Source organism: Drosophila sulfurigaster, chromosome 3, assembly GCF_023558435.1.
Source record: "Drosophila sulfurigaster albostrigata strain 15112-1811.04 chromosome 3, ASM2355843v2, whole genome shotgun sequence".
In the NCBI taxonomy this organism is placed as follows: Eukaryota; Metazoa; Arthropoda; class Insecta; order Diptera; family Drosophilidae; genus Drosophila; species Drosophila sulfurigaster.
In genome coordinates, this window is record NC_084883.1 from 11,488,685 (window position 1) to 11,608,354 (window position 119,670).

Sequence of the window (119,670 nt, forward strand, 5' to 3'; positions counted from 1 at the left end):
AACAACACACGTTGTTCCGTCTAGACTCTCAACGTCTGTAAATTGTCAAAGTGACCAAGCTAAAGTGGTTAAAGTGCGTTTAACAGTTATGTCACTTGCAATTAAACGACACATACAGAGAGCAGGTCACTAAAGTCACCGGGAACGGAAGTTCTTAGGTCTGAGAATTATGTTTGCTTTTTTCTGCTGTCTGTAATATAATCGTACTTGGGCAAATCTAAACTGAAACTAAACTTAACTCAGTAGAGCAGAGTCGAACCGAGTCGAGCTGTCAACCAGTTAGTCACACAAAGAAATAGGCAAATGAGAAGACAATAAAAAAAAGTTTGCAATTTACACTCTTTGGTGTTTCAGATTTTCCACCTCACCGCCTCCCATTGCCCGGCAAGCCCGAACCGAATCCCAACCAGTTGTCCATCCAAATCCAGTCGAACCAGGCAACGAGATGCAAGACAACACAGCAAAACTAAATAAATGTACGTAGACAACAGCTCAAGCAGCGATTGACCCAGTTTTCAAGACGACAACAACATCAACAACAAACGGCAACAATAACAACAACAACAACGACGACGACGACGACGAACGGCCGACGAATGAACAACCTACGTGCCAAAACGGAGACGGACTAAGTACAGTGGGGCAAAACTTAAGTTGAATTGGTAATTACTTTGTAAACACATTATTTATTATAAATATATTTTGTTATTGATTTAAATTAAATTCAATAATTCATCTTATTGTATCTTATTATTATTATGTTAAATCTCGATAACTTCTAGCAACTCACATTATATATATTTGAAAAAATATTTTTTTTCGATAAAAACCTATTTAGTTTATAATATATTTGCGAGGCAATTCTATTTGGTTTAGAAATAAAAATAAAATAACACATAACAGCGATAGCATATAATAAATTTAAGATTAAGAAATTTTAAGGTTAAGAAATTCAGAATGCTTTTATTTCCTTTAATTTTTAAAATTTTTATTAAATTTGATTAATATTATAAAAAGTTTTTATTAATGTTATCATAACAACTTAAACTGACATTCAGTATAATAAAAATGAAAGCAAAATATATTTTGAATATATAGGCCTTAATCAGAAGTAGTAGTAGTAGTAGTTATATTAATTTAATATCTGCACATCTACATTACATATTAATTAAAAAGTTCTGATGATGATGATAAATCACCTAAAACTTAAGTCATATTTTTCATCATAAAAAAATCAAACTTAGTTATAATATTGTTTGAAATATATAAATTAAGTTCCATAATTGAATTATTATTTTCTCAATAAATCGTAATCTTATTCCTAATTAATAATTAATTTGATTGAGATATACATATAGTTTGTCCCACTGTGCGACATCGTTGTGGCTCTCTGAAGCGTACCTGTAGTCGGCACCGATCCTCAGCTTGAGCGTACCAACACTTTGACTGAATCCAGCTGGAAACTGTAGCCAAAGCTGTGACTGTGTCTATGGCTGTGGCTGTGGCTGTGGTGTGTTGTGTGTAGTTGTAGTTGTAGCTCGAAGTGCAATGTACTCCACGTCAAAACGAAAAATCTCGTTTTCTGCAATTTTCCGATTCTTCAGAAAAAAATAAAAACGAAACTTGCTTGGCTAGAAGAGTTAGGAAGAGTTACGATTCAATAAGAGAGGGTGCGGTGTGGTGAGGTGCGGTGCGGTGAGGTGGCAACAACAGAGATGGGCTGAGCTTTACTGCTGTTGCTGCTTGCGATGGCGGTGGTTGTTGCTGTGGCGGGGCATGCAAACAACACGTCAATGCACTCTGCTGCTGTTGGTTGTTAATATTGTTGTTATTATTGTTGTTGCTGTTGTTGTTCTCTAGTGGCCACAACAACCGCAACGCCTCGACTAGTTTAGATCGGACTAAGACTAGGCAACGACGCTGACTAGACTTGATCTGGGCGCTATGGTGCGCTGTTTATTTTAGTTGTTTTTCCCCCTCCTTTTTTTACCATCAATTTTTCTGATACTTGTGTACTTGTATTTTAGCTGCCTTGCGGTTTTTTTGACAGTTGTATAGAACAGCACACATTCACGAAATGTAATTGCATGCAGGTAAACCCATAGAGACCCACACACACGCTGCAGTTGGTGGCCATTGATGCGACCGCACAACGGGCCCAAAAACTTCAACTAAAATGTGTAAACATACGGTATACCTCTAATATACATTGCTTATGCCTCATACTTACACATGCTTGAGTATTGGGGCTTGAGGCTTGAGGTTTGGGCCACACCAGGCAGGGCAGACGTTCACTTGCAACGTTGCCAAGTTTCTGTCTAACAAGTGGTTCACAAATTGCAGCGGAAGTGACTCAAGTGGAATCTGTCACCTCGCGTTGAGGCTAGCTTGAATATTTGCGCTGTTGCCAGATTTCACATTAGCATAAAGGCGCTTTCTTAAGACTGTTATAAATAAATGATATATGATCGGTTTGTGACTAGATTTTAGTCTCATGTAATTTGTAGTTGACTTCAAAAGCAAACTCAGGCCAAGGCAATTTTTCATTAGTTACAGGAATGTAGTAAGCAGAAAATAATATGTGTGAAAGAACAACGTAAATTCTTCAAAAATGTTTTGATGTACTTTATAGATCCAAACTAGATTATCTGAAAATCTGATGCTGATCTTTGATGATGCAGATCATACAGATCCTATGCACTCCACTCTCTACTCTCAACTTTCATTTAAAATTTTTTATATTTTATTATATTATTATAATGTATATTTTAGGAAATGTTTTTGCCATTTGCGTATCTTACTCATTGAAATTGTAATGATGCAGTTTGTATATCCAAACTAAGTTCTCTGCAAAGCAGATGCTGATCTTCGATGGGGTAGCTACTCTTCTTTCATTTATAATCATTTCATTTATTAAATTATTATATGATGTATGTTTTAGAAAATTTTTTTGTCATTTACTTATCACATTCCTTAAAAATGTTATGATGCAATTTGAAAATCCAAACTCAGTTCTTTGCAACGCAGTTGCTGATCTTGGATGATCTTTACTTATATTTATAATCACATATAATGTCCATTTTACAAAATGATTCTTATCACTCACTTTTCACATTCCTTAAATATGTAATGATGCAGTTTACAGATCTAAGCTGGGTTCGTTGCAACTCAATTGATGATCTTGGATGATCTTTACTTTTATTTATAATATCATAAGATATCCATTTTACAAAATGTTTCTTATCACTCAATTTTCACATTCCTTAAATATGTAATGATGCAGTTTACAGATCTAAGCTCGGTTCGTTGCAACGCAGTTGCTGTTCTTTGATGGTGCAGCTCATACATATGCTATGCAGTGGCAGATTGATTGTTTATTGATTCTTTTGATTTAGTTAGAAAAGTTCATTGCTTGCCGCCAGTTTTCGATAAGCCGCAAAGCATCGAGTTCGGCGGCTTCATCTAAATGCGCATTTTGTTAAAGCGCTGCTTTTGCCTATTGTATCTATATCTATGTATAAATACAATATATATATATACATATATATTTATCAGCATCAATCAGTCAATTGGAGGTGAGTGCAATGAGCTGTTGTTGCTGCTGTTGCTGAATTAGCATTTGCATCAAATCGCCGCATTGCAAAGCGTCTGTGCAATTGAGAATTGAGTTTCATTTGATTGAATTGAGAGGGAATCATTAGCACCTAAGTTGCGTGGCAATCTGGCTAACTGGCTATCTGTGGCAACAACTCATTAGACAAATTGCCAACGCCAACCATTCGATTGGATTCGCTTTGCGTTGCTTCGGTTTGATTTGATTTGATTTGATTGATTTGTAGCAACTGCGAGCGTTGCCAATAGGCAGAGAGTGTCTCAGTAGGCGTTTTGACCAGCTTTGACTTGGGCATTATTTTGTAACCAAGTGGGGGGAAACAGAAGAAAATGGAGCACTCCATAGTGTGGCGTTGTCAATGGTCTTTCTTGGGAATAACTCGCATTAAATGCTGCTGGCTCGGAAATGTGTCATAACGGCGCACGCAGCACATTCAAAAACATACAGAAATTAAATAGAGCTAACTGTAAGCGGCGTGCGTTAAACAAATGTCAACGGTTAATAAACCTCAGACATGACATTATGACCGACGAAGCCGGAGCTGGAGCCGGAGCTGGACACTGCGACTTCCACGAATTGGCAAGTGATAAACCATCAAATAAAATGTGACCAGTAGCTGTTCTCAGCCTGGCCAAAAAGTCGCGTCGAGAGTGACTGCAGCATTGTGTGACTGATGTCGGAGTTAATTAACACACAATCAACTCACACTCAACACAACATCACTGACTGACAGCGGCTGTAAGAAGCGTAACAACAATAACACACAAGTAACAATCTAAGCATGCAATAATAACACAAAAAAATCATACGAAATTAGCTGCACGGCGTCGTCGGCCACTTCAATGCGAGAATGCACCGAAATTAGCTAAAGAAAAACTCAAGAAAAACTCAAGAAAACAGAAATTAAAGTTTTCAGATTTCAACAGTGGTGCTGACGATGCCGAAGTCGAAGTCGAAGTCACAGTCGATGCCACAGCAACAGCATCAGCATCACCAGCATCGGACGGACGGACAGACAGACAAGAGTATACTATATGTTAGATAGCCAAACTCAATGTAGAGTCATGCCATGTGAACCAATTTGTGGCATCAATCTCAGGCACAATGCGAAATTGGCCAAGCAGCCAAAGACTCACAGACTCACACACATCGTCAGAGAAGATCCCGGTGAAGTCTAAACTCACTCGAAATTCTCCCATATGTATAATATATGCAGATGCATAAAATGTGCATTCAAAACAGCATAGGAATTTAATTAAATTTCTTCAATTAAATTCTTACAATTCAAGTGAATTAATACTTAAAGAAGAAATTTAAATAATCAGAAAGATAATGAATCAAATAGTTGTTTTAGTTTTGAATCATTTCTAATAGTTTTCATGCTGGTAATAAATAAACCACAGCTACTCTTTAATATAACTTGGTAAATTTTATAATCCATAATAATAATTTATCTTTCATTTATAGATTTTCAGTGTACTGCAGTGAATTAATAATTAAATGGTTATGCAATGTTCAATAAATTGCAGAATTTAATACTTTTACATAAAATTATTTTTAGGCTTTTGTTTTTGATTGCAAATATTATGAATCATTAACCTATTACCCTCAGTAATGGGAAAGCATAAAATTGTAAGCTATGATTGCTCCTTCTGCTTATTACATGCTAGTTGTAATGTTTAATATCCTATATTATACTTTTTTTAGAGCAAAACATTTTCGAAGTTATAGTTGTAATGGTTTTTGGCTTTCTTTAAAATAAATAAATCAAGTAGGAACGGTTTAATCGAAAGTACTTTGCTCGCACTTACAAACTGAATACATATTTAATTTGCCAAATATGTATAATATAATTGAATATTTTGTTGAATAGTTAGTTATTGTTTTCATTTAAATATTTTAAATATTTCAGAAATGAAGACAATAAAACTCACATAGCAGCTTCACATAAACAAATTATCCTTTAATTTTAATCATTTTGGCTCAAAAGAGATGTTTAAATGAATAATTCTTTAATAAAATATCAGAGTTAGTGAATTTTCGAAATTTATAATTTCTTGCAATGTGACATAAAAAATAGAAATTAAACTGCTTTATAACTTCAGAAATCTTAGTATCAAATTGGAGTCCATAGAGATCCACGCACTTATCTAAATACAATTTTTTAATTTTGCTGATCAATCATATATTAGACGGATATCACTCCTTCAATCTGATACCTTAAATTTGATTATATACTCTATATCCCCATTTAAATTGCGAAAAACGTATATAAATGTATTAAATGTATTAAATTTGGTGATCAAGTTTATTAGAAAGCATTAATGATTAAAACCAATGAACAAATAAAATTTCATATTTACATAGAAAACACTAAGTATAAAAAAATAATTGAAATAATTAAAAAAAATGTTAAGCTATAATAATTTGTATCAACTAAGGCAATTACTCTAAATTTACACCTTGCGTTCACGAAACTTAATCAACATTTCACAAAGAAAATTCTATTTTCATTTTATTAATCATTTAAATTTAGTTATACTTGTTGCTCGTTTTCGCGAAAGAATCTTTTTATTTCTTTTAGGAAATGAAAATGTATTTCGTTATATAAATATATTATTTTTACTTCTTATTCATTTTTGGTCAGAAAATGTTATTATTTCATTTAGTTTTTAATTTAAATTTATAATTTTAAAATCTATGTGCAATCTTTTTTGTATTCAAATTTTCCTTTTGATATCCAGCAATAGCGTAAGTCACATTTTGCTGAATCATTGTAAATTCATTGTTTAAAATGTGTAACGATTCACGAATACCACAAAATGCTTACATACAATTATAATGATGATTATAAGCTTTTATTATAGTTTATCGATAATGTTGTTATATTTAGTCACACATCACGTCATAAACGGAGAGCGGAAATTTAGCTGTTTACATGTGAGTTAGATTAAGCTGATGAAAATGTCAAATGTTTCTGGCTTAAGACAAAGGCCAACACCAGGCACAAGAAAAAATCATAATAATAAAAAGGTAAGGAATAAAATTAGAGAAAAACAGCAAAAAATGTGGCGACAACAAAAAAAAAACAGACTCGAGCAACAACATAAAATAACTTAAAGCAGAGATACGTGAGCTCGTGAACGTGGTTATGAACATATGAGTGCGAGTGCGAGTACTCAGAGTACTCAGAGTACTCAGAGACCGGAGTACAGTACCTTAACAGCCCTAAAGTGGCTCACGATGAATCATTCGAGCTGAGAGTTATGTGGAATGCGAGCGCTTATAAAACTATGTTAAAGAGGGCTAATTTAATTACGGACAAGACTAACTCACAATTCATCAACTTTTATATGAATCACTTTATGTTGAGCTCAATATTTCTTTTAAATGCAATTCCTAATATTATCAGCAAATATTTGAATTTCCCAAAGTTCACGAATAATGCAAATCCGGCAGCTAAACCCAAAACTGATTTCTTGGAATATCTATCTCACTTTAAATACTTTATTTTTATCATAAAATTATATATGCAAGCAAAAGTGTAAGCTCAGCATCTCAAGGACAATCTGACTCATTTCGATTTTTGTTTACAAAAATTTTACAAAGTAAAGCGAAATTTATGTTTATTTTTAGTCACATTGATGACGCGCAGATATTTATTATATATTCAAGAAAAAATACGTCAATTGTGTATACTTTTCTGTTAACTGATAAGTGAGATAGCAAGACATTAAAGCCTGGCCAAAACTGACGCAGCTATTATAATAGAAAACATTTTTAACACCCGAAACAAATGATTTTTGACAGCTTTTCACACGCAGAAAAATGGCATTTACATTGACAACAAAATAAAACCACATAAAGGAAAGAGCGCGAAAAAAAGAAACAGAGAAAAAAAAACGTAGTTGAGATTGAAAATTAAAAGTAAGAAAAAAAAAGTAACAGCAAGGGGCATTGTTGACTTTTCAGCTGAGCTTTTGTTAGTAACTAACTCTTTCTTGTCGGCCAAAAGCGCGCGCACAAAACTCGAATTTGGGTCAAACAGTATTCAAATACAGTCAGTCAGGGGATAGTGAATGAATGAACAGAGTGAGAGTGAGACGGCAAAAGCAAAAGTCGTCGTCGTCGAAGAAGAAGACTTGGACTCGTTGGCTGGCTGGCTGGCTGACCAAGCTGACTCAAAGCAGCCAAATAGCCAACCAGTTGTCCATTCGAGCATTTAGCGCTCTGCTGCTGCTGCTGTTGTTGTTGTTGTTGTTGGTGTCCCGCTTTAAAAATGCATAAAACGCGCACGCGGGCTCCTAAGTCGGTCGCTCCAGCCCCGCTGACCATTTGGCTAGCTGGCTGGCTGGCTGACTGGCACGTAAGAGCACTGATGATATAACCAGGCCCAGGCCCAGGCCAAGCGCTAAACAAAACAAAACTTAGCTACTAGCAAATATGTGTGTCGCTGCAAGGGGGGAAAAGAGAGGAGAAGAGGAAGGAGGGGGAAGGGGGGCAGATCGGGCGCATACCGTGGGCCGATGGACTGCTGACTGACTGACTGACTTAGTGACTTGGTGGCAGCCCAACTTGGCTTAGCTTGACTTCGACTTCGACTGCGACTGCGACTGCGACTCAGCTTCGACTTCGACTTCGGCTTCAGCTTGGTTCGACTTGGTTTGTCTTTACTTAGCTTTGGCCTGGCTTGGCTTGGCTTGGCTTGACTTGGCTTGGAGTATCTTCGCTGGCTTTCGTAATAGCGCATTATTTTTATTTTTTGCAGCGCTTCGTTGATTTTAACAGCTTGATGGCTAGTCCAGCGCTATATTGGCTTAAAGCTGCTTCTCTGGCAGCAGTTCTGCCCACACACACAACACACACACAGCACACACAACACCCAGCACAGCACAACACACAACACAAACACTCACAACAGTTTAATCACAGTTTGTAAATCTCTTCAACGCGCTTTCTTGTTTTGGGTGTGGTCTCTTCTGGCATAGCGATTCCTGAACCGGTTGTCCCGCCTTGCCCCCCGTGCCCCATGCCTCATACCACATTCAACTACTTCACTTGCAATTGAAGAGCCTTTTGTTTCCCTTGCTGCCAATTCGTAATTGCCTGATCACGTTTCAGCGCCTGCGGCTCGCTTTATTCATTGCAGCTATCACGGCATCTGCTCAATAGGAATTTACAGAGCAGCTCCAATTATTGACACATTTTCGTTTAGCTTCAATAGCATCTGTTTATGAGCATCTTAAATGCTATTGAGTCCTAGCTATTGTACACAAATGGTTGATGTTACATTTGTAATGTAATCGATAAAGCTTCTTTAATACATGCTTATCAGAAAGCCCCATAATGAAAATCCATAATCGAAGGAGGTAAAAATATTGTGATTGTTGGCATCTTAGAACTAAAAAAATATTATATACTCACATATGTTATATGTAATCTATAATACATATTTAGACAATTCTAAATCAATCTTTTGTGGTTTTATGAATATTAGTTGAAACATTAAATAATTACAATAGAAATATATATGTTGTATATGTCTTAATAGATAATGTAAGGGCGCTGTGCCTATTCCTTATTGATATGGGAGATCCCTTATAAAAAGGAAATAAAATATTGTGACGGGCGGCGACGTTAAAAATTTTTTGAATATTTATTTAGTTATCAGATTTAATAGTTCGTGGTTACAGCAATGATCATTGAGAAAACTATAGAAGATTAGGTTCTATGCTTTTCTATTACAGAACAAGTATACTTATTAATTTGAGGGAACATAATTTCACAGAAACAATTTTATAAAGCATGATATTTATCATAGCGTGATTACAAAATTATTAATAAGTGTACCGTTAGCTATAAGAGTGTTTATTTAGTTATTATTATTATTCATTGATTCATTCAAAAGATTAAATACACGCGTATAAACTTAAATAAATTGTATGATGCAGATATTGAATTAAAATATCTGATTCAATAACTATTTATACTATTTGCAGCATACATTTTATTTAAGTTTATACACGTACATTAAATCTTTTCAATGAATCGATGAATAATAATAATAACTAAACAAAAAGTCTCATAGCTCACGCTCCATTTATAAATAGTTCTCTAAGCAAACTATTTATTTAGGAGCCTAGATATCATTCAGTATGCCATATTTAATAATTCTGATCTAAAATATTGTATTAAATATTCTTGAATCTTCGAGAAATGTTGCTTTAAATAATTATTTACGAGTGAGCATATTCGTAGTATGATATTAATGGCTAGTGAATCGAGAAAAAAAACTTTAAACGATGGAATTTTTAGAAACTTGATGTTGACCAAAATAAAAAAAAGGCGGCGTATGTTTAAATTGTGCCTCGATTTTTTATTATCATTTATTTATTTATATTTACAGTGCTGCGTGCATAATTTTCCCTAAATTATAATTCACTTATGTGCGTTGTTGTAGTTGTTGTTGTTGTTGCTTTCTGCCTGCTACTGTCACTAGCATTGTTGGCGTCAACTGCGACGCCAACAGCGACGTCGACTGCGACAGCGATTATGTGATTTTTCATGCCGTACATTCGTCATAGTCTCATAGCCATTTTGTTGTCGTAGTCGCTGCTGCTGCCGTCTCTGCTGTTGCTGTTGTTGTTGTTGCTTTTGCTGTTGCTTCGTTTTCACTTTCTATCGTGCGCCGACAGCAACAGCAACTTACATGTAAGTATATGTATGTGTGAAGTATGTGCGAGTGTGTGTAAGCTCAAACGACACGCTGACCCAGTTTCTCATACAAATACAAACGAACGTGGAAGCAAGCACACACTGGAATTAATATTATTATGGTTTTGGGTGATGTTGTTGTTGTTGTTGTTGCTGCTGCTGCTGCTGTTGTTGTTGTTGTTTTGGTTTGCTTGAGTTTCTTGCCTTGTCTTCGTGCCTGCCTCGTCGGCCTCTGCCTGATTCGGTTTCTTATGCAGTTATGCACACTCGCAAACATACCCATATAATCGAACGAGTACCACTACTCACACTCATACTCACACTCACACACTCACACTCCTACTCATTCTCCATTATCAATTATCATTCGACGATCATTCGATATTATGCAGGCACAGCATGTGGGCCTTATTCAGCCTGATTTTGCCTGACAAATAATTGAAATTGAAGTTCCGATGGCATTTGGGCCCTCGATTGACCCGCAAGCCAAAGAAAGAAAGAAAGAAAGATATATAGAGAGTGACAGAGAGAGGGAGAGAGAAGCAGGCAGTCAGGCTAGAGGAGCATTTCTGTTTCTGTTTCTGTGTTTCTGCTTCGTTGAATGTGTCTGCAACAAAAGCTCTATTAACTATAGAGACGCTTGCTGCCGCTGGCTGGCGATATTGATCAGAATCACGAAAATGTAATGCACATTAACTAAGCACTTTGATGCGCTAACAAAAGAGCATCTACGAATTGCCTTAGAGCTTGAAGTCTCCTCACTGAAACTATATTTTAGAGAAGTAAGTGAATAAGGTTAACAAAAAAATGGCGGTATAAATACGCCGAAGTAAAACCAAAGTGGTGTCAATATCTAGGTAATTGAGGCTTTTTTAACCCACGTCAGAAAATATTTGATAAAATCCTGATTTTTTTTAAATTTGTTACCAAAAAGTAAGGAGCTAATTGAGCTAACATTTAATTTTACTCAAAATGAGAAATATAGCATTTATTATTGCTTTTTAACTACCATTTTCTATAATACTTAAATAATTTCAGTTATTTCTTTACAGACCTCAGATCACACCACATGAAGAATGATTAACGACGGCTGCTTTAAAAATGTTAACTTAAGTGGGCAAAATTTATAGTTAGCTTATAATTTTAAAAGAAGATTTGATATACTCGACAATGTGGAAGCATAAATTTAGTATTTACGGTTCATAATCCTCAACTAGTATTAATTTAATATAATTATTTTATTTTTAGTATAAAATTGTTAAAGATGATTCTATAGATTCCAGAATGTTGTAGCTCAAAACTAGTATACTATATACTGTTCATTATATCAATTTAATCCTCAACTAGTATTAATTTAATATAATTATTTTGTTGTTAGAAGAAAATTAATTCGAGAATGTTGTAGCCTAAATCTAGTATTTACTATTTCAATTTATCAATGTAATCAATGTAAACCAGTATTCATTTAACAAAGTGTTTTTATTTTAATATTTTTTGAGTATGTTATAATTTAAATGGCAGCCCGTAAATGAAGCCGAAAATATATGATTTCATCAAGAACTTTATTTTCTTGAACAACGAAATGCTTCACCTATCACTGTGATGGTAATTGTCTCCCCTCAGGTGAGGGTATTTAAAAGTCTATGTTTGCTTTGAGCCCGTGTTCCTGCCCTATGCTAAAGCCACTTCACGCGTCAATGAAAGCGAAAGGAAAACTGCCGCTGCTGCTGCTGATGTTGTTGTTGTTTTTGATGTTGTTGCTGGAGTTGGAGTTGTTGTTGTTGTTATTGTTGTTGCTGGGGGCTGCTTTGAAAAGCTGTGAGGAAATGGAAAATATTGAGCAAATAGTTAGTAAAGATTTTGCAAGCCACAAGAACCACAGCAGCGTGACTAGGCAAACTATGAATGCAGATGATCAGGAGAGAAGAGTGGTAAGAGGGGAGAGGTGAAGTAAGATGGGCATCTAAAAGAGACGAAGAGCTACCTGAGCACAAACAACACAACAAAACAAACGAGTATAATAATAAATTCGAATATGAAATTAATTTGTGGCTGACTTTGCATGCAAATTAATGTCATACGCATAACGGTTAAAGTGATGTAACTGCCTGTCAACTAAAACTATAAATATGTTATGTCCCCCTCTCTCTCTCTCTTTCTCTTTCCTTCGCACTTTGCACACTTTGAATTTAGGTAGATTCGTAATACTCATGCATATGTATTCATATATGGGATACACACACACACGCACTCACACATTTATACTAATAAGTATAAACTCGTATAGTGATAGTTATGCCTGTTTCTTTATGAACTGTGTTTGTGCTCATGTCTTTGGGCCTAAGTGTGTGTATTAAATATGCAAACAGCAAAAATACCAACAACAACAACAAGCAAACTCGTTTGTTTTGTTGCTGTTTTTGCTGTCGGTTTCTTTAATAAATAAATAAATAAAAAATTGTTCAAAACATGTTAGCGTGCACTTACAAGTGTGCTGCTCTCCCCTTCCTCTCCCCTTTTGGTCAGCCAGTCTCCCAGAGTCCCAGTTTCCCGTCGACACCAATCCCCAATCTCCAGTCCCAATGGCCCCGATCTTTCCCTTGTCGCTCCTCGTTTTCTCCAGTTTGTTTGACGGCTCTGCATCGACATCGGAATCGGCGTCGTTGTCGTCTGCTTGTTTTGTTTGCCTGCTTGTTTGTTTGTTTGTTCAACATACTTCAACACTTGAGTTCAGGTTTTTTTCCTCTGTCTGTATTTCAATTTCCTTTCCATAGTTTTCCTTTTCATATTGGCCACTTGGCGGTCCGCTTGGCGCCCCAACAACAACTTTTTTGGCGCCTCCGGTTCAGGGTGATTAATAATTTATACTTCCCCTTCATTTGAATAACTAAAAATCGTTTTATAAAAATGCGTATGCTTAATGGAAAAAATTTAACGACTGATGTAATGCAACACATCGTATACTTGATATGCAAAAAATAATTCAAAATACAGAATTTAGTTAAACTTTTGTTATAGAATAACGCTGTTAGTTGAAGAATGGATTATAATTGATATGGACCAAATATGTATGCTTAATGTTAAGAATATTTAACAATCAATCTTATCTATCCAAATAACTAAGGTAACAGATCGTATACTTGATGCGTATTATTTCTGGCAAATTCAAATTCTTTTGTATACAGTAAATGATTTTTAAAAATCTGTGATTATGACTGATCAATTCTGCAAACTACAAATTCTAGCAATGTATCTCAATGTAAGAGTGGGATTTGTACAAAATCTGTAAATTGTATCTAACTAAGGCAACAAATCGTATACTTGATACATAAATAATAATTCAAAATACAGAAATTCTTATCAGAGATAATATTTGGATTATTGCAGAGCAGATACCTCTTCTATCTGCAGCTCTTCTATTGGTCAATCTATTTAATGCAACAGCTCGTATACTTGATGCATAATTAATAAACCTAATGTCTGCAAAATATTATTATTATTATTATTAAGATTCTGGTCTTATGATTAGTTAATTCTGTAGTCTTCACCTTCAATTTATCTCGATATAAGAATATAATTCATAGAAAAGTAAATAGGAATTATTCAATTGCGGAATTAATCAATTATAGTTCCGAGAAACATTTTTGTATTTTTCAATATTTCTCTCGTTCTGCTCAAGAGTGAGCTACGATTTTTGTTGTTCTTTGGTTCCATTTACGTTATTTCTATACTATTCCTATTTTATGTTATAGCTAAACAAATTAAGGCAACATATCGTATACTTAATACAGATTACTTATACTAAATTCTTCACTAGAACAATTTCTTGCATATTAAACAATAACTTTGTAATCTGCAGGATATAATGTTTGAGAATCTTAAACTATTATTCAATGATGAATAATCTATCAAAAGGCTGCTTGAAACTAATCAATCTAACTAATGACTCGGTTTATATACTTGATAAATAAATAATAATTGACAATACATATTCCTATTAGAGAAAATAGTTGCCATGGAGCATGGAAAAGTAATGCTATGGTCTGCAGTCTATTATTATTAATAATCGTGGATTATTATTTAATACTGCAACCTATTATACAGACTCAATCACTGCATCTCAATGAAAGAGTGTCACCACATTTTGGCGCCAAAAAGCAGCAGCAGCAGCTGAGGCAGCAGCAGCAACTGTAATCAGCGGGGAAAGAGCAACGGAGTCGCGTAGCCAGTTGGCCAGGCCGACATTGCCTCATTTCGCCGGTTGAGCTTGAAAGTAAAAGTGGTTTGGCTTTCTTTTGTGGCACACGCTTTTGGCGCTGCTTTCGAAGACGGCGACAAGTTGCCGTTGGTGTTTCAGTTTCTGTTATTATTGCTGCTGCTGTTGTTGTTGCTGTTGAGTCCAAGGTCAAGAGGAAGACTTTGAAAATGCCTCGAATGCGGATGAATAATGCAAAAGCAAAGCAAAAGCCAAAAGCAAGAGGCAAAAGCCAGGCCAAGACAATCAAAGCCAACTGTGTGAGTGAGAGTGAGAGTTTGGATGGGCTTGGGAGAGACAATTCGATCTCTGCTTCGCTGTTTCGCTGCTCCGCTTCGTCTTTCGGCTCACGCTGAGAGCTAGTAAGTACCGTTATGCGCGCCAGTTCCGGTTTATAACTGGTTGGAGCATCTCAAGAAATGTAGTTCATGTAACTGGCACAGTCGCATCAGCGAGCTTAAAGTTACGTTTATATCTGCTTCTCTCTATCTCTTTCTCTTTCGTCATCAACTTCTCTTTCTGATATTTATGATTACGCGAAAAATGATTTGGCGTAGGGTTTAGTTTCCAGTATTTTTGTACCTGTTACCCTTAGGGTAGATGGTATTATAATTTTTAGACTGCAGGAAATGTATGCAACAGCCAGAAGGAGGCATCTACCACCCAATGAAGTATATATATTCTTGATCAGCGTCAACAACAGATATAGCTGTGTTCATCTGTCCGTCCGATAGTATAAACGCCTACATCTCAGAGACTACAAGTGATAGAGATATAATTTAAAACATCTACGGCAATCGGGTCTTAATTGCTTTGGCCGAGAATCTGGTATATTTTCTACTGTATGGTGTATATTATACTGTATGGTATATTTTGTAGTATATTTTTTTGTGGTATATTTAGAAAGTAGTAAAATATTTTAGTATTTTCAGTATTTTTTGGTATTAGTAGAGAATCTGGTATATTTTCTACTGTATGGTATATTCTGTACTCTATGATATATTTCTCGGACTATGATATATTTTGTACTTTGTAGTATATTTAGAAAATAGTAAAAATATTTTTAGTATTTTCAGTATTTTTTGGAATTTAATTTTGGTATAATTAAAAGTAGAAAAAATATATTGGTGTTTTAGTATTTTTGGTATTTTAATTTGGTATATTTTTGGAAGTTGGTTTAATTGAATATCAGTTGCGGGTATTTCACAGTCGAGCACTATGGACTACAGCTTTCTTACTTGTTGTATCTTTATCTAACTCTTAATTTATATCTGTATCTGCATCTGCATCTCTTCTCTCCTAGTTTGGCTCTGTTTATGGCCTTTTGGTTTTTGGATTTGGATTTGTGACTTGTGCCTAGATACGACAGACGCATAACACATTTTTCACTCAACTCTTTTGCGTATGCATAATTAAGCACCGTTAACGGAACTGCGTTTTATTTATTCATCTTTTTTTTTCGTTTTTGTTTGTTTGTTTGTGCAGGAAAATGGGCTTAATGAAACGACTTAGTTTATGTTTTTGGATACTCGTATTTTGTAATACGCACAACACTGCAAACAAAAACAAAAACTAAAACTTAAACTAAAAAGAAAAATATGTAATACTTTGCTAGGTAGTTAAAACAATTAAATGTGTGTGCTTACGTGCCTCCTTATATAATGGGCCGCCCAGTTATTTAATTGCCACAAAATGTTTTTAACTGCAACTGCTTATGAAATGAGGTTGCCCGTTGCCCGTTGCCAGTTTCCAGTTGCCAGTTTGTGTTTTTAGACAATTAATTTACAGCTTTGACTAAACAGATCTTATGGAAATTTTGCCAGCAGTCAACGAGACAATTGGACAGCCAGCAAAGCAGCAAAGCATCTACGACTCCATCAGCTTGTGGGCGTTTGTTCCAAGTGGGCGAAGCCTGACTCTAAAAGGTGCCAGAATTTGCAATTCATGTCGACTTCGAATGTTTCTTAAAACCACACACATACACTCTCATACACACACACACACACACACACATACTGGCACGAATTACAAATGTCTGAAAAGCGAAAGTTCCGCGCTCGACACCTTTTCACTTTCAAGGCCGCGTAATCGATACACAGTTGTCACTGCATGGCCCAAACAAACGCAGACACACACCAACTAACACACATAGACAGACACACAAATCCGAAACTAACACACCCAATCAAATCAAAATGCGGACTACACAAAACTCACACATGTGACCTGAAAATGCGGAAGACGAACTAGAAGAATCACAGCGGAAGGCAAGTTGAAGTCTTAATACCCTACACAAGGTAAATATGAGTTAAATCAAATTCAACTGACCCAGCTTAGCTATCTTCTAGATATTGTTTATTTATTTATTTATTAAGTAAAGAAGTGTATAACGCAAAAAGCACTTCAACAACACAAGGATAGAAAATGAAAAGTAAACGAAATGTCAATTCAAAGTACGAGGTTTCCATGGCAATCATAATGGCCTCAAATTGTATTTCTATATAGCATATAATATAAATAATTTTATTTTTTTGTTCTCCCATCCTTCTTGTAACAACTAGCTTAGGCTTTAGTACATAAATATCTACATATTAAATAGAAATTTTATATGTATTTCTTATAGTATAAGTTTCTAATCACTGTAAAATCTAGGAAATTTCAATTTTTATTCATATTTAATAAGTATAAATTTTTAAGAATTACGTTTACTTACTCAGCAAGTTTCATTCTCGCCTAATTGAACAACAAATTTCAAATTTTATTCATCAGCTTCTACTAGCTGTCTCCAACTTCTGATGAAGTTGAAACAGCCGCGCGTAGGGCGCACGTCGTGTAAAAGTGAAACACATAAAAATGGAAACACAAAAATTCGGTGGTTTGTGATTATGTATTCGATCGATGTGTGGGCATCGATGGAGTTGAAGAGGGACGCAGCGCAGCTGATTGATAATGTGCTGGCTACTGGGCTTGTATTAGAATCATGAATGGGCTAGGATCCGAGGTGGAGATCCGCCTTAGTCGTGTGTGTGTGTGTGTATGTGTGTGTGTTGCACAACACATGTTTAACTGGCTGCCAACTTGGCGAGATGGCTTAGGTCAGTTACGTAAAAGTTGTTAGGCGTTGCTCATACGACTGGTTTGACATCCTCATACCTATTAGCACTTCGCAGCACAGTTCCCTAAAACAGGCAAAAGACTTAATTATGATGAATTCATAATAATATGAATATTAAACAAGTAAGAAAGCACCGGCTATTCATTTTGAATAAAAGCAAAACAGTTCCATTACTAAAATATACTAACGGGTGTATTTGGTATATTGAATAGTACTACATTCAAAATAAAACATAGAAGACAAAATATACCAGATTGTCTGTCAAAGCTACTAAGTCTTGTAGTAAGTAAGAGTTTCATCCAATACAAAAGGCTTTTTATTAAATAACTTATACAGTTTTTATCTGATCGCAAACGACATTTTCAGGAATCATAAATACTGTAGTTATAAATATATTTACAAAAAATCTACTGTAGTTTTAAAATAACACTTGTTATTCGATTTGCGGGGTGAAGTGAGCGTGGAAAAAATTTGGAACATACTTATATCTCTATACCTTATAGTCTCTGAGATCTAAGTGTTCAGACTATATCGTCTCGGCTGTTGATGCTGATCAATAATATATAATATTTACTTTATAAGGTCGAAGGCATGATAACGAAATTTTTTTTATATTATTTAAGTATAATTTTATTACTATAAATCTGACGGCTTTCGTTGCACTTGATTTAAATTCTTTTAAAAGGTGCACATGAACATAATTTAGAAATCAGAAGTACAGTGAAATGTGTCTTAGAATAAAGATGATCTTAAGATTCAATGGAATACAAATAAAATATGTTTGGGACAAACTGCAGTTTGGCAAAGGTCAACTTCAAAATTCATCAAAATTTAAATGTGCATATTGAAATATGAAAGCAATTGAAAATTTAGAGCATACTTCTCTATACATATATCGTTAGTTTTTTAGGTCGATCGCAATCAGCTGCTTTAATGCGATCATGAAAATGTTTGATTGCTGCACTGACCACACAAATTGCTATTGTTGACCTACTTAAGAGCCAGTGTCTGTTCTTTGGCCCTTTGAAGAGTTGTTCTTGACGAGAGAAATGCCTCAAGGCAGACAAGATCAGACTGCGATCATAGCATAAACGCAGCCACCCAGACGCAGTCTGCATTTCAATTCAATATCCATTCGCAAGCTCATTCCCATTCCCATTCCAATTCCCATCCCATTCCCATTCCCTATGCCAATATCAATTCCAATTCCAATCCCATTTTCGTTCGCTTGATGCACATGCTCTGTTAGTTCTCAACCATTGGCACCCTAAAAACAACAAAATATTTCGATTTGATTGTTAGGTCTGTTCTTTTCTATGCTGCGCTATTCTGTTTTTTTTGTTTTTCTTCTTCTATGCGTCTTTTTTACAGCTGCTGACCTACATTTGCCTCAAAGTCAAGCGAACTATATGATATTATGCTTGTTCTGGTTCTCCCTCTGTTCTTGTTCTTGCTAGTGTTGTTGTTGTTGTTTCATTTCTTCTTTCAGTGCGCCCAAATTGAAAGTGAATTCTGCTGTTTGGCTGCAGCAACACAACTTATTTCCCCTCCCTTGGGCGATCACTTGCCCCCGCGAACCGGGCAAACAACTCAACAATGCCGCAAAGCAAACAGAAATTAACAACAATTTCAATTTCTTATTATTCTCGTTGTTCTTCTCGTTGTTGTTGTTGTTTTATTCTTTAAGGGAGCTTTTCTTTATGGCTAGGGCATATTTAGGATTGTTTGTTTGTTCCCTCTGCGTGTATTTGTGCGCTGTAAAAAATATGTGTTGTTTTGTGTTTTTTTCGGTTCCACAAAATTGGGTCAATTTGTTGTTGTTTGTGCGTTTGCCTGCTTGCAACAAGTGTCTGGTGTCTTGGTCCCCCCTCCGCACTTTGCCCCCCTCCCTTTGCACACTTCCCACTCGCGCCCTGCGCCCTGCGCCCAGCGTTCATCTCTTTCCGACGCCCTACGATAACTTAACTACTCCATGCCTCTCTCGCTCTCGCTCTCCCTTTCTTTTTTTGTTTGTCCCATCCGTCAGTCGTCTCCCTCTGCGCTGGCAGATTGATAAAGCAGCGACTGCAACTGCGACGACGACTGCGACGCCAACGCGCAGCTGAAAAATGAAAATAGCAGCGACGCGCGCGACTTTTGTGAGTTTTTTTTCGGTTTTCGTGCGCTTTTTTCAAGAAGTTTTGGAAAAGGGCGCGCTGTAAATTTTGCCGCACCAACACAGACGCAAACATAAACAAACACACATACACAGATATGTTTTGTTGATTAGCAGCACACATACACACACTTACATTCGATGTGTGTTGGCGTTGAGATTATTTTCTAACATATATATATTTTTTTATTGTATTTCCTTCAGTTGTGTTGTTGCTCTGTAAGAAAAGTAGGCCAATAGGTCTTTGGGTGAGTGCTTTAGATTTAGTTTAGTTTTTCATTTCGTATATTTCTTGCCCCAGCCCCATACTCTGTCCATGCCCTTGCCTCAAGCAAAGAATTTCGCCTATGCAGTGCAGCTTGACACACTCTTGATAAATGTACTTTAGACCGAGATTTTGACTGCGATAAGAACTGTCAATTAATGTTAATTATAGGAATTGATCGCTTATTATTAGTCTCAGAAAAAGTGATAATTTAACAAACAAAAGTAAAGTGTTAACAAGTAAGAAAGTGTGCACTACTGAAAAATATTCGCTACACATTCTCATTAAAGGAAAAATATTGCAGTAATATAATTAAGAAATACAGAAAAATATCGAAAAGTATATTTGGTATATAAAAGTAATATGTACAGTCAAAAATATTACAGCTCAAACTCTCTTAGTCTCTAAAATCTAGGCGTTCAGACCGACATGACTGTATCGCATCGGCTGATCAAGAATATATATAGCATCTGCTTGTTATATATGTACATCCAATTCCTGTTGTTATAAAGTCACTTTCTTTCTTTCCATCTTTCTTAGCGGGATTAAAGCTTGTGATTCGATGAGTTATTCCCTATCGATTTTTTATCACTTTCCTATATCACATGTTACTTTAAATAAAAAAGAGGCAAAGAGTATCAACAGCTTCAGTTTGGCATCTTCAGTTTCTCATATATTCTATTTGGAGAACTGTTTAGTTCTCATGATTTTTGCACCTCAGCCTCGGTCTAGTCCCAGATCATAAATTGGTATAGATTGTTTTGTATTTATTGTTTAGCTGCCTCTGGCCCTTTCAATAGAAACTAAAAAAATACTTGTTTTCATTTAGCATACTCTATGTAAATTTATAGCTTTTTAATTGTGCTGCTGTGTGCTTTGTTATTATTGCAGCAACTACTCGCTGATTCAAATATATTTTGTTATTGTTATTAACTTTTGCGCCGCCTGAATGAGCCGGAGAGCCGAAGCTTATAAATTCAATCCAGGGGATTGCATTTAATGCCCCAATTGCGTAACATGGTGCAAGGGGAGGAAGGTGGGAATGTGGGAATGTGAGCAGATGGAGAAGGGGGGATAGCCAATATATAGACGGGGGAATTTGGAATGGATATCTGTATTTTTGCGTTGTCGCTTGATTTATAACGGTGGAAAATCGTTTAAACAACAAACATCAAAACGCATAACAAATTTTGTAGGCCACGTTAATAAGCGCAACATAACGAACATAATATCTTAACTTGGTCATCAGCCGCACAACAAAAGAAAAGGCATCTTTTACAGCAACAATAACAGCAACAATCGCAGAAACAAGAGAAACAACAACAGCAACAACAACAGTAATAGCAACAGCGAGCTGATTACATAAGAGACCCACACTCAGATGCACACTCTGAGACGCAGCTAGCAGCCGAAAAGAAAATAGTCAAAGCATTGTTCGGGAAAAAAGAGGTGAACAGAGCAACGCCGTTAACGTCTCCATACCCTGTAGTCATCAAAAGCGCGCATAGGGCATGCCTCACTCGATCAGCAGTTGAGATGAGCAGCTGCATAATTTTGATATTAATGTTGGCAAAAGTCAGATGAAATAACTAATACCAAACTTTGTATTGTACTAATAATATTTAATAAAAGCTAATTACTTTTATGATGTACAAGTTAACTTAACATGAACTGTAAGCCTACTGCAGTATAAAATAAACTGTTCTCACATACAGAAGTATGTTAAGCAAAGCAGGAAAACAAGCAAGGAGAGGTTAATTTTACATAAACTCAGCGAACATATGTACACTGTCAACCTGCTGTTATATAACAGAGCATATGTTTACATAAGCTCAATATAACATAACATAAACTGTAATGCTACTGTAAATTAACATATACTGTTCTCACAGACAGACGTCAGAAGAAGAAAAATAAGGAAAAAGAGAATAAAAGTAGAACTGATTGCTGAAGTGTGTTTTTTCACATTTTGTAAATACTTCTTCTTCAGTTCCTATTTCAATAACACATATTCAAATTCAGTCATTTCAATTCAACGTTTACTTATGGCCAACAACAAAGACAACCGCTTTTAAAGAGTATCTTGCAGTCAAGCATGCTCTTTCTGAGCACTCTTACTTGCTGTTGCTGGATGCTTACTTCATTATTGTTGTCGCTGTTGCTGTGGCCGTTGCCGTGGCTGTTGCTGTTGCTGTTGCTGCTGTTGGTAAATAGCAAAAGTCAGCGGCATAGAAAGTGAAACCGCGCTTGCCGCAGCAGTTGGCCGCACGATCAACGCTGCTGCTGCTGCTGTTGCTGCTGCCAAGCCGTTGCCGAGTGGCGATCAAAGAGGGGAGCTGCTTAAGGGGCGACACGACGCGTCGCTTGGCTTTAAATATAAACCAAACAGCAGCAGCAGCAGCCGCTCCAGTAACAGCAACAACAACAACAACAGCAACAACTATTACTCAATCTGTGCTAAAAAAAAAAGAAAAAGAAAAAGATAGACCCCGATAGATTCATAGATGCAGAGCTGAGTATGGGTTTGGGTATTGCTATTGGAAGTGATAGTGTTAGTGTAAGTTGTATTTGTTGTTGTTGTAGTTGTAGCTGTGTTAGTTAGTGGCAGCTCCAAATGCAAGAAAATAAAAATGAAGTAACCCACTTTTTTACGTTTACGTTTTATTGTTGTTGCTGCCGCTGCCGATGCTTTTGCTTTTGCTTTTGCCTGCATTAAAAGAAAAGGCAACAATGATCAAAATGTGTAACAGTCAAAATCGAAATCGAAACCGAAATTGAAGCTGGCAGCTGGAATCTGTAATCTCAACGATAAATAGATGCAGTGAATGTTGTGCAGCAGAGAGAAGTAAAAGATGCTCAGGAGCTTATTACGAATTCCAATCTTTGTTTAAGGAAGGAGAACCAACTGCCAATAAAAGATGCTCAAAAGTTTGTAATGAGCTAGCATGCAGAATCCGCAATTTTGCTTCCATCGATTAATGATATATTCATGTAAATTGCTTTTATTTTGGTTGCTTATCAAGAGAAATTTCCAAAAGCTAATATGAAAAACCAATATTAGTAAATTTGATTATTTTTGATAAAATCTTACTGTTGTAAGAAATTTGTAGTCTGCCCTGCAATAAAAAATTCCAAAATTAACTTAAAACTTCAATCTAATCTAATGCTAGATATGTATGTACATAACATACATATATATATAACTTGAAGTTTGCCGACAATTACATTTGCACTCTTTAGAAAGAGCCCACAATAAAAATCTACAGGCTAACGCAAACACGCATATTTCCTTGCAGGCATTGATATTTGAAAGAGAGCACATCTGCATTTGCAAAAGCAAAGTTTGGATGCAAGTGGAAGCGAGTACGCCATAGTCGATTAACAAAACATGCGTTCGCTAATCGTGTTTTTCACACAGACACACTCACATAACATATTGTAGTCGATGTCAACCTGCATTTGCAAAACGAAAGAGCAAATCTCATTAACAATGTTTGTTTGTGGGTTGAAACGAGTGCGCGATAGTCGATTGCCAAAGCAAACGTTGGCCGGTCGTTTCTAACACATAGACGCATTTAGAGTAGATGTCCATCTGCATTTGCAAAAGCAAAGAGCGAAACTCAAGAACAGCAAGGCTGCTGATGAGAGTAGGAATGAGAATGAGTGAGAGCTCTGTATTGTACTCACACGTATACGAGCTTGCCTATGTATTGTGTGAAAACGTTTTCATCTTGAGCTTAGATAATAAATTTATTGGTATTAAAACATTTATTAAATGCACTTGCAGATGTCCGCTTCTTACATTAATTTATTGTGAAGGAATGCACTTTCAAGATGTAATATAAAGAAATACAAATGTAATTCTTAAGGAGCTACTGCTTGGGTCTAATAAGCATGTGCACCGCCTTGAAAGGGGTGTACCTCTGCCAAGGTCTCCACCAAATGCCCCAACTACGATCATCATGTTCATCTGTTCTCATGTAAACTCCATTGAGATTGCTGTAATATAGCATAAAATATAATAAACATAAGTACTATAGATGCCTTCAATATCAATTGATCGATCGAACTCTCAATGCTTTCTGTTGATCACTCACCTTTCAGTGCAATTATTGTGCCACCAGCCACTTTTATACTCGAGGGCGCAGTGAACTCGATCGTAGCTGTCGTTGTCCCGATCCATTGTAGAGAACTTCTGGTTGTTGTTGACGGATAATGCATCCCCCGCATCACCAGCGCCCCCGGAATACTTGCCCAGGTCGATTAATCTGTATCCCTCAGCTTCGCTATCCACTCGGAAATTGTCGTAGTACGCCTGGGTTACAGATTCCTGAAATGTCACCATATGGATGTAGAGCTCATGGGGCTGCGATTTTGTGAGGTGATAAAGCTTCTCCAGACCAATGAAGTGACTGCCATGAAGGTCGCCAAATCCCGAACGATAGGTATCCCAATTACGTTCAAAATCGATAAGGGAACCCTCGACTTGTTGTTGAATAACCATCCAGCCAGGACCTGCAATTTCATTGTTGCAACGCACACGGAAGGGTGCAATGTCCGGAACTTGAACCTTAAGGATAACAATAGGACTCTTAGACCCCAAACAGTTGCTAGGATATTCGGGTTTTGCTTCTGCTTTACTCTCTTCAACCTTCGTCGTATTTGCATCTTTGTCCAAACACTTCTTTAGTCGATCTCTAGTTTCAGTGAGTGTTTGCTGTAACGTCCTTGAGTTTCGACAGCCGATCGTATTACTAAGGCGATCTTGACATTTTTTTAACTCAACAGAGGCATCAGAAGTGTTGATGCCCCTTGAGTTTGCCATGGATTCTACTGCACTTCTTAATGACGTCAGTTCATCAAATATTTTACACTGCGATACCTGTGCCTCGAAGGCAGAAACCTTCCTTTGGAGATCTTGCAACTTATCCTTGAGTTCAGATACCTCCTGATCCTTCCTATGACACAAAGGTGCCATCTGCAGCAAAGGTTTCGAGACCGCATAGCAATAGGAGCCACACTCAGCATCAGTTCTGCGCGCCTCTTCACAAATCTGTTTTTAATCGAACAAATTGAATTATAAAATTCAGTTTCATTTGTCGGTTCACTTACGGAAATTGATTCAGAATTGATTACACTGCATAGTGCAGCTGCAATTAGGAAAACGAAGACCCAATTTTTCATTGCGAACATTGCTGCACCACTTGATTTGAATAACTAAATGCAACTGGCAGCTTTAAATCACAATCTCACTAAATACTGCTGTAACACTTTACTGATAAGTGTTTGCACAAAATTTCCCAGTTCAAAAAGATTATCAAAGTGCATCGCATGAGGCTAATTCTCCTCCCTAAAGGCAGGCATAGGTATTTTGCAAATATTTTGAGTACTCTTATTAGACTTGATGCGCTTAATCTGAATCACTTGTGACGAGTGCTCGAGTGGATCGCATAATTAGCGAGCGTGAAATAAAAATAAAACCGCAAAACGAATTTATGTTATGTGTGGCTCGCTCAAATTTATCACTTGCCAGCTTGCAGCTCATAACTCATACGTCGTGTGGTCCGGTCTGGTCCGACTGCGAATGTCAGTGCTTGGCGCTTAGTTGAGTAGTAATTGTGCGTCAATTTGTTGGCACAGCCAAATGAACAAATGGTAGAATGAACAGATGTGAATGCAAATGCATTTACGATGCGTACTCGAATTGAGTTTGCTATTTGATTTGGCATTTGACACGGCAGCCACTTTCACCTAAGCCGCTTAGAACCCTTATCAAAGTCGAGCTTACAACAAAGAGAAGGGAGAAGGGAGAAGGGGGCAACACCCACAACGTCAATCGCCAGTCAATTTCACTTTTTGTTGTCCGAGCAACTGCAACTGAGGCTGCAATTAGCTGTCATCAATCACAGTGCCTCAACAATGCAGCCCTTTAACCCAGACTGAACTGAATGGGAAGAGCGAACGAAGTGCGGGGATTCGAGTGCTTAGACAAATTGTACGCACGCAGCTCAAATGAAAGTTTTATATATATATATATCTTTTTTTTCATTATAATTTTTGTTGGTCTGAGGGCCGCCTCAGGTCTCCAAAAAGGGCTAAGCCCAAAACTTTTTAAGTGATTATCTGCCCGGGGCCGTAATGCATTTCATTTGTTGTTGTTGTTGTTGTTGTCGCTGGTTGTTGTTGTAGCTGCTGTTTGGCTTTCTCTGCGCGTTAATTTTGTCTTTTTAGTTGCATTCATTTTGTGCTGTTGTCGTTTATAAATTTGCTTTTCGTTTTGGGTTTGTCTTACTGTCAAATTGTGTCGTCGCCGTTGTCGAGGCAATTGTGTCTGGGCTTTTGGCTTTTGGCTCTGAGCTCTGTGGTCTGTGGTCCGCGATCTGTCTCCCAGAAAGCTTATCGCCTGCCTACCTTCCTGCCTGCCTGGCTGTCTGTCTGGCTGCCAGAGCAGCCACAGATCAGATCAGAGCAGACATTTGCATCTCTAAATATGGCAGACATTTAATTCAACATTTTTTGGCAACACTTTTGATTTTCATCTGATCAATTGGACAGACTTATTAGACTACTTAGCTCATTCAATAAAAACACGATTCTCGATATTAATGTAAAAGCTTTTCATGTGTTTTTTATTTATTAAAATTTATATTTGATGTACATTGTGTGTTGTTGTTGTTGTTGTTGTCGTTTCGATTATAAATTAAAATGAGAACATTGCGTTGGCCTTACAAATTAATAGCATTTTTTCATCTACTTCCCTTTCAAGCATTATAATATTTCTGTTCTTGTATTGTGTTGTGTTGTGTGGATATTGCTTACATTCTCATTAAATTTGCTAGATAACAATTAGATTAATATACAATATTTTATTCATTTTTGTGGATGAGGGGGGAAGGGAAATCCTCCTTCGATTTCTGTGCAACAAAAAGCGATTGAAGTTGTGCTTAACTCTAGAGATTTGCTAATAAAAAACGTTTTGTTTTTGTTGATGATTATGATGATGATAATTGGTTGACAACTAAAGCGGGGCGTGGCAGGGGCAAACAGAAGCATAGCGCGAGCTGCATACCAGAATTGTTATTGTTCTTGTTGTTGTTGTTGTTGTTGTTATTGTTGTTCTCATATTTATTGTATACAAGAAGTATTTAAATAGATTTACATAAATAGTTTTTGTGTTTTTGTTTTTGTTTTATTCTTTTTTTTTTGCTTTTGTTTTTTCTTTGTATTTTATGTTTTCTTTCCTGCTTGCATTATTCATTTATACACATATAGTACATAGATATATATGTATGTAGATATATATATATATATATTTATTTAACATTTTTATTTTTCTTTGGCTTAACTTATGCCTACTAAATTATATAATTTGTATCAAAATGTGCAAAATTAATTTACAATACACTAGAATTAAGTACAAAATAGAACAAAATATGGAAAATAGTTTAAGAAACGCCCAGCCAACAAAAAAAATGTACAAAAGATAAGGAATGCCTGAGGCATCAAAGACGAAGAAGAAGAAAAGAAAGTAGTAGAAGAGAGTCAAGAAGAGGAAAGTGAAAGGAATTAGGTAAGCAAATCAAGCTTATGCTAGTCAGAAGAAAACAGAAGACAGAAGACAACCTGAACTGCCTCAAAATAGTTAGCAAATCACAAGGACAGGTACAGTTCAATCAGATATACTAAATATAGTATATAGTATATAGTATATTTAGTGCACTCGTGTTTGCAAGTTCATTGTTCATGCGATTCAAGCGATTCTGCTTTTTATCCTTATGCTTAGTCTACCCCTTGAATCAGTCACACACTCACACACACACATACAGACACACTCACTCATTCACTCACACACACTCTCATTCACACTGACGTCAGTCAATCACAGCTGCTGCTACAGCGCATGCTCGTTGGTGTTCAAGAAGCTCCGACAGACGCGACTCACTTCGGGATTGGTGTGATTCATGAGCTGCATGTAGATCTGTTTGTGCAGCGACAACTCGTTGGTCATCTCGCTCAGCTGCCGCAGCAGTGCATCTTTCTCTTTGAGCAGCGACTTCACCCGCTCCTCCACCTCCTTGGAGCGTACCTTTGCCTTCTCGCGACTCTTGCGCACCGCGATGTTGTTGCGCTCCCTCCGTCTGCGGTACTCCTCGGTGCCCTTGTCCACATGCTTGTTGTTGTGCTTGCGATGCTGCTGCTGCTGAGCGTGCTGCTGCTGCTGTTGCTGTGACTGTTGCAGCTTGCTGTGGTGCTTCAGCAGTTGCTGTGCGTTTGCCGTGAGATGCGGCAGATTGTGATGGGCCAACACATTGGCTGTCGTCAGATTGGTGAACTGTGTCGAATTGTTATTCGAACTGTTGTTGTTGTTGTTGTTGCTGCTATTGTTGCTGCTGCTGTTGTTGCTGCTGGTGTTGCTGCTGTTGTTGCTCAGCGTGTTGCTCTGATACGCATTGTATAACCCGTTGCTGTTGTTGATGAACGCCGCCGCCGCCGCCTGGCTGCTCACCGACTCCTGCAGATGCCTGCGATAGTCCGGATCGATGGGCTCCTCCTTAATGGTGCTGCTCGAGTCGCTGCCCACCGAGCTGTTTTCGTCGCTCGAGTGATTGTTGTACGTGGCATTCGAGTGCACCGCCTGTGGCATGTAGGCCAAAGCAGCTCGCCCGTAAGAGTGTTGCTGCTGCCGAGCATTGGCCAGCGTCTGTTGCTGTTGCTGCAACACTTTGGCTGCTGCACTTACCATGCCACTTGGCGGCAGTGTTGCAGAGAGTCCGCCCGGACTGGTCACCATATCACTGAATATGCCCAAGGTCTCGGTATCCCTGAACTGATCGTCGATGAGGTGCTGCAAGTCGAGGGTTATCTCCTGGGTGGTCAGCTCATCGAGGTCCGTCTGTGTGCTGTATTGCTGCAGCATTTGCTTCTGCAGCAGATTGTTGCTGTTGTTGTTGAGCTGCATTTGCTGCATGGCATGCTGCTTCACCAGCAAGGCCGCATCTTGCACCGTTGCATTGTTGTTCGCATCAGTTGTCACCTGTTGCTGCTGTTGCTGTTGTTGCTGCTGCTGCTGTTGTTGCTGCTGCTGCTGCTGCTGTTGCTGTTGCTGCTGCTGTGCACTGGACATCGCCGTCAGCGTAATCTGGCCAATTGTGGCCTGCTGTGGCAGCGGCTGCGGTTGCTTCTTCAGGTCCAGCTGAGCTAGCGTCTGCACCGCATCCGCATACATCTGAGGCGATTCCATGTTCAGCATTTTGAGTTGGGCGAATGAGGGTAAAATTTTGATGCCTTTCTTTGCAAAGCTCCAATTGTCAATTTCAGGGAGGTGGTTTGGGGGATAATTCCTCTTAGCAAATTTCGATTGCTCTTCTTCTTCTTTTTATTTGTATTTCACTATTCTCTGGCTGGCACTAAAACATTTTCTAGGCCCTTCCAAGCGATTTGAGGTAAACTGTTCTTTGGAAATGTTTGCAGCGATTTACATTTTATGTCGATTTTAGGACACTTATTCACATTTAATTATATTGTATTTCGATTTAATCAGAACACATTTTTTCTTAGATTTTGTTTTAAAATATTTCTTCGATATTTTTTTATTTCACAACAGTTTAATGCATTTTTCGCTTAAAGCCGCTTTTATTTTATTTTTTTTTTGTCACTGCAGCTGCGCGCACTTCTTCTTTCACGTTGTTGTTTACAGTTATTGTTGTTGTTGTTGTTGTTGTCGCGGAAAGTGTTGCCTCCACGCACGCGATTCAGCGACTGAAGTGTTTCAGCAATGATGCAACAGATTTTATATGCGAGTATTTCTTTATTTACAAGTCGTCAACGCTGACGTCGACGCTGACGTTGGCGTTTGCGTTTGCGTTTGCTTTTACGTTACGTTAGCGTCGGCGTATGCGCTTTGTGTGTTAGAAGGCAACTCCTGAAGAACCGTTATGCGCTGTGCGCCGTGCCAAGCGAGCTTTCGGTATTGCGCGTTTGCGTCCGCTTCTTACACTTGGTAAATTGTAACTGTGACAAAAAGTCTTTAGCGCAGCAACAGCAGCGCAAAGAAAATGAGACAGAGACGCAAACGCAACTGCGACGCTAACAGCGACGGCGGCCGAAAAATAATAATAACAGCAACAAGCAAGCAGCTCAAGCACATTCACACAGACACACTCACACATGCTCAAAACACAATGAGAGGCAAAGCGCCATAAAAGCCCCAAAATGACTTCGTCGGCGACGTTGACTGCGCTGCGCTGCGCTGCCTTTACACCAACTACCTGTGGATGGTGGTCAGACCAAAGCGAGAGAGCGAGAGCAAAGAAATTGAGAGCGCCAAAGAGCGCAGCAACCGGGCGATCGACAGCGAGCAAAGCAAAAGCAAAAGTTTTTCCCAATCACTTTTACTCTCTACGGAACGCCAAAATCAACAGTAGCTGGCAGCAGGCAGCAGCAACAAAAACATTGCCCAGGGCGCTGCAAGGCAGTTTACTTAACCTGCAAGTTGTTGGTGTTGTTTTTTTTCCATTTGCTTTGGCTTTGTGTAAGTTGCATGCAAGAAATAAAGTCAAACTGCTGTGACGTAAGTTACAAATACTTACTATGCACTAATATGAGCATACAAACACTAATATTATAAATTCAATTAACTTTAAATAAAAACATTTTAGTAATCTAGTCTAACTTTGGAACTCTGACATGCAAATGCTAATTGTATCCACATAAAATAATAATAAGCATTGTTCTTTTTTTGTCCGCATTGCGATAACCGCTTGACTCCTTTATGTCGCTATTAATGACACAGCACTTTGGCTTTGCAAAGCATGTGACGTCACTGTAGAGCCACAGAGACGCACACATACAGCACACACGCAAAGACAAACCAAAAGCTACTCGTATACGTATTGGAATATAGTGACGAACTGCTGCCGAAACGACTTTAAGTTTGTGTGCGTTCGCTTTCATTTTCGTTTGCTGCTCAGAGAGCAATTGTGGACCCAAAAGCAAAAGCAATAGCAACAACAAAAACAACTTAGTCGGTACTCCAACGCACTTCCCCCCTCTCTAACACATTTAGTATTGTGTTTGAGCTGCTTGCTGCTTAGAAGGAAATAAAGCTTTAGATGCACTGCTTGTTGTTGTTGTTGTTGGTGGAGCTGCTGCTGCTGCGCATGCGTGACTGAGCAGCAAGAAGCGTGAGTGAGGAGCTTTCACGTAACGTTTGAGTTTTATTTATATTAAAATGATTAAAATGATGTTATGAAATTCATAAAAATTAGCACGCTTTGTAGTTTCGTATTTTCGTAGATTTGTTGACTTAAATGCAGTAATTTGTTAAGTCTCCATTTAGTCTATCTCTCTCTCTGTCTCTCTCGCATGCTCTCCCGCAGCCTTTCCTTTCCCTGTTAATCTGGCTATTTAGGTCAAGTTGCGTGTTTTTAAGGTGAGAGACTTTACCCTTTGTTTATACTCGGCGAACGCAACTTACTCATCCGCACATGGACGATAAGCGTTCATTGCTGCCGCTGACGAAGAGCAGTGGTTAGCGGTGGGGGGTAAGGGGAAGTGGGAAGTGGGCAAGTCACGCTATCAGTCAAATCATTGATTGCAGCAGACATCGCAGCACAGCACAGCACAAAAGCCCAGCACAGAGGGAGACGACTGCTCGCTTAGATATCGAGATGTAGATATCGATGACTACATTGCTCCGAATTGTGCAAACTGCAAGTTGCTTCCTTGTGCGCGTATTGCACAAATTGCAGCGCACCTTTGTTGTAACATTGACAAATCCTCATTTGCCAATCATCAGCTGATAATGATGTTCTTATTACCTTGTCGAGAGTGCGAACTTGCTAACAAAGCACAGCTGATGCAATTGAGCAAGCTACGCAATAGAATAGATATTAATAAACAATAACAATAACTATAGTGTATTTACTATCAACAACAGTTCGACGTCTCGCCCAAAAAATAAATGCACGCTTATTGTTCTTTCACTCTTCTTTTTTTTTTTGGCAAAACGACAGATAAGCAAGCTACCAACCCCAAACAACAACAACAACAAGAAAAACAACAGCGACAAGCATAAAGCGTGCACGCTAAAACAAAAACAAATAGCAGTGGACAGAAAATAGCAAGCAGAACAGCAACAAATTCGACATAATATTAATAATAACAATAACTCGAGTTGAGCGTTCGTTGCACCCAAGCAAAGCGGTAACATCAACTCTTTTAAATTCTTGCTCATAATGCTATTGATAGCCATTCATATTAATATTAAATTCTGATTTTGACTTCTAATTGTCAATTGAAATTCCTTTAATATTTTAATCATTAGCAATCTATATGGCACTTACACAAACTAATATTAGAGTCAATACTTAGACTTAGATAAAATCTAAACAAAAATAGGCATATACAAAATAATGCTTATTTAAATTCTATTTAGATATTAATATTATTATAAATTCACTTCATTTACTAACTACAGCTAATCTTAGCTTACTCGTTAAAAGTAATCTTTAAGGAAAATCTGTTTGCATATTCAAAACTTTTCTATTGAGCTTCTTCCTCTGGTGTTTGCTTGGCGTTACTTCCTTAAATTTGAACTGATCGCATTGAACCCGATGATGAGTGGCCCAAGCAAAACGTCGTATCGCATATCTGGAGCTATCCAAATTCTCACGGCACTGCAACACGATGACTTTCGATTGAAAAAGTTGTTGTCAATTCGATTAAGCGAAAAGTTTCGGCGAACCAAGTGACCAGAAAACCAACTTTCATTTGATAATCCCGTAGAATCAGCAGTAAAAATTCGTCGTCATCAGGTAGCACTCGAGTAGCAGCTACGTTCTGCTGCCTGTCTTCTGTCTTCTATGGAAGCGCAGCACTGCAAAAGCAAAACAAAAACAAGAATGAAACAATAAAAAAAAAGGAACACAACGCCGCAAAGAGTTCGACGAACTTTTTCGTTTATTGGTGTTAAATACACTGCAATTAAGTGGAAACCGCTTATGAGAAATAATAAGAAAACTAATCTCGATTTTTCTTTGCGTGGAATTATAACAAGTAAATTTCATGTTACAATTCAGGCGGTTTTGTTTTTTGAATAGGCGCCAAGTTGTTCATGAAAAAGTAAACAAGATAAACTCGTTTTCGACGGTGCTCAGCGCCATCTATTGAATATCTTCGAGAAGAAGCAGAAAAGTGTACTGCTTGGTTGCAGTCGTGTAGAGCAAGTAGGTTTTGTGTTGTGCCATAAGCGCCATCTATTGTTCAAGGCATAATTTTCTGACTCTTCACTGCTTGCAGCAAGTAGTGTCGCACTGCTTGCTAATTTTGTCACTCTTCACTGCTTGCAGCTATTAGTGTCACACTTCTTGCTAAAAGGTGAATTAAAAACATTTAAAGATTATTTATTGTATTTAGCTTAACTCCTCTGAATTTTCTCGCGATGTAATTTATCATTTGATATTAATAATTATTTACAAAAAACTTCATTACAATTACAGCTGAATTAAAATTTAATAAAATAAATTCTATAACGTTTTAAGAAATAATATTTGAGTCTCAAATTAAAATTATAATTTTTCATAAAACATTATATGAGTAGTAATAATAAACAATTACTTGGAGAAATGTCTCTTTCAAATGCCGACAAACTTTCCATCGCCTACATCGTATTTGAATGTTGAATTCAGTTTTAAGCAAGATAAACATTTTTGACTTTTTCAATTTATTAGAATTGAATTCGAAATATTCGAATTTAGTTTTGGTTTTTTTGTGATTCACTTTGGGCCACAACTCTGAAGAGAGTAGCTCAATCTATGAGGTGGATGGGGATGAGGATAAGGATGAGGGATAAAGAAACCAAAACGCATTGATTGAAATAGTTTATTTGCAGCTTCGAACTGGAGCTGAATCTGAAGCTGGAGTTGGAGATGGACATGAGGCTGTCTCGTTGTCTGCCGGGGGCAATTGCTTTTGTTTTGTTTTATTTATTTTGTTTTATTCTGCTTGCAGTTGTTGTTGCTGTTGCCGTTGCATTTGTTTTGTGTGCTTTTTATATTATTTGTGATGCTGGCAGCGCAGAGATAATGATGACGAGCTGCCAGCCAGCCAACCAACCAACCAAACAGCCAACCAACCAAGCTGGCTACCTGCATCCAGAGGTTGGCTGCTCTGTGCCTTACCTGAAACGCCATAGAGTGCCTCCGACTGATTGGGATGCCTTGTGAAGCGACGTGCACAGAATGACATTTTGTGTGCGCACAGTGGGCGCGATAAGGTCGCCAACAAGAGCCAGCAGCGAGCCAGTGAGTATATCTCGAGTATATCAGCCCCATTCCCATTGCCATTCTCATTCCAAGTCCGAGTCAGAGTCTGAATCAGAGTCTGTGTTTGATTCCCATTCCCATTACCAGGTCTCAGAGTCACAGAGGTTTTGCTCTGATTTCAGGCAAAGTGCAGCACAAATTAAAAATCGACCGCAATTGCAGCCAGCAGACAGCAGCCAGCGATCGATTGGACAGACAGATCGATCGATCGACAGCTTCGCTGTGGAATTTTCATATGAGCGCTTGATTTCAGCAAAATTACATACTTGTAATTTTAAAATGCTGCCAAGTGCCGACTACGACTTCCCAACTCCGACTCTGAGTCCATCTCAAAGAGGGGGAGAGAAAAATGAAAAGAAAAAGAAACTCGAAGAATTTTAACCCCAACTCATGGAGTCGTCTCTGCACTGATCACTTACGCACATTTTATCACAGCCAGGCTGGAGACATCGCTCAGCATCAGCATCAGCTACAGCTTCAGACTCAGCCTCAGCTTCAGCTCGGATTCAACTTCTGCTTCAACTCGATCGCTTGACAATAAGTGGAAAAAATAAGTTACCGTTCTACGCGCTGAAATTTGTTGTGCCATCGTCGATCCTCAGTCTTTGTGTTTGACTTCGACTGAATCTACAGCAAACAGTGTTGGCCAAAAGAGTCCATCAAAAGGCTAAAATTCGTCTTAAAGTTTTAGATCTGACAATATGAAACAGTCTCATATGATAGCCATCCATCCATCCGTCAGCCTTTCCGTATGATCTCAGGTCTGATCATGTCTTATGGTTATAAGAGATTCAGTTATAGTTTTATTGCTTGTTGTCTTTATACCAAATATGAATTTCGGTATATTTCACTAGTTTTGGTATATTAATTCGGTATATTTTAAGAATAATAACGAACTATTTGCTTTCTTCATCGATTTCTTTTATTTAAAAAATAAAACATTGAGTTTGAATGGAAGAGTAAGCAAATTTTATTCCAAGCTTAGAAAATTACTACCTTGTCCATATTTTAACCAAAATTTAATACTGTTTGTGCATTGACTTGCTATAAATGTATGTACATATATTTCAAAAATATCTTAGCAATCAACCAATTATGGTTCCATCGCAAGAAATATTTTCCATCATCACAATCATAACTTAACGCTCATACTAGTAAACCTTGTATATAGAAGAGTCTTTAGCCATTTCATGATAACGAAAATTCACCAAGCTCAGCTAGAAAAAGGCTAACAAGCGGAGCACTGACTGACTGACTTAGCTGCCTTGTGGCCCGTCTTCTGTCCTGATGATCGGCGTTGTCGATGTCGATGTCGTTTGCAGTCGTTGTCAGTTTTTGCTCAGTAGCAGCCACAGCAAAAGCAACAGCAACAACAACAACAACTATTGATCACTGGCAATCGATCAAGCATTTCGCGTACATTATCCGAGATGCGTGGGATAATTCTGTTCTAATTTGTAGACGCAGTCGAAGCTGAATCGAAGTCGAAGTCGAATCGAAGCTTTAAACAAACTGACGTCAGTTGGCCAAATGAAATGCGTGGGAGAGGTAGAAAGGGGGGAGAGGAAGAAGGGATCCGTTTGTTATCATTATCATTAGCCAAGTGGCATGCAAAGCACGTGCAACACTTTGTACCACAGAGACACACACTCACTCACACTCATTCGAATAATTGGCTACTTAAAATGCTAAAGGAAGTTCTAACTGAGCAGCAAGTGACGACGAATCGGAAGAGCAGAGTGAGTGAGTAAATGGGAGGAAGGGAGTTGAACTTCCGTTGGCAAGTGGCGAGTGGCACTTGCCACACCACACACTTGTCTCCTGGCCTGGCCATTGGGGACTGTGGCTCATGGTCAACGGCGATTGCATGCAAATCAGTTTGGGCCATTTGGTAATCAGGTGAAATGGTCACGACCTGTTAATCGTTTTATGATTGTAGCGGTGCTTTTGTTTCCTGTGTGCGCAGAGCAACGGTAATATCGAGCTACTACAACAATGGCAATGGCGATGGCGGTGTAGACAACTGGCAACTGCAACTGCAACTTGCCACTAAAAAGAGATTCAAGCCCTTTTGCTTTCCTTTTGTCTTTTGGTCACATTTTATTTAAATTGTAACGCGTCGCCTCGAGACGAGCAACAACGAGTTGATGCCGATGCTGATGCCGATGCTGATCGCAATTCCAATTGCAATCCCAAAACCGAAACTCAAACTCAAACCCAAACCCAAACCCAATCCTGCTGCTTATGTGTTATTCATGAGCTGCCCAAGCGATACGCGACTTCTGTGTTCGCTGTGTTCACTTCACCAATTGGCAATTGGTACAACTTTTGCAACTTGCAACTGCAACTCGGACTTTTCTTTGACGTTGGCGTTGGCGTTACCATTTCTCGACTCGCAAGTGGCTAAGTGGATCATTGTCACCCCCAGCGCCCAATTAGACACCCGAAGTGAGTCTCTGAACAGCTCTTTGCTTTATCTGCCTTGAACATATCTCAGTTCTCAGTTCATATAGCATTCTCGCTGGCTGGATCTAATGTCGCAGACTTGGAGCAGCTCTATAAATACGCTGTCCAAAGTGCCGCAGATCGAAAATGTTCGAAGCGTAAATGGAGCAAACATTTTTGCCGCAGCTAAAAATAATCTAATCTTGCATATATAGCAGACATCTCGATCCAGCTGCACTCGTTAGTATATTCACTATAGATTTGAAGGTGAACTTGGATTTGACTGTGATTGCATCATAAGTGGATCAACAGAGAGAGAGACAACGGACCAATGCATAGCTGGAATAATCGCACGTGAAACGCTCGCAAATCGCGCACAAATAATTAAGTATTAGAAATGCTGAGAAATTCCAAGGAAAACGCAACACGCAACAAAAAAACGTTGTGTTCTTCCCAGATGAGAAGAGACAACAACAACAACTGGAGCCATATGGCTTGCTTGTCTTCGAGGACAGGCCAGACTAGCTGACTAGCTCAGAGCCAGCAGCAAAGCAGCCGGACTGGAGCCAGCTGCAGTCAACTATGTGGCATGTGGCAAGGGGCAGCGGGAGAAGGAGAAGGAGGGGAGAGCTTCAAGTCAATACACAGTCAATAGCAAACACCAATTAGTAAGCGCTGCACAGAGCCCAGCCATAGAATTGTGAGAACATTGTGGCCACTAGCCAGCCAGCGTGTCAGTATGATGAAATGTCAGATTCAGCAACGGATTCGATTGGCGATTGGATGGAGACTGAAGATGGTTCTGCGACCCGCTGCTGGGTCGAGCCTTATAGAGCAGGAGCAGCGGCAAGCAGCGTTCTATTTTGACAGTCATTATGATTAATTTAAATCATTAGGCAGCCCAGGCAGGTAGCCAGCACATTTGTAATTAAATGCAGACGGGAGGGAGCAGTGTCCACAATTCCTATTCCTAACGCTCTTGCAGTTGCTGTTGCTGCTGCTGTGGCTTTTGCTATTCGCGGAAGAGACAGGCTGGCGACAACGTCCGAGCAGACGATGCTGGCTGCAAAAGGCAATGCTTGCCATTTGGAGCGGGGAACGAGCCAGGAATGCGTCGATGTTTTTGAGTTAGCTTGTTGCTCGCCTCGTCTCTCTGTTTGTCTTGTCTTGTGTCCTCTCGTCCCGATTATCAACTGGGAGCAATAACTGGCAACTGGCAACTGGTGCCTGACTGGTCAGTTACCGGTGTAGCGATGGATGGATTGTTTGGCAGCTCGACTGTATCTGTTAGTCACTGCACGTGGCCAGCACAGCGCAACACAGCACAGCACAGTGGAAGCGTTTTCTTGCGAACGCCTATTTAAGGACATTGCACAAATACCCGAGACTCGGGGACGACACAGAAATCCGGCAGCAGCAGCGAGCAGTGAGCAACGAGCCACCGCCACCGCTACCGCCACCGCAAGCAAGCACCACGCAAATCCTCTAGAGCATTTGCTGACCATATTGGCCCTCGCCAGCTGAATTCCTCACATAGTTTAAGTGTATCGCTTTTTGCTGGCCTAGGGGGATTGCAGCACTGCCTGACTGCCTGACTGCAACATGGGCAGCTGAGATTCTTCGTCGCAAAATAACAAATTAACTTAATCGGGGCTGATAAGCAACGAGCACGTAACATATAGAAAGACATTTGTATGTTTTTCCTTTTTCTTCTTCTTTTTTTTTTGCAACAAAATGGCAATTAATTAAAAACTCAATCACGCAACTATTTGACATCAACAAAATAAAATACATAAACGCAACTCGGACTGTTGTTGTCGATAACAACAACGATAACGATACGCGCAATGCGATGCGATATGCGAGCCGAGAAAATGGGCGGAGTTGGCAGCCCCAATGCGATCTATGCGTCGGCGCAGCCAATCACATTCTCGCAAATGGCAGATGTTTGCACAAATGAGCATAGTAAATTACGCATGCACACTGCGCGAGCGAAAGAGAGTGCTAGCGAGAGAAAGGGAGAGAGCGAGAGCGTTGACTAATAGCGTATGGACTGCGAGGCTTAATTAATTAAGCCATAAACCTCGATCAACAGACCAACAAAAAACCAAAGGCAAGCTCTTTATGTACATACATAAAGCTCTCTTTGCTCTTAAGCAACAAAGAGCACACGCTACCTGCTCTCTCACTTGCGCTCTCTCGCGCCTCGCTCTCTTTGACAGCAACCGGTTGTGTGGGCAACTGTGCTCCAAGTTTGGAGCAAACATTGAACGCCGCTGCGCCGTCGCTTGCCATACGCGTGCTTTGTTATTAGGTATTTGCACGCCATCTGAAGCACAACGAAGGCAACAATCGATCGCAAAGTTAGCTCGAGGCGGCCAGACGCACCAAATATAACAACTACATCTACAACAACAACAGCAGCAGCGACAACATCAACACCAACAACAGCAGCAGCAGCAGCAACGGCAACGGCAAACACTCACGCGCAGTTCACAACGTAATTCGAATTTGGCAGTACGACATTAAATCTGCAAATAAAGCAAAAAAGACCAAAACAAGTGCCAAGCATCTCTCTCCAGCGCTAATAAGTCAAATACGTCCAAACCAACAAATCCAAATAAATCAAACCGCAAACAACAACAACAGCAACTACAAACAGTTATCAGTTTTCAATATTGAATATATTGTGTGAATAATTTTATGAATTGCAATTGCAACAGCAACTAAACTCCCATTAGTACTGCAAATTCAAATTGACAAATTGACGCGCGCAATTCACACCAACCACTGCACAACACTGAGGCTGTTAAGGAACTGTTAAAGGCGCTGTTAGCTAGCAGCCCCAGTTGTCAGTTTTTCTTGTGTGCTTGCGCCGCGTGTGTGTGTGCGTTAAGTGCTGCAACTAAAGTTCGCGGATTATTTTGTTACTAATCATACAAAGATTAAACAAATCAATCTACCGTTGTACGTATCACGCTGCAGCGCGGGCAGCAGACGCGTTTGTGCAAATAACTGTAGCGTCGCCAGCGGCAAACAGTGCAAACAGCTGACGGCCCGCTACAGCTACAGCTTCAGCGACAAAGCCAGCGGTAAAAGCAAAGGCAGAGGCAAAGGCAAAAGCAAAGCAAAAACAGCAACAACGTGCGTGCGCGCCTCTCTGTGTGAGCGTGTGTGTGTGTGAGTGTGTTTTTTTGTGTTTATTTTTGGAATTAAAAAGCTAGCAGCCGATTTGTGAGTGTTTTGGGGGGCGCAAAAGTAAAGCTAAAACCCAAAATCTAAAATCTAAAAAGTGTGCCGCAGCGGCAATAATAGACGCGCGTGGTGCCTTGGATTTATTGTACGGCTCCACGGTGGAGAACTTTTACCTTAGAATGGATCCAGCGCGCGGTGACTCGCGCTATAACCTAAACTACTCGATGAGTAGTATAGGTTTGAGTCTCGCCGATCAGGCGGACATCTACGGCAATCCCGCTGTGGCGGCGCTTGGCGCCCGACCACCCAGCGGCGGCTTGCTGCAGAACATGGGCGGCGGCGGCGGAGGCGTTGGTCTCGCCATGCAGCGGCCCAATCCGGCGGCAGCAGCAGCGGCGGTGCAGCAGCAACAGCAGCAACAACAGCAGCAACAGTGCCAAACTCTGGGCAACAGCCAAACGCACAGTCCTCAACATCAGCAACAACAGCAGCAGCAGCAGCAACAACAGCAGCAGCAACAACAGCAACAACAACAGCAACAGCAGCAACAATCGCGCGGACTGAAACGCAGCGGCAGCGATTGCTATGAAGATCACCGATCAAGCGGTGGCGGCATGACGTTGCAGGGGTTGGAGAGCTGCGCTGCAGGCAGCGTCGCTGTTGCTGGCGTCGACGTTGACGGCGTCGATGGCTACAATGCGCTGCCCAATAAGAAATCACCGCCCGCAAATGGCAAAAAGACAAAGGGACGCGTCAAAATCAAAATGGAATACATTGACAATAAGCTGCGTCGCTACACAACGTTCTCGAAGCGCAAGACGGGCATCATGAAGAAGGTAAGAAGAAGAAGGATAGATGTTATGGTTGCTACATATGTAAGATTGATATCGACTATAGATAGAATGTCTAGGATACCTCGTATTATCGTACCTGTGTCTCTTTATACATATTGTATTATTTTTAGTTTTCTCAAAAATCACCTACAACATCATTTGGCTGCTCTTTTTGTTATTCTTCCTCTTCTGTTTCTCATTTTGAATTTTTATTTTGTTTCATTTTTGGTTCATAGCTTTATAGAACAATAAATTGTAGATTAGATATAGCTGCTTGGCTCTTAATGTGCCAGCATAATACAATAATCATGTCAGTTTTCCCTCCCCACTGAATTTAGTTCTTTTTTCTGCAGTTTTTTTTTTTGTTGAATGTGAATTTTCCGTTTTGGTCAACTCATTTTTGAAGTCGAGTGTGGAGCACGTTTTGAGCGCATGTGCAATTAATAAATGCTACCGAATTCCAAATTCCCCCCAAATTCTCCACCTCGTTGCCTGCTCCTCGTACTCAGGTTGCATTGTTCCCGAAGAGTGCTTTATCGTTGTGTTACTATCGTGCCCCAACCTGTGCGACCTGCCCCATCCCCGCCCCCTACATCAGACAGACAACTGTTGCATTTACTTTGGCGGCGACGGCGCTGTCGCTGTGTGTAAGCGTGGTAGCCACGATTCTGATTCCGATTTCGATTCCGAATTTCCCTTTGTTTTCGGCTTCATAAAATGTTAATTTGCCGGCCCCGCAATTGCATTCAAAGAGTATCCCCAATACCAATCCCATTTGCAATCCCAATACCAATCCCAATCCCAATCCTTGTTGCTTTTCCAGTTGCGTGCTGCTTGGTCTCATTGTCATGCGAAGATGCAGCCACTGCCTTTGAAGTTGCCTCCTCTCTCTGCTCTGCTCTGCTCTCTCTTCTCCTTTACCTGGAACAGTTCAGTGCTTACAAATAGTAAGACTCTTGGATTTTCTTCTTCAAATGACCAATTTTCACACGCAAGCTTACATAATGGACCGTTCGGGTCTTGGTCTTAGTCTCAGTCTCAGTCTCAGTTCGGGCCGCGACATATGAAATGCTTAACATTTTTTTTAAAAGACTTCTTTGGCCCCAAAGTTGCTGCGATCACCGCAAAAAACCAAAAAAATAAAGTCAAAAATCGCCAGCTTCAGCGCTAAATCACGATCTCGCCACGATCCGAGCTACAACAAAAGTTTATGAAATATTTTCCACAAAAAGGAAAAACTTAAAGTTGGCCTCGAAGTGTGTTGTTTTTTAGCTTGGCTGAAATTTTTATATTGAGTACGTGGGTGGAATCTCATCTGATCTAATGAAACAATATTAGATTGCTTGACTATTACATAAAAACTTGAAATGATAAGCGACGTAAAAAAAAGTAAAGCTTTGTCGTAAACTGATTAATTGATCAGCTGCTAATCGCAGCAAGAACAATGCTCGCATTTGTATTTATTGTATTTGAAAGTATAAATACTTGAAATATGTTTGACCCCAAAGTTGTGAGTTTCTCCGCAGGATTGCTGACTGCTTCTGCAGCAGCAATTGTTGTTGTTGTTGCGCTTTGGGGCCCTACTTATGACAGGCGCGCGTCTCTTGACAGGGACAAAACTCTTGTTATATATTTTTAGTGACTTTGATGTGGCCCTCATCGATGTCCGCAGCCTGGACAGTTGACAGGCATACAATGGATTCGCTTGGCGCTACGCACACACACATATGATACACATACACAAGCACGTGCACACTGTCCTACAGGGTACAAATTGCGGTTATTGAACCTGATCAAGTTGTGGCAGATGCCGATGTCGATATCGATATCGAGGCAGACGCCACGCACGCACTCAAACACACACACACACACACACGCATGAAACAACCTGTGGACATCATCGGTGCTTTCCACTGTACAATTTTGGGCATTTAGCAAAGCGACTAAAATTCAGCTCGCCGCTGTCCACTGCTTGATGGGCGTGGGCGTGGGCGATCGTACGCTTGGCGAGTGAGTGGCCAAAAAAGGCCAAAAGTGAAAAGTAAGCTAATGTCAACGCAATGATCTCATTTGTACGAATAGGCCTGGCCCAATTGCGTAGGTTGTCGCTTCTTCTCTTTGTCTGTCTGCATAAATGTAAGATCGCATGTGGCACACACACACTCACACACACACATACTTACTGAATGTCTGTCTTATTCTCATTCTCCGTCTGTCGTTTGCCATGTAAAACGGCCCAACAATGGGGCACCGCCACAGGCCACAGGCTGCAGGCCGCAGGCGCAAAATGCCGCCAAAAGGTGTTAAATTGAAATCACGAGGCCTGAGGCCAAGCTGGGGGCCAAGCGCTTGTCTCGGCCTGGCTTGGCTTGGCTTGGCTTGGGAATTGTCTGCATCTTGTGGCCAGCACGGAAGCGTATTGATACCCGAACAGCGGCAGATGGTGCACAGATAAGAGCAGCAGCAGCAGCAGCTGCAGCAGCCGACAGTTTGGCTGCCTTGTCGCCTTTTGGCCACATGCAAGACACTAGCAGAGGAGCAGCCAACAATCGCCTTCTAACAAATGACTCTGCCTCGCTCGCTACGGTCTCTGGGGCTTGTCCTGTCAACGTTTTCGTATCTGGCCACTGACTCAGCAGCACAGCTCCTCTCCTGCTCCGCCCCTTCTTTCGCAGTGTGTCGTGTCCTTTTGTCTTTGTGTTCGAAATTCAAATTGACATGAATTGTTGGATCGCTGACTGCATGCTGCTTGTTGCCTGTTGCCCGTTGCCTGTTGGATGCCGCCTGCAGTCTAGTTGCAGCAGCTCCCTGGGAAGAGAACAACGTCACCTACTCAGTGGCCCGGGCCGTGTCAATTGTTTGCATTTACACATGTTACACATAAAATTGGCAGCCAAGCAGCAGCCAAGCAGCAGCCAACAACGTGCAACGTGCACCGAGTCCCATTCCCAGTCTCATTCTCATTCACAATCTGAGTGCCAGTCACAACAATGTGTACAACAATTTCATTAATATTAATAATAAATGCTGTGTGCAAAGCGCGCGATTTGTGCGCGTTTTGTGCGCGATTTTCGTTTACCTTTACGCGATTTGTTCAGCCAACGCTTCGGCTGCTCCCAGCTTCCATTCTCCTTCTTCCCACCCGCCAATCCAATCACCTCTTGCAGCAACTTTATCGCTTTAGAGTAATTACGAGCTGTTGATAGGCAGCTTTGCCTACCGACGTAGCCTGAAGCCAGCTTGTTAGCTATTCCTGATAGAGATGCGCTCGTGACTTGACTCACGAGTAGCACGAAATAGAGTCTGACTAACACGTATTACACTCACTATCTCACGCGGTCCTCTCTGGCAATTTGATAGCCAGGCAAAATCTCAGCCTGCCTTTTTTATCGTTGCAAGTTAATCGCATAGTTTATTTGCAAATTTATGTTCCACTTTTCGATGAAGTAGCGATCGCGTCTACGAATAGTTCACACATCTTTAACCGAAACTTCAACTCTCTCTCTCTCTCTCTCTCTACTCTTTTTGCAGGCCTACGAGTTGTCGACGCTGACTGGCACCCAGGTGATGTTGCTGGTGGCCAGCGAGACGGGCCATGTGTACACATTTGCCACGCGCAAGCTGCAGCCGATGATCACCTCGGAGGCGGGTAAGCAGCTCATACAGACGTGCCTCAACTCGCCGGATCCGCCCAGCGTCGGTGGCGGCGATCAGCGCATGTCCGCCACGGGCTTCGAGGAGACGGAGCTCAGCTACAACATCGCCGACGAGGACTCCAAAGTAAGACAATTGATTTACGGCCATCATGGGCACGCTCATCTCGCACACCCGCAGGCGCCGCCCTCGCACTACAGCCTCGAACAGAGCCTCATGCAGTCCGGCTACAGCGGTGGCCAGGCGTCGCCCCTCTCCCATGCGCAGGCCTACGGCGGCCACGCCCACCACGCGCACGTGCCACACGTTCCACCGCCCCACTCGACACATTCGCACATGTCGCACACGCATGCGCAGCGTTGACTCTAGCCAGATCCTTGGGGAGGCAAAAGTAGCTATAGGGATTAACATAGTACTACGACTTAGTGTGTGTGTGTGTGGTGTGTGGTGTGTGTGTGTGCAGCACTTGGCCAGCATGGAGAGGAGCGTGGCCAATAGACGATCTCGCCGCTCGTTTAGCGTTGTTGATAGCGTTGTTGGTGGGCGTGGCAGCTCATTCTTAAACAATTTTGTTTATACTAGTCAAAACTCTTACTTAAAGGCGACTGTGCCATAGCCAAGCTACAGTTCTCAAACAAATACCGATCCGATCCCAACTGAACCCGACTCCGAACTGAACCGAACCGAAGCATTCACAACTGTAGCGTAGCTTACCAAACCTAGTGCCATTCTATATTCTACAGCGTATCTAGAGAGTATCTCATTCTGAAAACACTTAAGACAGGAGTTAAATACAGAAACACACAGCCGAGACTGCTTTAGTTAGTCCTTAATCATTAGTGCAATACAAGTACTGGAGAGCAACACAGACAGAAAGACAGACAGAAAGACAGAAAGAAAGAGAGAGAGGAGAGAAACCACATGATAATTTGCTGCGCAGAGTCTACATTTAGTTCTGATCTTAACTTAGAAAATATATATTTGAAAAGCGGGGCTACGTCTGGCGACCTTTTCCCGTGCAATGATGAGCGTGCTCAATGCGAACATTAAATCAAATCATATAGTTCTAAACTATATGCTCAACTTATATAAATACCTATCGAAAACAAAAACACATACATACATGCATATTATATTATTTGTTGTTTTGTGATGTGAAGAACACTCATCATCGTTTTAGCTTATCTTAGCGCTATTTATAATTTTACATTTATATATTTGTATCTTTCGATTTGATTGGCTTCTTTTGTTCGATTTGATACAAAATTTACTCACTCTTTGAGCTGCTGTCTTATGCTTTTTACTAATATTTATTGTATATTTTTTTAATTAAATTGATACACAAAAAAACAAAAATAAATGCAGCTCAAAGCTTTTAATTTCCTTAAAAAAAAAATCAAGCAAAAAGACAAAATACGTAATTTTCTCGCAAGTTAAAATAATTTATTAATTAAATTCATGGTAATTTAGTGCAGGTTGCATTTCTGTCAAACAGAAATTGCGAATGAAAGCAGCAAGAAACCAGAAAGACAATTCGCTAATAAAAATATTTAATATCCGTAGTTAAATTAATTTAAAAGCTTTGTGCAATTAGCTAAAAAGAGCAAAAATATTTTTTAAATTAAATCTATCATATAAAGAAAAATAACACACAAATTAAATGATAAGTTAAGTGAATATACATATATATATGTTTAAACTCCAATATAGTAACTATACAAATGCATATATACACATAAATATATATATTTTATTTAGCGCAATATTATTATAATAATAAACAGAAAACATAAATCATACGCGACCGATCCTCGTTCTCCTGCCAGCTACTCTCGGAATCGTTCAAGATCAAGGTTAAGAGCTGTACACATCAAGTATAGTTTCTTGTTAACCTACTCTCAAAAGAGCAGTATATACATATATTGCGCATACGACGAGTGGGCTGTCCTCTGAATGAATTTGAATCTTCCGCTCTTCCGCTGTATCTGTATCTTGTATCTGAATCTGCATCTGCATCTGTAAATAAATATCTTCGTAGCTGAATTTGCCTCTGCTTGCTCATAGAGAGTTTCGTCATTGCGTTGTAAAAGCTTCCGCTTGCCCCATTTGAAGTGTGCCAGAGGGTGTTGTGCTCTGTGGCGAGAGGCACACAATAGAGTCGATGATAACTGCATGTGGGTTTTGCGTGTGACGCTTGTGACGTCACTGAGCACTCGCAACGAGTAGCAGCGAGTTCATAAATCGATCAGCAACAATTGGCTCGTCCAAGAGCCAAGTCATGCATCAGCAGTTCGTTTGCTTCCCTTCTCCGCTTCTCCCTCCTCTGTCTACCTGTGTGCTCAGCGATCTTGGCATGCAAATCGCGCGCGGCATTTTCAATGCCAGCTGCCAGTCGCGTAGGCTTCATCACATCTCTTTGCTGCCCGATGACGTGTGCCACTGAGCCACTCTTTTTTCTCCGTCTCTGTCTCCGTCTACGTCTCAGACTGAGACTGCGGCCAGCTGTCGTTTCATTCAACTGGAGACGATGAATGAACCAAGCAAGCGGCAACGGCAACCAAGCAAGCGGCAGCCACCACGCAAATGCTGTGGGTGTGACACCAACGCCGCTTCAGGTCACACACAGCACAGCACAGCACACACGCACAACAAAGAAGTAGGTGTGCGGTGAGCGATGCTTATTGACTTTATGATACCCTATTAAATTTGCCAGCATTATCACTTCTAACATACACTTGTTGTCTCTGCGAAGGGTATTCGACAGATACGTCATCACTTTCCGATATTGTCAGTTACTCAATTGACTGATAAACCTTAAACCTTCTTGTTGTTGTCGTATCTGTTTGTTTGTTGTTTTGTTTGGCTGCTGTAGGTCGTTCTCTGCTGGCATCGCCGCCAACTCCAAGTCCAGCCAAGGTTAATTGCTCACATTGCAGTGGGTTGTCTCTATCTCTATCTCTAGAGCTCTACCTCTAGCTCTAGCTCTAGTTGCTGTCGTTCTCTTGTTACTGGAAAACTTTTTCGATGTATTATACAACGATTATGTATAGCAAACTCTCGTAATCACATCACTTGGCTGCGAGGGTGTTTTGACTATATAGCATTACCTTCTATGGTCGCTCACCTGCGCATCACAAACGCCCACGTTCACTTCTTTTTGTTAATAATAAAATGAGTAAAAAAATCATGTTTGTAGTTTGTTGGCTTCTGAGCATGCTTTTTATTCAAATAAAAGTTGCAAATTGTGAACTTTCGAACTGCGACAGTTTCAGACAATATACAAAATATACAAAGAAATTAGCATGGATCCAAATTAGGATCGCATTTATAATGTAGAATATAATTGGGGTAGAGAGTGAGCATGAATACGCTTCTCTACTTTAATTTATTGTTGCTGAAATCTGTGCTCCACGAACTTATAGCCAATCACGAAGCGAGTTCGCTCAATTGCAATTGCTTAACCGGTAGCTCCATTCGATGCTCCACTCGCTGCCCTCCGGCTTCTGCTTCTGGTTTGACTTCGGCTTCGGTTGGCCAAAGTACATATCAGTTTGAGAAATTAAAAGCATTTTGCGGTTCGCCTGACTATCGCAGCCGCGTGCCGCCCGAGCCTCTAACGACATTTCAATGATTTGCTGCCGCAGTTGCTGCTGCTGCTGTTGCTGCTGTAGTTGTTTTTGGGGCCAAGCGTCACCAAGTTGGCCACGTGCGCAGCACAAGGCAAAGCAAGGCAGCTCAGACAGGCAAACAGACGGCACAAAAGCATTTGCGAATGTGCTCGCCGACGATTACGTACGAGGGCGACCTCTGTCAGGCATCGAGAGTCGCCACCAACAACGCGCAGCACAGCGAAGCAACGCAAAGAATCTTGCGTGGCATGAACTGGACTCGGTCTTGTCTGTGGCTGTAGCTGTGGCTGTGGCTAGCCAGCCATTGGATTTCGTTGTTTAAGCCGCCGCGCGAGCTAAGTTCTAACCACATGCCGCCACAATGTCCTCTTAATTTCCTAGGTCGTCGCAGCTGCGCGATGATATCGTCGCCGTCGCTGTTGTCCTCGCTCGATCTCTTTCACTCCGCCGCTGTATCTCTCTCTCTCTCTGCCGATGTGGGCTCGTTTTTTAATTCAACTGATTGTACTGCAGCTTCTGGAATTCGGCATTTCTTAAAGCCGCACATTGTGCGCGCGTCGGCAACATCTTGAACTGCCACTGCGGAGGTACCTGAGCTTCGACTTGCGACTTGCAACTTTTTGTGGCCGTTGCCGCCCGCCAACTACCTCCTGTTGCCTGTCGCCTGCCGCCTTCGCAATCTGCAAAACAAAAAACAAAAAAAAAAGTTTAAGAAATGACAATTTGTGAGCTTCTTTTTGTTGTTGCTTTCGTTTTTTGTTGTTCTGTTTTGTTTTGTTTTGTTTTGTGTATTGTTTTTGCTTGACTTGTCTGCTGCCATTTGTGCCTCTTGCTTTCATTGTGATTATTTAAAGGCCAAAACCCGCAAAGCAGCCCAACCAACTGTCCGTCTGCTGGTCTCTTGGTCTGCCAGGATGGTCTTCGTGGAGCTCCTAACGAGGCGCTTGTGCCTTTCAGAACGTCCTCGCGCATTTAGTTAAGCAATTATTGTTGGCAATGCAAACAAATAATGCGTACATTGTATGCAACTGTCTAAGAAACGATTGTGCAACTCTCCTACTGTGCAAATGTGCAACAGTGTCTCGACTTTGACTTCGACTTCGACTGTGCCAACACACACACACGCCCCCCAATTGCCGCTCCCTTTGATGTTGATGTTGCTGCTGCTGTTGCTGTTGCTTTGCTTTGCTGACTTACTCCAATGATTTTCCAAGTTAATCAAAATTCTTTGCTACCGAACTCAGCTCAACTCAACCCAACGGAATGAAATCTGAACGACCTTACCCCCAGGCATGCCGTCTGCTTTTTACTAGCGCCATGTGGCAGCAGACTTTGCTGTTGCCATTGCTGTTGCTGTGGCTGTTGCCGTATCACGCCCAAAACGCTGCCACTGAAGCGTGGTGGCCACATAGGAAACTATAGTAGACTTTTATTATACGTGTAGAAAATGTTTTCCGCTCGCTTCACTGCGCATTTTATATCTGAGAATTATATATTCGTTTATCTAGCATTTTACTTTTGTGTGTGTCTGCTACTTCCATTCCCCCATCCCATAGATACGATTTATTAAGATGTTTTCTTCCCAATTTACGATGTGAATGCTTGTTGATGGTCTGTCCATCAAAATTTCAATGTTTGCTTATATTATAACAAACATTGAGGAAGCTTAGATAAAGTTCACTTTCAACTGCATTTGTTTATCCTGTTGTTACTAAAAAATCACATATATATGTGGATCACGTTTCAGTTTCACAACAATCGTTACTTGTTACAAAGCACATCAATTCGAATTCAAAAAGTAAATAGTCGAATTTACATATGCGCATCGAGCTATTTTAAAGCAAAGTTAAAGGATGTGTTATTTTATTCGAACATATGAATTTTTATTTTGCTACTTAGCTCCACTTTTTTTTTAAGCATAGGTTTGCGATGATTAGTATCTTCTCAAAGAAAAGTAGAGATTTACGAATCTTCTAAAATTCAGTATAATTGATATACCAATATAAAGCACGTAAGAAAGCTAAAGTCGAGTATATCCATAAATAAAGCTTTTGATATTACCTATTACTTCGTTGGTATATGAATTCGGTATATTTTAACGGCATGCGGTAGTATTTGGTACATTTTAAACATGTGTGGTAGTATTTGGTATATTTTTTAAATTATATCAAAAGCATTATTGGGTATAACGATATACTCTTAAATTAAAGATATACCATAGATAAAATATACCAGTCCAAGTTTTGTTATATGAAATTAGTATTAATTGATTTGATCGCAGCCAAATTTCAGAAATACTATAGCCTCTGAAATATAGGACAGAGAGACGATGAATATATCGTCTCAGATGTTGTCCTTGAGATAAAGAATATATTTTCATATATATGTTCTTTATGGGAAGATATATACTTCTTTTTGACTCTTACATAGATTTCCTGTTAGCACGATGTTATAATAGTCAACTATCCTATGGGTAGCAGGTATATATTGGTAATTATTGGCCTTCAAAAAATGAATGACAAAGTTTATATTTAGAATTGGACTTTTTCTGGCTTGTTTACACAACTACTCAATTTACACAGTTTGTAATGCATAATGCATATTTACACCGTGTTATCACATGGTGTTCTTTATTTGCAAATGTCTCGAATTATTGAACTAAACTTCTTAATTTGGATAAAAAGATTAAAAATCATCTCAGATCTCTTAAAAATGAGAAAAAGATTCGCTTTTCCAACACTCCCTTTATTACTTCAATTACATTGAGGGTTAAATAAATTACTTGTTCAAATCTATCTAGAAAGCAAACAATTTGTAAAGTGTTTACTTTTGCTACATACAATTTGAGTCATTTTAAAATTTGTTAGATTGTGGGCAGTTCAGCTTGTTCTGTTCGTTCTGTTACAATATGCTTTCAATGTAGATGTTTGGGCTGAAGTCGTAACCCGGTACTGGAAATACTGGCGACATGGAACTTGGAGCTTGGAACTGGCAACGTGCAACTGTGGGCAGCACCATCTCGGATTGTCAATATTCGTGTGGGAAGTCCGCGCGCTTCATTATATAATGAATTGAATAGTTCAAGTGTGTGACGACGTTTGCGAGCTGGCAATTTATTACCAAAGATGTTTTCTTACTTCTGCTAAATGGAATTGTTCTATTTGTTTTGTATTTCAGATAAAATACACAAATCTCATTCATAAAGATTTGTAGTTTTGCTGAAGTTTTTAACCAAACATGTTTTGGTATATTTTTAGTATTTTATTATACGTGTTTTATAGTAGAAATAAAATACGAAAATCACATTCATACATTTTTTTTGTTTTTGCTGAAGTTTCTAGTCAAAAATATACCAAATATACAAAAATATACAATAATATTTCTAACCTTAATTAAATACCAAATAAAAACAAAATATGTTTTGGTAAATTTTTTGTTTTGTATAAGAAATGAAATCCATCAATCGCATATAAAACGATTCTTATAAATTTATTAAAACTTCTAGCCACATATGTATCAAATATGTTATGGTATATTTTTTGTAAATTTTCGGTAGAATAATTCGGTATATTTTAAAGATAATTTTGATTACTCACTGCTTTGTATGATTTTGTTTAAACCCTTTTCTGCTTTGATTCGCATTCTCTTTCAAGAAGTCAAGTTAATTCAATTGCATTAATCTAAAGCTGTCAGTTGATCATAATTTCGTTGCTTATTCTTGGGCAATTTCATTGCATGAAAGTGTCATAAATTTTCAATTAAAGATGTAGGCTTCTGCACAGATTTTGACAAAGTTCTTTAGCAAGCTGTCTAGACTTGAGACGATGATGATGCTGATAATGAAGATGATGGCGAGGAGAACCCAACCTTAGTTTGATTGGCGCCGATTAGGCAATCCAGTCGTAGTTTGCATAATGTTCAGAAGAAGAAGAAGAGGCAACGACTGCAATTATTTGTGAATTAACATTTATAACACTTGATCCTGTGCGTATCCAATGGATCGCTGGATGAATCGTTGCTGGATGTTGCAAGGTAGAAAGCGACCTGTTTGACGCTTCGCTGCATTTAAAAAGTGTTTTTCGTGCCTTGCGAGTCGAGAAATATTTGCCATAGTAGCAACAACAGCAGCAGCAGCAGCAACAACACTTGGTTATCTGTCTGTCCATTTGGCCGTATGTATGTTATGCGGATTCATTGCAACCGCAGTCACTTGTTAAAGTTGCCACTCGCCGCTTGAAGCTTGTTGCAGCTACTGTTGCCGCTGTTGCTGTTGCTGCTGCTGTTGTTGTGCTAAATTTCACACCAACAATGAGCGCACGCCACAATGAATGAAAATGAGTGACGAACCAGAAGAGTGGACTTTGGCTCAGAGTTTGCCTTTTGTTGGCCAGGCTAAATCGATACCTTAATTCAAAGGCACGCCAGACCGCATTTTTGGATAATCAACTGTCCGGTGGCAGTTTTATCCGTTGCGTACTTTGTGGCACGCGTGAGATTTCCTGTCACTGGTCTCAAGTTGCAAGTAGCCAAAAAAAAAAAACATTGCAGAAATTCGAATAGCGAAAACGCAATTCGTTTACCATTTTTGTTTCTCTTCTTTGGCGCTTCCGATGGCTTATCTGCCACATGGGCCTGGGAATTGTGGCAAGCGAGGCTAACTGAAGCGTGTGCTGTTGCTGTTGCTGTTGAGGTGGTTGTCGATGTCGCTGCTGTTGTTGTTGTTGCTGCTGCTGTTCTTGTTGTGCAATTGCCTTTAAAAAGCTGTTAACATGCGTTGTCATCGCTGCCATATGTTGCACGACGCGACGCGACGCTACTCGCGGTCGAGTCGACCCAAAGTCTTCTCGATGTTGAGGCGAAGTCAAACCGAGTTCGACTCCTGATTCAATTGTCGCCACCTGGCACAACTGACCCCATTTTCTGACGCTTGGATCAACGCGTGAAGCTGCAGTTTGTCATCATGCGTTTATTTACATTGAAATCTATGCGAAAGGGCAAAGCCCACAGATTTGCGTAGCTCTCAACGCTAGTTATAGCTTCCTCAGTTCACATGTGCCGTCCCTTATTTGGAAGCTTGTGCGCACCGTAAAAAAATAAATAATAAAAACAGCGAAAAACTGAATAACAAAACCAACACTACAACAACAGCAGCAGCGTCGGCGGCGACAGCAGCAGCAACCAAGCCGAGTCACAACAGCAACAGATACAACACTGAGCTTACCCACAGAGAGAGAGAGAGAGAGAGAGCAAAAGAAAGAGAGCGAGCGAGCGAGTCGAGTATATAGCGAGCCGAGTGCAATGTGGTCGCCACATTGGCTGACTTATGACGAAAATAATTGCGGCTATCGCGACTGGCGATCGCGTCATCGCCGTCGTCGACATCGTCAGCGTTGCTTGAAGAAAGCTCATTGAAGCTGTTGTCGTTGTCCCTGTTGGCAATATGTGTGTGTGTGTGTTGGAATACCCTGTAACATGATTGAAGTATATCATAGCAAATGGGCGAAGAATTTCGTATAGATCTTTAGAGTCACCTAATAATTTCAATCCTAGCCACATTCCTACTTCCAATACTTTATCATAATACATCCTTACAACATATTCTACCAAGTATATTCCTTTTTTGGGGATATATCGAAAGATTCTTCTTAAGAGGATAATTGTTAATTTTTTTAATTTTTAAATCAGTCAGAAATTATGATGGCAATCGTGTCCCTAGCCAGTCAACTTAAGCTCAAAGAGGTTTTGCCAGATGTCCGAAAAATCCGCCTTTTTGTAATTTTTTTTTTTCAATATTTAATATTAGTATATATGTATACACCTGAAGTTCGATTATGAGTGTTACACTACTTCCATTAAAACTTCCACTAACAATCATGTACGTATTTCTCTGTTAATAAAACAGTCAAACAATTAAAAAATTCTGTTCAGATAAATCATTTATATAGAGAAATTAAGTAAATAAAGACCTCAGTTTTTTTGCATAAACTTATAATTTGCATAGAGAGTCTCGCAGTTGTGCACTATCACCGCTCAGTTCCCTTAGTCGTTATACGCTGCGTATGAGCAATCAATAATAATTTTATCGCCCGTTTTCTAGTCAGCTTGTGTGGTCGGCGCATTTAAATTTCATAATGTTTTAAGACGCACAATCGATTGCCATAATAATTTCACGCAAATATAGCACGAATTGGAACAGAGAGGAGTGCTAAGAGACGTGTGTGGGGGAGGCAAGAGGAGACCGAGAGCGAGACACACGCGGCTCCAACGACAATTTCACATATTGTAATTTAGTTAATTCGCATCGTTCGGCGTACGCGAATTCACTAACATTGTCTATGCATTAGCGACATGTTGGAGTTGTTGCTGTTGTACTTGTTGCTTTAACTGTTGTGGTTGTGGTTGTTGTTATTGTTGTTTTGGTTGTTGTCGTATCGAAGGCGACGTTGCGGCGTCTGTTGTTGACTGCGTTTGATATGCAAATTTGGCCTGCCATTTGCTTCAGAAGGCACAGATAGAGCCAAAGCTATAACCATAGCCAAAGTCATAGTCGCAGATACAGAAACAAATTCAGACGCAGATACAGATACATGCAAATGGGAATATCACCCGCAGACGCTTGGGTTAAATCGCCAAATGGCATCAGCAAACTTTTTATTTGTGAGTGAAATTATAGTATTTTGTTATATTTAAGCTCACAATTGTTAAGATAGTGTGTTGAATGTGGTCGATAAAAGACAATTGGATTATCTTCAATACTCAATATTGCAGCAAATTGTTATGTGAAGAAAAATAGCTTGAAAAAGTGTAGACTAATTTTATTACCTGCATTTCATTTACGACTTCAATTCATTCCAAAAACAAATGGTAAACTTTTTATTGTCGAATGAATTGATAGTATTTTCTATAGTAGAAAGTTGGATTAGAATGAAGACGATAAAAGACAATTGGCTTATCTTTAACACTTAATATTGCAGCAAATTTTTAAAGGAAGAAATATAGTTAGGGAAATCTAAGACGAAGATTGCTACGAAATGCATTTCATTGACAATTTCAAGTCCATAACAAAATAAATGGCGAATCTTTTATTTGTGAATTAGATTATATTATATGTAGTATATTATATTAGAATGAAGTCGATAAAAGACATGAATTAAAATGCAAGAGAGCTAAGATTCATTCATTGTCATTTTCAGCTAATTAAAAAAACAAATAACAAACTTTTTATTTGGCAATGAAAATATATTGTTTTGTACAGTACAGTTTTGGACTAGAATAAAGTCATTAAAAGACCATTGAATTATCTCAAATCTCAATGTGAAAAAATATAGTTTGAAAAAGCTAAGTTGAATATTAGTACTAAATGAATTTCATTAACAAAAAGAATTCTAAATTGTTATTGCGAATGAAATTATAGATTTAAATATAGAATACAGTATGTTGGATTAGAATGATGTCAATAAAAGATAATCAAATTATATTCCAAATTAACAAACTGCACAAGAGCTAAAAGAAATTTTACTTCGATCTGTATTTTATTGACAACAATTTCAACTATTTTCAAATACAAATGACAAAACTTTTTATTTGACAATAAAATTATAGTATTTTATATGGAGTAGATAAAAGACAATCGAATTAACTGTAATACTCAGTATTGCAAGTCAGCTAAGATGAATGTTAGTATGAAGTGCATTTCGGCCAATTTCAACTCATTCCAAATACAAATGGTTTACCATATAAATACAATGGAAGCGCTATCAACATTTTCGGCGCTTCATTTGTCGCATTTTTTCCGTAGCCATTTGCTGCTGATTGACTACGAACAACTGCAGCTGTCGTAGCACACGGCGTATGCGCAATATTTTCAACACAGCGCAGGGGCAAAGTCTGGTCCAGCCTAAGCGTTAGCGTCGGCTTCAACTTCGGCGTCAGCGTCGACATCGGCGACTTGCCACTTTCGCGACGCCTTGACATGCCCACACGTAGCAAACAACACAGGCAGCAGCAGCAACAGCAACAGCAACCTCAAACAACGAACAACTTTGCAACATGCCACGAAACTTTTTGGAATTTATGTAGCAGCGCGTTATTTGACCAATTTTATTTTATTTTTTTAACGGGCGGCGTGTGAGAATTTCTTTTGAAATGCAGCATGCAACCCGTGTTTAGAGACAGCATTGAACCCTTAATAAGCTACTGGCTACTGGCTGCTGGCTACTGACTTCTGGCTGCCCAGTGTATATTTATAATGTGGCACGCAATTAATTCACTGCCACAGCAACTGCCACATGCAACAGAAGGCGCAAAAATTATCACACCATTCAAATGACGCTCACGATGGCGGCGGCGGTCCATGTGTTGTTGTGTTGTGTTGTGTTGTTGCTGTGTTTCTTTCTTTTTGTCTGTTTTTGTGACTGCATTGTAGTAGCTTGTAGTTGTTGCCAGTTGTCTTTGGCGGCAAAACATTTAAGAAGCTCAGCTGTCCAGTTAGCCGAGCCAAGCTGGCTAACTTGGCCAACAGATGCGGCATGCCACCTAGAAAGCGCACGCTAGGCGTCCAATTGGCTGCCTTCAACTGCAGCTTCAGCGACAATTTCAGCAACAATCTCAAAGACAAGGGGAGGGGACAATGCCGATCGTTGGCTGGTGGTCCTTTGTCAAAGCACACGCTGTCGAGGCTAATTTGTGACCAGCAGAAGTAGAAGAAGCATGTGGACTGTCAGCAGCTTGTTTGCAACAAGGCGAAGAAATATAGTCATAACATAAATGTTTAGCACTTGCAGTTGCGCTCGCTTTTGGCCAATAAAAATCTGCATGTTTTTAATGCCATCAACGTGCGAGTTTTACAAATTAGAAGCTACAAAAAAAATGCCTCATTGCAGGCGAAGAGCAGATGATTCAAGTATTTTCCCACGTCTCATTAAAGCTGCAGCTAAAATGCAACCAAGGAGCCTCGTTGTCTCCGTTCTTTTACTTTCTATCACAGCACATTCAGCATGCAGCAACAGCAACAGCAGCAGCATTGAACGTCCTCATCATCATTAACATCATCAACTCATCGAGTTGCCAATCGTCTCTGAAGAACTGTCTCATTCTTTCAGTTTCTCTGTCGCTTCGATTGGGTGGCTGTCCGTCTCTCAGTCTTTCGCTCTGTCTGTCTGACAATCTATCTGTTGCCTGCTGTTCTAGATAAATGGCTACCGTCAGTGGAGAGCATCATCAACAATATCAGCGATGCCTTTGGCATTTTTATACGCAGACAAGAGACTGAGATTCTTCCCTCGAAAATAGATTGATCATCTTCGTCTAAGACTATGAAAAGTGTCTATCACTAAGTTTTTTGAATACGACAAAATATTTCTATCATTTAAAGTCCTTTAAAACAATATATTTCTTAATTATTTTTAAAGAATATTTGTGCATTCAAATGAGCTAAATGTCTTTTATATGCCCTCGAAGGTACAATGATGCTCGTCCTCTAAGACTGGGAAATGCTTTTATCATTTCAAGGCTTAAAACATTAATAGTATGATAAACTATGTAAATTTTAGAAGTAATAACTTTATATGGCAACATCGGCTGCAGTCGGGTCTCAGCTGCTTTGTTTGACAATCCGACATAATTTGTACTCTATGGTATATTTTGAATGTTATAGTGTATCGATATACTAAATATGCCTTTCGGTATTGTTGTAGTTTACTAATTTGGTATATTTTAAGAAAAATACCGCTCAGTTTTGCCCTCATTGAAAGTGGATATCTCACAGTCGAGCACACTCGACTAGTTCTCTTGTTTTTATTTCCCTTGAAAATACATTGATCCTTTTCCTCTAAGTCTCTTTAATTCTAAATTTAAATTCTTTAATTCGAAATATTTCTATAGTTTAAAGACTTTTAAAACACTCCATGAAACAACTTTATTATTTTAATGTGCATTGAAATGATCTAAATGTTTTTCATTTGTCGTGCCTTGCGAACTTTGAAACTGCCCACTCTCGAATCGCCAACTTGATTGTTTCGTTGTTGATATAAACATTCGATTCTCGTTCAAGTATATACATATATGTTATATTGTATTTAAGTATATACGTACGCGTAGTACATAAGCATGTGCAGCTTAATTAAAAGTTGTATACTCGTAGGAGTTAATTAGACTGCGGAGGTGTACGGCAACAGTCTCTTGGGTTCCCTGACTCTGAGTCTCTGAGTATCTGACTGAGGTCTGAATCTGTCGCTGGCCATTTGGTTCGCTTTCAAGTCAAGTTTCAGCTATTAGTCGCTCAATATTACGCGTTTTGCTGCTGTACAACAATTTATTTTGTTTTCTTGTTGGTGTTGCTGTTATTGTTGCTGTTACTGTTGCTGTTGCTGATCTTGAGTCTGAGTTTGAGTTCTTGGTCGATACGAACTCGGGGCCGCTCGGTCTGCTCTGTTCACACGCTGCTCATCAACAATTGCTGTCACGAATTTTCCACTCGGCTCTTTTTGTCCGCACTACTTGTTTGTATTTTTAAATTTATTTATTTGTGCAGCATCCACACGCATACACACTCACACTCACACACACAGACATTCGATGAGTGTGCTGAAGAGGTAGCAAGAGACTCCTCCTGGAGCTCAGCAAAGAATGCATTTGATCAGATAATGTAATTCGCATTTTAAATTGAGGCGCATTCCCAGTTAGACTTCTTCTCACATGCATTTACCGTGTGCTGTGCTCGCTCGCTCGCTCGCTGCGTAGGCATCCTTCAGGCCTCAGCGGACTCCCTGGTCTGGTCTGGTCTGGTCTGTTGTGTTGTGTTGTGCTGTGTTCTGTCTGTGGCCTCTTCTCTTGGTCGCGGTCTTGGCCATTCCAACGTTGCGGGCGTTGCATTATTACGCACAAGTAAATCATCGAAGACGTCGACGATGTCGTCGTCGTCGTCGTTGTCGTCGTCGAGCTTGTTAAGTAATTTCTGCTTGGCTTCTTTTTTCGCTCGTTTTTTTCATTTCATATGTAATTTTTGCTACTTTTCTTCGTTTACTTTTATATACATATATTTTCGTTATTTTCTTATTGTTCATGTGCCATAAATTGGTATTCAATTAGCTGAAGGTGTTTGCCAATTTGGAGTAAAACACAGAATAGTAAAACACCCAAATCTCGAAATTCGCTGATTTCTTTAAATAAGAAAATCATATTCTAGCCCGCCCGAGTTTCGCCTTTTAAGGCAATTTGTAAATAATCAATCAATCATTTCAGCGTCTTAATTTATTCCATTTCATTTTGCTTTGCTTTGCTTTGCTTCGCTTTGTGATCACCGTCTTTTCTTAACAGCGAACACATTATTATTAACTATTCCTTTTAAAGTCATAGTAAGTTAATAAACTTTATAAAACTTTGTTTACTCTGATTGCTGCTAATTATACTCGCAGTTGTTCAATTTATTTTTAAGTTTTAGTTGGTAACCAGATTATGTTATTATCGAAATGCAGTTTCAAGTGAATCTCTCTCTCTCTCTAAACTGGAATTGTCTTTTTCACAACGAAACTTTCATCATTCCTGAGATCAACAATTGAATCCTCATATTTGCATATCTACGTTTAGATCCATAACTCATCATGCAGCTGGACTCTCAATTTGAATGTCGAAACTGTTGAGGGAGCTGAACTAAGGCTGGCCATCAGGAGATTCATCATTAGATGCATCGCCCATAGGATCGATCGATGGCTCGTCTAACGATTGAATTTTGATATTTGTGACACGCAGATTTTCCATCAGTGTCAACAAGGCATTGTTTTGGCCCCATCAACGTGGTTGGTCCTCCGCTGCACTGGGTTGACAGGACAGACTATATGACTAGCTGACTGACTGACGGACTGACTGACTGAGAGGCTGACAGAGTTGATTGTCGATTTTTGTCGACATCAGGCCGAAAATGCAAAGCGGACACAACAACGCGTACATTTGCATAGGCGCAAGATGACGAACAGAAGAACCGGATCGGGATCGGGAACAGATAAATACGCAGACTCCGCTTTGGCTTCCTGGTGTCTTTTATGAATTTATGTACCCACACAAAGCTTGGCTTGGCGTGGCCTGGTCTGGGTCTGAATCTTAGTCTGGCTTGGGTCTAACCAAGTGTTGGTCGAGACACCATTCTAGCGGTTAGCCAGTTGGTTGTTTATTGGCATGAAAATCTATCAAAAATGCATCATGCATTTATATTTATTGTACGTAAACACAAAAATAATGTGCTTGACATTTGACCCGGCCCACAACGACAACGTGGCCAACATGTTGCCACGTCTCACAGGCTGATTATGAAACGACTGTCTGACTTGGCTGGGTGCTTTGTCGGTGCCGGGTTTCTACCCCACTGCTCAGAGTGCCTGCCTGCCATTGTCTTTGGCCTGTGCCTGCTCACAGTCACAGTCGCAGTCACAGCTGGCAAGTCTCTCGCATTGATACTGTTGGTATTTTGCATTCTAACACAAATCAAACGAGGTCCCGCTCGATAGTCAAGAGACCGATACTCGCCACTTAAACGCTCGCTTATAATGTTGTTAAAATACAATAAATAGCGAGGATTCGCAGCAGGCGGCAACGCAGAGATCTCTCCACAAACACACACTCGCTGATTTATGAAATGTGGCCGCCGATTTGGCGACTTGCCGGGGCCACCTCACAGCCCACATCCCCTCACTCGGATCGGACCAACTGCTGTTGCTGTTGCCATTGCGGTGATTGTGTGTGATTGCAAAGCTTTGATTGAGCTGTCGGCATGGCAGGCTACTGTTTCTTTAGACCCTGAGCTATTTTGGAGCCCAATAAATAAATGTAAATAAATGCTGTTTATCATTGATTCGCAGTTGTGCTTAAGGAATGTCTGCACGTTTTAAATATAGTAGTTTATCTAGTCACTTTATCATTAATAAGTAAATAGTTACGTGACACTTTTATTATCAATAATAAGTAAATAGTTAATTTACACTTTTATTTTAATTTTATCAATTACATATTTTAATTTATTACTTACCCCAATTTGTTGAAGATCAGTAAACACATTCTCAACTACATCATATTTATGTTATTAGTTCTACACAAACTTCCGAGTTCTGAATGTCTAAACACTTGCCGAACATATTTGATTTTGAATGCACTTCAATAACGAGCCACACGATCTGTAGATCGATCGTTCGATGATTCGGTAATTCGCAGATCGTCGTACGACTCACGCAGTTGCTCACAGACTGAAAACGCAATAAGAACTGCTGCGACTCTTGAGTCACGCTGTCGTGATCTCTCAAGAAACTCGTTTCAAGCCTTAAGAGAGCGAACGTTTGTGAGCGCAGCTTGAGCACCGCTCTTACGATGCTCTCTTAAGACGTGCTCAGTTTTTATTATGTATGTATATTTTATGGCCGTATTTATTGGTTGAGCTGTGGGCGTGACTTGTGGCCAGCCTGTGTGCGTATTAGATTTTATAGACTCGCTTTCGAGTTGCTTACATGTCCATTTTGGGTTGTGCCTTATGTACATTGGCCGTTTGGGGCCGCCAACGCTTCGACAACAAAATGAGCAAGCAAATGAGCGACAATTTATTACGTTTTTTTTTTATTTTATTTGTTGCTGCGCTTGCTTTGAAAAATGAAATTCAGTTGAATTTGTTATAAGATCACGTCTGCATCTATTTATCTACTGTACATATATTATGTGCATATCTGTATATATCACGATCTTTGCTTTGCGATGGGTGTGACCAATTTGAGGTTTTCAGTTCTCTGAAATATGAAATCAGCTTTGATTTTGTGGGCGTGATCACGAGACGTGGTTTTTTTTATTTTTGCTCATATTTGTTGAATGACACCATTAAAATAAATTGATTAACATCACTAATGATCAAGAAAACGCAATTTGTTCAACTAAACAACTTTTTTAGTGAACCTACTGAATGATTTCAATGAATCTATTCACACAACATATTATTTGTTTCTTGGAATGTGTTGCAAGTAATATTAGACACAGAAAAAAAGTGTTTTTTATACTTCAACTGCATACAGAGTATAAGAGAATTTAATACCGATATTCTAAATGTTATTTAAATGTGCCATGCGCAAAAAATATAATATTTAAATATCTTTGCCATCATTAATCATTAGCAGCTTTAATAAGAAAATTTTTAAATAACGATTTTAACTATTTGACTTATTTTTTGCAATTAGTTCATCTTTAAATTATCGATAAATTTAGTATTATGTCAAATTTTTATTAAAACAGATGCATTACGGAAACAATTAAGCATTTGTATACATTTTTAAACGACTGTATACATTTTTAAAGCTAGAGCTCCAATAATAACTAGAGTCTATTTGATTTAATCAGATAAACATTGTATAAGTATTTTAAGAAGTAATTTCATATAACAAAAACTGCTGCAGCTGACGGGTTTCAGTGTTATGGTTGGCAATCTGGTATATTTTGTTCTCTATGCTATAACCAATATAGACTTCAGTATATTTTAATAATTTTTCGGTATAATAATTTGTTACTCTCGAGTAAATCTGTGACTATTTATATGATCATTTAGATCTAACGCACTTTTGTAAAATTTTTAATTTAAAATCAACCGAAATTTCATGATTTTTCAGATTGAATAAACATGTTGGGTTACAGTACGACAACAATTTTTGATTGATTGTTATTAAAAATAGTTAAGTTTTGCTTGATTTTAAATTATAAATACAATTTTGATCGTATACATTTACGTATGCATAGTAAGTGTGAAATACACAAATCTCTTCACTTCTTAAATGAAGTTAAACTCCAATATGTGATAGAGAATAGCAATACTAACAATGCACTAGGGCTATCCCAATCAAGCCATCATATAAATCCGAAACCTTAATAAATCTTAAAGGAAAAACGTGGTTCACAGAATGTATCCCCTTTGTAATAAACGACAATTATATATGAATTCATAATCTCATATTCTTCGATGAAGTGTCTTGCTTCCAATCTATATTGTCCTTGTAATGACTGTTTAAATATGACATATGGTAACTAGCTGCTTTGGTTTTTCGAATACTATTAAATGTACCTAGAATATGGACAGAGGTAGACTTAGGTCTTGTCCTAAAAGCTCCTTATACAAATGAGAATATAGTATGTAATAGTTATTGAATAATAAAAGTAACAAATAACAAAATAGAACATTAAAAACTAACAATCATTATAGGTTTTTAATTAAGTCTGCATTAATAATAATGGATTCTAATGATTCCATGATATTAATCTAAAACCATGACACACAGAATGGCTCACACTTCTTTGTATCCCCATTGCAATGTACTGTAATAAAACTACAAACAAATATGAATTCATAATCTCATATTCTCCGATGAAGTGCCTTACATTTATTCTATGTTATCCTTAGAAAACCCAGAAGTAATCACTGTATAAATATTACATAACCAGTTGCCTTGCTTGGTAGATTACTATTAAATGAGGCAGAGAGAGAAGCTAAAGCAGGTCCGATAAAGCTGCTCATTCAAATGGGAATGTAACATGTAATAATTGCAATTTGCATTCAACTGTTTGTTTGCGGTCAAGTTGATTACATTTGTTCCCCTGACTCGGCTTGGCTTGGCTTGGCCAAGGCTTGCTTTATGCCGTTGTTAGTGGCCTTCATAAATTTGCAAAAAAATGGGCGCCTTGCCAAACGCCAGGCTAATCGGTGGCTTTTCATCTGCTTCTTGTCTTACCTCTACTACCTCTACTGCCTATGCCTATGAGTGCATCTGAGTATCTGTATCTGTCCTGTCCTGTATCTGAATCTGTCCACTGCGACTGTCCTGAGCTGTCCCAGCGTTAGCCGATAAGTTGTCGTAGTTGTTGGCTTGTTTTGTTTGGGCCATCGCAGCGCACGCATAATTAGGCCTTAGTCTCTAGGATCTGCGTTTGCAGATTGTTCCTCTGCATCGAGCCATTCAATTTAACCAAATAATTGCTGACTTCGAACAATAAGCCAGCATCAGAGCTGAGATCGTTGTTCTTAGACCTGAACCTTGCCGTGCCCAGGCCAATCGTGGCATGTTAATATGCTCGCTGGCATTTAAATAGATGATAATTCTCATCATAACAGCAGCAACAAAGTTAAGAATTAGACTTTACGATTTTCGTATTGAGCTGCTCACGTCGTGAGCTTTCTTGAGCTCATTTTTGGGGAGCTATTGGAGCACTTCCTGCTCTCTCGCCTGTTCGCTTTCTTTGCGCGTGAATCCGTGTAACCGCAAACTGTGATTTGACCAAAAACAGAAAGTCAGTCGCTGCCGGTCAGGCTTGCGGATATAAACGCTTTAAAGTGCATATTGTTGGCCCGGATGCGACGACGAGCGAACCAAAATCCACCAGCGACAACTCCAACTCCAACAACTACAGCAACAGCAACAATGTCTACGCAGTGTTGTCTCTGTCTACTTGTTGTTGTTGTTGGTGTTGTCTCTGTTGTTGTTATTGCTGTTGTTTCATGTCAATTCTCTTTCGGCTCTGACTTGGCTTTGTTCGCCAGCCGCCCCATTTTGCCTGCTGCTGTGTTGTTGTTGCCCGTCTTGGCCTGGCCACAACATTTGCTTAACGTTTCCTGTTCAACTCTTGTCTTAAGCTTTGTGGGTTGTGATTCCACCTACCTTAAATTCAACAGTGGGCAGTTCTGCTCTTTGCATGCAATTAAAATACAGACTGTCTGCAATGCAAATAGCCAGTGGAAAAAGCAAACTTTGTTTCGACTTAAAAAACTACTTTAATAATTTAGTTAAATACAAAGATTGCATCCATTAGCTTAGCAAAGTCTTTTAATTTTTTAACAGTTTCATTAAGCTTTCAGCACCACAGTAGTCGTACAATTGTGCGTTAGATTTAAGTGCTTTCGTTGTGGGACTTCATTTGCATTTTTATTTTTATGTTTTCATTGAAAGCGCCAGCATCAATGGAGCCCGCAAACTGGGCAATTGGTGGCCAAAGGGTGCCCCGGGGGACGGGGAGGCGGCCAAAAAGAGAGCTGCACACATTTGGCTATTCCTTTGTTCAACGCGACGGCGGCGGCGGCTCGTATCAGTGTCGGTAGATGCACACGGCATCAACGGTAGCAGCAACAGCAGCAACAACAATAGTACAAGTAATAACAACAACAATGACAACAACAGTAACATGCAAATGCAAATGTTTATTGCCCAAAATGCTGCACACGAGAGCTGGCCAAAGTTGCCAGCTAAAGTTTGCACAGTTGAAGTTAAGCGGGTGCTGACTGTCAACAACACAAACACAGAGCTTGGCAACTTGGCAACTCGGCATCTTGGCAACTTGGCAACTTGGCAACTTGGCAACTGTTGTCGCCCCCTTGGCTTTGGGCATCAGATTCGGCGCGTCAGGCATCGCCATCGCTGTCAGCAGTCACCATCGCTGTTGCCGTGGCATATCGCTGTGGCCATTTTGGTAATAACAACTAATCAATCGAAAAGCAAATGTGCCATCCGTCAATCATTCGCTGGTGTAGGTCACACGACACCAAGCCAGCCACCAGTAGCCAGCAAATGAATTCAATTGAATCGCATTCACTTTGGACCAAAGCAAATGCCACCTTGGCTGGATGAATGTCAGTTGGCCAATTTGGAAAAGGAGAATTCATTCATACTCATGCGAGTACTTGTAATCGCACTCGTACTTGTACTCACAATTCATTTGTTGTGCTGAGCTGTTTGTGTTTGTCACTGACGAACTGACTGAAGTGACAGACAGACAAACCGCATTTATTATTAGCCTTTCCCAAATTGACTATTTTTGGCACAGCCGATGGCCACACAACTGCAACTGCAACTGCAACAGCAGCAGCAGTAGTAGCAACAGCAGCGGCAGCAGCAACATGCCGCACATATCACAGCAAGACAAATTTCTATATAATTGCATTTGTTGCAGGCTCCAGCAGTCCGAGGCCAGCAGCCCCAATCGGCATCGAGTGCTGCAGTGTCGTGTGGTATCGACCGCTTGCTGCCTTAAAAAACAATGCTACATTATTTTTATATAGTAAATTGCATGCCACTGACCGCGCATTCCACGCAAATGCGCAAATACAACCACTGCATCTTGCAACCACTTCCATTGGGTTGGGTTCCTCCACTAGGTTGGTTTGGGTTTGGTTTGGTTTCGAATGGGTTATGCCTGCAACCATCCTTCAGTCACAACTCCAACTCCAAATCAAGCTCAAGCTCAACTCTAATTGTCACTTAATGAGACATGCTCGGCATTTGCGCCAGACACACGACTATCAATATTTCTCGAGCAACTCGCTTCGCATCGCATCGATACGACATACTCTATTGCACTTGCACTTTGCTTTTGCACTTGGCCAGTATCAATAATAACAGTCACCACGGTGCACAGCATGTCCTTGTCGAATACATTTCGATTTGTAGCAAATTAATTTATAGTTTCAACCGCACTTGGTCATTGCATACCACTGTTGACAATGAAATAATACAATTCAAGGGTTATTTGTTTCAGTTCATTGAGATTTAGTTATACGATAAATATTTCTTTTTGGACAATTAGAATAAGCATTATTATAAATATAGCATTCTATTTAAAATAAAAGTGGGTGCGTCTTATCTAAGACTAGCAGTGTAGTACTGAGTAAACTTCCTTATCACTTATATTATTCGCTTTCGACAAACAAGTTTTCACTATAAAACATCGCCTAACAATTTGTGACACTTTTGAGCCCCCAAAACCCTTTTTATGGCTGACGTGTACCATATTTTGAATGATTGTTTATAATGTTTTAAAATAATGCAATCGTCTGAATTTGAGTCTCAACTTGAAGAGCTATGCTTAAAAATATGAACCAACAAGAAATGTTATTGTTGATGAAGCATTATTTCTTTAAGCATTATTTTCTTAGTAGTACAGTGGCTTAAAAAGTGCTACCATAAGTCTTTGGAAAGATAACACAGACTTTTTAGTAATATACCGGATGTATTGGATATTAATTTACAGGATGCGGCTCCAGAAAATGTTTCATAAAAACTTAGAATTTTTCAAAAACTGCCGCAAAATTAGCTTGAATGATATAATAAATAGATTAGACATAAAAATAAAATATATAATTTATACTTCGATGCATCTTTTACTCATGAGAAATCTGTTATTGCAGCGGCAGCTTAAAACTCAAGAAACTCGTGGCGTCTTAAAAATACAAAAATTCTTGAATTCCACTGCTAATGTCGTTGAAATCTATAGTACTATAATAAAACCAAATATATATTTGGTTTTTATTGACTAAAACCCATTGGCAGAAATAAAATAATCCTCCAAGGGATCATATTAAAAAGAAATTGTCAAAATGAAGGGCCAAAATAAATATTTTGTAATTTCGAATACTGCTAAAATTGGTCTCTTAATGTTAAAAAGATTATAAATAATATGATTTTTGATTGAAAAAAAAAACAAACCTTTCAGGGGATGTGTTGTGCCTTGCTTTACTTTTTCGCACTTGCAGTAATATTGAAATAAGCTTTCTTTCTTTTTGTGATGTAAAATAATTTTATATACATGTATGATAAGGTTGTGTGCGTGCATTGAACAACCCTCTGAATATGCTATTATTAAATAGCATCTCTTTTTACATATACTTAATGTTAAGCTGTTGGCTTAGCCCGTCAGAGTTCATGTGCCTCCGTGGCGCAATCGGTTAGCGCGTTCGGCTGTTAACCGAAAGGTTGGTGGTTCGAGTCCACCCGGGGGCGAAGCAAACTTTTTGCTTTTTCATTTTTTTAATTATTTAAAGAAAACTTAAATATATTTTTTTTAATTTGTATTATTTAAAATAGTTAATTAATTTTTCACAAAAATTTAAATTAAATCTTTCTTTAGAACTTCCCATACACAAATATGTAAATTACGCGATTTTTCCCAATAATTTCTATAACAATAATAAACTTATTAGCAATGAACATCAAATGGACAAATTTAAGTATTCTAATTGCTTTCAAATATTTCATTGGTTGATAGATAATAGAAATACTAATTTATAATTACTCCAGTAATTCCTAAGGGTTGTAAAACTTTAGAGGAATCAGAAAATGCAATAACGTTGTAGTGAAAATGTAAGGGGAAGAATGTTAAATTGTTTTACACAATACATTTTTATAATATATTTGAGATAAGATAAGAAAGCTGCGAAGCAGCAACACCAAGTGGAGACATTCGTACACACTTAAAGTGAAAAAAAAAACAAATGTCAAAATATTATCTTGACTTGACTGTTTGCAAAACTAAATGCACAAAAGAAATTCTAGGTAATTGATAGAATTCAAGATAATCTTCAAGTCAGAAGAGGCAGTGATTTCATTGAAACTAAAATGATTAGTTTATTTCTAACATTTTCCTATTAATTTGTTATCTTTTATTTGATTTAAAAGTGAATTACGTGACAATTATTATAATTAATTAATATAACAATATAATATAAATAATTAATTATATTAATATTACATTATTTGTGAATTTGTATAATTTTTGGGCACTTTTCGGCAATGGTTCATAAGAACACGATATAGAGAGATAGACAAAAAGATTTTAAGACATTAGTTTTAGATGGAACGTTAAATGCCTGGCAGTGTTTCCAATATTTTATATTTATTTTTTACCACATTCAATTAAAAACGAATTTAAAAGTTTGTTTGTGTTGCTAAGGAACCAAGTATGACGCACTCGACTTTAACTCTCTAAAGACATTCAGTCAGCATTCAGATCTTTGTCTTTGTTATCTCTGCAATCGACAAGACGCGTATCTGTATCTGCTTTTGTGGTTGTATTTGGTCGCAAGTTGCAACTGAAAACCGCGAGCGTAACAACAGTTGCAGAGTTGCACAGTTGCACAGTTGGGAGTTGCAAGTTGCAAGTTGAGAGTTGTGCTGCCAAAAGTGACTTAGAGACAGTTTGTCAACGGTGTTGCTGCTCGCGTTGTTGTTCCTAATTAAAATGTCTTGGTGCTGTCACTCAAAAGGCAGTCGAGCGGTCGGTCGAGCCACTCAGCGATGCACCACTGGCCGGCCGGCAAATGTCTGCAACAATAAGAGCAACACCAACAGAGTTGCAACAGTCGCAGAGTCGTCAGTCCAAGACGCCCATTTTGGTCTCAATTGCGCTGTGGCAGCCAGCAACAACAACAACCACGTTGCTACAATTTCATTGGAAGCTGCTGCTGCTGTTGCTGTCGGCATGCGAATGCGAATACGAATTGTGATTGCGAATTGCGAATGCGTATGCGCAATGCCACAAAATGGCGATCGCATTGTTACAGTTGGCAATTAATTTTACCTGGGGGCACTAATCAAAATTAAAATGATGTGATACAGCGACTATGATGAGCGAGTTTAATGTCACTGTCGACAGTCGACAGTCGACACAGTCTTGTATCTGTGCTGTGTGTTGAATGTCCCTGCTCGATCCGTACATATACAGAGTCAGAAATCAATATTCTAAATTCTTTAACGCGTGTGCACATTTAAGGCAACGTTCAGTTGACTTGAGCTCTCTTGACTCATTGAAATGCGTACCGGCGTGCAACGCGGCCAGCACTTATACGCAATTTCGCGCCATATTTGGTGCAGGCACATTGCTTTTTTTTCTGCGGCTTTTTGGCCCAAGCACACACACACACTCGCACTTGCACGTACATTTACTTGGCTGGCATATAGAACAGTCTGGCAGAAAGCCAGAACTGAACAGATCAGCTAAGCATTGGCTTAAGATCAGACCAGACTGTTTGGCTGCAGCATGTGAAACTGATTTTCTTTCTCTCCTCTTTTTTGTTTATTTGCAGGATGATCGATCGCCAACATCTTCGGGAAATGAGTCCGATGATTCGTCGGATGTGGAGATGCCGAGCACGGCGACAGATGCGGAGGCTGTTAAATCTGGGCCTCTTGAACTTAAGTGTGAGCCAACAGCGAGCTGCTCCTCAGCGACAGTCGCGACGACTGTTGGCCCCAAGCCAATGCCAATAGCATTGAATTATCAGACTGAGACTGGACCATCCACATCCACAGCAGCACTGACAGCAGCATCAGTGGCATCAGGAAGCAGCGGACTAACTGCTGCAACGTCGTCTGATAATAATAAATACGTTTATCCAGCGACATCGTTTGCCAACATACCTCCCGATATGCTGCGTCAGCTGATCCAAGCGGGCCAGTTGCAAGTCCATGCCGAAGAGGGTGAGTATACCTCTTAATACAGTATATTACAGTATATTAATATACTATTTCTTAGATGGCAACCAATATGTGACTATACCGCTGAGCTCCACAGCCGCCAGCTACATCAAAGGCAAGTCCGCAACGGCTGCGAACACAGTGAACACCAATCCCAACCCGAAGTCTGAGAAGAGTGCCGATAAAACTCTGTCCATCAAACAGGAGTACGATTAGCCTCCCAAAATTTACAAATTGCTTTTATGACAACATTTTGAATACATGTAAATCCGCAAACATAAATCATAAACATAACAATAGCGATAACAGGAACGATCCAAGTCTATCCATTGTTAGACCGCAGTTGCTTCTTGTGGCGGCATAGTCATAAGACCGATTCATACAGTACAGTTTATACGTATATCATATTTATATAGAATATTTTTCTACCTTTATAAAACCCAAGCTGGCTGCAGTTCGTTGGCTTTGGATATCTGCCCCCAGAGAGCTGTCAAAGGCAGATTATACTTACATAAGTTACATAAAGTTTTGAAAGTTTTGCATCGATGAGATTGAATAACAGAGATCAGATCAGATCAGAAGAGATCAGAAGTTTGGCAGAATGATGTTCCTAAGCTGCAGATATAAAGTTGCTTTGTTAATAGTTTATATTGTTTTATTATATTTACAGATAAACCATTTTTTTGCAAAACAATATGAAAATGTTTCTAAATTGTATTTTTAAATAAACTGAAATGTGAAAAGTGAATAAATGTTTTTACTTCTTTCTCTTTTAGCTAATTACTTGCAATGATAATATTTCTGCTTCTGATTGATGTGAGTTATTGACTGAATGATGGAGTACAACATCTTATTGACACTTAACCTAATTAAACGTCACTCACTTTTTAGTCTCTTGCATTTGTTTGTGTAGTTAATTGATTGCAACACCTGTTGTTGGGCCTCTTTAGCCAATTCATTTACTTTGGAAATAAACTCAAAGGGCGGAGGGGCTGACTGCGAAGGGGGGCGCGCTTCCGTTTGCCGCACTTTGCATACTAAGAGTGGCGGCCACTTGACTACGACCACAAAAGAGGCAACGTGTGGCACATACATAATGAATATGTGAACGCCCTGGGCGGTGCTTGGCACGCGCCACACCGCGTCGTTGCTTCCGTACAACTACAACTGACTGAGTTGCGTCCAGGCTCTTGGGCAGCTTTCCAGCCGGAAGCCGTTAGGGTTTAGGTGAAGGCTTTTTATGGCATTGCGACAACATTGACAGTGGTCAAACTGTAAAAAATCAAAAGCCTCGCTGTCTCGCAGTCTGGTCAAAGTTGAGTGGGTCACTAAACTTTGCCACAGAATGTGGCACTATGCTGTTGCATGCATATAAGTATGTATGTATGTATATATTGAGAGACAAGTACATACCACTAGACTAGAGGATGTGCGTGTGTCAGTGTGTGCAAACGAAACCACAATTAACGTTGATTATGGCCACCGGCTGGAGTTGATTGACATTGGGTCTGCGGCACAGTGACCATTCAGTTAGTGTGTGGGAGTGTCTCTGTCTGCTCTGCTCTGCCTCTTCCTCTTCCTCTGTCACTCTATTTGGCTGTATGTCCACGTGCATGTTTGTATTTGTGCTTGTTTTGTCTACCTTTATTAGCCACACCCACGCAACTGCACTGAGAAAATTAAATATCTAGTTACGATTGCCAATTCTAGTTCAGAATAAGAAAATTAATAAATTTGCTTAACACGGTAATATATTTTCTTTTTGAAAAGGCTGCTACGTAACTCCAATTGGTTTGCAGGTTATTAAATGTATAAACGTATTTTATATACTCTATTAAAGTTTGGTACAAACACAGCAAAGTTACTTCCGAATTAAGCTCATGTTCTTGGTAGTTCCGCATTTATTAAAAACAAAAATTTACTAAACTCTTATTTTGAGGTTTTCAATTTAATACTAAAAGATATTCTTTTAAAAAAAAAAAAAAAAGGTTTTTATTATTTATCTATCACTGATTTGCGCATCATTTGAACCCGGGACCTTAAACGCCAAATGAAGAATAATTCGCAGCAGCTTTACTTACTGATCTATGACCAAGAATTCTAAAATTAAATATTATAACAGAAAAGTTAATTGATTGGAGCGATTTGAAGCTTAAATCTAGTACTTGCGGTTTATTTAAATCATTTTAATCCTAAAACAGGATTAGTGTAACAACTTTTATCCCGAATGCAGACTGAAATATCAGAGCCAGAATCATGGTGAAAATAATTAATTTTTTAAATACTTATTTCTTTTGTATGCGAATGAATATTTTCAGTGCATTCATATGCGAATTAAAATAACAATACAACAATATACATATAAGTATTGATCCTGCGAAGGGGGACCCAGGTCAGGTGTCCAGACCAGCTACCCAACGATTATTATTAATGACTCCCGCAAAACTTTGCATTGCAATTTCAGTTTCAGTTCTATTTGCGACGCCTCGTCAGTTAGAAGTGTGTCTCCTGAATATATCCTGCACAATATCAAACACAGCGAGACACAAAATCAATATTAATGAGGCATTTAAAGCTGTCTCAAGCTGCGTCTAATGAGTCGACTGTCAGTTGGCTGGGAACGGAAATTGAGTTGCCACACAGCGTTTGAAGGAATCACTGCTGCGAACGTTGAAGTAGCAGCAACACTGCGCAGCAGGAAATCGCATTAGCATTAACATTAGCGCGCTCAACTGATTCCGCTTAAAAGTCACGAGACCAAAAGCCTAAAATCCGAGACTCGAACCCAACACAACGGAAGTTTTAACGTAATGCCTTGCGCCTGAGCTGCTGCACCTGAGCATGGGCTGTTCCAGTTCCAAGTCCACGACAGCACTCGACGATAATAAAGCGGCAACGGGAAGAACACCAGCAAAAGCAACGGCAACGACAACGGCAACAGAAAAAAAGGATAACAAAATGGCAGAATACCGTAAGTAGCAATGACCAATTAGTTGTTATCCCTTTCCTTCCTTATTCCTTATTCCGTTGACTCATAACTCATCACACAGCGGCCTCAGAGGCATTCACCATTCCCCTCGATGACACAACCAGTGCCCCCGACCAATTAAATGACACACTTCGTCAGCCGCCCAAGCGGCTGCAGCAACTCATGCAACAGGCCGCCGAGGCAGAGCCGCTCACCCTTCTGGAGCTGGAGGACAAACAGCAGAAAGCCGAACAGCGACGCCAGGAGTTGATGCAACAGAAAATCGAGACCATACAAAAGAACACACAAGCTCTGATGCGTGCACACAGCGAATTATCTGATGGGGAGGAGCAACCACAAGAAACGTTAAAATAGAATAGAATACAATTCTTTCTAGACCTAAGAACATATTTGCAAAATGCTTTAATCACTTTGCCTTATATTGCGTACAAACTAAAATACTCATATTCATTTTACAGATTCAGAGTTGTACACGAATATCGTCAGTTTAAAGATTTGGATAAAACTAAGCTACACACTGTAATCACAAAGATTGCCATTAAACGAAAAAGCTTTAAATAACACATCATACTTTTTCTATATAGTGTCTGCATTCTTAATTATACCCGCTACCCATAGGGTAGAAGGGTATTATAACTTTGTGCCGGCAGGAAATGTATGTAACAGGTAGAAGGAGGCATCTCCGACCCTATAAAGTATATATATTCTTGATCAGCGTCAACAGCCGAGACGATATAGCCATGTCCGTCTGTCCGTCTGTGTGTCTGTGTGTCTGTCCGTCTGTCCGTATGAAACACTGGATCTCAGAGACTATAAGAGATAGAGCTATAATATTTTTTCGACAGCATTTGTTATGTTTGCACGCAGATCAAGTTTGTTTCAAATTTTTGCCACGCCCCCCTTCCGCCCCCTCAAATCAAAAAAATCGAATAACAAGCGTAATTTTAAAGCTAGAGTTGTGAATTTTGGTATATATAATAATAACTATAGTAGTTATGATTCCTGAAAATTTGGTTGCGATCAAATAAAAATTGTGGATGTTATTAAAGAAATAGTGTTGCAAAGGCAAAAACGCCTACTTACTGGGGGGTCTTAGTTGCTTTGGCTGACAATCTGGTATATTGTGCCGTCTATGGTATATTATGAATGCGGTACTATATCGATATACCAAATATACCATTTGGTATATTTTTAGTATTTTTGTAGTATATTTGCTATATTTTGAGAAAAATACGGAAAAATATATTTCTTTTATTCAAAATGGGTAGCGGGTATCTCACAGTCGAGTACACTCGACTGTAGCTTTCCTACTGGTTTTTTTAATATATTAAAGTTGTTAAAGCCGAAATGTGCAAACCCACATTGAAATCGTCATTAGCAAAGTCAATTAAGTTCGTCCACTTCTTTATAAGTTCATACCTGTAATTGATACAGACACAAATGAATACTGAATTCTAAAGAATACTAAAATACCAAAAAATAATATTCAAATATATAATGTAGTACATTAGATTGATGCGGCAGAGAGAGGAAAAATTTAAGGCAAACTTCATCAGCGCTCAAAAATAACACAAAAATAACACCCGTAAATTCTAGCTATTCTACACATAATCTCTGAGAACTACGTTTTCATACGGATAAATCGAAACGAAGAATATATCATATATACTTAAAGCATATATCATATGTTATATACTTTAGGTTCCAAAGATAGTTTCCATGTTGCCTGTCATAAATATTCCCTGTGGACACAAGATTATAATATCAATGGGTAGCAGTTATAAAAAGGTCAAAGAGCAATTGTAAGCCCCATACAAAAAATTCACAGGAGGTTTTTTCATTCACATTGTTTTATTGTTAGTTTTTATTCACATATGATTATTATTATTATGATTTATATCATTATTATTTTTATTTGTATTATTATTTGTATTTTTGTTAGTGGTAGTTATAGTAGTGTTATTACATTATAGCAAAGTATATATCCAAACAATTAGATTGTATGCAATAAATCTCATTTCTTCATCAATATGCCAAGTGCGTTCTGCTTTTCAATTCGGATGTGGAATCAATCCCATCCAATGTGGTTAAACTGTCTCATGGTCTATATATGTAACTAGACTATTTACTCGTATGTAGTTAAGTTTCGGTTTGTTTCGACATTTGAAGAGATATATTTTTCGGTTTTCTGTTCTTCATTATTTTCATTTTGGATGTGTGCGTGGTTGTAAATCATGTCTTTTGGTTTGTTCTTTCTCTTTTCATTTGTTTATTAATTATTACTTTTAGTTTGCTTTACTTTGTTGAACTTTTACTTGTATGCGATATAAATCTATGCATGTTTGTATATATTTGTTATCTATATGTTTGTATATATGTATGCATGTATATATAGCATTTGAGGTGTGCCATTTTGGGACTATATAAACGATGCATTTTTCTTTTGATTTCAGCTTTAGATGCTTTAGCATCAGTTTGTTGTATCCGTAATCCGTTAATTGTTTAACTACATATTGATAAAAATGTTTGTTTCGGTTTCATTAAGTTTCTCATATCATCTATAGTATGTATCGTTAATATGTATTGGTGTGTCCTTCTGCTTATATACTTAGTACTCTATGTATTTTATTTCTCATATGCTTTAAATATGTTCGCAAATTGCTCTTTACTGTTGTTTTTGTTGTTGTTTTTGTTGAAGTTCGTTTTTGTGCACTTTGGAAAACTTGTATTAAATTACCATGTCTAGTTGTTCATACAGTGTAGTATTGATTGGTGTTGCTTGCTTTGCTTTGGTATTAGAGGGCATCAGATATGCCAGGATTGGGCAGTCGATGTAGTTTCCTATGAAGAATCCTCCCACAAACGGAATAACTCTATTCCTAAATAAAACTATCTACTGTTATGGCTTCAACACGATCTCTGCAATAGTAATGCTCTCTGATATCCCATCGACTGCCCGTTTTCTTTTTATGCCAGCGAGACTCGCCTGATTTTCTATTGCTTTTAGTTAACTGGCATATTCGTAACCTTAGTTCGTATTTTGTTTTCTATTCTTCGTTATCTTTTGCTTTAAGTATTTTTTTGTTTTGTTTTTCATTTCATATAAAGTTTTAATCAACAGTTATAAAAGTTTTGTTCTTAGTATTTGAACTATGGTGGGTTACGTTCTTAAGTAATACTCATACAAATACTTTTCATATTTTTCTCTCCAGCAGTACTAGAATTATGCTTAGCTTACTCATAACATAACATATTTGATGTTCAGTTTACCTTTGCGTTACGTTCACGTTCCTTCTCGGTTCTCGCTCATTTGGTATTTTAAAATTGAAGTCTGGATGTGGCTCACGAACGTACAAAAAAAAAAAATCCAAAACTCAAACTCAAATCGAGCAATACTCTTACAATCACATTTGCCCCCAATATGATGGTCTGCATTTTACAAGATAACCAACCCAAGATAACTTGGCTCTACAGATCCATTGGCAAATCACCCCTTAACATAATATTTGTAGTTTGAACTGTATTAAAGCTTTTCCTTTTTCGGGTTTGGTTTTTCATTTTGTTTTTGTTTTTTTGGTTTCTTTTTTTTTTTATGCGTATGCCAACAACTTAGGCTTAATAATAGGTGTACTTGCATTATGTATAATGTAATATAATATAATATAATTTAATATAATAGATTTATATAATGTATTCCAAATCGTAATCCTTTATATTTGTATTAAATTCATGTTGCATGGAGCACGTGCCTACCTAAAAGTAAACGACTAACAAAATGGATTCCCATACTTATTGTGAGTTTGCTTCAACCACAATCTTGTGATGGCTGCTTATTCAATTATCCAAATGCCAATTATATGGAAAAGGGGAAGAACAAGGAAATTAGGGTATCAGTAATTTAAGACACAAGCATTATTTTGATTATTAACATTGAGGTTGGGAAATTTTCATGGAAGAGAATTTGCATCTCATAAGATGTTTAAGTTGGAAGACGATTTCGAAGTACTGGAATTCTTTGTGAAAGATTTTGATTGTAGCAAAACTGATTCTACGAGTATTTTGTCCAGTGCAATAACAAAGCTTTCCAATGTGTGTGGTTTCGTTGAGTTTAGACATATTTGAAATTAACTTAAATCGGCAGCCATCACAAATTGTAATTTCACTATGTGTACTTTACATACTTATTTTAGGTATATTAATATATTTGGGGGCTAGACATCAAAAATCAGTACTGCTTGTCGAAGTGTTTACCTAAGTCTACAAAGTTTCGGTTTCGGTTTCGGTTTTCGGTATTTGCCTTTCGCTAACAATTTTGCATATTTTGCACACAACATTTATTGCAACTAGTATGAACTGAGGTTATTCCTGGGACACGGATGTCCCGATGCGGATGCGGATGCAGATGCGGAGTATCGTGTGACCTAGTTGTAGACGCCCCTGACCATGCCCTCGCGATTACGAGTGTGCCACTTGCAGGTGAGAATGCGAATGTAGGTGCGACGAAACGAGGCGTTGCACAGGGCATAGCACATGGGATTGATGGTCGAGTTGATGTAGCACAGGGCGTAGAAGAAGTCCCACAGCTCGGTGGGAATGCAATCCGAGCAGGTGGTCAGCGGTTTGATCAGCACCAGAATGTTGTACGGCGTCCACGTGATGATGAAGCTCAGCAGAATGGCGGACAGTGTTTTGGCCGCTTTCGATTCCTGGCGCTTTTCCTGCGACTTTTTCTTCTTCTTCGCTGCATTCCGAGCATTCAGCAACGCATGCTGCGCACCCGCCTTGCCCAACTGCTTGGGTATAACCTTGGCGTTGAGCAGTCGCACATCCTGCGGTGCATGCGACATTCTCCTTCCCAGTGGCAGACTGAATTCCGAGTCGCGGGAGGGCAAAGGTCGCCTCGTTGGCGGTGGCGCTGTTGTAACCATGCCCCCGCCGCCCACGCCACCTACACCGCTGCCAGCCACGCCCACACTCGAGACATCCTCGTGTATCATCTTGATGGATGGCGCGCAGTCCGCGTGGCTGGCGGCATTCCCAACTCCGCCGCCACCTTGCGCCGTGTTGCTGCTGTGGGAGCCACTGGTTCCATCTGGCGGCAGTCTGATGAGTATTGTATAGACAGAGTCCTGGCTGACGGAGCGCGAGGCGATGCGGTTGTCCACGGGCAGCGTACGCGAGTCGCGCAACGAGCTCAGATTGGGATTGTTGCAGCCCACCGCGGTGGCGCCTCCGTTGTTCATGTTGATGTTGCTGCTGCTGTTGCCGCCGACAGCGGGATTGACATTGCTGCCGCCATTGATGCTGATATTAATGTTGACGTTGCCATTGACGTTGCTGTTCAGGTTGCTGTGCACATTGCCTATCCCATTGCCATTGGCGTTGACGTTCCCATTCCCGTTGCCACCGCCTCCGCCACCGCCCCCGACACCGACACCGCTGCCATTGCCGACCGCATTCATCTCCTGCATTTGCGAAATGGAATTGAGTGGCGGACGCATCGGTGTCGGCGACACATCCGCCAGCATTATGCTCGGTGGCCTCACTCCACTGACACTGCCGCCCATCGAGTAGTTATCCCGCATAACGTTCATCGAGGTGCATCTGTGGACGACAAAAGGACACAAAGGCATGTTGCGCTTAAGTATTCGCTCTGTTTTTGCATTCCGCTTCAGGTGCTCGACATTGACAGGCCTTACAGTTGACAGGCTACCACAGGGACAGCCACAGCCACAGTCACAACCACAACAATCAAAACAACAAAAAGGAGCAGCGGTTGCAAACTGCCCTTTAAACTGGCAACATTCACACACAAACACAGACAAACTCAAACAGAAAAATTGATTTGCATACACAACTGCGGAATTACAGTCGAAATTTTTCAGGCGCATTTATGATCATCAAAAATTAATCATTTGAGTGCAACCAGTATTGAAAACCAAATAAGTTTAGCGATTGGTTGTAATACTATAAATTTTAAATGAGCTTGTGGTAAAACTCACAAACTGAATAGCTTATAAATTCAGAAAATCAAAATATTTTATTTACAAAATTAAAATTGTAACGAAAATAAAACTGAAATTTTATGAAAAACAAAACATTGTGAATTCAAAATCAAGTTATTTGCTCTAACTGTTGACTGGTTACTAAACTAGAGTATACACGTTAGAACCTAGAAAGTTCATTCCTTCACAGCAGAATAAAGTTAGTTCTGCAAACGCGCTCTAAAAAAGCGATTTTACACCGACAAGTATCATTTTATTGAATTTACGCATTCAAAACAACAATATGCAAATCGGTATATGTTACATGTGAGATAATAGAGAGCTCTCACACTCTTTCGCCTTTGCTTTCTAACTAGCTACATAGATGTGGTTATTTTTCAGATTTACTCTATTGCATTATGCATACGCACATGAACTTTTTTTTGTGCGTTTGTTATTGCTTAAAAAGTTTTGTTACGGTCGTGGTTTTATTTTCTTTTCTGACTGCAAATGAATAAATAACAATTGGTCTAACTATTCTAGCGTGCGTATCATATTCATATACGATTCTGTTACTGCTATTTTTGTGTGTTTACATGCATAGTGAGACTGCAATTTTCACACAACAATAATAAAAACAAAATTTATCATTTTGTACTATTCATTGTGATAATCGTTATACGAATTTGAGTTGAAAGCGAACTAAAAATTCTTTTTTTTTCGTTTTGTCTCTTGTAACGCTTTCTATTAAACAAAAATAACAATTTCCAAATATGATATTTGGTTGATGTTTTAAGAGTTGGGGTAAATATTTAATACAAAATTATAAAAAAAAAAGTTTTGTGTTGTGTTTTACTGTTTTATATAAAAAGAATCTTAAAATGCATTTCTCATTAGATACTCTATCAAAAATGAAATATTCCTGAAATGCCAAAATAAGTTCGAATTTTTAATGTCTTGTTACTGAAACGTTATTTCAAATTACAAATTTTATTGACTTCCTACTTCCCTATGCTTCCACTAGTTTCTTTCACACATTAAAAGAAGGTGGACCTAACAATTATCACTAGGTTTTCATTGTAACAAAGCAATTAATTAACGAACTCAATAAGAAAGAATGCTAGAAATAAAATGTGCCACCAATGTAGTAAAGATGAAACGACTTTCCTGACGCATTCAGCCGTAAAACTATATGTAGTGTGGGATGTGAATACTTTTGAAGTGCACTGTGAGTAGTCATTCGATTGGTTGTGCAAGTGCAAGATAAGGAATTTGTGCAATGGCAGGTAAAATTGCATTTACAGTGTCAGTGCAGTGCTCGATACTCGTGTATTCGGTGCATCGATAGAGAAACTCGAGCCAGTGAATTCGAGATGCGAATGTGTTTGAAGGGAACGTGCGTGTGCCGTAGTGCGGTTTTTACATTACTCGCAATTAGACAATTAAAAATAGCTGTTTTGTTTTTGTACTACCTGGAGACGGAGCTTTGTAAAGGAGTTTCAATTGTTACTGGTGTTGCATACCCTAAATCAGATGGCTCCTCCGGCTCGTAGGCAAAGTCATCGGAGTCCTCGCGTCCCGAATGCCACCACGCAATACACCACTCCTTCACACTGCCAAGACATGAGTATGACTTTTTGATTGTGTTCGTGCTCTTGATCTGTTTAGGAACGGATTAAAGAAGTTACAGTTGAGTTTGAAATCGAATCTGATAACTTACGCTTGACTTGCGGGAATGCATGCCATGATAGCCAGAATCAATGACCATGTTGGTCATGTAAACGCTTTCCGCATCCGCCGAGCTCTCGGAGCGTGGACGCCGCCAGGTATCGTGATCATTGCCTCCCAGCTGGGCAAAGGCTAGCAAGCCACCAGCAGTGTGATTGACCACGGTGTTCTCATCACTGCAGCAACAGATTACACAAATTAGTACATTTTTGCGCTACAAAGTATGCTATAGCTATAACTAGTGATGGCGCGATACACAATAATCGATTTTCTTTATAAATGTATAGAAAAATTGGCTTCTAATGGAAACTATGGAAACTTTCCATAAATAGATCTTAGATCGATTATACGTAGATAGAAAAACTTTTAAAATAAAATATATAAATATTACTTTGTACATTATTATTGTTAACATTTTACATTACATTTCCATTTAAAAATATCGAAGATTTTTGTGTCAAAATCATTTGAATAATTGATTAGAATCATAATCGCTAATTATATTATATTATTTATATTATATTATTTGATTAATTATGGAACGGTTTAAATTGAGCTTATAATCGATTTATGAAATTGCTTTGCCATCCCTAGTTATAACGTATATTTTAACGAGAAAAGTCACCTGCTGTTGGAACGTTTGCTTGAATCCTTTTTGCCCGCCTGCAGATTGGGCAAATCCTTTTGCCGCTTCTTCGTCTCGCGCCAAATGCGAAAGTAGAGAAAGCACATGATCGTTACAGGAAAATAGAATGCGGCAATCGCAGTGCCAAATGTAATATAATGATTTGTCTCAATGAACTGAATGTAACACTCGTCCTTGGGCACCGTGCGCTTGCCCTCAATGTAGGGCCAACTGTAGATCCAGGGCGGCCACAGCAACAAACTGATGCCCCATGCGGCACCAATCATCACAGCCGCTTTGTTGGTCGTGCGCTTGGCGCGATAGGTCAGCGGCCGTGTGACACTAAAGTATCGATCGAAACTGATTATCAACAGGTTCAACACGGAGGCATTCGAAGCCAAATAGTCGAGGGCCAGCCAAGTGTCGCAGACATGCGGCCCCAATGGCCAATAGCCCAGTATTGTGGTCACCGCAAAGAGCGGCATCGAAATGGCGCCAATCGCAAAGTCCGCTATGGCCAGCGAGAAGAGGAAGTAATTGCTTATCGTCTGTAGCTGCTTGTCGATCTTGAACGAGATCATCACCATAACATTGCCAGCAACTGTCAACGTGCTCAGAATCGCCGCTACGAAACCCATTACCACCATCGAGGCCAGCGAGTACCTCGGCCCCTTCGTCTCAAAGCCCAGCGTGCTGTTCGTCTGATTGCCATACGGATCATAAAGACCACTGGCCGCTGTCGACGTCAGATTCTCTAGGATTGCCGTCAGCAGCGTACTGCCGGTGGTGGGGCTCAATGTGGGGCTGCTGCTGCTGCTGCTCGTCGGTGCAGCTGTGGTGGTCGTTGTTGTGGTTGTGCTCGTAGTGACGGTTTTAAACAACGGCTCCAGTATGCTGGGCGGGCCATGGGCAGCCAATGCCAAGCTCATAACGGGCTCCATGGCGTATGATTGATATTCTTTAATTAGCTTTATAAAAATTTCTGTTTTTTGCGGTATTTCGTTTCGTTTTCTTTTGTTTTGCTTTCTTTGGTATTTTGTGTCTGCTTTGCGGTTTGATTGTTCCTTTTAAATTGTGACTTTTAAATGCCAACTTGTTTCTGGCTGCTGCTGCTGCTGCTTCTGCTGTTGTTGGTGATGCTGATGCTGAATCTGTCGCTGAAGCTGAAGCTGAATCTGAATCTGATGCTGATTCTTATCCTCGTTGCACCCACGCAGCGCTGACGCCATCTTCGTGTGCATTTTCGCAGTGGTCCTGCAAAGAGGCAAAATAAAAGCTGAGAATTATGAGCTATCGCCTGCCTTTGCCAGCTCTTCAACAACCCCACAAGCACGAACACTCTCACAGCTAGATGAAGATACACTCAAACACACTCAACCAAACTCACACACACACAGAAGTCGCCTGCGGCCACATCGCTTTGTCCTTTTTTCAAATGACATTTTCAGTCTGATTTGTTTTAATGAAAATGTAAATGTAAATGTAAATGTAAATGTAAATGAAAAACTGCTTGCATGCGTTTCCTTTGCTGTCGCACAGTTGCAGATAAACACACACCACGCCCACGCTTAGCTACATATTTCTTGTTATGGTTGCTGTTGCTGTTTCTGTTGCTGTTGCTGTTTCTGGTATTGTGCCAACAATCGGCTAACATGCAACAGACAGTGGAAAAGGAGCTTGCTTGGCGACGAAGCAGTTTTCAGCTTCTCGAGACGCCTCTTCCCTTCCCTCCATTCCCTCTCCTCCAACCTCAACACATCGCAACAACGCCCCTGGACACTTTGGCACGGAAATGTTCAAGGCGGCTTCCTCTGACACTTTTCAAAACTATTGATGTTGTCATTGGCTACACACATATTCAGTATATATGTTAGTATATACCATACATATGTATATGTATGCCGAGCAGAGAATAGAAGTGTCGCTGCGTGTGTGTTTAGCGTGCATTGTGTTTCGATTTGGAAAGTTTTTTAATAAGTTACACATACGCAACGTAGGACTGAGCGGCTTTTCAACTGTCTCACTGCCACTGATGAATATGACTTGATATGCGTCATGATTGATCCACATTGGGTCCACATTGGCAGTTGTTTCCCTATTGTTCCCAACAGCATTGACAGCATCCAACCGAATGAATCTCTCCTCTCAATACTCTCATTGTCCGTGTGTTAGGTTACGCTTTTGCCATCCGCATCCGCATCACAAATGTGTCAAAAGGCTTTAAGCATGCAACTAGCAAACTCAAAATACGAGCGTATGATGAATAGAAAATGGAAAATGGCAAATACAAAACGCACACAAAACATAAGTTTTTAATTGAATTACGGGATTTTACGCTCTGGACTGATTAAATGTGCACAATAAATGCTATAAATAAACGAATTAACTGACAATGGAAAGCTTTTAGTGCAATAAAATACTAAGCAAATAAAACTGTTCTTAGCTCCGGCAAATCTATTTCAATTAGGCGCTTTATTAAAGCGGTTGAGTATCGTTGTTTGTCAACACTTTTAATGCGCAACAATCTAACTAATAAAACAATCATTTAAATACAATATAAATGAGGATTCTATTTGTTTGTCTGAAATAAATCATTTATAGACGCCACAGCAAAGCAAACTGTTGAAGGAATTGAGAAAACAAAGGAATATTTTTCCAATCCCTTAACTTTTGATATACTAAACATACTTTCACATACTGAACAATATACTAAATATATCATAGATAGATGACGAACAAGTGAACTATATACTGAAATACTGCAAAGAAAAGTGAACTGTTGAAGGAATTGAGAAAAGAAAGGGATATTTCGGAAGCTTTCCTTTATTTTTGATATACTAAACATACCTTGATATACTATTCTAAACAATATACTAAGCATAGGCGGATGGAAAATCACTGGACTGAAATACGGCAAAATAGACTAAACTGCTGAAGGAAACGAGAAAACAAAGTGACATTTTTCGAAATCCTTTATTTTGGTATACTAAACATACCTTGACTTACTTTATTACTGAGGAATATATAGAATATATAGAGAGGTGGGGAAGTACTTTGTAGAATTATTAATGATCAGTAGACCGTAAGAATCGTGGGATAAGAATTTCACCAAAGCGGACCTCAACACAAAGCTGTCCTTGGAGCCGAATTCGAAATTTGCACAACAATTTAATATGGCAAAGTGTGTGGGAATGGAATTAAAGAAACTTTTTGAACAAAAATATTTGTTCGGTGTTGGGAGCATGTGATAAACTTTTCGTTATAATGAGAGTGCCTAATGTAAGCCATGCTTGCAAAAATGTGACAGAGAAAGTATTTAGCAAGTATGCAATGGCGTAACAATTTTAATAACATGTAACAAGGGAACAATTCAGCAAGCAAGCATCGAGGTAACGAGGCAGTCAAGTCAGAATGTGAGACAGACATTCTTATAACATATAGAATTAAGCATTCTCCTAACCTAACCTGAGTATTCTTGAGTTCATTTGAGTATATTTGACAAGTGCTTAACTTTTCGCCATTTAAATGCCTGTCAAATCAGTGGGATTGAAATGAATTTCACTTGAATGGTGACCGAGTACGAGTTGAGTTTATGTTGTGAGCTTGTGCTTTGGGTTGAGGATGAGGTTGAGGTGGAGATTATATGAAATCGCAGGGTGGCCAATTAAACGCGCGCGCCAAGTTAATAAATCAATCAAAAAACTGAATATTTATCTCAATTGCTGTCTGGCACAAACATACGCATAAATCAACGCTGGGGAGAGACGAAGGAAATTGGCCATAACAACAGTAATCGCTGTAGTATATATAGCATGTTTTGACAAAAAGCAAAAAAAAATAAAATAAAAGCAAAACACAAAAAAGGGGCAAATGTAATATAATAAGTAGTTGCTGCCGCTACTCCAAGGGTGAGTGGGTGAGGTTGATGTTGTCGTTGTCGCTGTTGTTGTTGCTGTTGAGGGCGTTAAGGGTGCAAGTGTCCTAAGAGCGAAGAGCTAGTGCCAAACCCTTGGCCACGTCAGCTTATGTTGGGCAAGGCCAACGGAACAGAGACAAGAGCCAAGTGCCAAGTGCCAACCAGCTAATAGTAGCAGAAGCATTCTTGGTCAACTGTCGGCTTAGCGATTGATTCAAATTTGTTAGCGTCGATTCTTGGCAAATAATCGAATTGCCTGCCGCGCCCGTAAAAAAAGGATTTATGGATTTGTTATGTGAAGCGAAAAAATTCACTCTCCACTCCGCTCCGCTACACTCCACGGACACACACAGGACACAAGCAACCTGCGGCTACGCGCGGAATTTCATTTGCCAATTTATTACGCTATTTTTATGACTGACACATACACAAATAAGCGCACATTTGCGTATCTGTGTGTGTGTGTATGCGTGGGAACTCGGATATACGTTATATGTTACATGTTACATATGCAAGTCTGATCAGCTCATCAGCAGCTGCCTTAATTTTATCTACATTTTTATGTACAATTTTTGGGCGCTTAATGCGGGCGCTTTTGCTGTCGCTGTCACACACAGGCACTAACACACCCCGCACGTACACGTACACGCACACACACACATACACACGCAGACAATCCGCCGGGATCTTTACTTTCAGCAAGAGGAAAAAAGGCATGAAACCAACTAGCTGCCTACTTTTGTGCGTTGCTGCTTAGCTTTTATGTTAATTTCTTTGCGCGAGTTTAATTGCTGGCTCTCGGCGCTGGCCTTTGCTTGTTTGCGGAAATTGAATTGCTGCCCGCAGCTGCTTGTGATGGGCACAGCGGCTGCCGCTGCTGTTGTTGCTGCTGCTGCTGCTGCTGACTGCTGCTGCTGCTGCTGGTTACACCTTATGACCGAGGCAGTCCAACTCTTAGCATATTGCGAACACTTGCCGCGCCCCACCGACCCGAGCCGACAGACTACCTACTCGCAAGCTTAATCAAAACGAGAGCACTGGAAAAAGCAACAGCAACAGCAATTGGCGATGATACGCACACACACACACTCGCACACGCATTTACACGCACGCACACAGCTCTGCCTCTCACTGTTTTCACCACTTACATGGATTCGTTTTGCGGCGCAAGCTCTCTTTTACGCGCTCTCTCTCTCTTCGTTACTGTGGGTATGTGCGACTCCCCCACTGTTTAGCTTATTTGTGCACGCTCAGCATCAGTTGAAGCGTTCAAATTGTTGTTGTTTGAGCTGGCTGCTGTCGCTGCTGCTAAGGCTGCTGCTGCTGCTGATGTTGCCGCTGTTGATTTTGGCCATTTGCCGCTCCCAAAAGTATGCTTTGTAATTTTTTGTATTGTGCGCGCACATTTTTACTGGCATCAGCCTTAGCGTCTCCGTCAACGCTGGCGTTAGCGTTAGCGTTAGCATCAACGTCAACGTCGTTTGCTTGGCTTCAATTCATTCCGCTTTTTTTTGCAAATTTTATTATACACAATGAGAGGCGCTGCGTCAACGCCGATGCTGACGTCGACGCCGCCGTCAACGCTCTGACGCGCTTCGCGTGTGTGCTGCCCCAAAGTTTTTACATTCAGCCTGCGCTTAACATTGTAATCAAATTTATGCTTTTGTGTTATAGATACAAATATACAACGCGATTTTCCTATTCGCAATGCGCGTTTGAAACCAAATGCTTGCTTCTCGTTTACACAACAATAACGCTGCAGTCCGAACTGCTTGTTGTTTTGTTAATAACAATAATTATAGTGAACTTTATCGCAAATTTATCTTTTAATATATTTTTTTTTTTTGTGTTTTCCACGTCGCGAGTTGCACGCGTTCGCTGTCAGCTGGAGAGCTGATGATGAAGCCAAGCGCACGTTGCTAAATCTCGTCCGGGACTGACACTGAAAAGCTTCAAGCATATACCTTAACGGTACATTCTAAACGAGAGCGAGAGCACAACGCTCATCCTCTCTCTCGCAGTGCTCTCAGTAAAACGAGCCTCGGCTCGTGGTTCTCTCTCGTTACTCGGTTCTGACCAGTCAGGAAGCTGTGTGAACATCGTTGTGTGCGTGTGCGTGTGTAAGTATTGAGGTTCTCGTGTGTGTGAGACTGTGTCAAAGCTGTTATCTTTTGCTTTGTGCTGGAATTTGTGTTTGTTGGGCAACATGGCGAGCATCCTCAGCAACACGCTCAATAATGGCCCCAGCGTCGGCTAATGTGTGTGTGGGTGTTGGCTGTAAAAGCAGAAAAACTCTTACAATACATGCATACATGCCAATATGTGTGTGTGTGTGTCTCTACACTCAGAGAATTTATAATGAACACAAGTAGCAGAATAAGTAAATGGCAAACAGTGTGACCAGCGAAGCGTAGGCTTGCACAGGGAAAATGTGCCCACAGTTCTTTCAGTTTTTTCATGAATGCTTATTCTGTTTATAGCGAAAAGATACGATAATTTCGTCAAGTGTATGTGCAGCAGCCGCTGAAATAGCAGCAGAAAAAAAAGCAACAAAAATACAACACAAAACTAAAAGGATGAATATGAATGAAAGAGCCGCCAACAGGCAAGTGCAGAATACAACTGTTCAACTGTGCTCAACCAGCTGTGGGTGGATGGTGGAATGCGGTAGGTGGTCGGTGGTGTATGGTAGGAAGGGTGGAAGTGAGGGGTCGGTCGGTTTACGTGTACCCCAAGGGGACATTGGCTCAAGCATGCTTCTGACTAACTGTAGCACAGTTGCTGTTTGTGCTCTTCATCAGCAGCAGTGGCAACTTTTGCCCGTGAATGGGACTCGCAGGATTATAAAATGGTGATGATGACGATTATGCTGAGCATTGGCAAAGGAATTCAAGAAGGCGCTGGAAAAGCGCATTCGCACATTTTACTTAAATAACACTATGAACCTATTTCAAATTTTGTTGGCTACCTTTTGGCTAGTTTCTAAGGATTTAAAGAAAGGAAAGAAATATGGGGACAGTCCCTATAATATATTAATACAATTTTTATAATGCAACACAGTCAAATGAAATAAAACAATTGTAGATTTTTGGTCGTTTAAATTATATTAATTTATTTTTATAATTTGTTTTTTTGTTTCATTCAATTATAATTAAATGTATATGTATATGTATATAAAATATATAAGCATAAACGTTTACAAATATAAATATCTTTTATCATTCGCCTGGCCAACTCTCTCACTTCACTCACACGCTGCAATCATTGGAATCGCCATCGTTTAACATAATCGTAATTCAAATGTGCCACATTAACTTTTGCTAAACTCTTTCTCTCTCAGAATCTCTCTGTCCATATATCTGTCGTATAACAGCATCATTTTAATCAACATGATGTTGCTCGTATGTCTGTATCGTTAAGTAAACGCTTGGGCTATTCATAAGACATGAAATATTATTAAATGTACATACTATGTACGTGTAAGTGTCGGTGTGTGTGTGTGTAAATATATTTACAAAAGCGATAAAGCCAACAAAAGAAGATCTCTGTGTCGTGTTTAATGTATACATATTGTTTTTGTCTATTTGTTTTTGTTTATTTAACAAGTAATATATACTTATTCGTATATAATATATAATATATTAAGTAGATTGTTTGATGCTGCTCCTAAAGTTCGTCTGCAGGCAATACATAATTGATAGATATATGTATGTGTGTACGTAGATAAGTTGCATATATATAAATATAGAGTTGCCAGTGTTGTTGTATATCGTGTGCTTAAGAGTTACAGTTAGACAGGACATTTACACGGTTATAGTATGAGTAATAGATAATAGAATAATAAGTATGTAGGCTAAAATACAATGCAAAATAATAAAATTACGACTTATGTTTAACGCTACCGACGACGTCACAAATTTCAGTTGCCCGACGCGAGCTGCTTGGCATTTATATATATATATATCTATATATACGATAAGCATATATTTATATATCAGATATGTAGGTGAGGGAGGGGGATAATAGAGGACGATAGCCTAAATAGATGGCTGACAATTGTTGCATAGCTGCTCTCGCTCTCTCGTTCTCTTCTCAGCCCTCGGAGTAGGAGCTGAGACTGCTGCGCGTTGATCCTGTGAAGTGGTCACGTTGCAGTGTATCCGAGGGCATTGAAACAATTAAGGTACCGCCGTACAATGTTTCCATCTCATCCAGCTGCTGGGCGAAAGTCTCCTCTAGACGCTGAGGTGGCGAAAAAGCAAACAAATAATCAAAATAACATATGCATTTATGTTGAAATATTAACAAAATAAAATCATAAACAACAAAACACTTTTTTTAAAGATAGAATACACAACATCCAATGTGTCTAATAAAGCAACTAAATAGATGCAAGCTTATATTTATAATTAACATATTTGGCATGCAAATTAATTCGTCAATTCTTAGATAGTTAGAAAGTAGATAGAGTGGAGAGCGCTTCAGACTCATAAACTAACCTCTTGTTGCAGCTGGTGTTGTAGTTGCTTTACGTATAGAAGAAGAGCCGGCAAGAAAAGGGTTTTGAACATAATTTTGATATTTGTTTTTGGTTTTATAGCATATGAAAATAGCGCGTGGTTGACATAGATGTTTGATGTTGTTTTATGTGGGTGTACAATGAAACATCGTAATGGAAATAGTGAATATTTGTATCAATATGTATAAGTTAATTTATAGTTAAGTGAATGCTTTGCAAGTTGGCTAAGTATTGATTTACATATTATATTTGTAAATTTATATATTAATTACTTTTCTTTTTTTTTCTTTTTTGGAATGTAAGTACTGTTCTTTATAATACTGCTGAATGGAATGCGACGGCAGCCCGGATTTGGCTTACCAAAAACAATAAAGCCTTTGGTATTAATACATAATAAAAACAATTTGTATATTTCATATTGTAATTAACAAAAAAAAAAAGCTTTGGCAAACAATTTGTAATGGCATCTATAGGGGTTAAGAAACTGGTGTTATATGCATTGAAGATATTGATTAGTCAGAGATAAGTTTAAGGATATTTGTAGTATCAAATTAGTTAAGATGATATGTGTGATTAAGCACCAGAAAGCACCAAATCCAGGGAAAGACAAAGCTCAGATTAGTAAGATAAAAGTGTTAAGAAAAGAGTCTGCTGAAATGTGGCGAGTGCGAAGAGTTTCGAATTTGAAGAATGAAGCAAGTGTTCGTGGTGCTCGACGACATATTGCAGTATCTAGCTCTCCCGGCCTATTCAGATCGCCGATGAATCCTCATCCAGGCTGAGCTGACGATGAGTGACACGAGGCAGCCGATACTTGGCCGCATACAAGTCGTGGTAGAAATCATCTGTGCTGGTGGCCGAATTCAACTCTGTGCCATTGCGATTGCTGGCATTGCCAAGCGTCGGCTTCACTGTGGAACGTAACTGGGGCTGCACCTCATCAAGCAGCGCAGCCGCTTTGCGTCCTGCATCGAAAACCAATTCTGCATCGCTGCAATAACGCGTCGAAGACATCAGTTCATGCATGTTGTACATGGACTGAGCACTGCTCAGCGATGATCGTCCACTGCTCCGGCTAGCCAGCGAAGGTCGCTTTATGGCAAATGATGTGGAGTGCAGCAGACGCTGTGTGTGAGCAGTCAGCACTGGTCCCTCGCGAATTCGAAGTTCGACTGTGTCGTTGGCATCGTTGGGCCTGCCAAATCGATTCGACACCAGGCCAAGCTCGTCGGGTGTCTTGGGCAGTGGCGGAGTTGTCTGTCTGAATGTGCTCATGGCTGGTTTGGCACTGGGATCCTCGGCACTGTTCAGTTGTGGCGTGCTGGTTACCACTTTGACCACCTCATTGGCCGCGGGCATTTGTGTAATTAAACGCAGTTCACTTCTTGCGGGCATTGTGGCGACACTTGCTCGTTTCACTGGCTCAACGTGGCTGTCATCATCCTCCTCCTGCAGCACGAGGTCGCTTCTCATCTGCGCCCGCTGTTGCTTGTGCATTATCGGCGTGCTCGGAACGCTGCGACTCAGATCGGGCGCCGAGCCACGGAAGTTGCCCAATTTGCCAACGCTGCCACCACCAAGCATTAGGAGTGACGAACGCGAACGCGGCAACTGTTGGGGATCGATGAAGATGTTGCGTGGCAGCAATCGAGCGGATCGATCGTTGAAGATGCCGCGCAACCGCAGGGGCAGCTCCACCTCAAGATCCTCAAATTCGGCCCGATTGGAGACAAGCCCAAAACGCTTCTCGTGCTCGTCAATGGCAGCGCTTATCAAGACATTCAGTCTCTGATTCGTTGAATCGTTTTGAGTTGAGTTAATTTCAGTTGGTTAGCACATGCAAGCCATCGGTTTTTTTTTTTTGTTTTGTTTTTGTTTTTTGTTAGTAGTTGGAAAGCACAGCAGTAAGCATTGGTTTTTTTTTACACATTTTGTATAGTTCATTTTTTTATGTTTTGTTTAGTTTTGTAGGTAGTAATTGAGTAGGTACAGTAGTAGGCCACCAAAGTGTATGCATTTGCGGGGGTGTAAAGAGAGAGAAAAAGTTGATAAAAAATATATATGTAATTTGATTTAGTCGAACGCGCTTATCGATTGAGTTCCGCTACCTCACAACACGCCACACACATCCACAATAAGCGCTTTATAATTATTTTGCGCAATAAAAAAAAACCGGCAATTTTGTTTTAAACATTGTCAAGTAGAATTGTTATCATTAATGTGTTAACGAGCAAATTGCAATGAAAACTGTATGTTATGTAGAGGTTAGCCTTCCTTGAAAAATGTCACGTTTGTCATGTCATGTTTTCAAAAGGAAAACTATCCTAATTTAATTACATTTCCTAATCAAATTGACTGCATTAATTTGTACGTTTGTTCCATTTTTAGTAATATCAGGATCCTAGCTCCTTTGAGATCTTGTTGTATATTTATAACTTAAAGTTTTGTAACTGTTTGCCAAGAGCAAATTTCCGAGCACATGAAACGCAATAATTTTCACTTCTAGACTTGGGATATGAAAGAAACCTTACTTCGTACTCTGACGTACAAAAAAAAATTATGTTATTGGAAATACCTAAATAACAATTATTATAGAGACACGAAATTTCATAATGTTATTTTTAATTCAGTAACGGGCCTCTAACAATATTTTGTTTAAGTTAAACGTAATAAAATGTAAAGACGCATTTAAAGATCTTATTTACTTTGTATATAAAACCTAAATCACTTCAAATGTGCGTCATAAGAAACTGTTAATTATTCTGAAACACACTTTAATATTTTTTCTCAGTTCTCAATTATAATGTTGATAAAAAAGATGGATTGGCTCTTATCTTTTGTGCACTAATAGTTTTATGTACTTGTATCTCTAGAAAAATTGCTCAATTATTATGTAAAAGTATTATTAAAAATTAAATTAAAAATTATATACTTCCATCAGTTTGTGCTGCCTTAATATACTAAAACGGATATTAGAAAAACGCAAATTGCCGATTTTTGATTATTTGTGGAGGTTGAGAGGTTTAGAGGAACGGAATGGGACTAGGCAGGGCAGAACAGGTCAGGGCGGGGGCAAGGAAGGAAGACGAGAGCACAATACACCAAAATGATCACCGTAAACCAAGGATACGCATAAAATATAATTACAATAGTATTAATAAGAACTTTAAATCAATCAAGTCTACGCACAACTGTACAAAAACACCAACATAATGATGAGGATAGCTTTCGTTAGAAAACCAGTCTTGGGTTGAAGATTGGGTGGAAGGAGAGCGGATAAGTTAAAGCAAAACTTCAAAATACACACCTGTTTGCGTGGCACAAGCTGCTCGCGCCAATCTCTTAGCTCCGCCTTGAGGCGCTCATCAATCTCAGAGAGCTTAGCATGCTCGTGCTCAACCAGTGCCTTGCGCTTCTCATTCTGCAACTGCTCCAGTTCTCTGTAAACATGCCATCCGATTAGTTTTGTTGGATAGACACAAATTTAACTAATAGACTACTAACCGTATGGCGCTTTCACGTGTAGCGCGCAGTTCCTCCAATTGCTTTTGATGCTTGACCTCAAAGCGACGTTCTTCTTGCATATAACGTTTCTTCTCCTGCTCCTGGAACTGTTTTTCAAACGAAAAATAAATATCAGAATTGGAAAACAGATAATACACATGTTACGTACCTTCTTCAAGCGATCACGCTCAATTTCAGGATCCAGATTTGTCGATATGCGCAACGATTCACGGAACATGAGGTCACGCGCCTTACGCTCGGCTCGGATGCGCTTGGGAAGAGCGCGTTTCTCGAGTGTTTGCTTCTTGAGCATATCCTCTTCTTTGCGCAACAACATGCGCTTGACTTGATCGAGCTCTTTCTCATGACGTATGATCATCTGATGGCGCTGCATGAAGCACAGCTCCTTGACATGACGCTTCGATAGCTGATGACGTTCGTGCAACTGTTTCTCCTCAAGTTCCCAGAGAAGCGCCTCGCGCGTGCGCATTGCGTTCTGCTTCTGTTGCAAGAAATTGCGATTGATAGTGGCCAAGTGATCGCGATGCTTTTCGCTGAGTCTGCGTAGCAGCAGCTCATGGCGCTCTTTCAGGGAATCAAGGAAAGATCGTTCCTTCTCCTCATGATCCAGCTCCATGGCAGTGCGTCGCTGTTTGAACTCATCCTTGCGCTTATCTTTGGGAAACAAATCAACTTCTTGCTTGAGCAGTCGTATCTCCTGTTTAAGATTTTCACGGAATATCTTAAGCTCTTGTTCCTGCTCGGATCGTATGCGTTTCGAGGAGCTTCGCAGCTCATTCTCCTGCGTCTGCTCGGTCTTTTCGATCAATTGCTTATGCTGCCGCGCCAATGTATCCATATCGGCCTCGTATGTTTTCTCCAACGAGATGCGTTCCTGTTCGAAGCGACGATCTTGCTGCTCCTTGGCCAGTTGCTCTTTCACGTGAAGTTCTGTTTGTTGCTTCTTCTCCTGTTTCTGGAGCATTTTCAGTTCGCGCAGCTCCTGCTTACGGAAATCATGATCATCGTATATGCGGCCATTCTCCTCATCGCCATAGATAACACGACTGGTCGTTGTCGTCATCTGCACGCCATCAATTTCAAATTTACGAGTTCGCTTACGCGTCTTTTTGCGTAAGTTGCGTAGCTCGATTTCCTCCTTTGTTAGTCCACCGACACCTGAAGATTTTGCAGCTGCTGGCACACGCGGTTTTTGGCGAATGACCACCACATCGGCCTCCTCCTCCTCGTCGATGGGCTGCGGCTGATGGTGGTAGTGGTTACTGTTGTTGCCTATAGAGACCAAAGGCGGGGGTGGAGGCATCATTTGATGTTGCTTATTGTCCACCTCGTTGCGACTGTCTTGACTAGTGTTAGTGCCAATGCTGTCTGCATCGCCACCGCCGCCACTTGTTATCTGCACTTCAACTCCACGCCGTCCACGTACGGATCCATTCTCGCTGGAACTGGAGCCAAGACTGATGTCGGGCGAGATACGTTTCTCTTGCTCTTGGCCAGGCTTAAAGCGGTTAACAATGATGTTTACATCCTCAGGCACAATGCCGTTTGGTTGCTTTCGTGCATTGCTTGCGCTTCCACTTCCGCTACCACTGACATTGGGCTGCTGATGGCTGCTGTCTTTTACCTTGATGACCTCATCGCCAACTGTCACAACAGAGACGTGACTGGTGTCCATTAGCAACAGCTGATCGCTGTGATCATGACTGCCGGACGCGGTATTATAGGCCGAATCATCGTCCGCATACGAAGGGCTTACAATCAGTACTTCGCTTTCGTCCAGCTTGCGAGCATGAACAGCAGCAGAGGAAGATGGCGTCGCGCCTTCTGGACCATCATTAACAGACAGTATCATCGACGATTGCTTCACTTGATCCCCTAGACTATCGTCCAGCGAGGGGAAGTCGTCATCCGTGGATGACTCATGCAGATGTGTGCTCTTATTCAAATCGTTCGACACGATGATGACCTCATTTTGCACCGGTGGCTGATGCTGCGAATTATCAATAATCACCGGCGGGTGTGTGCTTGTCACAACAGTGATTTGACTGATCGATTCCAGACTATTCGGCAGCACCAAATGCTGCGGTGGTGGCGGTGGCACCGGTGCCGGCACCTGTTGACGCAATCCGGGCGATGCATCACTGCTGTTGATGGTTATCAACGATGTGCTAGAGCTCAGCACTGCTCCCGTTGCACTACCAGAGCTACTGGTAGATGCCACAGACTGGACAGAAATAATCGATGAAGCTGTCGGGGAAGGTGGCTGCGGCCTCGACTCTGCGATTTCGTGGCCAATGCTCACTTCAATGGCTGCTGTTGGCTCTAGCAATTTCTTAGGCGAAGCTGAAGCCGGCTCCACTTCAGACTGCACCGGCGAAGTTCTGTCCGTGGGCTGCTTTGAAGAAGCTGCAACTGCAGTAGCAGCCGAAGCAGCAGCCGTGGCAGCTGCCGCAGCAGCGATAACCGATGGCGGCGGAGGCGCTTTGCCTTTTTCCTTTTTAACAAAGTGTTGCTGTTAATAGTAAAGAAAATGATTTATATTAGAACAATAGGTCGATTAAAAATAAGCAATCGTAATCTCACCTTTTTGTCTGCGTCCGACTTTTCGTTTGACTCTGTTGCAATAACATCTTCAGTTGCCTTTGGTTGCAGCGGTGCAGCAGCAGCTGGTGGCACCTTCGGTTGTTGTTGCGTCGCTGGTGAGGATGGTGACGGTGGCGCTGGTGCCGGCACTTTAGTGTGTGGAGGCGCCATTGGTATTGGTTCGACCACTGCGGTCGCATTATCCTCCTTGTTGTGGTTTGGTTTGTCTGGTGTTGTTGCTTTAGTAGTTGCTGTTGTTGTTGTAGCCGCTGCTGCGGGCGCTGCTGTTGCTGGTAGACTACTACTTGGAAGGGATTGCTCTTTGGAATCCCGCGATATGGATGTAGGTGTACCTGGAACTAAAATGCAAACAATTAGTATTTCCCATTCGCATAATTTCTAATTAGCAACGCTTACGTTTGTCAATGTCTTGGCTCTGTAGCGAAGCAGAGTCATCGTCCAGGTCGAGCTGGAGCGCCGAGTTGCGGGGTTCCTAAGCAAAAGACACAAAAAGTTATCATTAGCAAACAGTTCTAACTTAAACAGTTCCCCATCCTATAGACCCATAACGCGATATCGCACTGACAAGTAGAAACCAAAAAAAGACACAAATAAAAATGCTAAATGAGTCACAATCTTAATAGACAGAGAGAGATAAAAACGTAGTAGAATAATCAAGGCGAGTCTATTGCTCATAAAATCAGTAGACGAAAACGTTGTCACGTTGAAACACATTGAGAATCAATCAAACTAAATAAAGCTTAGATGGTTATCTTTATGGCTAATAAATTATATTGGATTAAAATATCAAATATAAGATTGATCAATACAATTAACGAAAGAACGAAAATAGATTGGGCTTTTAAGATGTAATAAATCAAGTGCACACATGCATACTTATTTCATAATTAATATATAATTGCTGCTAAGTGATTGTGGCCTGCAAAAGAAGGCCATTCAAATATGCATATACTATAACAATTATAATAAGCAAGATAAATATTTGGCAATGTTTATAAAAACAAGAAGTATTTATGTATATATTGTCGCTGTGTATAGAGCGTGCAAAGGTTCATGGGATCTTGTGTGGGTTTTTTTGTAGAACGACTTACCAACCCTCTGATAGAGCGAACGCCGCTTCACTTGGCGTTTAAGCTTCTAAATCAATTGCAGATAAACACACAACAACAATAACCAAAAAAAAAATATACACAAATTAAATGATAAGAACGCAAGAACGCAAAATGGCCGACAATTGACCGAGAATTAAATAAGTATATATAAAAAAGATTTATCACATTGCGCACATGGTTTGCATGGTTTTTTTTTTTTTGGTTTTGATTTTGGACGGGACGAGAAGGCAGCGTGTAATAGAGAAATATACAAAATATAGAGTTAGATTCAATCTCTAGCACTGGGTGGTTTACTAGTGCAATGTGCTGGCAGCAGGGAAATTGAGCAATTGTTAAATAGGCCATAAAGCATACCTCAGCCTCATCGTCGACCACCTCTTCGACAACCTCTGCCTTGTACTCGAGCAGCAGATCCTTGATGGGTTTGGCATCCAAATTACTGTTGATAAAACCGTGCTGCAACAGCACATCTGTTGTGGGTCGCTGTTGGGGATCCTGTAAAAGTCAAAATGCATAAATTAGATTGGTTTTAACAAACAAACATAAGTAACAACAAATCACGCACCTTGACTAAAGATTTTTTTAGAAAATCATTAAATTCCTTGCTCCATCTGCTTGGCTGTTCCAGTTTTGGCGGTTCACTCTTTTGTATTTTGAGCAGCACACGCATTGGCGACATTTCGCTGTTCGGCGGTTCCATCTGCGCCAGCTCAATGAGCGTTATTCCCAGCGACCATATGTCAACCTTGTGATCATACGGATTGTCACGAAACGTTTCGCACAGTACCAATTCCGGCGCCATCCAATACGGCGTGCCAATGAACGTATCGTGCTTTTGCATCGTGTGCTTATTTTTGGCCGACACACCGAAATCCGCTAGAAAAAACAGAAAGCACTCAATTAATTTGGATCGAACTCTGACCACTTAATTGAAAAGTACGTACCCAGCTTGACGCCACCCTCCATAGTCAGTAGAACGTTGCCCGCTTTCAGATCCCGATGTATGACCTTATTCTTGTGCAGAAATGTAAGGCCTTCGGTCATGTGTTTGCACACGTAGGCAATTTGTGGTTCTGTCAATGGTTTCTCCAGCTCCACCATGATGCTGTCTAGCGCACCGCCGTCGCAATACTCAATTAGCATCTGAACATAAGTGCGATAAGAGCAATTAGTGAATGCACAGCAAAAATGATTTGAGAGGCATTTGTATTCGCGTTAATTCAAGTTTCTTATACTTATGAATGGGCATGGGAATCCCATGTACACAATTTTAAATGCCTCTAATCAAACACAAATATTTTGTGGATGACTCACCCAAAGCTTGTCTTCGAGAGAGAACGCCTCGTACAGCTCGACAATATTTGGATGCTTTATTTCAGAGAGTATATCGATTTCAACCATGTGATCACTGAGGTTCTCCTCGTCCTCTAGTGTGCACATTTTAGCTGCCGCAAAGCGTTTGGTTTCCTTGTGCTGAGCCTTGTAGACCTTGCCAAAAGCGCCGTCGCCTAATTCGCCGACCATTTCCCAGACTTCCGCTGGATCGGTATCCATCTTGATATTATTGTAGAGGCGTTTCTTCTTGGCCTCGCCCCCACCACCGAGGTGGAAGACCTTCTTCAGGTTCGTTATGAAGGACATTTTGGAGCTGCTTCAAATTTCTTCGTATCTTCTTCGTCAATTTACACAGATCCGCTGGTGTAAAGTATTAGCTAATGTACTTTGCTCCTCTACATGCTGCAAGGAGCAGCGGCCACCGCCAAGTTAAACTCGATTTGTATTTGGTGAAAGCTGCGTGAAAACATTGAGCATGGAACAAGAACGAAGAAGCAGAAATAAGCACATGCATTATTGATTGAGATTGCGATTGAGTTTGAGCCCGAGCTTCATTGATTGCTTCGTTTTTCTTATTTAAACTATCTTTACTCTCACCTGCCTCCTTTCCTCCTATTAGCGTAAATGAAATTGGAAATGGGCCACAGTAACACAACTGAATTTGAGTTCGTGTTGTTTTTTTGTTGAAATTACTTTTGGGTTTGGGCTTGACTATGCTCGCTGCTTGGACTCTGTCTGCTCGCCGTCGACGTCGAGTTCCAGTGCTTAACGCTTCTGTATGTTTATAATTTAATTAGCAGCTTTCGAGCTCTAATATTTGTACACCACATAGAAAGAAACACATACGACGAATGGTTGGAAAATGATTACAAACGAGAAAAGTAAAAGACGTAGACAGAAAGAGCGTAAAACGACAACGACGACGACGACTTTTGTGTGTAAGCATGCATGTTTGTGTGTGTTCTCTGATGGGCGACTGTGTGAGTGTGTGTGTATGTGCGTGTGCATTTGCATGTGTTTGTGTTGGTGTTTGTATTCGTGTTCGTGTGTGTCGTCTACGAGAGTTGAATCTGGAGCCGCGACTTGAACTTTTTTCTTTGACACTTTTTTGGCACTGCGCCGCTAGCGGCTTTCAAGTATCTGATAAGCATATCCACATTTAAAAAATGCAACACAATTTGTAAACACGATGCACACTTAAAGCCTCAACCTCGTTTTATAGTTGCTCATTGATGATTACGCGGCGGCCGCCAATCAAACTGGGCGTGTGTGTGAAACTGTAGACGAACGCAGCAAGCAAGCGATGGCTGCAAAAACAATTACCTCATCGCATTTTCGCATTCATTCTATCGTATCAGTATGTGCTAAACAATGCAAACTGCAAACGCGACCAGCGATTTTTGAAGCATTACTCAATTTTTACGCGAAGATAAAAAACGTTTTGCACTCAAATTGCTAATTGCTTTGGATATTTTGTCAATTTCTCTCGCACAACACCACCAGTGTGGCCAGTTATCTTTTCTAAACGACGATATGGCAACACGCATTACCTATTCCATTGACCAAAATGGCGTTTACTGTGTGATAGAAGAGTACGACTAATATACGGCCGTAGCGCCGCCAAGGGCAATAATAGACAGTACTACTACACTTGCATATCAAGTATTAAACAAATACGATAACGACATTTATCAGGAATTCCTTTATTAACTAATCGTGCTAATTGTAGAAGTGATACTATTGGAAATTCATAAACAGACTAGACAACTATTTATTCAAATATATCGATAAATCGATTTTTATAATGGAATTTAAAAAATCATTTATTGGAATTGGAGGCACCATTAATACAAATATAATAATTTAGTTAGACTTGACTCTTATGAAATATAATGTGATGTGTATCGTAAAAAATATATATTTGCAAAACTAAATAATCAGTTTTGTGAGCTATTTTGATAATCAGCTGATTTAGCATATGTATATACTTTTCTTTATTATTACTACTCTATGGGATAATAATATCAAATTCCTTTCGTACTGACTTTGAATTTGAATATTTTTATATAGAATCAAAATAAGTCAGAATAAATTGAAACAAAGTAACACCAAGTTTGTTTTTGTTTTTCTACTTTGTTTCAATCGTTTTTTTTTTTTTTTAAAAGAAATGTAGCAGTACTTCAAAAATGCAGTATTTAATTTATTTCGTTCATCTGTATCTGTAGCAAGCGCCTCGACTATATAAGAAATATATCAGAGTTCTCAAATCGTTTAATGTGTATGGCACAGCGATATATAATTTTCGATACAATTAGATACAGTACACGTCGATATTTCTGAATCAGTTTGACCATTTTCGATATATTTTGTTTGTTGTTGGTGGTTTTGCTGATAAAACGAGTTTGCAGTATATTTTGAAATAACGTCGGTCACATTGAATCCAAGCGAAACGACAAAGAAGAAGAATTTGCTTGTCATTTCGGTGAATTGTTACCCGCAACAAAAAGTATTTGTTGAAATTGTCGCAAGTACGTTTTAAAAAATAGTTGAGAAGAGTACGCTGTGCGTAATAAGTATCCAACACTTTAAAAAAATCTTACAAAATCAAAATGCCGTCGTTGGAGGTCAGTGTAAACAAAGTGATTGTTCACCCGCTGGTGTTGTTATCGGTTGTGGATCATTTCAATCGCATGGGTAAAATTGGTAATCAGAAACGCGTCGTCGGCGTTTTACTTGGCTGCTGGCGCTCCAAGGGAGTGCTGGATGTTTCCAACAGCTTTGCAGGTAAGCTAATAAAATATATAGTCAATTGAGAGTATTATTTATCATTGATTGGTTAATTTCAGTTCCTTTTGATGAGGATGACAAGGACAAATCTGTATGGTTTTTGGACCACGATTACCTTGAAAATATGTATGGAATGTTTAAGAAAGTAAACGCACGCGAGCGTGTGGTAGGCTGGTATCACACTGGACCCAAACTGCATCAGAATGACATTGCCATCAATGAGCTTATCCGCCGCTATTGTCCCAACTCGGTACTGGTCATCATAGATGCCAAACCAAAGGATCTGGGTCTGCCTACAGAGGCGTACATATCTGTCGAGGAGGTGCACGATGATGGCTCGCCAACTAGCAAAACATTTGAGCACGTGCCCAGCGAAATTGGTGCTGAGGAAGCCGAGGAGGTCGGAGTGGAGCATTTGCTGCGCGACATCAAGGACACGACTGTGGGCAGTCTGTCGCAGAAGATTACAAATCAGCTGATGGGCTTGAAGGGACTCAATGCGCAACTGCGCGATATTAAACAGTATCTGCAGCGAGTCGGCGATGGAAAGATGCCCATCAACCATCAGATAGTCTACCAACTGCAGGACATATTCAATCTTCTGCCCGACATTACCAGCGATCAGTTCACCAGCACCATGTATGTGAAGACTAACGATCAAATGCTGGTCGTCTATTTGGCGTCTATGGTGCGATCGATTATAGCTCTCCATAATCTGATAAACAACAAACTGGCGAATCGCGATGCTGAAGAAGGCAAGAAGGTGGTCGATGATAAGGATGCGAAGGATAAGAACAAGGATAGCAAGGATAAGGAGAACAAAGACACAAAGGATAAGGATGCGAGCAAGGATAAGAAGGCTGATGAGAAGTCCGACAAGAGCAAGGACGATGGAGGCAAGAGTGCCAAAAAATAGGAACGAAGGAAAAAAAGGAAATCACGTCGCAAACGAAAGAAGCAACCGCCAGAATCGTAATCGCAATCACAACCACAAAACATCAAGAGCAGCGACAACAAAACCAACATCCATATTACTTACGAGCAACTTTTGGACAGCTTGAGCGGAGAGTGTTACACATTACAAAAATCAATCGCATGCAGTTCATAACACCTACATGCAACATGAATAACTTACATAGCTAGTAATATATGCATACGAAAAGCGAGATCCTCCTTTCCATATTTTGTGTAGCTAAATATGCTAACAGTAACCAACAAGTTGATGTAATTAAAATTTAATTAATTTAAACTTAAAACTGAAATTTCACTTGGAAAACAAAACTCTGACACCACAAAAATTAATTTAATGGAATTACTTTGAATTAGTAATATCTTCGTTATTTCCACAGAATGTTCATGCTATGATTGGTACTAAAATTGACTTACCGACATGAAAATCTATAAACAAAAATATTAAAACATGGATTGGCATCTAATATTCATTATTTGAATATATTTCTCAGACTATGGGATATTAGTCTCATTCTTGGAATAAAAGAATGGTTGGTTTTTCTTATTTGGTTTTATTTGGTCCTACCAAATTAAACATATTAAAACTAAAGCATTTGGTATCAAGATAAACCATTGTAAATGGCTGTTTTACAATGGTTTTTGAGTTAAGGTTAACTAGTGTAGTATAGACTTATATATTAGGTTGATAACATGTTTTTCTATCATTGACCCTTTAACAATGGCATTAACATATTTATAATGTAATGTTGCTAATTTAATACTATAATATACAACATATTTGACATTCGCTTAGAATCAATCTGTTTAAAGTTTAGATTGAAATATAAATATGAAGATTAGACTCGTATTTAAGCTAGTTTTCGGTTTAAATAATGAGATTCCCAGTTGTGCATTCTGGATTCTGGCTTTAAATATTACTAATAAGATTGCTTTATACGATAAATACTTGTTGAGGGATCTCAATCCACACGAAAGCTCTGCAAATGGCTGCTTGCAGTGCTTTCGATGTTTTGATATAGACAAATGGTATAAATAGTAGTGCTTTATAACATGTTGTATCTAATTGGTTGCTATTCAAACCAACCACTCACTGGCCAACGGGAACTTTAGCGGCTTACAGCTGCTGATCCTTAGGGTGCAGTTATTGTCCTCGGCAGCAGTTGTTGTTGTTGTTGTTGTTGTTGGATTCCTATGTAAGCATTTCTCGTTGACCGAGCCGAGACTTAAACTATGGCTAAGACTAGCACTAATAATATCATTGCCATTCCGTGCGCTTCTTTTTGGCATCACCTTCACCTTCTCCGCATCGTTGTCATCCCCATCGTCCTGTTCGACATCATCCGTAAAGCTAAGATTATTTGTGTGGTAAGCGTAGTAACTGTTGAAGTCCAGCATTTCATTTGCCTTAGTTGTTGTTGTTGTTGGTGAAAAACTCTTACAATTTAAATTATAGATCTTGATGTTGGTCTTGCTAGTGTGAATATTCAAATGCACAGCATTGTCATGTCACACCGAAGTGCCCTGTTGTCCTGGCACCACCGATCCACATGCGGCGTCCGGCTTAAAGGATGCCTGCAACCGTTGCTTGCAGCCGCCCTTCGAGGCGAAGAAAAACTTGTATATCATGTACATGGGAATGCACAGAACCGAAGAGCAGGTGACTGCCCAGCCAACTTGAAAGCTCCATGGCGGATAGTAATATTCTTCGCCCAACATCTCCTTGTATCCCAGTATTGAGAATATGAAGATGGTCTGAAATAAATCATCATACATAGGTTATCATAGAGATACTTAACAAATAAGAAACCTACAGTCGAGTGCGCTCGACCGTGAAATACTCGCTACTTATTTTCAACTAATGTTATACTGCGTGGTATTGTTCTTCAAATATACCAAATTAATATACTGAAAATGACGGCTATATTCGGTATATCGATTTAGTAGTACATTAAAAATATACCATAGAGGTTAAAATACACAGATTATCAGACAAAGCAATTAAGACCCCATTGAAGCATCCGTTTTATGACTTAAAAATAATTTCTTAATTACTTCTACTATTATCATCCAAGTGGGCGTGGCTAATTCTAAAATAAACTTGATATGCGGGCAACAATAGTCTCTGAGATACAGTGTTTTATACAGATAGACAAACATGGCTTATCGTCTCGACTGTGGACGCTGATCAAAAATATATATGTATTTAGAACTTTATGGGGTCGGATATGCCTCATTTTGCCTCTTCCATTAATTTCCTTTTGGCTACCTTATGTTAGCCTATGAGTAGCAGGTGTTATCCGTCTTACTTACCAGCAAAAACACCGGGCTAATGTAAGTCCAACAAATCCGCCAAAATAAGCCCGGCTTGGAGCCAAGCATCTGCTCCACGTCTGCGCTGAAGCGATCAACGCCATAGAACCAAAAGACGCCCGCAGCCTCAACAAATACGACAAAAAGTATGGCCAGACCGGGTCCATAGACATTCAGGAAATTAACCAAGACGACTCCGCCCTGAAAAAGAGATGGGAAAGAATCAAAATATGGATGCAGTTGCGGCTGATTAATGATGCATTGTGAGATTGGGTTAAGGTATGCAGACTTGAAGAAATGGTTTGTGAAATGCGTGCGGAATAACTTGATCTATTGACCGATTCATGAGTTGAGCCAAAGTGGTTGGAGCCAAAGTGAAATATAGAAGATACTAAATTACAATTTCAAATGTAATCAGACAAAGTGGCAATGGGTGGCTATCGTGGCCGTCAAGTGCTTCGTCTTCGACTCGGACTTGGACTTGGACCAATAGCAATAGCAAAAGCAATAACAACACAAAAGCCAATGGCAATACCAATTTGGTGGTGTGTGTGCTCCAGTCTGCTTGTCCAGGCCAAAGTAAACAAGTGACCGAGCGACCAACTGACAGGTGATAAAAATGCACAGGAAAAGCGGAAAGCAAAGGGATGGTCAAGGGTGGGGGAGATAGCTGTTGACCCACTCGAGTGGGTGCGTTGTTGAGTAAGTATGTGAGATTAGCAGAAGGAACGATAAAAAGCACTTAACATGGCAATCCATCGTTTTTTGCTTTAGCTAAACTGGCATCTTTAAACAGGTGTCTGTCTGACTGTCTGACTGTCTCTCTAGCAACAAGCCAGACAATCGCAAGTCATGGGAGAGAAGATGCGTTTAATGAGCCATGCGGCACATTCCACAATGCCTCATGCATATGGAGGAGCTGCTCTCCTTCCTCCTCACCACTTAACAGTTAATTAAACGAATCAAGACAGCTGAAAGATAAGCGATGGATGCGATGGACTGGCGACTTGCTGCTCGATGGGGTTGTTATGTTACTTACATAGGTCATTGTGGGCAGTGCGCAGAGGAAGATGAAGGCCAGCAGCAGGAGAACGAAGAGCTCACGTCGCCTGCCAATGACACGAGGATACTCATCGCAGAGCGCTGTTATCATCGCCTCCAGTCCGCCAAAGGTGCTGTCCAATCCCAGCGTGATCAGCATAAGGAAGAATATGATGCTCCAGAAGACCGAGCCGCTCATCGTGGCTATTGCCTCCGGATAAACAATAAAAACCAGTCCCGGTCCCTCCAAGCCAACTTTGTCAATTGATGTCTTCTGCACATAGGCCATATAACTGCAAGGGATTCGAAAATCCAAATTTATTATAGAAGCAAGTAATGTAATTGCAATTAAAAAGTCATAAAATAAGCTAGATAAGCTAAAATAATAGAAGTATAAAAAGTTAAAGAAGCTTATCCGCCATAATATGTATTGGGCATAATATTCTTTATAGTATATGTTATAAAATTAATATTAATCAATAAAAATATGTAGTATATTTTAGTTGTAAGTAATTCAAGAATTCCTAAAAAGTATACATAATGTAAGGATAAAAATTTATGATTCCATATTGTGTCTAAAAATAATTATTTATAAAAATACATAGTACTCAACTTACCCCAGAACAGAGAATATGACAAATCCAGCCAAGAAGCTAGTGAGACAATTGATGGTGCTGGTTATTAGCGCATCCCTGTAGCAATTGTTGTTGAACTTATTGTAGCTGGAGAGTGCCAGGAGTGTGCCAAAGCCGGGCCCTAGCGAGAAAAAGATCTGCGAGGCAGCATCGATCCACACCTTGGAGTTCTTGAGCTTGTGCCACTCGGGAGTCAGATAATACTTGATGCCCTCATCAGCACCTGGCAACGAAACTCCGCGTACCAACAAAATGATGAGCACCACATAGGGAGCTAATGCAGTCACCCAGACGACTTTTCCGGCACTTCGAACTCCCTTCCACAGTGAGAAATAGACGAGTACGAATACCCCAAATACGCAGAGTGCCAGCGTGGGCTTCACTGGACCCATGAAGTCCAGTCCATCGCTCTTGTAAATCTCCAAAACTTTGCGCCTACGTTGTGGTTAACCACATGGATATATTTAAATGTTAAGGATATATAGATTTGGTACTTACTCGAAGAACTCCTTGGCTGGTGATGTAGCCAGCTCGGTGAAGTTCTCGCTGGTGACTGGCATACAATTTTGAGTGTTCCATGGATTGTCACAGGACGTCCAAGGTAGCTGCGAGGTGAACGAGGCAAAGAGATAATACACCGCCCAGCCTATGATTGTGTTGTAGTACATGCCCATATAGATGTCGATGAGGCAGATAGCATAACCAACACCTGAAGTTGGAAAACAAAATCGTTACATCTAAAGGGAAACCAGCCGAGAGGACGTCCTTACTCCAGGAGCAATACCATACTCTGGCTTAATATTTTTCTTTTTATTTATTCCTTAAATGTTATCGTAGGAGGCGCAATTTAATCGAGAAGTAAGTCTGGATTATTTCACTATATTATGACATTACTACTATTAATTAATTACTAATTAGTGTTGAAGCTCTTAGCTTTCCAGGATTCGATCTCAGACAAGTTCAGATTTTTGTTAAAGTTTTTTTTTTATGTTTGTCAATATATCACTGTAAAGTTTGCGCAAGTTTGCCAAGCATGAAATCTATTACTTCACCGCAATTGTTTTAAAATAGTGTCATAGTTTTGTAGCTCCTTTAGTTCAATTTAACAAATCTTCAAGACACAATCCCAAGAGATTTCTGTGGCGTCCCTCATTAATTTAATAATGTTTTTTATTGGAAGTTTAAGCACAATAGTTTAAGTTAAAAATTTGAATGATGATTTTATCCTTTTAAGATTTAGAATTTTAGTGAGTTTGTGTTAGACATTTTATTTTTATGCCATACTGCATAAGAAATGATACAAAAATCACTGGAATCGAAGATTTAATCTCATTCATCTTCTTCATCTTCAGCCTGTAATTTTACACAATTTCTACACAAGAATAAAAGACAGTTTAAAAAGGGAATATTTATGACCTTCAGATTTTAAATCATATTTATTTAAAAAATTATAATAAACATCATACTCTTTCAATAAGCACGCATAAAGAATGTTGTATGTGCGTGAGTGCAACTGGGGAATGCCAATCTCTGATTGATGGCGATTAGAAAAATCATCAACTTCAAATATTCCCACGTGACATTTTACACATTTTTGCTTATTGCCATCGACGGCAATGACGGTAAATGACAATACCAAAGAGCCTTTAGAAGCCTCTAATTCCAAGCAGGCAAGCAAGCACACACCTGTTCTGCAGTCGCTCGTCTCCCATTACCCATCGACTACTTCTATATAGTACTTTGGTAACAGTTTTGTTTGATGATGCCAATAAGACACGTCACGTGATTGGGAGTCGCTTTTCCGTTGCGCCTTGGCAGTTCTTTTCCTTTTCCTCATAGAAGCTCGCAATTTTCTTTTGCTCAGTTTGCAATTCATTTTAATAGCAGTGGCAAACAAGTTAGCGCAAAGGTTTTTACCAAGAGCAAACACTTGTTGAACAAATGATGACTGCCACAAAGTGATGTTTGCTGTTCAGCTAAAGCTGAAGCTGACTCTAAGGCTGTGGTTGTGGGGGGGGGGAGGGGGGGTGGAAAATCTCAGCAGCGACCACTGACTCAGCAAACTGTGCCCAAGTTACTTGTAACTTTAAAGTACTGATAGCCGCAGGATAAATCATCCTTTGCATCATGCGAGAACAAGAATATATTGACGATGTGTTTTCATTTGGCTGCAAAAGCTGAACGCATTTTGTTTGCCATTTAATGAAATTATCAACTTGATACACAAACTTTGTGCTACTTTTACTTTGCCCTATCGAGATAAGTCAATTTAAGAAGACGCCTCGCCTCGTTGACAATTTAATTACGAGTTCACATTGCGCCTGATTTGTTCGCTATTCAAATACAAATTTCACTTGAATGCAGCATTAATTATTGCAGCATTTTGACTTGCCTTATCTAGACACTGAGAACTGTGCCAGTGGCCATGCTGAAATGTCCTTTTTCAGAGCAACTGATAATGTCGTCAGCACAAGACTCACAAGCCAGACAATGGAAGCAACTCTTTGGGACATGAATGTTATTAACCGCACTCTGCGGGTCGCCTAACTCCAAAATCGAGCAAGCAAGCAAGCTAATGCAGGGAGTGCTGCGATAAGTTGTTATCTTTGCTCAAGTATCAGAAACGAGCACTCAACGGTGAAACACATGAAAAATGAAACATCAAACATGAAATACGTAAATTGTTTGCCTCCGCACATGTTGCGTATACGCAATATTGAAACTGTTAATTTATATATTGTAAATATTACACATTTAGCTGCAGGCCGCTGCTCTGCTCTGTTCTGTAAATATAAAATGCTTATTGCTTGCTTGATAGATTTCAATATGCAATTACATTTTATGGATTTTTCGCGATTTTAATTCAATATTTGTGATTCATTTATAAGAATTGATGGGAGACTGTAAACATGAAAATATGTTGGGGACTTATTTACGTTGCATTAACGTACGTAATATGTGTAATATTCAGCAAAATTATTAGGGAAATATTATACTTTAAGCCACTTTACAAATATTAAGAAACACTCACCTTTTAATGCTGGACAAATGCGCTTCCAAATGCTGAGACAGCCACAGCGATGGAACTGGCCTAAAGCGAGTTCCATATAAAATAGGGGCAGACCTCCAAAAATGAGGAACACGCAGTAGGGCACCAAAAAGGCTCCGCCGCCATTTTGATAACAAATGTAGGGAAAACGCCAGACATTGCCCAAGTCAACGGCAAAGCCAATCACGGCCAAAAGAAACTCAGCCTTTTGGCCCCAAGTCTCTCGTTGACGTTCCGTCACAGAAACTACCAAAATACGCTGCAATAATAATAATAATACGGTGCAAAGAAGAAATAGCATATCAGTTAAAACTTGGCAAAAGATGATGGTACTTATTATCGAAATGAAACTTTATTAGACTTAACTTCATTCATTAAAATATGATTTCCTTGCCTGAGATAAGAATATTTACTGAGGCAGATGAACGCATTACCAATACATATATGGTATTGGAGTTATGTTAAAATTACACATTTTTTGTGAATGTTTATTTTAAATTTTGATTTATAAAAAGTAAATTTTGTTCCCTCGTTAAACCAAAAACATGGCGTATGTATTTATGGTGGATGTATGCTGTGTACGTTAGAATTAGAAATCAATGGCGCCACAAATTGACCCCAAAGAAAGAATTGACTAAAAAAGAAGCACAGTGAACTATGAAGAACAAGGGAGCAGTGAGTAATGAACAAGTGAGCCAGTTAATTATGATCAAATGAATCAATGAGCAGTGAGCTTTTACATGTGAAACTAGGAAAGAACACGTTCAATTGATCAGTTCAGTGAGCAGCTTACTCTTGTTTACGTGCTCGGTTCATTGAAAACTGACTTTTTTCACTTGTTCAGTTGAGTGAGCAGCTCATTGAGGCTAGTTATAGAAACCAAATGAATTTGACTTACCTCATTGTTGGCTAGACGCGGCGCCAAGGGATCAGTGGCCTTGGCAGGTGTCGCATTGTCGCCGTCATCCTCATTGGAGTCATCCTCGTTGTTTGGCGACTCCTTGTTGTTGCCCCATGGCGTAGCCGCACCTGATGCTGGCGCCGTGTGACCAAACTCTGTGCTGTTATTCTTGCTGCTGCTGCGATCCATGGTGTTGCCAAGCGTTTGTATTTCTGGTTGTGCCTGTGGGGCCGCCGAGGCCAAGTATGCCGATCGCGGCACTAGCCTAGCCAGCCCTATGCTCTTTTGCGTGACGGGATGCGTTTGCGACTGTGTCAGAGCCAGATCCAGATCCAGAGCTAGAGGCGGAGCCAATGTGGGCTCCTGCTCCTCCTCAATTCTTTCTTCGCCGCTCTCCGCACAGCTTTCCCCTGACTTCTTTAGCAACACTCTCTATACACTCGGGTCATCGTTGGGGAGGCGGAGTTTAAAAAACGATGGCGACTGTCATTTACTGAAAGTATTTAAAGGATTACTCATTACTTCAATCGATGCGTGTATTGTGTATTGTGCAACTAACGAGCTTGTTTCCAACTGCTGTTCGCAAACAGCAGAAAAAAGGAGCAAATATTGCCATTGACATTACGTGTGCTTGAAAAATCAAATATGGTGCAGGGAAGGTAATATGGGGGTGTATCAAGCTACCCAATTTTTGATAGTAATAATAATTCACCTCATATGAAAACTACAATTCATCAACATTTGTTTCTCTATTAAATGTTATGGTTTAATTACTGACAATTTTTATTTGAAGTTAACCTCGAATACGCCTATTGAAAAGAAGTAGCAAGCATACGCACTCGCGCATATGGGTTAAATGTATTTGTTTTCTCGGTCGTATCGGATTCCCCGAGGTGTCCTTTGTCTGGTAATCTATGGCTCAGCGACTGGGACAAACCGCGATGCGTTGGCCAACGGCAATCAATTGGTGCACATCGCTTCGCTTCTGTCCGCTGCCTTTCTCTTGAACCGAATTGACGACGTCCAATGTCAATGTTGCGAGTCCTTATGGCTTCCATGGAACTCGCATATATGTTCGGCATTTATCAGTTTTAGTTACAAAGCGTACACAGCCCCCGGCGGGGTTTCAACAATTTTTTTTGTTTTGCATCTGAATTCGAATTTATTTTCTGCATTAAACTAATGTTCTGTAAATCGCTTTTTTAAGTTTTATTTATTTAATCTGCCTTCTGGTGACATTTCGAACTGAATCTCTTTTGTTTGCATAGGACAAATTTGCAATTTTTAAATTATAATTGTATTCTTCTAGACAAGCCAACTGAGTCGGAGGAAGGTTGAAAGAAAGTGTGAGTTATGTATGTGCTATCGTTTTTTAATTACAATTTAATGGCTTGAATGTTGTGCACATGTCGCATTCATAGCAGATAAAATATGAAAATTACAACTCAAGCTGTTTCATTGACAATGTTGATAAGGCGACAATATATCACAGAGAGAAAATTACAATTTCAAAATAATTAAAAGTCACTTTGTGATACGGAAAATATGGCACATATAAATGGCAAAGTAATAACATCTCTTAGTTTTGAAACAATGAATGTGTGAAATTTTGTCAACATGATTTCAAATTAGAATGCAAAGAAATAAAAAGTATAGAATATTCTTCAACAAAATTTATTAAAGACAATTTACGTATCACGGCACAATATTAATTAGATATGTTAGGGTTCGTTGGAAGAAAAACTGAAATAATACAACCGACGCATTCGCAACATATATCACAAAATTACATATTAAAACTTAAAGTTTCCAATGATGAATTTCATATTAAATATTATATATTTTTCTCAGCTACAATTTTTATTTGTTAATTTTAATTGAAACATAAATTCTCATTACATTTAAATAATATTTCTTAAAGATAGAGAGTCATGACATTATGCAACAAGTTAAACAAAAAGTTAATAAAAGTTTCAATGAAATATTTATATTTTCGAAACACACAATTGTCAGCAGAAATTATGAGTACACTTTATTGATTAGTTGTTAAATTATAAGAGTTTTAAGATCAGCATTTTGTAACAAATGAAATATAAAGGTTGTAAAAAATATTTCACAAAATTTCTTTGGACTTTCAATGAATGTATTTTTCTCACCCACAATTATCAGCAGTGATTTTTAATACATTAAATTCATTATTAAAAAAAAAAACATTATGCAACAAGTAAAATAAAAAGTTGGTAAAAAATATTTCACAAAATCATTTTGGATGAAGTTATCTATATGTTTCTCACCCACAATTTATAAGCAGAGATTTTTAAAACATTTAAATGATTGTTTTTTAAATTGTAAAGAGTTTTAAAGAGAACATTATACAACACTTTGAACTTTACCACACAATGAATAAATACATACTTTGAAATATCTACAAAAATTGTCACTTTCTGTTTTTAATTTGAGTGGCGCGCGCCGATTTGCTATTGCAACTGGTGGAAATGCGAGCGTGAAGTCGCCTTTTATACTCGAGCTGCTTCGCCCGAAGGGTCTAAAATCGTCGTAAGGACGAAAACGACGACCCGAGACCTCCTCGTGTCTGGCGTTAAGCGAGCTTGTCTTTGTGGTGTTTTGGACTCTGTGCTGATGTCTCGCTATGCCTGAGTTGGACAGGTGGCGTTTACAACTTAAATTGCAACAAACTGTTGCTTACCACATTTTATTAAGAGTGTGGCAAAAGAGGCGCGGAAGTTCGACGAATGGGCTGTCGATATCTAGTGCACACCTTACAAGCAAATTTATTAATTAATGCAACATTGCGTATATATCTGAATACATTATTTCTAAAACAATGTATGCAAAGTGTAATCTGCTGAAAGTTCTACTCAAGAATATAAAATTAAGCAGTCAAGAAGTTATACCAACTGTATGTATGTATAAAGTGTAATTAGTATATAAATATACTAAATATACTGTAGAGTACACTCAAGACAATGCGATTCCGAAAAAACTAGGCACAAGGTATTCGTATTAATCATTTCTTCCACATAACGATTAAAGAGTTTATGGTTTATTCTCTGGCGAAAAATGTCGCACTATTTCCAGTGAAAAACACATAAACTTAAAAACTTTTATAGTTCTGGATTAGTACTATATTTAGATCTAAGATTGATTTTAGGAGCTATTTCTGTTTACCGTTAATTTTTTGTTTTTCGTACGAAAAACAGAAAAATATTTTCAAAATAATCATTAACACAAATTATCGTTACAATTACAAATTAAAAAAATTTTGTATTCACTTTAAGAAATGTTTGCCAGCGACATTTTCTAACATTAAAGCAATAACTACTAGTATTTTTGACACAAAAACTAAATAATTTCATAACAATCTGGTGAATAAATATTATTTTAAGAATCAATCCGCATTTTGCAATGTTTTGATTTTAATGATTGACGAGCACACTTTATGTTAGCTTTCTTAATTATTGTTGTATTTTAGTGAACTCGCTGACTTGTCAAAGAACACCAACAATAAAAGATAATAAGGAATTTCGTCTTACTATCTGTACCATTCAGTTGAAATTGCAGATAGTTATTAGAGATAGAGTTTTTAAGTTAAGTACGCGGTAACATAAGATCAGAATCGAATGAACAATCTACTTTCCGCGATCGAAAACATATAAACACATTTTGTTAACTTGATTATTACTTAGAGCACGAGTTAAATGTTTGTTTTTGTTTTATCGCAAACGAATTTTTAAGATACTTCAATTATTTCCTTCAAGCAACATGCAAATCAGTTCAATTACACTTTAGCACACGCAGACGTCGTCGGATGCGGATGCAGTATCTGAGGAATACTGATTGTGCGCGCCCTATGAGTGCAGTTTTATAATAAGTATGCTTGGGGTAGGTGAAATCTAAAGAGGAATATATATAGGTTACTTTAGAATTCCATAAAACGCTCTCTGCTATTTGCATCACAGTTTCAATAAAGACAACCTGCATTGCTCGGGTATCAATTTAAAGCTGTGACGTCACGACGATGCTTACGGTGTTTTGCTCTCTTCTTTTTGTGCTGTGTTTCGAAACAATATTGCGATCATTTACGTTTTTTCGAAGAACGAAGTATTGTTGATGTTGTTGTTGGTTTTGTCAATGGACATTTAAAGCGTTTTAATAGCTTGCACACTATTTTGTATCTCATTGATAATTATTGTATCGCGTCATCGTCTGTATATTTAAACTAATACAATAGTAATCTGATATAGAATTTCCTACCCAGCGCATACGACCACAAACAACTTTCATATGTTATCGGCGTGAAGGTGGCTCATGAAGAGACGCAGCAGCAGTTATTCTGAATCAACGGTGTCTCTCATGTTGTTGTAATTAAATGCAAACGCAATTTGCATACCTCTCGCTAATTACTATGTTCGCATTGTAGATGTGTGGATGTATGCATGCTTATTTATACTCAGCCTATTAAAGGAAATATTTATTCTTAGATTTGTCGATAGTACCGATTTGACAATAATAATAAAAATATTCGTTTTGCACTGCTGGTAATTTGAATTGCGGCGCCACTTTCCAATTGTGCTCTAACTGTATGTACGTTAACAGTGCCACATTGAGTATAACAGAACATCTACAGAACATACAGTGTTTTAACATTTATAACGTCGGCATAAATGGGGCTGCCAATCTAATCAATACTTGTCTAGATGAATTTTGTAAACAAACACAAAATCAACTCATAGTTGGCTGTGTTATTTTAAATTTTTGGTAATTTTAGCAATTTGGCAAAAATGCGCATTACCAGGCACTTGTCCCAGCTGTGGGAGAAGGGAACTCCCGTCGCTGGGCACCTGAACACCTATTTCTTCTTTGCGCTGCTGCGTTTGCTCTTAGTGTTTGTGCCGCAATTGGGCTACGTGCATCCTGATGAATTTTTCCAGAGTGTCGAAGTCATGACAGGTGAGTTGACATGGTTACAGCACTTTCGCACAATTACATGCATTTTCATTGCCAGGCGATCACTTTCGATTGGAGCACACTCGCACCTGGGAGTTTAATAACACGATGCCAGTGAGGAGCATAACGCTTCCTTGGGCTCTGCTCCGGATACCATGGAGTTTCTACGAATTTGCGGCGTTGTATGCGCGCAGCTATTGGAAGGTGGAACTAATCAATAGCTATGCGTATTTGGTGTTTCCTCGCCTAATCTACACGCTAATCTCGTACAGCAATGACTGGTGCTTGTATCGCATCTGTCGATTGTATGGACTGCGCCATGAGATTCGTCTGCTAGCATTGGGGAGCTGCTGGGTGTTGCTTGTCTTTGGAACACGCACCTTCTCCAATACTCTGGAACTGGCCATGTGCTCCTGGTTGCTGTGGCTCGTTGCCGAGTCCATGCTGAAGACCAATACGGTGGTGTACAAGAAGGAATATCTGGAGGAGAAGTATGACAAGGCGGCGTCGATAAGTGAGCGTGTTAAGATATGGAAACTGAAAAATGCTTTGCCGGCACACAATCTACAGCACTTGTTCGCCATGTCCAGCATCTGCGTCGCCGGCGTCTTCAATCGTCCCACATTCCTACTCTTTGGTGCGCCCATGGTATTCTTCTGGCTGCTCCGCGGCATGGGCACCCGGAGTGTCAACTTTCGGGACTTCAATCTACGCATTGGACTCTTCTGTGTGTGCGCCTTGCCAGCGCTGCTGCTGTTCATCTTCTGTGATTCGTTGTACTACCAGCACTTGACCGTCGGCGAGCTGCACATGCTGCAGTTGGGCATCGACAACTTTGTGTTCACGCCTTGGAATTTCATAAAATACAATCTGGACTCGGCTCAGACAGCCACGCATGGCGTGCATCCTTGCTATGTGCATCTACTGGTCAACATGCCGCTGCTGTTCAATGTTCTTGGCTTCGCTTCCCTGGTGGCCTTTGCTCAGCTGCTGTTGCGCTTCTTTTGCGCTGAATACCAGCTGCTGCCGCGCTTCCAGAGCATTGTCTCGCTGATGTCGGGTGCCATATTTGTGCCGCTCTTCTTTTTGTCGCTAATCAATCATCAGGAGCCACGCTTTCTGCTGCCTCTCACATTCCCGCTGCTGCTGCTACACGCACCTAAGCTAGTTACTGGATTCAGCGCGACATATCCCTTCCAGACACAGCATCGGTTGCTTCGGTGGCTCTACGAACGAATCCTCTCCAGACAAGCCTCAGCTCCGCATCTCTTGCGCATCTGGTATGTGTGCAATGTGGTGATGACGCTCTTCTTCGGATTCATTCACCAGGCGGGCATATTTCCACTGGCCCAGCAGATGTCTCGCGTGGTGGCCACGAAGCCAACCGCCACCCACGTGCATCTGCTCACATCCCACACATACAGTCTGCCATTACATCTGGTGAACGTGCCCAGCTCGCGAGTCTTACACTTCAATCCACAGACGCATCAACGCTATCGACATCAGCGCGACTTCTTTCTGTATGAATATGGAGGTCTGGCATTGGACACTGTGATGCACAAGGTCAAGCTGATTTCGGGCAACTGCGAGCTGAAGCGCAATGGACCGAATCGACTACGATATAAGATGTATCTGGCTCTGCCTGCTTCATTGAGTGGTGAGCTGCACGAGGCGCTGAAACGTTCGAATGCCAGCAGCTATCTGAACTTCGAGTTGCTGTCTGTCTTCTATCCGCATCTCTCGACGGAGGCCTTTCCACGCTTGCAGGGTCGCCATCCCTGCGATGTGGATGCACCACATTGGACGCATGATGATTTGAAGGGCACTTGTGCCGTGGAGCAACCGCCCAACTTTAGCTTATCCTATTTAAGTCGACAATTCAGCTCGATTGTCCATCAGTTTGGATTAGCTCTTTACGAAATTGACGTGCGACGTAAACAGCCACGGCATGAAACGCATATGTTCCATGAGGACACCGCATCAGGAACGCCGATGCCTAAGTCACCAGCGTAACCACTGGACGTGACAGTGGCTGGGTAGTTTGCAATTCCTGTCCAAAGTGTGTCTTATATAATACCAAAGATTAAGCTAAGCATTCACTCAATCACAAATTTGCTATTCTAGTCAACAAATGTATTTCTTTGTATATTGAATGACAAAAACATTCCCGATTTTACCCATAATATCTTTGCCCATTTAATTGGTTTATTAGAATAATTTTTAGACTAATTCACATCTATTATCATTAAACGCTTTCTAATAATAAAACAATATTACAATTAAACTTTTAAGTGAACTCTCCTTTTGGTATATAATTTATCTATTACGTGCAGGAAATGTAACAGGCATAAGGAGGCATCTCCGACTCTAAAAAGTATATATATTCCTGATCTACGTCAACAGCCGAGACGATCTTGCCATGTCCGTCTGTCTGCCTGTCCGTATGAACACCTAGATCTCAGAGACTATAAGAGATAGAGTTATAATTTTTTGATGTCTGCACGCAGAGAAAGTTTGTTTCAAATTTTTGACACGCCCACTTACGCCCCCGAAAATTGACAAAGCACGAATAAAAATTCCTGAAAATTTGGTTGCGATCAGATAAAAATTGTGGAAGAAGTAAACAACTTCTTAGGGGTCTTAGTTGCTTTGGCTGACAATCTGGTATATTCTGCAATCTATAGTAGATCTTGAATGTTGTACCATATTAATATACCAAATATACCATCTACATTTTTAAAGAATTTTTGTGGTATATATATATTTTGTATATGTTGATAATAATACCGCAATATTTTGCTATTATTCAAAATGGGTAGAGGGTATCTCACAGTCGAGCACATTCAACTGTAGCTGTACTGCATTAATATATTTATACCATGTCGTTTAAATTATGCTACAAGAAATGTATTAATATAATATATTATATATAAAATTCAGTGTACTGTACTCCCAGTCAAACAAACAATCTGAGATAATTACCTCAAATTGAATTACACATTTCAGTTGTCGCGAATGACGGAGACATGAAATGGGAAATATTAATCCATTTGACACGCGGCGGCTTCGATCGATTGACAAACATTTCGATCTAGGTTCTGTATAAGGTGCGGCATCCGCGTTCATTGAACGTTATCAAGTAATATACAAAAATCAAAGAGAAGTTTGAGATAGATACAAAAAAAAATAAATAAATATATTTGTTATTGTGTTCTAATTCAACTTTTTATTTGGGGCTGTCTTAAGCCGTAAACTCGTTTGATAGAGTCTGACGTCTAAGTGTAAGCAAAGCAGTTGACAATTTCGCTATAAAACTGTCGAATTAATTGGCCAAAAGCATCAGTCGCTCAACACAAGTCAAGCAACCACTTCCAATATGAAAGTAAGATACAAGAAAAATCCTTATAAAAATATGTTTATTTAATCCTCAAATACTTTTTCAGTTCCTCATCTGCCTTGCTCTCTTCGTCGCCGTCGCTCAGGCTGGCTACATCGCATCTCCAGTTGCCACTTATGCCGCAGCTCCCGCCTTTGCTGCCACCACCTATGCTGCTGCCCCTAGCTATGCTGCCACCTATGCCGCTGCTGCTCCAGTGACCACATACTCCGCCGCTGCTGTCCCAGCTTACTCCACCTATGCCGCTGCTGCTCCCGCCTACACTGCCTCCGTCTACAGTGCTCCTGCTTACGCTGGAGTGGCTCCAGTGGCGACTTATGCCGCTCCTGCTTACACTGCTCCTGTCACCACCTACGCTGCCCCAGCTGTCATCAGCCCCTTCTTGAAGAAGAAGTAAACTGTATTGACCATATGTCCACCTATTGCCCATGTCGATTAATTGAACACTTAATAAAAGGAATCTATTACTACACGTGGATTCACTAACCAATCCAAAAACCTCAATTTGTTTTTGTTTTAAATTCATTTAAATTCATTCGTATATTATTTACTTTATACTTTTTATACGCGGCTTTAGTACCATCATTATCAGAACTGACTGATGTATTTTTCCATTGAATTATCAATGAGCTTTGAAAAGAGGTAGAAAGTGAAATTTTTCAAAAAATGTAGCTTGGTTTTTGGAGTATATGACTTTTATAGTAAAATAAAGTATGTTAATAATATTTATTTTAATTGAATTTCTTAGAAATGAAACTATTTATATGTTTTGTGTTTCGACATTTGATTGGCTAGTAGTGAGAAAGATACAGTATATATGTAGTAC

General features: G+C 39.6%; 11 protein-coding genes, 2 long non-coding RNA genes and 1 other non-coding gene across 21 annotated transcripts; 6 read left to right on the top strand and 8 right to left on the bottom strand.

Annotated features, from left to right (window-relative positions):
* Nucleotides 1–23,912: 23,912 nt before the first annotated feature.
* On the bottom strand, nucleotides 23,913–25,349 carry LOC133842151 (angiopoietin-related protein 7-like). Its single transcript, XM_062275133.1, has 3 exons — nucleotides 25,230–25,349; nucleotides 24,215–25,170; nucleotides 23,913–24,116 (listed from the first exon to the last, which is right to left on the bottom strand). Exons 1-3 carry the CDS (start codon nucleotides 25,308–25,310, stop codon nucleotides 23,990–23,992), a joined length of 1,164 nt encoding a protein of 387 aa, XP_062131117.1. The 5' UTR covers nucleotides 25,311–25,349; the 3' UTR covers nucleotides 23,913–23,989.
* Nucleotides 25,350–27,261: 1,912 nt separating this feature from the next.
* Nucleotides 27,262–30,137, bottom strand: LOC133842150 (CCAAT/enhancer-binding protein). The gene has a single exon (XM_062275132.1). It carries the CDS (start codon nucleotides 29,365–29,367, stop codon nucleotides 28,009–28,011), a length of 1,359 nt encoding a protein of 452 aa, XP_062131116.1. The 5' UTR covers nucleotides 29,368–30,137; the 3' UTR covers nucleotides 27,262–28,008.
* Nucleotides 30,138–32,635: 2,498 nt separating this feature from the next.
* LOC133842152 (uncharacterized) lies at nucleotides 32,636–33,569 on the bottom strand. The gene is made up of 2 exons (XR_009894368.1): nucleotides 33,070–33,569; nucleotides 32,636–32,994 (listed from the first exon to the last, which is right to left on the bottom strand). It is a non-coding gene; the product is annotated as an uncharacterized LOC133842152 (long non-coding RNA).
* A 5,672-nt stretch (nucleotides 33,570–39,241) lies between these two features.
* On the top strand, nucleotides 39,242–71,199 carry LOC133841419 (serum response factor homolog). The gene is made up of 4 exons (XM_062273870.1): nucleotides 39,242–40,917; nucleotides 44,446–44,694; nucleotides 70,057–70,450; nucleotides 70,506–71,199. The coding sequence occupies exons 1-4, from the start codon at nucleotides 40,261–40,263 to the stop codon at nucleotides 70,661–70,663; spliced, it is 1,458 nt and encodes a 485-aa protein (XP_062129854.1). The 5' UTR covers nucleotides 39,242–40,260; the 3' UTR covers nucleotides 70,664–71,199.
* Nucleotides 47,030–61,543, bottom strand: LOC133841420 (uncharacterized). Its single transcript, XR_009894304.1, has 2 exons — nucleotides 61,216–61,543; nucleotides 47,030–48,877 (listed from the first exon to the last, which is right to left on the bottom strand). It is a non-coding gene; the product is annotated as an uncharacterized LOC133841420 (long non-coding RNA).
* Nucleotides 67,902–67,975, top strand: Trnan-guu (transfer RNA asparagine (anticodon GUU)). The gene has a single exon. It is a non-coding gene; the product is annotated as a tRNA-Asn (tRNA).
* Nucleotides 71,200–72,935: 1,736 nt separating the features above from the next.
* LOC133844264 (uncharacterized) lies at nucleotides 72,936–73,806 on the top strand. Its single transcript, XM_062278180.1, has 2 exons — nucleotides 72,936–73,418; nucleotides 73,498–73,806. The coding sequence occupies exons 1-2, from the start codon at nucleotides 73,289–73,291 to the stop codon at nucleotides 73,788–73,790; spliced, it is 423 nt and encodes a 140-aa protein (XP_062134164.1). The 5' UTR covers nucleotides 72,936–73,288; the 3' UTR covers nucleotides 73,791–73,806.
* A 2,589-nt stretch (nucleotides 73,807–76,395) lies between these two features.
* On the bottom strand, nucleotides 76,396–87,688 carry LOC133842375 (muscarinic acetylcholine receptor DM1). Of its 4 annotated transcripts, none has more exons than XM_062275434.1 (5): nucleotides 86,838–87,688; nucleotides 81,774–83,027; nucleotides 81,141–81,324; nucleotides 80,893–81,080; nucleotides 76,396–79,040 (listed from the first exon to the last, which is right to left on the bottom strand). In XM_062275434.1, the coding sequence occupies exons 2-5, from the start codon at nucleotides 82,712–82,714 to the stop codon at nucleotides 77,858–77,860; spliced, it is 2,496 nt and encodes an 831-aa protein (XP_062131418.1). In that variant the 5' UTR covers nucleotides 82,715–83,027; nucleotides 86,838–87,688; the 3' UTR covers nucleotides 76,396–77,857. The 4 variants fall into 4 exon arrangements, with proteins under 4 accessions (XP_062131418.1, XP_062131419.1, XP_062131421.1 ...); XM_062275435.1 differs by having other exon boundaries at nucleotides 81,774–83,049; XM_062275437.1 differs by having other exon boundaries at nucleotides 80,944–81,080; nucleotides 86,838–87,678.
* A 1,092-nt stretch (nucleotides 87,689–88,780) lies between these two features.
* Nucleotides 88,781–99,240, bottom strand: LOC133840354 (serine/threonine-protein kinase 10). 5 transcript variants are annotated; one of them, XM_062272136.1, is made up of 12 exons: nucleotides 98,764–99,240; nucleotides 98,394–98,592; nucleotides 98,015–98,325; nucleotides 97,804–97,944; nucleotides 97,433–97,474; nucleotides 96,734–96,809; nucleotides 96,317–96,675; nucleotides 93,882–96,245; nucleotides 93,713–93,819; nucleotides 93,516–93,648; nucleotides 90,189–90,215; nucleotides 88,781–89,931 (listed from the first exon to the last, which is right to left on the bottom strand). In XM_062272136.1, the coding sequence occupies exons 1-12, from the start codon at nucleotides 99,088–99,090 to the stop codon at nucleotides 89,782–89,784; spliced, it is 4,236 nt and encodes a 1,411-aa protein (XP_062128120.1). In that variant the 5' UTR covers nucleotides 99,091–99,240; the 3' UTR covers nucleotides 88,781–89,781. The 5 variants fall into 5 exon arrangements, with proteins under 5 accessions (XP_062128120.1, XP_062128121.1, XP_062128122.1 ...); XM_062272137.1 differs by lacking the exon at nucleotides 90,189–90,215; XM_062272134.1 differs by lacking the exons at nucleotides 88,781–89,931; nucleotides 90,189–90,215 and adding an exon at nucleotides 90,481–91,996.
* A 1,990-nt stretch (nucleotides 99,241–101,230) lies between these two features.
* On the top strand, nucleotides 101,231–102,827 carry LOC133841490 (26S proteasome non-ATPase regulatory subunit 7). Its single transcript, XM_062274015.1, has 2 exons — nucleotides 101,231–101,568; nucleotides 101,631–102,827. Exons 1-2 carry the CDS (start codon nucleotides 101,394–101,396, stop codon nucleotides 102,485–102,487), a joined length of 1,032 nt encoding a protein of 343 aa, XP_062129999.1. The 5' UTR covers nucleotides 101,231–101,393; the 3' UTR covers nucleotides 102,488–102,827.
* A 790-nt stretch (nucleotides 102,828–103,617) lies between these two features.
* LOC133841492 (uncharacterized) lies at nucleotides 103,618–103,938 on the bottom strand. The gene has a single exon (XM_062274017.1). The coding sequence runs from the start codon at nucleotides 103,936–103,938 to the stop codon at nucleotides 103,618–103,620; it is 321 nt and encodes a 106-aa protein (XP_062130001.1).
* On the bottom strand, nucleotides 103,797–112,972 carry LOC133841491 (sodium-dependent serotonin transporter). The gene is made up of 9 exons (XM_062274016.1): nucleotides 112,895–112,972; nucleotides 110,477–110,972; nucleotides 109,561–109,837; nucleotides 107,028–107,238; nucleotides 106,512–106,964; nucleotides 105,893–106,187; nucleotides 104,854–105,054; nucleotides 103,983–104,295; nucleotides 103,797–103,921 (listed from the first exon to the last, which is right to left on the bottom strand). The coding sequence occupies exons 2-8, from the start codon at nucleotides 110,666–110,668 to the stop codon at nucleotides 104,050–104,052; spliced, it is 1,875 nt and encodes a 624-aa protein (XP_062130000.1). The 5' UTR covers nucleotides 110,669–110,972; nucleotides 112,895–112,972; the 3' UTR covers nucleotides 103,797–103,921; nucleotides 103,983–104,049.
* A 2,225-nt stretch (nucleotides 112,973–115,197) lies between these two features.
* LOC133841179 (GPI mannosyltransferase 4) lies at nucleotides 115,198–117,707 on the top strand. The gene is made up of 2 exons (XM_062273515.1): nucleotides 115,198–115,450; nucleotides 115,506–117,707. Exons 1-2 carry the CDS (start codon nucleotides 115,282–115,284, stop codon nucleotides 117,458–117,460), a joined length of 2,124 nt encoding a protein of 707 aa, XP_062129499.1. The 5' UTR covers nucleotides 115,198–115,281; the 3' UTR covers nucleotides 117,461–117,707.
* Nucleotides 117,708–118,671: 964 nt separating this feature from the next.
* On the top strand, nucleotides 118,672–119,357 carry LOC133841180 (cuticle protein 16.5). The gene is made up of 2 exons (XM_062273516.1): nucleotides 118,672–118,829; nucleotides 118,891–119,357. Exons 1-2 carry the CDS (start codon nucleotides 118,824–118,826, stop codon nucleotides 119,239–119,241), a joined length of 357 nt encoding a protein of 118 aa, XP_062129500.1. The 5' UTR covers nucleotides 118,672–118,823; the 3' UTR covers nucleotides 119,242–119,357.
* The last annotated feature ends 313 nt before the right edge of the window (nucleotides 119,358–119,670 follow it).

What these genes read in the sequence shown, in the direction of transcription:
- LOC133842150 (XM_062275132.1), bottom strand. Translation starts at nt 29,367, where the DNA reads ATGCTGAACATGGAATCGCCTCAGATGTATGCGGATGCGGTGCAGACG.
- LOC133842375 (XM_062275434.1), bottom strand. Translation starts at nt 82,714, where the DNA reads ATGGAGCCCGTTATGAGCTTGGCATTGGCTGCCCATGGCCCGCCCAGC. An exon ending in AGCAAACGTTCCAACAGCAG is followed by an intron (nt 81,325 to 81,773) that starts GTGACTTTTCTC and finishes CTGTTGCTGCAG; the next exon opens with TGATGAGAACACCGTGGTCA. An exon ending in TGCATTCCCGCAAGTCAAGC is followed by an intron (nt 81,081 to 81,140) that starts GTAAGTTATCAG and finishes GTTCCTAAACAG; the next exon opens with ATCAAGAGCACGAACACAAT.
- LOC133842151 (XM_062275133.1), bottom strand. Translation starts at nt 25,310, where the DNA reads ATGTTCGCAATGAAAAATTGGGTCTTCGTTTTCCTAATTGCAGCTGCA. An exon ending in TCAATTCTGAATCAATTTCC is followed by an intron (nt 25,171 to 25,229) that starts GTAAGTGAACCG and finishes GATTAAAAACAG; the next exon opens with ATTTGTGAAGAGGCGCGCAG. An exon ending in CACAATAATTGCACTGAAAG is followed by an intron (nt 24,117 to 24,214) that starts GTGAGTGATCAA and finishes GCTATATTACAG; the next exon opens with CAATCTCAATGGAGTTTACA.
- LOC133841490 (XM_062274015.1), top strand. Translation starts at nt 101,394, where the DNA reads ATGCCGTCGTTGGAGGTCAGTGTAAACAAAGTGATTGTTCACCCGCTG. An exon ending in TGTTTCCAACAGCTTTGCAG is followed by an intron (nt 101,569 to 101,630) that starts GTAAGCTAATAA and finishes GGTTAATTTCAG; the next exon opens with TTCCTTTTGATGAGGATGAC.
- LOC133841179 (XM_062273515.1), top strand. Translation starts at nt 115,282, where the DNA reads ATGCGCATTACCAGGCACTTGTCCCAGCTGTGGGAGAAGGGAACTCCC. An exon ending in GAGTGTCGAAGTCATGACAG is followed by an intron (nt 115,451 to 115,505) that starts GTGAGTTGACAT and finishes TTTCATTGCCAG; the next exon opens with GCGATCACTTTCGATTGGAG.
- LOC133841491 (XM_062274016.1), bottom strand. Translation starts at nt 110,668, where the DNA reads ATGGATCGCAGCAGCAGCAAGAATAACAGCACAGAGTTTGGTCACACG. An exon ending in CGCGTCTAGCCAACAATGAG is followed by an intron (nt 109,838 to 110,476) that starts GTAAGTCAAATT and finishes TTATTATTGCAG; the next exon opens with CGTATTTTGGTAGTTTCTGT. An exon ending in CACTGCCCACAATGACCTAT is followed by an intron (nt 105,055 to 105,892) that starts GTAAGTAACATA and finishes TCTCTTTTTCAG; the next exon opens with GGCGGAGTCGTCTTGGTTAA.
- LOC133844264 (XM_062278180.1), top strand. Translation starts at nt 73,289, where the DNA reads ATGGGCTGTTCCAGTTCCAAGTCCACGACAGCACTCGACGATAATAAA. An exon ending in TAACAAAATGGCAGAATACC is followed by an intron (nt 73,419 to 73,497) that starts GTAAGTAGCAAT and finishes CTCATCACACAG; the next exon opens with CGGCCTCAGAGGCATTCACC.
- LOC133841419 (XM_062273870.1), top strand. Translation starts at nt 40,261, where the DNA reads ATGGATCCAGCGCGCGGTGACTCGCGCTATAACCTAAACTACTCGATG. An exon ending in AGACGGGCATCATGAAGAAG is followed by an intron (nt 40,918 to 44,445) that starts GTAAGAAGAAGA and finishes CTCTTTTTGCAG; the next exon opens with GCCTACGAGTTGTCGACGCT. An exon ending in TCGCCGACGAGGACTCCAAA is followed by an intron (nt 44,695 to 70,056) that starts GTAAGACAATTG and finishes GTTTATTTGCAG; the next exon opens with GATGATCGATCGCCAACATC.
- LOC133840354 (XM_062272134.1), bottom strand. Translation starts at nt 99,090, where the DNA reads ATGTCCTTCATAACGAACCTGAAGAAGGTCTTCCACCTCGGTGGTGGG. An exon ending in TAAAAAAATCTTTAGTCAAG is followed by an intron (nt 97,945 to 98,014) that starts GTGCGTGATTTG and finishes TGACTTTTACAG; the next exon opens with GATCCCCAACAGCGACCCAC. An exon ending in GGCGTTCGCTCTATCAGAGG is followed by an intron (nt 96,810 to 97,432) that starts GTTGGTAAGTCG and finishes TCTTTTGCTTAG; the next exon opens with GAACCCCGCAACTCGGCGCT.
- LOC133841492 (XM_062274017.1), bottom strand. Translation starts at nt 103,938, where the DNA reads ATGCTGGACTTCAACAGTTACTACGCTTACCACACAAATAATCTTAGC.